Here is a 144,179-nt window from a genome sequence, read left to right as displayed (position 1 = left end):
AATCTGGTGAACCTCCTCTGCACTGCCTCCAAAGCCAGTATATCCTTTCTCAAGTAAGGAGACCAGAACTGCTCACAGTACTCCAGGTGCCCTGAACAGTTGCAGCATAACCTACCTGCTCTTAAATTCAATCCCTCAAGCAATGAAGGCCAACATCCCACTTGCCTTCTTGATAACCTGCTGCACCTGCAAACCAACCTTTTGTGATTCATACACAGGCACTCCTAAGTCCCTCTGCACAGCAGCAAGTTGCAATATTTCACAATTTGAATACTAATCTAATCTTCTATTTTTCTTTCCAAAGTGGATGATCTCGCACCTACCAACACTGTACTCCATCTGCTAGACCCTTATCTATCTTTAGGCCTACAAGTTTGCTTGGCATTACCTCTTTAGTGACAGCTATTGTATTGAGGTCATCACCTCTCATCACATCGGTATCATACCTCTTTGGCATGTTAGACATGTCCTCCACCGAGAAGACCAACAGAAAATAGTCATTCAAAGCCTCAGCCACTTCCTCAATATTCAATGTCAATTTCCCCCTTCTCATCCTCCAAGGGACTTATGTTCTCTTCAGCCACCCTTTTCTGCTTTATATACTTATAAAAACTTTTACTATCTGTTTTTATATTTTGTGCTAGTTTATTTTCATAATCTATTTTTCTTTCCTTATTGCTTGCTTCATGGTTCTTTGTTGCATTTTAAAGTTTCCCAGTCTTCCACTTTCCACTGCTCTTCGTGACTTTGCATGCACAAACTTTTAGTTTGATGCTTTCTCTGATTTCCTTAGTTATCCAAGCGGGTTCTCCCCACCCTTACTGTCCTCGTTTTTAACTGAAATATACTTTTGCTGAGCACCAAGAAAAATCTCTATGAAAGTCTTCCACTGTTCCTCAACTGTCCCACCATATATCCTATGTTCCCAGTCTACACTAGGCAAATCTTCCCTCATCCTGTTGTAGTCTCCATTGTTTAGGCACAATACACTGGTTTTAGTTTGAACTATTGCACCCTCCATTTGTATGAGAAACTTAGTTCTACTGTGATCACTCTTTGCAAGAGGATCCCTAACTGCAAGATCACTAATTTTACCTGTCCCATCACAGTGGACCAGATCTAAGATAGCACATTCCCTTATAGGTTCAGTAACATGCTGTTCAAGAAAGCCATGAAGATCTCCTCAAGACTGCCTTGACCAACTTGATTCACCCAGTGTACGTGCAAGTTAAAGTCTTCTGTGATAACTGCTGTTCCATTCTTTCATGCCTCAGATAATTCTTGGTTTATTGTCTGTGCCACTGTAATGTTATTATTTGGTACTAATCATTTATTCTGATGAGTCCTTGAACATGGCCCAATCCACCGATTCAAAACAATGTTACAGACTCTCTTCTGCCTCCCATGACCACCACTCTGTTGTCTTTAGCTCTGGCATCCATAAGACCACATGAGGTAGGAGCAGAATTAGGGCATCCAGTCTGCTCCACCATTTGATCCACTGTCTCTCTCAACCCCGGTCTCCTGCCTGCTCCCCATAACCTTTCATACACTAACTAATCAAGAACTTATCAACCTGTACCTTAAATACACCTAATGACCTGGCCTCCAATCACCTGAGGCAATGAATTCCACAGATTCACCACTCTCTGGTGAAAGGAATTTCTCCTCATCTCTGTTTGAAATGGATGTCCCAGTGTTCTGAGGTTGTGTCCTTTGGTCCCGAGACTCCCCCACTACAGGAAACATCCTCTGGACATCCATTTTATTTAGGGTTTTCAACATTCGATGGGCTTCAATGAGATCCTCTTCATTCTTCTAAATTCCAGTGAGTACAGGCCCAGAGCTCCTCATATGATAACCCTTTCATTCCCAGAATCATTCTCATGAATTTCCTCTGAACTCTCTACAGTGTCAGCACATACTTTCTTAGATAAGGGCCCCAAAACTGCTCACAATATTTCAAGTGAGGCCTCACAAGTGCCTTATAAGCCCTCAATATTACTTCTTTATTTTTATATTCTAGTCCTCTCAAAATAAATGTTAAAATTGCATTAGACTTCCTCACCACCAATTCAACCTACAAATGAAACTTTGGCCTTTAGTGGTTTGCAGACTGTGGTCAGGATCATGCAGGAGAACTCTCCTTGGAAAGTACAGCAGTTCGAATTTACCAACCTCCTCTGCACTCTCTCTAAAGCTTTCACATGATTCTTATAATGAGGCAACTAGAATTGAATGCAATATTCCAAATGTGGTCTAACCCAAGTTGTTGTTGTTTTTTTTTTTTAATGTTAAAAGAGCTGTACTTCGTTTCTCTTGAACTCAATTCCCTGACTAATGAAGGCCAACGCACCATTTGCCTTCTTAACAACCCTAACAATGTGCAGCAACTTTGAGGGATCTATGGATATGGATCCTGACATCTGTGATCCTCGACACTGCTAAGAATCCTGTCATTTATTCTCACTCTGCCTTTAAATTCCACTGTGAAACATGAAGTATTTTATGCTTTTTGACACCACCCCTCCTCTTTCTCAATCTTTCTGTCTTCATCTGCAGAGACAAATTGTCAACCGTCATCATTTATAAACCTACCAATTCCCAGGACCATACCTCTACCCACCCTGTTTCCCGTAAAAATGCTCTTCCCTTTCCTCAGTTCCTTCTCCTCTCCTGCATCTGTTCCCAAGATGCGGCTTTCCATTTCAGGACATCTGAAATTCCTCTGTCTTCCAAGAATGGGGTTTCCCTCCCTCCACTATTGAAGCTGCCCTCACCCACATCTTTTCTACCTCCTGAAAATTCGTGCTCACGCCACCGCCTTAACAGTGATAGAGGTCCTCTTGTCCTTTCCTACTATCCCATGAACCTCTGCATCCAACACATCATTCTCCTCAGCTTCCGTCATCACCAAAGGATCCTACCAGTAAGCATAGCTTTACCAGCCCCCTCTCTCCGCGTTCCACAGGGATCGCTCCCTCTGTGATTCCCTAGTCCATTTGTCCCTCCTGGCACTTATGCCTGCAAGTGGCCCAAGTACTACACCTGCTCAGTCGTCTCCATCGCTCACCTCCGTTCAGAGCCCTAAACAGTCCTTCCACGTGAGGCAATAGTTCAACTGAGTATCCACTGGAGGCACCTATTGTGTCCAATGCTCTCCAGGCAGTCTCCTCTATATTGGTGAGACCCATTGTAAATTGGGGACTGTTTTGTCGAGCACCTTTGCTCCATCTGCCAAAAGCGAAACTTCCTGGTGGCCAAAGATTTTAATTCTGATTTCCATTCCCGTTCCAACATGTGGGTCCATTGTCATGGTCCGGTCCATGAAGTCCACATTCCGGTTCATGGTCCTGTCCGTGGACTCAGGACTCTGGGTCTTCTAGCTGTCCCTTGTTTGTTTGAGTTAATCATAGGCACCTGATTCCCATCTTGGGGCTTGGAATATAAGTAGCCTTAAGGTTGAGTGTGTGCTGCTGGATTGTTTTGTCAAGATCCCCTGGGAGCAATCTGTTGGTGGAAAGCTAGAGTGGCCATTTGAAATCTTTAGGCTGTGTTGGAGAACCATCGCTTTATGAAGCCTTGCTGTCGGTAGTCGGAGTGGCCTTTGTGGTATTGATTCGGCTGTTTCCTGGACCAGCTGAGTGGCTGCCAGCCACTCTGAGCTAGGTAGGGATCTGGCTGTTTCCGTAGCCAGCTGAGGTTGCTGGCTGAACTGAGACTCAGAGCTTCCCCAGAGTAGAGATGGAACTGTCTGTCGTTCTTTGGTGTTTGTCTCTTCTTGTCCTTGCCTCCGTGGGGTAAGCCAGGCCATTTTGCTGTTGCCCTGTGGGGTATCTGCCTTGTCTTGTCCTTGCCTCCATGGGGTAAGTCAGGCCATTTTGCTGTTGCCCTGTGGGGGATCTGCCTTGTCTTGTCCTTGCCTCCATGGGGTAAGTCAGGCAGTTTTGCTGTTGCCCTGTGGGGGATCTGCCTTGTCTTGTCCACGTCTCCATGGGGTAAGTCAGGCCATTCTGCTGTTGCCCTGCAGGGGGATCTGTCTTGTCCTTGCATCTGTTGGGTAAGTACGGCTGTTCTGCCGTTACCCAACAGGTGGAACTGTCCCACCTTGGTGTGGAGATAAAGTTGAGTCCCATCTTGTCTATGGATGAGTCCCGACTCTATGTCTGTGTACTGTCCAGTCTCATGTTAGTGTCGAGTTAAAGATGAGTCCCGGCTTTTTGAAGGATAAGCCCTGGCTCTCTGTTGATGTACAGTTCCCAGTCTGTCTCCGAGCTCCAGCCTCGGAGTTATCAGCCTCTGCATTCCAAGACCCAAGACCCCAGCCAGCAGCCTTAAGACTCAAGATCCCAGACCCCAGCCGGCAGCCTTAAGACTCAAGATCCCAGACCCCAGCCGGCAGCCAAGCTCAAGATCCCAGACCCCAGCCGGCAGCCAAGCTCAAGATCCCAGACCCCAGCCGGCAGCCAAGCTCAAGATCCCAGACCCCAGCCGGCAGCCAAGCTCAAGATCCCAGACCCCTAGTCCCAGCCTAGTCCAAGGCCTGAGTCCTTGTCCTAGCCCAAGTCTGCATTCTTGTCCCTGCTCCTTGTCTGTATCCTGTCACGCCCCAACTCTAGTCAAGTCCTGCTCCTTGTACTTCAGTGTCTGTCTTGCATTTGTGACGTCCATGGCCTCCACTTATGCCAAGGTGAAGGAGCAACACCTTATATTCTGTTTGGGTGGCCTTCAAACTGATGGCATGAATATCAATTTCTCCTCCTGAATTTTTTCTTCCCCCTCCCCTCTTCCTCTATTCCCCACACAAGACTTTCTTTGAACGCTTAGGCTGGGAAAAAGCCTTGAGACATGGAAATTTAAGATCTTGCAAATATTAAAATTCGAAACCTAGGAAGGATCCTGCTCACTGTTTTACTCTTCCAAAATTTACACTATTGATTTGAATGCAGATTTATTGAATCAATCGACTTTTATCGATAAGCTTGCTTGATGCGCTAAGTTGTTATGTAGACCTGAGTCACGGGACCTCAAAACTGGGAACCCGAGTACTTGTGACCTGAAAAACTCAGACCAGAGACCCTAGAAACTGAGAACAGAGACCAGAGAAACTCAGAATGTAGACTAGAGAAGCTCAGAACGTACATTTGGTACGGAGACTCTGGGTACGCAGGACGTAGACTCAGGATGTGCACTGAAAACAGAAGGTACCTTTGCCTTCAGCTGACCAACATCCAAGTGATGTTGAACCTTCAGTGGGTCCATTACTTGGCAGGGTCCTACTGTCATGGTGACTGGTGAGTGCTGCCAATGACTGAACCTAGGTGCAGAGGAATGTAGAGACAGAAATAAAGAGTTTATACATAGGAATTCCAACAGGACACCGGTGGCTCGGCTGAACGACACCCAGAGACAGATCAATCTCAAAACAAGGATCCTGCTATTAGCACTAAGCAGGCATTTTCTTACATTGTACAAGTGACACGGAATCCCTGAGCCGATCAAAATAGATGTAACAAGCTTAAACAGAAGGCACCAGGAGACTGCATTACAAAGAGCGAATCACTCGAGAAAAACACAGGGAAATTTAAACAATTACTGACTGCCATTAAACATCAATAAACCAATTCAGGTGGTCTAAAAACCTCAGAGCCCAGTGCCCAAGGGTCCCCTGCACAAACACATTACATTAAATGCCTTGCTAAAACCTGTATACTGAACATCCACTGCTCTACCTTCACCAATGTGCTTTGTCACATCCTCAAAGAATTTATTCAGGTTCTTGAGGCATGGCCTGCCCCTCAAAGTCATGCTGACTATCCCTAATCAGACTATGCTTCTCTAAATGCTCATAAATCCTGTCTCTGAAAGTCTTCCCCAATAATTTGCCCACTACTGAAGTTAGACTCACTGGTCTAAGAATACCTGGGAGGTAACATACCACCTGGGTGACTCCTTCACGTCTACAGAATCTCCTATATGGTCCCCTATCTATGGAATTCCCTATCACAACTGCACTCCTGTCCTTCCCTCTTCCCTTCTGAACCATGGAGCCAGACACTGTCGCATTCCTTGGTAGGTCATCTCCTACAACGTATCCAAAATGGAATACTTATTATTGAGGGGAACTGCCTCAAAGATACTCTGCTATGTGGGCCTTTCTGTTTCCTGTCAGTCATCCTGCTACCTGCATTCTGCAGCTTTGGGATGCTTACTTCTCTGTTGCTCCTATCTATCAGCTCATTCACCCGTATGAGTCGAAGGTGATATGTTACCTCCCAGGTGCCAGGGTCAAGGACGTCTTGAATCAGGTGCACACATTCTAAAAGGAGGATGAACAGCCATAAGGTCATCCAACTACAGCACCAGTTCCCTGAAATGGTTTGTAAGGAGCTGCAAATGGATGCATCTCATGCAGATGTAGTTATCAGAGAAGTGGGAGGTCTCCCAAAAATTCCACATCTCACACGAAGAACATACTGCTGACCCTGGACCCATTCTCACTGCACCGACTGTGTACAAATTAGTGGCAGCGCCAGAGATTTTTTCTTGCTGGTGCTACAGTGGGGCTGAATTATTCAGTGATGGTGCTGAGGGATGTACCCTATGGCAGGGGTCCCCAACCTTTTTTGCACTTGCGGATCGGTTTAATATTGACAATATTCTTGCAGACCGGCCGACCGGTGGGGGGGGGTAGGGTTGCCAACGGACAAAAATAGCAGTCAAATATGTTGTGTTTTCCCTGAGAAAGACTACAATGACCATGAAGCCATGCACGGGCACCTGTGTGCACATGTGCGTACGTGCCCATTTTTTTCGGCAAATCGTTTTTGACAATTCTGTTCAGTGAAACTACACTGTAGATACATTATTTCTACTTTATATAGGCTGTGTTTATCATATCGTTCCTGCTTTTACTATATGTTAGTGTTATTTTAGGTTTTATGTAACACAGCGCATGGATATAGTGATAAGTCAATTATAAGTACTTATAAGTCAATAGCATCATAACCTTTTAAGTAACGTTTGGATATTAAACACACAGCACATATTTTCCCCACATGAACATATAAGATCATTGCAACACGTCAATATCCCTGAATCAGTGGGAGCCCTGGGCTTGTTTCCCTGCAACGAGACGATGCCATCGAGGGGTGATGGGAGACAGCGATACTCAAAGATGGGGGGGGGGGGTGGGTCCTTATGTCCAGTCTATTCTGCAATTTTGTTTTTGTTGCATTCATTGCAGAAAAGCCCGGTTCACAGAGATATGTTGGAAATGGAAGCAATGTTTTCAGTGATTTTGTGGCTATCTCAGGGTATTTAGCCTTGACTTTGATCCAGAATGCCAGCAGAGATGTTACGTCAAACATACTTTTCTCCCCTTCGTCATTTGCAAGCTTGAGGAGTTGATCATCTTCCTGCGCTGACATGGATGACATGCGGTAATGACCTCATGTGCGTTCAAGCTCAGTGCGTGACAGGGAGTGAGGAAAGGTGCAGCTGACTCATATCGCCAAATCATATTGTTTTCTCATGGCCTGGTAGTACATGTTTTGAAGCCTGGTGGTTGGGTACCGCTGCCCTATGGTAATATGTATTCGCAAGGCCAGACCGTGGCGTTCAAAGTTTCAAGCACTATGTGCCTACTATAAATGCCTCTGTTGATACACAAGCAACAGCAATTGATAAATATAATATAGAAGTGAACTGTGACAGTGTCAACAGCATCGGGGACAACCTGGGCTACACAAAGCATAAACAAACCAACCAACAGAGCATCCGACCCACAGCGCACAACGGGAATCACCGCACCAATCCCGCAACCAGCATCAAATGCGTGCTTTTCAACTGAAAAACACAACACTAACCCACAATGTCCACTGCTATTTGCATTACATAGACAGACAATGCCAAAAGATACACCGTTATTAAAGTCAAATGAGGCAAACAACAGATGCAAGGCTTTACCAGGAGCTGGACAAATTGTACTCTGACCATGCAATACCTCAATTAATTCAGCTACTGAATTTAAAACAAAAATCAACAGAATCACCACTTGGAAGTCTAAGCAAAACCAGTAGGCTTAATAGCAGTAAATATAATAGTTTAGGATTTGCAGGAAACATAAGGACTATGGGGTATCCACCACAAAATAATAATAATAACCAGCATTAGTCTTGGCCCAAATTTTAAAAAAATCAACTGCACTCACCATTGATGTTTTCAGAGAAGCACAATCCGTCTGTTGTTGTGATTGGTGGCGAAAGCATCAACGATTTTCTGGATGTCAAGTGCTTTGGTCCTCCGGCTGTTTATGACCAACAGGCCCAAGTTGCTGTTCCGAGCATCGCTGCTGCTATTCCTTAAGTAGTTTTTGAGGCGTCTGATGCAAGAGAAACTCCGTTTGCATGAGGCTGATGTCACAGGCAGAGTCAGTGATATGCAGATTAGTTTGTATAAATCTATAAATGCATCGCAGTAGGGTCTCATTGGAGCTAAAAATTTCGCTGTGTCATTCACTGTCTGTCCTTGCTAATAAAACTTCAAGTTGTAGATAGCAACAAAAGTAATTCAAATTTAAAACAGGAAATTAGGAAATTGCAAAGTGAAATTGATGATATTTATACATTGGAAACTCAAAGAAATTTTCTTTACCTGAGACAAAAGAATTATGAAGTAGGAGGTAAATTAGCTAGATTATTAGCATATAAATTACGAAAACAACAAGCAGACAATACAATTCATAAAATAAAGAATCCAAAGACAAAGCTTGTGGAGAGTACAATAGGGAAAATTCAAGAGAGTTTTGAAACATTATCGAGAGCTGTACTCCCAACCCCGGGCCTCCAATGAGCCCTATATAGACAGTTTATTAAATTCTTTAGATCTACCTAAACTTACAGATTTACAAAATGAAAGTCTATTAGAACCAGTAACTGCCAAAGAACTGAATGTGGCCATCTCTACGTTAAAGGCTGGAAAGTCCCCGGGTTCAGATGGGTTTACCTCAGAGTGGTACAAATCCCTGAAGACACAGTTAGCCCCATTACTACTTAACACCTTTAATTGGATCTTGCAGAGAAGAGAAATTCCACCTTCATGGAGAGAAGTGATTATTTCAGTTATTCCTAAAGAGGGTAAAGATAAACTAGAATGTGGCAATTACCGGCCAATTAGTGTTCTTAATTTAGATTACAAACTATTTACATCTATATTAGCGCGCAGATTGGAAAAGCTCTTACCTGGCCTAATCCACTTAGACCAGACTGGATTTATTCAACAAAGACAAACACAGGACAACATAAGGAGAACTCTACACATATTAGAACAGGTTAATAAGAACGAGACAGAGACAATGGTAGTAGGATTAGACGCTGACAAAGCTTTTGATTTGGTTAGTTGGGCATTCCTATACAGAGTGTTGGGAAGATTCAGCTTTCAAGAAAAGTTTATTAAAGTAATTCAGACTCTATATGACAGCCCTACAGCTCGAATTAAGATAAATGGGGACCTCTCTGACTCCTTTATTTTAGAGAGGCACTAGACAGGGATGCCCAATTTCTCCTCTCCTTTTCGTGCTATATATTGCCCAACTAATAAGACAGAGCGAAATCATAAGAGGTATCAAGGTGGCAGGGATTGAACAGAAAGTGGCGTTATTCGCAGATGATGTTTTAGTCTATCTGAGTGAACCAGAAAAATCATTTATAGGATTGTTTACGCTGTTGGATGACTTTGGGAAAATATCAGGTTATAAAATAAATGTAAAGAAAATGCAGGTTATGTCCCTAACTTATACACCATCCAAAAAATTGCAGGATACATATGATCTTAAGTGAGAAGCTAAATCATTAAAATATTTAGGAATAACCCTGCCGAAGGATCTTTCAACGCTGTCACAGGTAAATTATGGGCCATTAATCTCAGAGATAAAAGCAGATATGCATAGATGGAATCTTATCCCCTTTTTAAGTTTAACTTCAAGGATAAATACTATAAAAATGAATATTCTTCCTCGGTTACTGTATCTTTTCTGTACTTTACCTGTGGAGGTGGATGATAATCAATTCAGGGAATGGGACAAATGGATTTCCCGCTTCATTTGGCAAGGAAAGAAACCTAGAATTCGATATAACACCTTACAGTAAGGGAAGGAAGGAGGAGGTATGGTTCTTCCTTGCCTGAGAAATTATTTTTATGCCTCACAGATAACCCTTCTGCTATATTGGTGTAATAGGGAATATAAGGCTAGATGGAAGGAAATAGCATTTGGATTAGTTGAAAGTTTTCCTCTACAGGCCTCAATAGCTGACAAAGGATTGATGGCCCAATTGGAAAAATTTAAAAACAGTTGGATAAATCTTACATTAAAAGTATGGCAGAAGGTGGTTAATTCATGTGGAATTAATAACATGTTAAAACTCTTCAGATGGTGTGCATATGATACCGAATTCCTTCCCAACAGAGATAAAAGATTTCAACTATGGATAAAGAAAGGTCTTACAACCTACCTCTCATTTATACATAAAAGAGTATTACAAAGTGTCCAAATCCTGCAGGACAAACATGGCCTAGAACACAATGACTTTTTTTAGGTACCTTCAAGTACGAAATTATGTTAACCAGAGTTGCAGATATATAGACCTATCAACAGTAGAATTAGAATTTTTCAAGATTCTTAATTCGGCTTGTGGTTCAATACCTAGTAAATCAGTTTCTCGATTACATAATGCACTCTCCCATGCTAAAAATGTAAATACACTGTATATTAAAGAGAAGTGGGAGAAAGAAGTGGGGTTGGTACTTTCAGAGGAGGCTTGGGGGAAAATATGCAGCTTTCAGTGGTCCTCGACTAATTCTTTGACTTGGAGAGAACATTGTTGGAAAAATATTATAAGATACTTCAAGACCCCATATCAGGAAAAATATAAAGATACAAACGTGACATGTTGGAGAAGATGCGGCTCCAAGGAGGCAAATCATTTCCATATTTTCTGGGATTGTCCTAAATTACGTCTATATTGGGAAGGTATTCATAGAACATTAGTTAAGGTACTTAGGTCCCAGATACCTCTGAACTTTGAGACGCTCTATTTGGGGCATGTATTGTTTCTTGAACAGAAGGAAGATATAAAGTTGCTGCAGGCCCTTTTAGCGGCAAGTAAGAAATCAATCACTAGAAAGTGGCTAAATCCAAAACCACCTACATTAGAAGATTGGCACGAAATTATCTTGGAAATACTTAAAATGGAAAAGATGACTTACTCCCTGAGAATTCAAAAAGAAAAATTTTATCAAATCTGGAATAAATGGATTGAATATATAACCCCAATGCAAGCAGACTTTAGATGACTCTCTTAATGATTTATACTGCTCTTGTCATCAACAGTAATATTGCTAATGTAAGCGCCCCTAGTCTAAATGTTTACTTTTTTTGTTTTTTTTTGGAAAATAGAGAATTAATACAAGTAAAGGAAAAGATGTGGGTAAGGGTTAAAAAATGATAAAATTAAGTAAATAAGTACATAGGGATTGGATAATTATGTCTGGGGGCAGGAGCAAGTATGAACAAGTTAGGATATAAACACCTACAATGGTTGTTACATAGGCTTACATACATTTCCGACCAGAAGAAAAGGTCCAGAAGAGATACATGGAAACTATTACTAATCCACTATTATTACTATTTTTCTTAACAATTAATACCATTACTTAGCCTAATTGATTAGAATTTCCACTGTACATAATTATCTATTTAAGTGTCTAATTTCTTTTTATATCATCTCAATGTGTACTTAAGAATTTATAAATAATTATAGTTTTATACATATAAAAACTGGAAAAGGTTATACATGTGAAAAAAGTACATGATACTTGTGAATTCCTTATCCAAATAAAAATAAAATTTAAAAAAAAGAAAGGCACTGAGCTCTTCTAAAATTTTTCACTGCTTAAACCAAACAAAGTTTACCCCCATTCCTCTATTCCGCACTCCAACCTTTTACTTCTTCTCACCTGCCTATTATGCTCAGGGTCCCCTCCTCCTTCCCTTTCTCCAACAGTCCACTCTCCTCTTCTATCAGATTCCTCCACTCCAGATCCTGACCTCTCCCACCCACCTGCCTTCACCTATCACCTTTTCCTCCCCCCACCATTTAATTTAGGCCTCTCTCTCCTTGCCTCTCAGTCCTGAAGAAGTTCTTAGCATCAGAACGATGACTGTTTTGTCATAAGGCGGTAGCTGGGAACGGACCCAAGTGCAAGACACAGACACTGAAGTACTAGGGACAGGACTAGGATACAGGCTGAGGGCAAGGACATGGACACGAAAACCGGGAACCCGGAACAGGACTGGATAAGGACCCAGAACCTGGGTCTTGCCTCTGGCTCGGACCCCAGAACTAGGCAAGGACAAGGCTTGGCAGGCAGGCAGGACAAGGCTGGAGTTTTCAGGCTTGAGGCTAGAGGCGAGGCTTGGCAGGAGGCTGGAGTCTTTAGGTTTGAGGCTAGAGGCGAGGCTTGGCAGGAGGCTGGAGTCTTTAGGTTTGAGGCCTGAGGCGAGGCTTGGCAGGAGGCAGGAGGCTAGAGACCTGAGGCGAGGCTTGGCAGGAGGCAGGAGGCTAGAGACCTGAGGCGAGGCTTGGCAGGAGGCAGGAGGCTAGAGACCTGAGGCGAGGCTTGGCAGGAGGCTGGAGTCTTCAGGCTTGAGGCCAGGCAGGCTTCTCCTGGGCAGTGCGTGGTTCACCACCCGACAGAGGCAAGGGACAGGAAGGGATAGAACCAACCACAGGTAACAGCAAGACGGCCTGGCTTACCTGAGCGGAGACAAGGGACAGGAAGGGAGCTAGGTACAGGGTGGCTCCAGGACAAGACTGCAGGTGAGATGAGGCGAGAGTTACCAGAAAGACAATGCAAGGCGAGACGAAAACTTCTGGCGAGGTGAGAGTTACTGGCAAAGCAAGACGAGACGAGAACTTCAGGCGAAGCGAGAGTTACCGGCAAGACAAGGCAGGGCTTCAGGCAAGGAAACAGAAGGCAGAGGAAGGAACACAAGGAGTAAGGACAAGAACAATCCAGCAACCACACCCTGGTCTCTGGAGGTATTTATGCAGCCAGCCCCAATGAGCATTAGCTGCCTCAATTAGAGCTAAACAAGAACAGAAACAGGGTAAACAGGAAAACCTGGAGCAAGGGTCGATGGACCGGACTGTGAACCGGAATACGGACTTCACGGACCAGACCATGACAGTACCTGCCGCAGCCCCCCCCCCCCCCGCCGATTGGAGCCTCCTGGCGACCAAACAGGGAATCAAGACTATGGACAACCGGGGCGGGTGGGAGGGTATTTAACAGAAAGGAACCCCGGGTGGCAAGAGGAAAATGACAGTATGTGTCGCTGGGTCCATGGTTGGCTGGATTGTTCTGTCATAAGGCGGTGGCTGGAAACAGACCCAAGTGCAAGACACAACATTGAAGTACTAGAGACAGGACTAGGATACGGGCTGAGGGCAAGGACATGGACACGAAATCTGGGAACCCGGAACAAGACTGGACAAGAGAGCTAGGAGCCCAGGCTTGGACTCTGAATCAGAAACTGGACAAGGACCCAGTATCTGGGTCTTGCCTCTGGATCGGAGCCCAGAATTAGGCAAGGACAAGGCTTGGCAGGCAGACAGGACGAGGCTAGAGGCTAGAGGCTAGAGGCTAGAGGCTAGAGACGAGGCCAGGCAGTAGGCTGGAGCCTTCAGGCTTGACGCCAGGCAGCAGGCTCCTCCTGGGTAGGGCATGGTTCACCTGGGCAGTGCGTGGTACTCCTGGGCAGGGTGCAGATCACCTGGGCAGGACGCGGATCACCACCCGACAGAGACAAGGGACAGGAAGGGACAGAACCAACCACAGGTAACGAGAAGACGGCCTAGCTTACCTGGGCGGAAGCATGGGACAGGAAGGGAGCTAGGTACAGGGTGGCTCCAGGTCAAGACTGCAGGCAAGAGTTACCAGCAAGACAAGGCAAGGCTTCAGGCAATGCAAGGCAAGACGGGAACTTCAGGTGAGGCGAGAATTACCGGCAAGACAAGGCAAGGCTTCTGGCAAAGCAAGGCGAGACGAGAACTTCTGGCGAGGCGAGAGTTACCGGCAAGACAAGGCAGGGCTTCAGGCAAGGAAACAGAAGGCAGAGGAAGGGATACAAGGAGTAAGGACAAGGACAATCCAGCAACCATGCCCTGGTCTCTGGAGGTATTTATGCAGCCAGCCCCAATGAGCATTAGCTGCCTCAATTAGAGCTAAACAAGAACAGAAACAGGGTAAACAGGAAAACCTGGAGCAAGGGTCGATGGACTGGACCGTGAACCGGAATACGGACTTCACGGACCAGACCATGACAGTACCTGCCACACCCCCCCCCGCCGATTGGAGCCTCCTGGCGACCAAACAGGGAATCCAGACTAAGGACAACCGGGGCGGGTGGGAGGGTATTTAACAGAAAGGAACCCCGGGTGGCAAGAGGAAAATGATAGTGTCTGTGTCGCTGGGTCTATGGTTGGCTGGATTGTTCTGTCATAAAGCGGTGGCTGGAAACAGATCCAAGTGCAAGACACAACATTGAAGTACTAGAGACAGGACTAGGATACGGGCTGAGGGCAAGGACATGGACACGAAATCTGGGAACCCGGAACAAGACTGGACAAGAGAGCTAGGAGCCCAGGCTTGAACTCTGAATCAGAAACTGGACAAGGACCCAGTATCTGGGTCTTGCCTCTGGATCGGAGCCCAGAATTAGGCAAGGACAAGGCTTGGCAGGCAGACAGGACGAGGCTAGAGGCTAGAGGCTAGAGACGAGGCCAGGCAGCAGGCTGGAGCCTTCAGGCTTGACGCCAGGCAGGCTCCTCCTGGGTAGGGCATGGTTCACCTGGGCAGTGCATGGTACTCCTGGGCAGCATGCGGATCACCTGGGCAGGACGCGGATCACCACCCGACAGAGACAAGGGACAGAACCAACCACAGGTAATGAGAAGATGGCCTGGCTTACCTGGGCAGAAGCATGGGACAGGAAGGGAGCTAGGTACAGGGTGGCTCCAGGTCAAGACTGCAGGCAAGACAAGGCAAGAGTTACCAGCAAGACAAGGCAAGGCTTCAGGCAATGCAAGGCAAGACAGGAACTTCAGGTGAGGCAAGAATTACCGGCAAGACAAGGCAAAGCAAGGCGAGACGAGACGAGAACTTCTGGCGAGGCGAGAGTTACCAGCAAGACAAGGTAGGGCTTCAGGTGAGGAAACAGAAGGCAGAGGAAGGGATACAAGGAGTAAGGACAAGAACAATCCAGCAACCATGCCCTGGTCTCTGGAGGTATTTATGCAGCCAGCCCCAATGAGCATCAGCTGCCTCAATTAGAGCTAAACACAAACAGAAACAGGGTAAACAGGAAAACCTGGAGCAAGGGTCGATGGACTGGACCGTGAACCGGAATACGGACTTCACGGACCGGACCATGACATGTTTATGAATTTCCAGAGATGCTGCCTGACCTCCAGCATTTTGTGCATGTTGCACCACATTCTGGACTTGGAATGTGGTGAAACCAAGTGCAAATTGCATGACTGTTTTACAGAGTATGTTGGTTCAGTTTGCAAATGTAACTTTCAACTTCCAGCAGCACATCACTTTCATTCTCCATCCAATCCCCTTTCTGACCTTTCAGACGCCGGCCTTCAACAAAATCCAAAGGAAACTCAAAGAACATTGCATCATCTGCTGAGGCATGTTACAGCCCTCAGAACTCAACCTTGAGTTCAATCATTGGAAATGATCAGCTTTTCTAATTGGTATCAGAACTGGCCAGTTCTACTGAAAAATCATTCATCCTATCTGTCTCTTTTCATGGATGCTGCCTGACAAATAGTTCTAGCATCCTGTTTCCTTTATAGTAGCTGTTACATTATGTATCTCACAATTCCAGCTTCTTTTTCACTCCTCTGTTATTATTCATCTCCTGCTATTTATATCTTCTTCAGACCGGATCAGTGGCAATTAACAAAACCATCACCTCCCTTTCTCAGTCAGCACCACTGTTACTGGTGTCACTGTGTTTCTCTGTCTCTAACCCATCCCAGATACTCTCTTTATACTCCCTGTACCCCTGCCTTCTCTACAACTTAAACATATTTCATTACTAACTTACCCTGGAGCTGATTAAATGATGCAACTGTCAGGTTAACTCTGTTTCTCTCTCTGCAGAGTCTATCTGGTTTGGTGAGTATTTCCGGAATTTCCTGCTTTTATTTCAGGTTTTCAGCACTGCACCTTTTCAGCTTTATGATTGTCGATTTCTTTCTACTTACTGTATATAGCACCTTATCATATCTCAGCAACAGGAGAACAAACAGTTTTAATCTATTGTAAATCATAAAATCTGACAAACAATAACAGTCAACAATTAACATATTACCAACAGTCATCAGGGCACCAAACCACTTTCCTTCAGTCTATCAAACAAACTACACAGCCTTTACATGATAATTCAGCAAGGAATGGAACGAAGTAAGCAAGAAAATAGTACTGGGAAAATATTGGCTCTAAATCTTCAGGATTGAGTAACTTTTATTTCAGTGTTTTAGAGGATGTAGATAAAGGCATCTTACATGCCTTAGTCAGAACTGTAAGCTCCTTTCTATTGATAAGTATCTATTTAGACTGGAAAATTGCAAAGATAATTCTATTGTTTCGCAAAAACAGAAACAAAGCAAAAGAAGGTTAAGACTGTTTAGTTGAACACTCTATCAGACATAACATCATTAAACACACACAAAAATTGCTGGTGAACGCAACAGGCCAGGCAGCATCTATAGGAAAAGGTACTCTTCCACCCCCACCGATGACCCCTTCTCCCGTACTCTTCCACCTGCACCGTTGACCCCTTCTCCCATCTTCAACCCTCCTCCTCTTCATGGACACCCTGCTCTGGTGTTCTGCCTTCACTGGATCTCTTTATTGCTAACTGCTGACGGGACATCAACCATCTCAACTTCACCGCACCTTGTTCCCATTCCACCTTACTCCTTCTGAATGCTCTCCTCTCCACTCCCTCTGCACTAATCCTAACCTTACTATTAAACCCGCCGATAAGGGGGGTGCTATTGTAGTCTGGTGCACTGACCTCTACCTTGCCGAGGCACAGTGACAACTCGCTGATACCTCCTCTTATTTACCCCTCGATCGTGACCCCACCAAGGAGCACCAGGCCATTGTCTCCCACACCATCACTGACTTTATCCGCTCAGGGGATCTCCCATCCACAGCTACCAACCTTATAGTTCCTACGCCTCACACTTCCTGTTTCTACCTCCTACCCAAGATCCACAAACCTGCCTGTCCTGGCAGACCTATTGTCTCAGCTTGCTCCTGCCCGACCAAACTCGTTTCTGCATACCTCGACACGGTTTTATCCCCCCTTGTTCAATCCCTTCCTACCTATGTTCGTGACACGTCTCACGCTCTTAAACTTTTCGATGATTTTATGTTCCCTGGTCCCCACCGCTTTATTTTCACCATGGATGTCCAGTCCCTGTATACTTCCATCCCCCATCAGGAAGGTCTGAAAGCTCTCAGCTTCTTTTTGGATTCCAGACCTAATCAGTTCCCCACTACCACCACTCTGCTCCGTCTAGCGGAATTAGTCCTTACTCTTAATAATTTCTCCTTTGGCTCCTCCCACTTCCTCCAAACTAAAGGTGTAGCTATGGGCACCCGTATGGGTCCTAGCTATGCCTGCCTTTTTGTTGGGTTTGTGGAACAATCTATGTTCCATGCCTATTCTGGTATCTGTCCCCCACTTTTCCTTCGCTACATCGACGACTGCATTGGCACTGCTTCCTGCACGCATGCTGAGCTCGTTGACTTTATTAACTTTGCCTCCAACTTTCACCCTGCCCTCAAGTTTACCTGGTCCATTTCTGACACCTCCCTCCCCTTTCTAGATCTTTCTGTCTCTATCTCTAGAGACAGCTTATCTACTGATGTCTACTATAAGCCTACTGACTCTCACAGCTATCTGGACTATTCCTCTTCTCACCCTGTCTCTTGCAAAAATGCCATCCCCTACTCACAATTCCTCCGTCTCCGCCGCATCTGCTCTCAGGATGAGGCTTTTCATTCCAGGACGAGGGAGATGTCCTCCTTTTTTAAAGAAAGGGGCTTCCCTTCCTCCACCATCAACTCTGCTCTCAAACGCATCTCTCCCATTTCACGCACATCTGATCTTACTCCATCCTCCCACCACCCCACTAGGAATAGGGTTCCCCTGGTCCTCACCTACCAACCCACCAGCCTCCGGGTCCAACATATTATTCTCCGTAACTTCTGCCACCTCCAACAGGATCCCACCATTAAGCACATCTTTCCATCCCCCGCCCCCCCCCCCCCCCGCTTTCCGCAGGGATCGCTCCCTACGCAACTCCCTTGTCCATTCGTCCCCCCCATCCCTCCCCACCGATCTCCCTCCTGGCACTTATCCTTATCAGCGGAACAAGTGCTACATATGCCCTTACACTTCCTCCCTTAACACCGTTCAGGGTCCCAGACAGTCCTTCCAGGTGAGGCGACACTTCACCTGTGAGTCAGCTGGGGCGATATACTGCATCCGATGCTCCCGATGTGGCCTTCTATATATTGGCGAGACCCGACGCAGACTGGGAGATCTTTTGCTGAACACCTATGCTCTGTCTGCCAGAGAAAGCAGGATCTCCTAGTGACCACACATTTTAATTCCACATCCCATTCCCATTCTGATATGTCTATCCACGGCCTCCTCTACTGTCAAGATGAAGCCACACTCAAGTTCGAGGAGCAACACCTTATATTCCGTCTGGGTAGCCTCCAACCTGGTGGCATGAACATTGACTTCTCTAACTTCCGCTAATGCCCTGCCTCCCCCTCGTACCCCATCTGTTATTTATTTATATACACACATTCTTTCTCTCACTCTCCTTTTTCTCCCTCTGTACCTCTGACTATACCCCTTGCCTATCCTCTGGGTTCCCCCCCCTCCCCCTTTTCCTTTTTCCTCCTGTCCCATGATCCTCTCATATTCCTTTTGCCAATCAACTTTCCAGCTCTTGACTCCATCCCTCCCCCTCCTGTCTTCTCCTATCATTTTGGATCTCCTCCTCCCCCTCCCAATTTCAAATCTCTTACTAGCTCTTCCTTCAGTTAGTCCTGACGAAGGGTCTCGGCCTGAAACGTCGTCTGTACCTCTTCCTATAGATGCTGCCTGGCCTGCTGCATTCACCAGCAATTTTTGTGTGTGTTGCTTGAAATTCCAGCATCTGCAGATTTCCTCGTGTTTGCATAACATCATTAAATATCAGTATAGATCGAGCAATTGAATATCCCATGTTTGTAAAGGTAGAAAATTAAGAGGTCCAAATTCTCTTAATTTTTCAAACTTGCCCTTTGTCCTCATGGAATAGAAACATAGAAAATAGGTGCAGGAGTAGGCTATTCGGCCCTTCGAGCCTGCACCACCATTCAGTATGATCATGGCTGATCATCCAACTCAGAACCCTGTACCAGCCTTCCCTCCATACCCCCGATCCCTTTAGCCAGAAGGGCCATATCTAACTCCCTCTTAAATATAGCCAATGAATTGGCCTCAACTGTTTCCTGTGGCAGAGAATTCCACAGATTCACCACTCTCTGTGTGAAGAAGTTTTTCCTAATCTCAGTCCTAACAGGCTTCCCCTTTATCCTCAAACTGTGACCCCTCGTTCTGGACTTCCCCAGCACCGGGAGCAATCTTCCTGCATCTAGCCTGTCCAATCCCTTTAGGATCTTATACGTTTCAATAAGATCCCCTCTCAATCTTCTAAATTCCTACGAACATAAGCCTAGTTCATCCAGTCTTTCATCATATGAAAGTCCTGCCATCCCAGGTATCAATCTAGTGAACCTTCTTTGTACTCCCTCTATGGCAAGGATGTCTTTCCTCAGATTAGGGGACCAAAACTGCACACAATACTCCAGGTGTGGTCTCGCCAAGGCCTTGTACAACTGCAGTAGTACCTCCCTCTCCTGTACTTGAATCCTCTTGCTATAAATGCCAGCATACCATTCGCCTTTTTCACCGCCTGCTGTACCTGCATGCCCACTTTCAATGACTGGTGTATAATGACACCCAGGTCTCGTTGCACCTCCCCTTTTCCTAATCAGCCATCATTCAGATAATAATCTGTTTTCCTGTTTTTGCCACCAAAGTGGATAACCTCACATTTATCCACATTAAATTGCATCTGCCATGAATTTGCCCACTCACCCAACCTATCCAAGTCACCCTGCATCCTCTTAGCATCCTCCTCACAGCTAACACTGCCGCCCAGCTTCGTGTCATCTGCAAACTTGGAGATGCTGCATTTAATTCCCTTGTCTAAGTCATTAATATATATTGTAAACAACAGGGGTCCCAACACTGAGCCTTGCGGTACCCCACTGGTCACTGCCTGCCATTCTGAAAAGGTCCCGTTTATTCCCACTCTTTGCTTCCTGTCTGCCAACCAATTCTCTATCCACATCAATACCATACCCCCAATACCGTGTGCTTTAAGTTTGCACACTAATCTGCTGTGTGGGACCTTGTCAAAAGCCTTTTGAAAATCCAAATATACCACATCCACTGGTTCTCCCCTATGTCAGGCTTTGATCATCATGCACTTCTTTCAACTTAGTACACTGCCTTTAGTATTAATTAATTAATTCCAGTTCCCATTCCCATTCCGACATGTCCATCCATCGCCTCCTCTTCTGCCGCAATGAGGCCACCACAGGGTGGAGGAGCAACACATTCTCCACCTGGGTGCCCTCCAACCTGATGGTAGGAATATCGATTTCTCCTTCTGGTGAACAAGCCAATCTCTTGGCAGGAGAGTTTTGGTCTCTGGATGATGGGGAGGGATGAAGTGAAAGAGAAGGTTGTTGTATCTCCCACATGTTCATTGGAAGATGCTGTAAGAACGGGAGTGTATGTGAATGGTGGTGGTAGAGTGACCCAGGAAACTGAAGAAGAAATTGTCTCTACAGAAGATGAAAGGTAAAGGCTGATGCAGTGTCTCAGCCTGAAACCTCAAGCCATTCTTTTTTCCATGGTCTCCTACTCTCTCCTGTCAGATTCCCCCTTCTCCAGCCTGTATCTCATTCACTAATCAACCTCCCAGCTCTTTACTTCACCCCACTGCCCTTCCTGATTTCACTTATCACCTACCACCTTGTACTTCTTCCTCCCCTACTCCCACCTTCTTCTTCTAATTTCTCATCTTTTTTTTCCAGTCCTGATGAAGGGTCTCAGCCTGAAACATCGGCAGTTTACTCTTTTCCACAGATGCTGCTTGGCCTGCTGAGTTCCCCCAGCATATTGTGTGTGTGTTGCTTGGATCTCCAGCACCTGCAGATTTTCTCCTCTCTCACTAATAGCCTGTCTGTCCCAATCACATTGATTTCACAGTCAAAATGCTGACCAATGCCTCTACTTGCTCAGGAGGCCAAAGAAATTCAGCAAGTCTCCATTAATCTTTACCAATTTTTATCGATACACCACAGAAAGCATCCTATCTGGATGCATATTGGCTTGGTTAGCAACTGCTCTACCCACGACTGCAAGAAACTGCAGAAAGTTGTCGACACGGTTCACAACATCACAGAAACCAGCCTCCTCTCCATAAATTCTCTCTATGCTTATAGTGGCATGCAAAAGTTTGGGCACCCCGGTCAAAATTTTTGTTACTGTGAATAGGTAAGCGAGTAAAAGGTGAAATGATTTCCAAAAGGCATAAAGTTGAAGATGGCACATTTCTTTAATACTTTAAGCAAGAAAACTTTTTTATTTCCATCTTTTACAGTCTCAAAATTACAAAAAAGGAAAAGGGCCCAAAGCAAAAGTTTGGGTACCCTGCATGGCCAGTACTTAGTAACACTCCCTTTGGCAAGCATCACAGCTTGTAAACACTTTTTTTAGCCAGCTAAGAGTCTTTCAATTCTTGTTTGGGGGATTTTCACCCATTCTTCCTTGCAAAGGCTTCTAATTCTGTGAGATTCTTGGGCTGTCTTGTATGCACTGCTCTTTTAAGGTCTATCCACAAATTCTTGATGATGTTTAGGTCAGGGGACTGTGAGGGCCATGGCAAAACCTTCGGCTTGCCCCTCTTGAGATAGCCCATTGTGGATTTTGAAGTGTGTTTAGGATCATTATTCTATTGTAGAAGCCATCCTCTTTTCATCTTCAGCTTTTTTACAGATGGTGTGATGTTTGCTTCCAGAATTTGCTGGAATTTAATTGAATTCATTCTTCCCTCTACCAGTAAATGTTCCCTGTGCCATAGGCTGCAACACAAGCCCAAAGCATGATCGATCCACCCCTATGCTTAACAGACGGCCAAAACGTTCTATTTTAACTTCATCAGTCCACTGGACTTGTTTCCAAAATGCATCAGGCTTGTTTAGATGTTCCTTTGAACCTTTTGAATAGAACTTTTTGACCGCAATGAGCAAAGGTATGTTTGTAGAAAAAAGGGTGCAGAATTTCATGAAAAGAACACCTCTCCAACTGTTAAGCATGGGGGTGGATCGATCATGCTTTGGGCTTGTGTTGCACCCAGTGGCATGGGGAACATTTACTGGTAGAGGGAAGAATGAATTCAATTAAATTCCAGCAAATTCTGGAAGCAAACATCACACCATCTGTAAAAAAGCCGAAGGTGAAAAGAGGATGGCTTCTACAACAGGATAATGATCCTAAACACACCTCAAGATCCACAATGGACTACATCAAGAGGTGCAAGCTGAAGGTTTTGCCATGGCCCTCACAGTCCCCTGACCTAAACATCATCAAGAATCTGTGGATAGACCTCAAAAGAGCAGTGCATACAAGACGGCCCAAAAAATCTCACAGAACTAGAAGCTTTTTGCAAGGAAGAATGGGCAAACATCCCCCAAACAAGAATTGCAAGACTCTTAGCTAGCTACAGAAAGCGTTTACAAGCTGTGATGCTTGCCAAAGGGGGTGTTACTAAGTACTGGCCATGCAGGGTGCTCAAACTTTTGCTTCGGGCCCTTTTCCTTTTTTATTATTTTGAAACTGTAAATGATGGAAATAAAAAAGTTTTTTGCTTAAAATATTAAAGAAATGTGTCATCTTTAACCTTATACTTTTTGGAAATCAGTTCATCTTTTACTTGCTTAGCTATTCACAGTTACAGAAATTTTGACCGGGGTGCCCAAACTTTTGCATGCCACTGTATTGTTGCTTCAGCAAAGCCTATTACAGATTGGGGCATCTGAGTTTGGGGTTCAGTTCCGGCATCCTTTGTAAGGAGTTTTACGTCCTCCCTGTGAGAACAGATTGTTTTAGTACAGGCTGTCCAGTTTCCTCCCACAGTCCAAGGGAATACTGGTTAGTAGGTTAACTGGTTATCGTAAATTGTCCTGTGATCCGGCTGGGGTTAAATCGGTGGGTTGACGGGCAGTGCTGTTCTTTGGGCCAGCAGGGCCTGTTCTACACCTCATCTATAAATAAATAGATACTTATATAAACAAATAAATAAAATAGCCAGCATAATCAAAGACCCCACCCACAATGGCCATAAGTTTAAGGTGAGAGTATGGCATAGTTAAAGATCATCTATCGGGTGCTTAGAATCTGGAACGCATTGCCTAATGAGTTTCTCACGACATTTAATAAGTATTGGAATAACTACTTGAAACTGCATGCTTTCTAGGGCTGGAAATTGAACAAAAAGTTAGGCGGCGGCTGGCACGGACGCAATGGGCCGAAGGGTTCGTTTACGTGCTCTGGTACTGATGTGCATTTGGCGGAGGGGGAGGCGGGGACCATTCGAAAGGGTGACGCGGTTCGTCAGTTGATTGGACAATTCTTCCGTCAATTATACTGACTGACAAATCAGAATTCAGAGCGCTCGCACCTGCCCAGGTGCTGCAGTCGGTGGAACAGTCTCTGGGTGAAAGGGGCTGGTTGACAGTGAGACCGGGGCAAAGCGAGCTACACCAGGGGCCGGGAAGAGCTGTACTGTGGAGAGTTGGACTGCGGAGTCGCTGTGCTGGGTCGGTAGCTGTTATTGAGCGGAGCGCCGGTAGTTGAGAGTCCGGGGTAGGTGGCATCTCCAGGGCCGCGGGACCGGCCTGTCTCCCAGGGCGCTCCAATCCGTTCGGAGCCCTTGACGCTGCCCACCTGCGTGACAGGGGCCACCCGGCAGCATCTGCTGACATTTGGCCCTGAATCTCCCTCGCTTTCTGCGAAATTATCAATTGTAATTTATAGATGAATTCTTGGGAATACGTCGTCTCTCGCGGGCTCATCAGAAATTCGGTGAAACTTCCTTTATGATCGTAAAGTAGTTGTGGCTCACTTCTGTTTACTATTTTTCATATTATGACTCACTTCAGTTTATGACATTTCCCATTTTTATGATCCATTATTTCTGTAATTTTAATGTTATATTACAACGACTTAATAGGAAGTTCAATACTAAAACTGTACCCAGCCATCAGCTGTTAAAATATAATTTGTGTTCAGCTAATTTTTTCCCCAGTTTGCAACCAACCTCTGGTTTGACTTCTGAGCGACCAGTACCACACCAGAGATTTAGTTCAATGTTTAGTGCAGTAATAATTGGATGTTCTTTTTCTTTGCCAAAACATTCCATTTAGCTTCCTTATTACTCAGTGTACCTGGATGCTCACTTTGTGTTTCATGTACAAGAACATTTGGATCCTTTTGTCCTGTAGAATTAGGTTCTCTCCCTTTATCCTTCACCCAATATCACTAAAGAGGTTTAATTATGTCATTGGCATTTGTGGGATTATGTTGTGTACAGATCAGCAATGAGAACTCCCTCTGAAATTGAAACGTTCTTAATGTTTTCAATGTTTAATTTTTTTTTCCAGGAAATAAAAATTACAATGACATAGAAAGTAATGCTTATAAAATGAGAGGAAAAAAAACATGTATTTACAGCACCTTTTTAACTATGTTGGCTTATCCTGAAATGATTCCCAGCCAGTAGATTATGACATATGAATGGTATTGTATATTTGTATTAAATGTACTTCCCTGTAAGATTTCAGTTGTAAAGTGTTTTCTTTTTAATGTCATTACTGTTTGGCTTGTACTTGAAACTGGTGCATTTTCAATACCTTGGTAATTTATTCCATATGATTTGAAACAAAGAATTCACAATCTGATCATTTCACCAACTATAGTCTGTGTAATTTTTAAAAATTAAGAATCTGGAAATCTGAAACAAAAAGAGAAAATCTATAAATATTCTGCAACGCAATTACATCTGTGAAGAGGGGAAACACTGAATGTTATGAAAAGTATTACCTCAGTTTTTTTTCTCTCTACAGATGCCATTGTTCTGAGTATTTCCAAGACTTTTATTTCTGCAATTTCTGACTTCATGGAAATGGTCATGGTTTCCCAGTTTTTTTTTCCAGCAAGGTTAAATACTTGCATCATTATCTTGTTGTCTTAGACCTTTACAGTTAATGTTAAATATTCTAGTAGTGCTTCTCAAATTGTTAGATAATTTTGTTCAGGATGTATTTGGTTTAAGTGTAATGATCAGATTTCACATTGCACTGCACTGTAGAATGGGTGTGAAGTTGTATTTATTGTGGGTGTACATGTCAGAGTTTCTGTTTCTCAAGCCACCTCTTGAGGAAGACTTGGTATTTACTGAGCTGAGATTAATGACTGTGTGTTGTTTATGTGGAGTTGGCACTTCCTGTCTGTGGCTGTGTGTGGTTCCTCTTGGCACTCCAATTTCCTCCCATTTCCTAAAGATATTACAGTGTCATAGAGTTATACAGCATAAAAACAGGTCTGTCAGCCCAATTCATCCATGGGAACCAAGGTGAATATCTGAGCTAATTAGTTACTGTAAATTACCATTCAACATAGGTTAATGGCAAATTTAAAAAAATCAAAGAGAAGTTGATGGGCATATTTGAGAGAAAATAATTTTCAGGGATGTGAGGGAGTGGGTCTAATGTGATTGTTTGTTTGCTTGCACGCTCGTTCGGACTTGATTGATCAAATGGTGATCTGATCTGTTCCAAGTCCAGGATGTACAGAATCATTACATAGAAACATAGAAACATAGAAAATAGGTGCAGGAGTAGGCCATTCGGCCCTTCGAGCCTGCACCGCCATTTATTATGATCATGGCTGATCATCCAACTCAGAACACCGCCCCAGCCTTCCCTCCATACCCCCCTGATCCCCATAGCCACAAGGGCCATATCTAACTCCCTCTTAAATATAGCCAATTAACTGGCCTCAACTGTTTCCTGTGGCAGAGAATTCCACAGATTCACCACTCTCTGTGTGAAGAAGTTTTTCCTCATCTCGGTCCTAAAAAGCTTCCCCTCTATCCTCAAACTGTGGCCCCTCGTTCTGGACTTCCCCAACATCGGGAACAATCTTCCTGCATCTAGCCTGTCCAATCCCTTTAGGATCTTATACGTTTCAATCAGATCCCCCCTCAATCTTCTAAATTCCAACGAGTACAAGCCCAGTTCATCCAGTCTTTCTTCATATGAAAGTCCTGCCATCCCAGGAATCAATCTGGTGAACCTTCTTTGTACTCCCTCTATGGCAAGGATGTCTTTCCTCAGATTAGGGGACCAGAACTGCACACAATACTCCAGATGTGGTCTCACCAAGGCCTTGTACAACTGCAGTAGTACCTCCCTGCTCCTGTACTCGAATCCTCTCGCTATAAATGCCAGCATACCATTCGCCTTTTTCACCGCCTGCTGTACCTGCATGCCCACTTTCAATGACTGGTGTATAATGACACCCAGGTCTCGTTGCACCTCCCCTTTTCCTAATCGGCCACCATTCAGATAATAATCTGGTTTCCTATTTTTGCCACCAAAGTGGACAACTTCACATTTATCCACATTAAATTGCATCTGCCATGAATTTGCCCACTCACCCAACCTATCCAAGTCACCCTGCATCCTCTTAGCATCCTCCTCACAGCTAAAACTGCCACCCAGCTTCGTGTCATCCACAAACTTGGAGATGCTGCATTTAATTCCCTCATCCAAGTCATTAATATATATTGTAAACAACTGGGGTCCCAGCACTGAGCCTTGTGGTACCCCACTAGTCACAGCCTTTTCTACCCTTTCAACTATGATCACAATTAGCTGTTCTCCTTTCTCTCATTAACCTTTTTCTGCAATCACATTGTTCCATTGTCTACTTGATTGCTCCTGGTGCAACAGAGCATTGTGGAGATTCATAAAATTAGCAGTCAGTTGCTATTCTTGCCAACCTGCTGTTCGCTTCCATGTGCATTTCCTGATGACATCAGTATTCCTCCTTTCGACATAGTTGTTGCTGTTGTCTTCGTTGCTTTCTCTGACACTGTGGTGGTGTATTTCTGTTCCATACCTTTAATTCCTTCAACCCCAAATCTGATCCGAGCTATTCTTAGCAAACTCATTGCCGAACCTAGCTACCCCAAAACCTCCTCTTCCCCTCCTAACCCAAACTCAGTCTCTGTTTTTTCCTCAAGACCATGCTTACCCTTTGTGGCTCTGCTGTGGGGTGGAGAAGGAACAGGTTCTCTCCGTAGGTGATGGTTAGATTCTTTTTTTTTTCTTGCCTATGTAGTAGGTATTTGAGGTCTTTTCAGCTTCCTGTCAATAAAATGTAGCTCATGACAGAACTGGCCAATGACTGTGTCTAATAACTACAAATTATTAATCACAGTTGGATCATACAATTGCCTGTTTCACATCTTCCAGAACCTACTAGTGTACTTCGATATTACCCACTCTAGGTGATCCTGCTCAGGTTCAATGTGGCGAGTTCTTCTCCAAGTCGTTGAGAGGTCGTCTTCTACAATTGTTGGTCTCCAGAGCTTTTGTTGATGGCTATCTTGAGAGGCATCTTTTCACACGTTTCTTCATAAACCTTGCAGATATTGTGTGATTATTATAGCAATTATAAACTTCCAAGTCCAGTCTTTATCTTTACAAACTGGTGTTTTTTTTTTAACTCTTTCGAGCTCCTCTTGTTGTCGTTCAATTACTTCAGGTGTCGGTTCTTTAATTACAAGAGTATCTACTTGTGCTTTTGCAATTTATCAGAGTCCTCCCTTCAACAGGATGTTGGTTCCCAAATTATACTTACCCGCTTGCTCTCCGGGATAGTTGATCACAGGATTTTAAAGGTACTTCACTATGTTTTCAGATTGATGTTGACTCGGTGTGGATGATGTTGCCATTCTTTCTCTATTTTTTCCTTTGGTTTTACCCGCCCACCCTGCCCCAAACCCCAGCCACATGATGCTTGATTTCTTTTACTCTGTACCATTCAAAGCCACCCATCACCAGCCTTTGATCCACGTTCAACATGATTCCAGGATCATAGCAGTTTTCTAAGCGGGGGAATCCAAACATGTGGAATATACTGTTGTAGATTTAGTTAACAGGTTTGTTAAGTAATTTAAATGGCCACATAACTGCTGAGTGATTTCTCTTTGCCAATGCGTGAACTAAATAATTGTGATAATTAGTAAATAAGCATAACAGTACTGATGATGGGGATTGCTTGAAATAAGATGTACCTAGTGGCAAAGTTACAAAAGGAAAAAGATTCTCTTTTCTCGTTTATGTAGAGTTAACAATTATTACTATAAAGTGTGTGGAGGGGCAAAATATCTGTCATTTCTGAAGAAGAGAGAACACTGGACAGTTGGTTGCCTGGTCAGTAACACCATCCGCATTAACATTGCTGCCATCTATCTCTCTGGCCACTTGGGTTCGGAGTACAGCTTTGGCTTTTTTTGACGGTAATTTTGTTGAGAGCCAAAATCTTTTATATATTAATGTCATACCAGCTAGTCTGACCATTGCCTAGGGTGAATTGGTGTGGGGTATATATGCTGTAGATGTATTAATGGTATAGTGAATAATCATTAATGTGAAGGGCAACATATCTGCCCAGCTACAATTATGCAGGGAATTTTTCACTTTTGATCCACATGTTATACAATACCATCTGAGAGGGGAAATTCTTACTTGATACTGAAGAAAGCCATGGTCCATTGCATAACCTTGTCTATATAATGGATACCGTGGTCAGAATTGATAGCGGAAGTTAAACCCAAAGAGTACAAATCTGAGTAACCAAAATTTGTGTGGTGATTTGGATACTCAGATTTCTGCCCTGTGCTGGTGAGGATAAAAATAGGGTGATGGGGCAGATGAATGCAGAGCTAAATAGATGATGCCCACAGGTACACAGAGCATCGTCATTACTTTTGGGGCAGGAAGGACCTGTACAAGAAGAATAAGTTGCATCTAACCTGAAAGCAGACCAATGTTGTGGGGAGGTTTTCTCACACTGTTTGGATATGTTTTATTTGGCAGAAAGGTGGGGAAAATAAAGGAACACCCCCTTTAGGACTGGGTGGTGAGATGGATCCGAAGTAGACTATAAATTGAGCTTCTGTCTATTCTGTCTACTGGACTTGAAAGTTAGGAAGCATGGAGGTGGCGGGGGGGGGGGGTGATGCTGAGGATGATGGTAGAGTTAACTGCATTTATTTTAATGCAAGGAACATCAGCATAAAGAATGATGATATTACTGCAAATCACAGAAATACACGAGTGAAAGGCAGGAATTGTATTTTAATGTTTTGGGTGTAATGGAAATGCAAAAGAGGAGAGAGCATCACAGGACTATGTAGAGGATATCTTGGCGGGATTATCCAATGAGGCTATATGGTTAGATACTGAGAATATGTAATGAGTGTTCATTTTGCCTGAGTTATATGATGAGCTTCCCAATAGTTAGCAGCAATTGGAGGAACAGATATGTTGGGAAATTTAAGAAAAGTGTAAAAACTAGAGTTTTCGTAGTGGAGAATTTTAACTTTCCCAATATTGACTGGGGTTGCCTTGGTGTAAAGGGAACAGATTTTTGCAGGTAAAGCAACATCTGTAAAATGGGAGACTTCTAAAAGTGAGTTGGCAGCAGTTCATAAGATTGTGAGAATTTTGGAACATAATTGAACAGTTGGCTCATCAAGTCTGCTCCATCATTCAATCATGGCTGTTTTATACTTCAACCCTATTCTCTTGCCTTCTCTCAATAACCCTTTTATCAATCAAGATCCTGTCAATTCTGCCTGGAATACAACCAATGTCTTGGCCTCCACAGCCCTCTGTGGCAACAAATTCTGAAGATTTACCATCCTCTGAGTGAAGGAATTCCTATTTGTCTGCGTTCTAAAGGGGATGTTCCTGTATTCTGAGATTGCCCTCACATCATAAACTTTTCTACTAATAGAAATGCCTTCTTCGTGTTCTCTTTATATAAGCCTTTCAATATTTAGTAGGTCTCAATGAAATCGTAAGATCACAAGAATTAGGCCATTTGGCCTATCAAGTCTGCTCCGACATTTCATCATGGCTGAATCTTCCGTTGAATACATGCCCAGAGACGACATACCTATTAAACCTTATCTCATCTATTAAACCTTGTATTCCTGGGATTATTCTTGTATACTCCCTCTAGATGCTCTCCAGGGGCAACATATCCTTCCTCAGATTTGGGGCCCAAATTTGTATTTGAGTTTGATCCTGCACGATATTCCACGTAGGAATTTAAACTGGAGGTGGCAGGTTTTTTTTTTACAAGGTCGAGTTGCAAGCTCGACATCAACCCGGCATGGATGGAGAGCGCACTCGGGAGCGGTCTGTCACTGGATCAAACTCGGGGACCTCCGTTCTCGAGCCCAGCACTGATCTCACTGCACCACCAGCCGACCAATATTTGCTGTCAATATTCCAAACGTGGCCTGAACAATGCCTTAGAAATCACCAGCAGTCCATCCTTACTTTAATGTTCTCATCCTTTCAAAATGAATGCTAACATTTGCCATCTAGCTGACTGAACCTGCAAACTAACTTTAGAAGGAATCCAGAACTAGGACTGTCAAGTCCCTTTATTCTTCTGACCAAAGTGCATAACCATATACATTCCATCTGCTTTTCTTTGCCCTCTCTTCTAACCTGTTCAAGTCCTTCTGCAGACTTCCTGTCTCTGTGACCATATATGTCTCTTCTATCTTGGTATTGTCTGCAAATTGGCTATAATGCCATCAGATCCTTCATGATTTAGGTATAAAATGAAAAGTCGTGTTCCACCACAGACCTCTACAGAACCGTCATCTATCCATGCTAGTACCTTGCCTCTAGCACCATGGGTTCTTATCAAAGGAGGCCATTGAAATAAAGCTGGAGGAAAAGAATTTTAACAAAGATGGAGGTCTCGTTCTAAGTAAGAACTGGAATTTCATTGTAAGTAACGTGGGACAGGGGAAACCCTGATTGGTTGAGGATTAACTAATCAGGAGGGACGGATGACGAGGCTTAATATATCACTGGACTAGACTTGCCTTGGCATAACTGCTGATGAAAATGGCAGAGATTGTCATCAAAACAGCAGTTAAGGTCAATACCTGTACCCGGCTGGTAGCCCGGGAAGAATGTACTCATCTTATATACCGGGAAAGCTCCAGATTTTTTTTTTTGTTTTTATCTTGTTTAGCAGCCTTGTGTGCAGCTCCTTGTCAAAGGCTGAAATAATGGACTTTAAAATTTTACCAACCAATGAGGTCAGGCTAACCAGCTTGAGTTAACTGGCTAACCAGGGACAGCATGTTCCAGAAAGAGTGAAAGGAAAAATGGCAAGTTTAGGGAACCTTGAATGACAGTGTTCATTGAAGGTTTGATCAGGAAAAGCAAGGAAACATGATGGCAAAGACAACTAAATCAAGCAAGTCCCTTCAGGAATATTGACGGTGCTGAAGAGTACTTAAGAATGGAAATATGAAGGGCAAAGCGGGGTCTTGAAATCTCTGGCAGGTAAGATTAAGGAGAATCCCAAATTATTATGTGTTAAGAACGATAGGGTAGCCAGAGAAAAAATAGTCCCTTTGGAAACCAGTGGTTTTTTTTGTATGAAGCTAGGTCCTGTAAGTGAGGTCCTTAATGAATACTTTTCTACTCTCTTTGCCAAGGAGAAGGAAGTGGGTGATGATTTATAGAGGGATACATTGATTGCCTGGACCATGTAGGTATAATGAACATGAAGATTTTTTTGGACACATAAAGCTGGATAAGTCCCAGGGCTAGATGAGATTTATTCCAGAGTGTTGGGGAAATGAGGGAAGATATTGCTGGGTTCTGTTGGAGATTTTTGCTTCAGTTAAGGTGGCTCACACAGAAGCAGAGCTAATGTTTGTATATTGAAGAAAGGCAGCAGGGATAAGTCAGGTATCTACAACCATGCAAGTGTTGCATCAGTGTTAGGGAAATGATGTATGTTTGGAAAAGATATATGGCATGGCTTTGAAGGGGTTAACTAAATTCATAATTGTATTTTGATGAAGTAACCAAGGAGATTGTAACAGCATGGGAAATGTTGTTTATATAGGACTTCATATAGGTCCTCCATGGTATGCTGGTCAGAAAGTTAAGGCTCATGAGATTCAAGGGGAATTGGCTAATCTAAATACTACTAATAAAACTCATGCTCCGTCTCTTTGTGACCTCCAATTAGCGCAAACGATGCATTACAGCGGCACATTTTTGGCTGAATCAAATTAAAATGCGTTAACTTACAGAATGCAGGCAAAGTTCAGGGTTATATATTTGTATAAAATTGCTCATTCGCCAAAATAAACAGGCTCCCTTTTAACCCGAGACCCGATCGGCCATCATGGAAATCAGGATGTGACAGCCCGACACATGCGCACGGCCAACCTCAGCAGCGACACCTCCCGGAGCAAAAGGGCAGGGCAGCTCTATTTCGCGCGGTCACATTCTGCTAATCACCATCAGTATGTGCAGGATTGGGACAGATCTAACTGCCATCCATCAATAAGAGATAATTAAATCTTATCGTAATGAGGTACTTCGAGACACCCATAAAACCCTTTGCTGCAGTCAAAAGAGAGCGGTGACTATATCACGTCCATTTAGGAGAACACCAACCACATCATCAAGAATAATCAGCATCCTTTGGTGTTACTGCTTGGTAGCTTCTATCCAGCATTAGGGTTAAAAAAAATGGTCAGCCTAATTATACCACGTGGAAAGGGAAGGGGGACATTATGGTCAAGAGATGAGGCCAAACGTCGTCGGGAAGTGGCAAGGAGAGGGAGAGAACAAGAATCGGATGAGGCCAGGGCCGCAGGATTCCAGGATCAAAGAGTCAGGACAAAAAAAGATGAGTTTAAGCTTATGACAAATAGTGTAGGACCGAGATTGCTGCTAGGACCTTTATGTTTGTGATTATATATTAATAACTTGGATGTGTATATTTGAGGTATAACAAGTAAGCTTGTCCATGACAAGAAAATTGCACCTGTTGTGAATAGCAAGGAAGGTTGTGTAAGACTGCAGTTAGAATACAGTAAGTTGGAGAGTAAGGTGGAACATTGATAGATGGAATTTAAACTCAGCAAAGACAAGGTGATACATTTATGGAGGTCGTATAGAGTAGAAAATGTTCAGTGATTGGTAGGGCTGTAATGAATTTTGATGAAGGTCTTTTGTTCAAATCCACGGTTCCCTGAAGGTGGCAACACAGGTTGATAGTTTGGTGAAAAAGGTGTGTACTAGAGAAAGTCCAAAGAAAATTCACCAAAATGTTGCCTGTATTGGAGGGCATTATTTATGGGAGAGTGATTGGATAGGCTGGGGTTGTTTTCAGTAGAGTGAAGGAGGCAGAGCTGTGACTTCAAAATTCAAAGTTCAAAGTAAATTTATCATTGAAGTATGTATAGGTTACCAGATATTACCCTGAGATCCATTTTCTGGCTGGCGTTTACAGTAAAACAAAGAAGTACAATAGAATCAATGAAAAACTGCACAAACTGACAAATAACCATCATGCAAAAGAAGTCTTTGTGCATATCTGAAATAATAAATAAGTAAATAAATAATACTGAAAGCACGAGTTGTAGAGCCCTTGCAAGTGAGTCCGTCGGTTATGGAATCAGTTCTGATTTGAGGTGAGTGAAGTTATCCACACTGATTGAGGACGCTGATGGGTTGAAGGGAAATAACTGTTTGAACGTGTACTGGGCACCATGGTAGGGATTAGCATGGTGCTATTACAGTTCTGCACATTCTGGAATTTGGAGTTCAATACCAGCGCCATCTGTAAGAGTTGTACACCCTCCCCGTGGAATGTGTGGGTGTTCCCTGGGCACTCCAGTTTCCTCCCAAAGTTTTGACATGTATAAGGTAGGTTAATTGGTCATTCTATATTGTCCCATGATTAGGTTAGCATTAATTGAGTTTGTTTGGGTTTGCTGGAGGGGGTGGGGGAGAGGGGTGTGACTCGAAGGGCCATCTTCACCCTGTATCACTAAATAAATAAACCTGCTAGTGTGGGGCCTAAGGCTCCTCAACCTCTCCTCCAGTGGCAGCAGCAAGAAGAGAGCATGACCTGGATGGTGGGGTTCCTTGATGATGGATGCTGTTTTCTTGTGGCAACGCTCCTTGTAATGTGCTCAATGGTGGGGAGGTTTTCTGATGGTAGGGGTATCAAAACAAGAGGGTGAAGGTTGAAGGTGAGAGGAAGGAATTATTTGAGAGCAAGTACTTTTAAGAATGGTTATATCTAGAATGTGCTCCCATTTGGAAGTGGTGGAATTGCTTAAAATTACTAGCTTTAAGAGATTTTTAGACAGGAACAGGAGACTACAGGTGCTGGAATCTGGAGCAGAAACCTAGGAGTCCATTTCTGTGATTCACATCTCCATGACTCTTCAAAAAGTCACAATGACTTTCGGGCAATTTTGTGTGTACTGATCATCTGTAATTTATTTTCCATTTTTAGGAAGATCGTTGGATAACAATGTCCCAGAACAGGATCCCTGGAAGTTCAGGATATGCTTTAATTGGTGATAAATCTCTCGATTTCTACAAGGATCCTGTGCATTTCTGCAATAGCCGAATTCATAGCTTTGGAAGCAGAATTTTCCAAGCACGTCTCCTGAACAAGCCAACAATATTTGTGTGTTCTGTGAAAGGGATGAAAGAAATGCTATGTGGTAAGTGTTACGTTGAGAAGTTGTTGTCATGTTTATAGGAAATTAGCTGGCAGTGGAATGGAGTTATTTCCTTTGTTCTGCTTTACATGCTAGTATGTAAATATCATACAGTATAATTCATGAACTTATTTTATGGGGACGAGCTTGTTGGTGAGTCATTGCTGTATGCACTGCCAGTGTGGAGTATTAAGCCCTAGGAGCACCTTAATGAAAATTAATATCCTCTTCATAGTTCTGCATTCATTGATCAATATAAACTCCTTGGAATTGTCTGAAATCTTAACATGGCGGATGTAAAATTTACTAATTTGATGGACAGCCTTGAACAATTATCTGCTCTCTTTGTGCTGTTTTTGTTTCATTCATCAAAATAAGACACATGCTGAAGTTCAGTTTACCAGCTATGTTAATACTTTGAATGATTCTCTGATGGTGATTCCAGTTATTAGTAAAAAAAAAACACCTCATTTATTCATGCATTATAATGAAATGTAAAAGCTAATTGCTACATACTAAATAATTTGTCTATTTTTAACTTCTGGATATTTCCCGGGAAGTTCACTTGCTCCACTAAAATGCCTAAATACTTCTCCAGATCTCTCAAGGCCCTTTGTAGTTCAGTGATTATGAATTCTGAGAAAACTCTTTTATTTTTTAGTATCGCTACATTTAATTTCCTACAATAATCATTCTTGGGATGTAGCAAGCTGTGGCAAAGTTTTGATTGTTCTTCCTGGCAGTTCTCTAGTGTAAGCAGTGCTGTGATGCTGTGCAGGATATTAACCCAGTGTTGAGACAAAGTTAACCGTAATCATATCAGAAGAATGGGGTTTGGAAGTCCTACCTGCTACAGATGTCCTTTAGTTTGCGAGTAATGGTAGAGAGTTATAGTCTGTGAGCCAGGACCCCAAATTTGGGCCACTGGTACCATCTGGGGGGAATAATACTTATAGTGATTTTTGGCAAGGTATACACCCCCAGTGCTAGAAAATATGTGATAGCATTGCAGCAGTGGTAGCTTGTATGGTAACCTCTGTGCTATAAGAACCATGACCCCATGGTGCTTTGCCTATGATAAGATGAGTTATACCAGGTACCTGAACCCTTACTTTGCTCAGATGATGAACCTCCCAGAGAAGGATCCTTCTGTGTATGAGGCCTTCAAGACAGGCAAATTCTCAGTGCAGCTGTCAAGTAACAACCCCTTTGGGCAGATCCCTGTAGACCACAAGGTCACAGTTTGAGGATAAAGGGGAAGCCTTTTAGGACTGAGATAAGGAAAAACTTCTTCACACAGAGAGTGGTGAATCTGTGGAATTCTCTGCCACAGGAAACAGTTGAGGCCAGTTCATTGGCTATATTTAAGAGGGAGTTAGATATGGCCCTTGTGGCCACGGGGATCAGGGGGTATGGAGGGAAGGCTGGGGCGGTGTTCTGAGTTGGATGATCTGCCATGATCATAATAAATGGCGGTGCAGGCTCGAAGGGCCAAATGGCCTACTCCTGCACCTATTTTCTATGTTTCCATGTTTCTATGACCAGGCTATTGAGGCCACAGTGAACAAAGACACGCAGACTCCTGGAGGCACATCATGGTTCAGCATTTTCCATTTTCACTATGAATGTTCAATCCTTATACACCTCCATTCCCCATCAAGACAGCCTCAAAGCCCTCCGCTACTTTCTGGACAATAGATCTCACCAGTTCCCCATCACCACTACCCTCCACCGGTTGGCGGAACTGGTACTCACACTTAATAACTTCTCTTTTGGCTCTTCCCACTTCCTTCAGACCAAGGGAGTAGCTATGGGAACTCGCATAGGCCCCAGCTATGCCTGCCTCTTCGTTGGTTATGTGGAACAGTTTGTGCTCCAAACCTATAATGGTACTGCTCCCCAACTTTTCCTTCGCTACATTGACGACTACGTTGGTGCTGCTTCCTGCACCCATGCTGAGCTCGTCAATTTCATCGACTTTGCTTATAACTTCCACCCATCCCTCAAATTCACTTGGTCTATCTCGGACACTTCTCTCCCCTTTCCCGATCTCTCAGTCTCCATCTCTGGAAACAGACTGTCCACTGACATCTTCTACAAGCCCACTGACTCTCATAACTACCTCAACTATACCTCATCCCACCCTGACACATGCAAAAATGCTATTCCCTATTCCCAGTTCCTCCGTCTCTGCCGCATCTGCTCCCAGGATGAGGCTTTCCATTCCAGGACATCTCAAGTGTCCTCTTTCTTTAAGGATCGTGGTTTCCCTTCTGCCGTCATCAATGATGCCCTCACCCACATCTCCTCCATTTCCTGCACTTCGGCTCTCACCCCATTCTCCTGCCACCACAACAGGGACAGAGTTCCCCTTGTCCTCGCCTACCACCCCACTAGCCTCCGGATCCAGCACATTATCCTCCACAACTTCTGCTACCTTCAACAGGACCCCACCACTACACACATCTTTCCCTCTCTACCCCTCTCAGCTTTCCGCAGGGATCGTTTCCTCCGCGACTCCCTGGTCCACACGTCCCTCCCCATGGATCTCCCACCCGGCACTTATCCCTGCAAGCGTAAGTGCCCCTATACCTCCTCTCTCACCACCATTCAGGGCCCCAAACAGTCCTTCCAGGTGAGGCAACACTTGTGAGTCTGTTGGGGTCATCTATTGCATCTGGTGCTCCCGGCGCAGCCTCCTCTACATCGGTGAAACCCGACGCAGGTTGGGGACCACTTTGTCGAACACCTCCACTCTGTCCGCCACAACAGACAGGATCTCACAGTTGCCATCCACTTCAACTCTTCTTCACATTCCCATTCGGATATGTCCATACATGGCCTCCCCTACTGCCAGGATGAGGCTAAAGTCAGGTTGGGGGAGGAAAACCTCATATACCGTCTGGGTAGTCTCCAGCCCCTGGTCATGAATATTGAATTCTCCAACTTCCGGTAATTCCCTCCCCCTCCCTTCCCCATCCCAGTTTCTCTCTGGCCCCTCCTCCAGCTGCCTATCACCTCCCTCTTTGTTCCGCCTCCTTCTACTACCCATTGTGCTTTCCCTTATTCCTTCTTCACCTTTCTTGCCTATCCCCTCCCTGCTTCCCCTCCCCCACCCCTTGATCTTTCGCCTTACTGGTTTTTCACCTGGTACCTACCTGTCTTCTCCTTCCCACCCTCCCCCACCTTCTTTATAGGGCCTCTGCCCCTTCCCTCTACAGTCCTGATGAAGGGTCTCGGCCCAAAACGTTGACTGTTTGTTTCCACGGATGCTGCCCTACCTGCTGAGTTCCTCCAGCGTGTTGTCTGTGTTGAATGGGTCAACCCATTTGCAGCGAAGCGGGACCTCATTAGCATCTCTACGGCAAAGGCAGCCCCCAAGGACATTGCCTGTGACCTGATGAAGGCATATGAGATTGGTGAGCAATGCTATGCAACCTTCAAGGATGAGAGACTAGAGGAAGACCCACCAGCAAATAAATTCCATGAACCAATGGAAACCAACAAGCTGAAAACATTCAGTGATATATGTAAGAAGAGAGAAGTGAAATCAAATGGGAGGGCAACACACATCAAAGTTGCTAGTGAACGCAGCAGGCCAGGCAGCATCTCTAGGAAGAGGTGCGGTCGACCTTTCAGGCCGAGACCCTTCGTCAGGACTAAGGGTCTTGGCCTGAAACGTCGACTGCATCTCTTCCTAGAGATGCTGCCTGGCCTGCTGCGTTCACCAGCAACTTTGATGTGTGTTGCTTGAATTTCCAGCATCTGCAGAATTCCTGTTGTTTGCGTTCAAATGGGAGGGCGATCATCTTGAAAGCAGACAGGTCTTTGTTTGGACACATCATAGTGATGGCACAAGGGTGCAGTCTACGTATGGAGGATATCCTTTCTTATCCCCTTGGACCATTGCCCTGGGCCCTGTCCACACCAGAAGGATTGCTGAGAAAGACAAATAAAACTACTTTAGCCACAACCTTGCAGAAAAATGTAGCAGTAGAAGAGCAACTCCCAGGAAACTCTGCTACAGTGGTTGATGGAATGAACTTGGTCCAAAGAGTGAAAGGTGATCAAGTTACTTTCGGAGATGTTGCTACAACAATTCTGGGTATGGCTTTGAGGGAAGGCAGTCAGAGTAGCAGAATAGATGTTGTGTTCGACACATACAAGGAGAACTCTATCAAGAATAGTGAAAGATCTCTACGGGGTGAAGAGACTGGTCATGAGTTGCAAGGTATCACAGGCACCTAGATGGTGAGGCAGTGGAGGAGCTTCCTGACCAAAGTCAGTAACAAAAATAGTCTCATTAGCTTCATAGTCCATGAATGGAGGAAGGCGGAGTACAGAGCAAGGCTACAGGAGAAGATTCTGTGTGCAACTGTGAATGACAAATGTTACAGAATCACATCTCAAGACAGTGAGGAGGTTTCAACTCTTCAGTGTCAACAAGAAGCAGATGGCCGCCTACTTCTCCATGCTGCCCATGCCACAAGAGAGGGATACCAATCTGTAGTGATCTGCTCAGAAGACACAGATGTCTTTATCATGTCCTTAGCATTTTGTGACAAGCTTGACGCCCCATTGTTCCAAAAGGGTGGCACTAGAACCCGTACAAGGCTTGTAGACATCAGGAAGGTTGCTGCCACTGTTGACATAGAGGTATGTAGGGCTCTCATCGGGTTGCACACATATACAGGATGTGACACTGTAAGCGCTTTTGCAGGAAAAGGGAAGACAAGTGCCCTAAGACTTCTGACCAGCAACAGGGAAACACATTCTTAGAGTTGGATCAGGAATGGCACCTCTCCCCAGAACTAATGGACAAACTGGAGGCATTTACATGTCTCCTGTATGCCCCAAAAGCATCAACCACCAAGGTCAATGAGCTCAGGTATCACCTTTTCTGTGCCAAAAAGGTGAAATCGAAAATCATCAACTCCCACCATACAAGGACTGCTTAATAAAACATGCACAGCGAGCCAACTACCAGGCTGGTATATGGAGAAGATGTTTGGAGAAGGACTCACAAGTGCCAAGCCCTGTTGGCAGAGGATGGAAGGTGGAGAAAGAAGAGGAAGCTGAACAGTTGGTGGTGCACTGGATGGAAGGCCAGCCAGCACCTGATGCCGTCCTGGATCTACTGGCCTGTAACTGTCCAAGAAGATGTTCACTCCCAAGATGTATGTGTGTTGCAAATGGCCTCAGGTGTACTGACATGTGTAGACTGGCAGACTGTGAGAACCAGGCATCCACCTCAGAGAGTGTGGAAAGTTCAGATGAAGACGTGGAAGACTTGGAAAATTATTATAGTTTATTAATAGGTTATGGAAGTAGTGAAAACAAAATATGGAAAGCATCCTTTGATTAAATATATTCATTTTACAACCAAATGGGGCCTAGGTTATGGCTGTGTGGAACCCCACATTTGAATTATTGTACTGTAATTCTATATGCTATGACAAAAGCTTAAGATTGATTTGATTTGATACAACATGGAAAATATCATGAAATTGATAAAACTCCAGAAATCTCTCCAAATGAGGTTTTTTACCTTTTGGGGTGTGGGGTAACATTTTCTGCTGTACTGATGTTAATATGGAATATATACAAAAAGTGATTACTTATTTGAAGTAATAAAGCTACCACTGGTGTAATGCTATCACATATTTTCTAACTCTAAAGATGAATACCTTGCCAAAAATAACTATGAGCATTATTTCCCTCAGGCGGTACCGACCAACCCTACTGGCTCACGGACTGTTACCAATTTGACGTGATAGCGTCTAACTGTGATCATTCCCGACACATCAGTACATGGCGTGATGATGCAGCTAATAGTTTTTGCCTTACAGACCCAGCAACCCTGGTTCAGTCTTCACCTCCGGTGCTGTCTGTATGGAGCTTATGTTCACACACGTTTTGTCCAGTTTCCTCCTACATCCCAAAAGCATACAGTGTAGTCACGTGCAAATGCGCTACTAAAGAAATACATGGAGGCAGAGAAAGCTGAACTCAGAATGCCTTTACTGATTCAAAATCGCGTACTTAAATCGCCCCTCCCATAGGCCCGCGACGTGTGGGGCGGACATGACGTCAGACCGTCTCCAGAAGGTCCGCCCTGAGCGGGTAGTTCCAAACGCGCTACCGTGTGTCTGCCTGCGGCTCCCGATGGTGGTTCGAGTCCCACGTGTGAGGGCCGCCGCACCCCCCCCCCCCCCCCCAGAACCGTCCATCAGGGGAGTGGAACCCCCAGTCTGTGTGGCTTGCCTGGGTGGCTGGCCTTGCCAGTGCAGTGCGGGTACCCCCACTGGTTGCTCAATGTCCAAGTGCGCCGGTTTGAGACGGTCCACTGTAAAAGTCTCTTCCCGGCCACCCACCTCCACAACACACGTGGTTCCATTGTGCCAGATCACCTGGAATGGTCCCTCATATGGCCGCTGCAGAGGTGACCTGTGCATGCCCCTGCGAATAAAAGGATACTCACAGTCTCGGAGGTCTTTAGGGGTGAAGGGTGGCGTGGGACCATGCCTGGAGGTCGGGACTGGTGCCAGGGTCCCTACCTTGTCCCGCAGCCTCGTAAACACCACTGCTGGAGTTTCTTCCGAACCTCCGGCCTCTGGGACGAACTCGCCTGGGACAATCAGGGGGGCGCCGTAGACCATTTCCACCAAGGAAGTGTCCAGGTCCTCCTTGGGGGCTGTGCGGATGCCCAGTAGGACCCAGGGAAGCTTATCTGTCCAGTTGGGGCCCCTGAGGTACACCATTATGGCGGACTTGAGATACCGGTGGAATCGCTCTACCAAACCGTTGGACTGGGGATGGTACGCTGTGGTGTGATGCAGCTGGGTGCCCAGGAGCTGCGCCAGTGCTGCCCACAAACCAGACGTGAACTGCGACCCTCGGTCGGAGGTGATGTCCGTTGGGAGGCCGAACCTGGTGATCCAGTTTGCAGTGAGCATCCTGGCGCAGGACTCAGTGGACGTGTCTACGAGCGGTACGGCTTCCGGCCATCTGGTGAACCTGTCTACCATGGTAAAGATATACCTGGCGCCCCGGGAGACTGGCGGGGGCTGACGATGTCCACGTGGATGTGTTGGAACCTCCTGTGCATCGGCTGGAACTGCTGGAGGGGAGCCTTCACGTGCCGCTGGATTTTGGCAGTCTGGCAGTGTACGCAGGTCCTGGCCCAGTGTCCGACCTGTTTGTGCAAACCATGCCAGACGAATCTGTCCACTACCAGCTTGATGGACGCCCGGATGGGCGGGTGGGCCAGGTCGTGCAGCATGTCGAACACCCAGCACCTCCATGCTGCTGGTACCACGGGTCGAGGTTTGCCGGTAGACACGTCGCACAGGAGTCGATCCGCTGCCGGGCCGATGGAGACGTTCTCCAACTGGAGCCCCGAAACGATGGTGCAGTAAGCCGGGATCTCGGGTGTCCGACTGTTGCGCTTCCGCCAGTGCTGCGGAGTCTATTCCTGAGGATGAAATGCCTACTGAGTGGAGACGGGCGAGACAGTGTGTTGGCGACGACGTTGTTCTTCCCTGCGATGTGGCGGACGTCCGTGGTGAATTCTGAAATAAAGGACAGGTGCCTCTGCTGCCAAGCCGACCATGGGTCCGATACCTTGGCCAGTGTGAAGGTGAGGGGCTTGTGGTACGTATACACGGTGAACTCCCTTCCCTCGAGGAAGTACTGGAAATGCCGGACAGCCAGGTAGAACACTAGCAACTCACTGTCGAAAGCGCTGAACTTCACCTCTGCTGGCCATAGGTGCCGGCTGAAGAAAGCGAATGGTCGCCACTGGTCCTCGACGAGCTGCTCCAGGACTCCGCCGACTGCCGTGTCGGAAGCGTCGACTGTGAGTGCCGTGGGTACATCGACTTTCAGGTGCACTAGGAGGGCCACCTTTGCCAGCACCTCCTTGGCCTGCTCGAACGCCTCCGTGGACTCTGCGTCCCATGCCACTTCTTTGGCCTTGCTGGCCATCAGGCTGAACAAGGGTCTCATGATACGTGCTGCCGCTGGCACGAACCGATGATAAAAGTTGGCCATCCCTGCGAACTCCTGCAGGCCCTTGACCGTGCTGGGCTTGGGGAACTGGCGGATGGCCTGGACCTTGTCCGGTAGGGGAACTGCGCCATGTCGGTTGACTCTGTGTCCCAAGAAGTCAATTTCCATCAGCCTGAACTGGCACTTCGCCAGATTGATTGCCAGTCCGTGGTCGCTCAGGCGTTGGCAGAGCTGGCGCAAATGTGCCACGTGCTCTTGGTGTGAACTGCTGGCCACCAGGATATCGTCCAAGTAAATGAAAACAAAATCCAGGCTGCATCCCACCGAGTCCATGAGCCTGTGGAAAGTTTGGGCTGCATTCTTGAGACCTAAAGGCATCCTTAGGAATTCGAACAAGCCGAACGGGGTGATGAGGTCTGTCCTGGGCATGTCGTCGGGGTGCACTGGGATCTGATGGTATCCCCTGACCAGGACGATTTTTGAGAAGATGGTCACTCCGTGCAGGTTTGCCATGAAGCCCTGGATGTGGGGTACCGGGTATCTGTTGGTGGTTGTGGCATCGTTGAGCCTTCTGTAGTCTCTGCAGGGCCTCCATTCTCCTGCGGAGTTGGGCACCATGTGCAGCGGGGATGCCCACGGACTGTCTGAGCTGCGTACGATTCCCATTTCTTCCATCTTACGGAACTCCTCCTTGGCGAGGTGCAGCTTGTCGGGTGGGAGCGTGCGAGCGCGGGCGTGCAGCGGCTGTCTTTGCGTGGGGATGTGGGGCTGTCAGTTTAAACACTATGTTTGGCATAAGTCAAAACACTGTACATCATCAAAAACACACCACCTCTACCTTGAAGCATGGTGGTGGCTGCATCATGCTGTGGGGATGCTTCACTGCAGCAGGCCCTGGAAGGCTTGTGAAGCTAAAGGGTAAAATGAATGTAGCAAAATACAGGGAAATCCTGGAGGAAAACTTGATGTAGTCTGCAAGAGAACTGTGACTTAGGAGATATGTTTTCCAGCAAGACAGTGAACCCAAGCATAAAGCCAAAGCTACACAGGAATGGCTTAAAAACAATAAAGTTAATGTCCTGTGGTGGCCAAGTTGGAGTCCAGACTGCAATTCAGTTGAGAATTTGTGGCTGGACTTGAAAAGAGCTGTTCACTCACGATCCCCATGCAATCTGACAGAGCTTGGGCAGTTTGTAATTGGAAAAATGGCAGTGTTCAGATGTGCAAAGCTGATAGAGACCTATCCACACAGACTCAAGGCTGTAATTGCTGACAAAGGTGCATCTACTAAATACTGACCTGAAAGGGAGTGAGTAATTATGCAATCTTGTGTTTAATAATTGTCATAAATTTGGACCAATTTGTAGAAACTTGTTTTCACTTTGACATAAGAGTGTCTTTTCTGTTGGTCAGTGTCAAAAAAGCCAAATTAAATCCAATATGATTCAATGTTGTAAAACAATAAAACATGAACACTTCCAAGGGGGATGAACACTTTTTATAGGCACCATACTTCAATTTTTGTATTGTGAATGAATTATTACAATCATCATCTCTATTCAATAACCAAGATACAGGTGAATCATTTTTACAAGAACATGCTGGTCAATAAAAATGCCGTGGAAATCAAACTGGGCAGCACAAGGAAGTGCGACCAATGTTTTATAACTTCTTCCAAAAGCCTTTTTTGGCACTTCTTAAAGAGACAACCGATGCTTGCTAACAGTAAAAAAAAATGCTTACAATAGTAAGTACATGCATTGTGTCTTTATTGCATTGGTTATTAGCCAAAACGTTAAGATGCAATTTCTCCCTGGTCCTTGGGGATACTCCCTGAAATACTTAACAGGATATGAAAATGCAACTAAGTCATTCTACAGAATTGTACAGATGGCTATGGTGATTTTGCCATTGTCCCTCTGTTAGCTCTTTGAAAGACCAACCCAGGTAGAAGTTCGGTCTTGATGAAGGGTCTTAGCCCAAAATCTTGACTGTTTACTTCCCTCCACAGATGCTGCCTGACTTGCTGAATTCTTTCAGCATTTTGTGTGTTTTGCTCAAGATTTCTAGTATCTGCAGAATCACTTGTGTCCTGTTACTGTACTTTCTACTCCTTTCTTAATCCTCGTCAAGAATCTTCTTAGCAAGCAATTTTAAAATGTATTTTAAAAGACACCAGGTTAGCAACTAAGATTAGTAAATATTAATATCGTCTGTATATTGAGAAAGTTGAGACTAATAAGCCAAAGTGAACCAAATGAGCATAGATCTAGGTTAAATATAGGAGGTTCCTGTTTTATGTGGTTCAGTTTCAAATGTATATTCGAGCCAAAATGTGAGTCACTGCAACAGGTATAAATAATTTGCAAGTATGTATGACAAGGCAATTTTTCAATGGGCTGATTGTATTCCACCTCTTTAATAATTTATCTTCCGTTTGTAGATTCTGAAAGATAAATGAGGCCAATGTGGGTACCACAGATGGGGTAAGAAGTGCCTCAGAAAGCAGGCAAGAGGATAGTTTGAGGTCATTTGCTCGTTTTCCTTCTGCTTTCATAGCACTTCTCTGTGCTTTCAATGCATGAATTCATGGTTCTTAGTGCCATCCAAAATGTTCCTTCTCCACTTTGAATAGTGATGGGTCAGAGGAAATGTTAACTTAGCTTAAGCATATACTTGAATCTTTTCCTTCTCCCCTCCTAATCTATTCCCATGACAGAATTCAGAACCGTTTCAGTGTCAGGCATGTGATTAAAATGACCTTCTCAAAGTAGCCACGTGTGAGTGGAACTGGGACCTCCATTTTGAGGATGCTGATCTGGGCAAAAACAATGACATTGGTTCAGTCACCATTCCAGTAAATTGGGAAGGTTTTGCAGAAATGCCATGCTGCTAATTTTCCAGTGCTTTGAAGTGTCTGTTGTAGGCTGTCCATGCCCAAGACACATGCAACAGGAGAAGGATCTCTGTTACCTGGTAGGCCATAGGTATGAAGTCAATACTCTTCATTTGATTAGTGGCAGTGTATATGCGTTAAAGGCAAAGAGGAATTTCATCACGGATGTCCCTGTTCATTGAGAGGTTGCTCCTCAGGTATGAAGAGTCATCCAAGTTTTCTGCAATCTTGTTGTGAGCACTTTATTTCAGAGGGCAGTGTTGTACAGTGGGTCAGGTTGATAGATGCCTTTTCTCTTGTGGATATTGATTCAGGATCTATCCTTCAGTATGCTTTAGTCAATGGACGGGCAGTGGCTTGGAGCTTGACCCTATAGTGACTACACCTCAGAATAATTTCCCTTTAGTTTTGAAGATTAGCTCCATTCCTGACGGAAGTTTGCCAGATTTAAGGTGCAGCTTTAAGGTGAGAAGAATTTGGGGGCAGTGGTAGAAGGGAGGGGTGTGTTTAAGTGAGTGAGATTGGGAGCATGACACAGTCCTAATTGACATTGGTTAGGATCATGTTTTGCATGTCTGGGGTCAAATTTCTTGGTCAGCTGAATTTGAGGATGGTATTCTACAGTCTAACTAGGTTGAAGGTTTTTGTTAAGTTTGCAGATGGTAACGTATACAATGTATTGATGATATCCACTGTGCCTCTAGATAGAAAGAATGCAAACTGACTTGACCATAAGATTTAAGAGCAGAATTAGGCTATTTGGCACATCAAGTCTGTTCTGCCATTTCATCATGGCTGCTTCAATTCTCTGCTCAGCCCCAATCTCCTGCCTTCTCTCCATATCCTTTTGTGCCTTGACCAATTAAAAACCTCTGCTTTAAATATACATAAAGACTTGGCCTCCACAGCTGCTTGTGGCAAAGAATTCCACAGATTCACTACTCTCTGTCTAAAGAAATTCCTCCTTGTCTCCATTCAAAAAGGACCCCCTCTATTCTGAAGCTGTTCCCTCCGGTCTTGGACTCTCCCACCATAGGAAACATCCTCTCCACATCCACACGATCAAGACCTTTCACCATTCAATAGGGTTCAATGAGGTCACTACTCATTCTTCTGAATTCCAGTGAATACAGGCCCAGAGCCATCAGATGCCCTTCATGTAACAAGCCGTTCAATCCTGGAATCATTCTCATGAACCTCCTTTGAAGCTTCTCCAGTTTCAGCACATCCTTTCTAAGGTCAGGGGCCTAGAACTGCTCACAATACTCCAAGTGATGCTTCACCAGTGCTTTGTAAAGTTTCAATATTACATCCTTGCTTTTGTATTCTAGTCCCCTAGAAATGAATGCTAACATTGTATTTGCCTTCCGCACCAGACTCAACCTACAAATTAACCTTTAGAGGATCCTGCACATGGATTCCCAAATCCCTTTGCACCTCAGTTTCTTGTATTCTCTTTCCATTTTCTAAATGGAGAGAAAACACCCTTTCATTTCTTATAGCAAAGTGCATGACCCTACATTTCCCAACACCGCACTCCATCTGCCATTTCTTTGCCCATTCTCCTAATCTGTCCAAATCATTCTGTAGCCTCTCTACTTCCTCAAAACTACCTGCCATCCACCTATCTTCATATCGTCTGCAAACCTTGCAACAAAGCCATCAATTCCAATGTCCAAATCTTTCAAGTGCATCTGCCCATCCACTGGAAGGAGGTGGTTGAGGAAGACTGTGACCTTTCCCGTGGCAGACAGCAGGGAGATGTCGCTGTAAAGGACTTGTCCCCTTTCTTGCAGACCACTGTTTGCAGGCATTGGCTGTCTTCAATTTCTTTTTAAAATCAAGTTGTAAACAAAACACTTCTCTTTGTGGAGTTTTCATTTGAATTGTATACTTCAGTTTCCACCCCGCCATTTGCTGATATATTTAAAACTTCTGAATTCTTAGGATTGTATTCACTGTAAATGTCATTGTGTTGAGTGTGTCCCACTATAAAAGAGCAGATGTGTAAGAATCCCCGAAAGAAGTCTCTGTTTTATTTCTAACCTAGGCCTTCTTATCAAGTTTGGGTATGTATACTACATCTCAGGATTTTCAAAAAGTTCCAAATAAATTTATTATCAAAGTACATGTATGTCACCATATACAACCCTGTGATTCATTTTCTTGTGGGCATACTCATTAAATCTATAGAATAACAGAATCAGTGATTCAGTCAACTTGGGTATTCAACCAATGTGCAGAAGACAATAAACTGTGCAAATAAAAATTAAATAATAATAAATTAATAAGCAATAAATATCGAGAACATGAGATGAAGAGTCATTGAAAGTGAGTCCGCTGGTTGTGGAAACATTTCAATGATGGAGCAAGTGAAATTGAGTGGAGTTATCCCCTTTAGTTCAAGAGCCTGATGGTTGAGGGGTAGTAACTGTTCCTGAACTGATACCGACTGATGTGAGTTCTGAGGCTCCTGTACCACCTTCCTAATGGCAGCAGCAAGAAGAGAATACATCCTGGGTGGTGGGAGACCCTGATGATTGCTGCATTCCTGTGTTTCATGTAGGTGCGCGCAATGGTGGAGAGGGCTTTACCCAGATGGACTGGACCGTATCCCCTACTTTTTGCAGAATTTTCTGTTCAAGGGCATTGGTGTTTCCATTCCCGGCTGAGATGCAGCCAGTTGATATACTCTCCAATACACATCTGTAGGAGTTTGTCAATGTTTTAGATGTCATGCTGAATGTCGGTAAACTCCTAAGGAAGTAGAGGTGCTGCTGTGCATTCTTCATAATTGCACTTAGCGCTGGACCTGGGACAGGTCATCCAAAACATTAACACTGAGGGGAACTTGAAGTTGCTAACCATCTCCACTTCTGATCCTCTGAGGACTGACTCATGGACCTCTGGTTTCCTTCTCCTGAAGTCAATAATCAGCTCCTTGGTCCAGCTGGCTTTGTTTGTTGTTATAGCAACACTCAGCCAGATTTTCAATTTCCCTCCTATATGCTGATTTGTCTCCACCTTTGGCCTAGAACAGTGGTGTTGTCAGCAAACTAGAATATGGCCTTGGAGCTGTGCTTAAGCACACAATCATAAGTGTACAACGAGCAGAGCCCGAGGGCTGGGCACACAGCCTTGTGGGGTACCTGTGCTGATGGAGATCACAGAAGAGTTGTTGTTGCCAAACTGAACTGACCGAGGTCTACCAGTGAGGTAATCAAGGATCCAATTGCACAATGATGTATTGAGGTCAAGGTCTTGAAGCTTATTGATTATTATTGAAGATGATGGTATTGAATGTTGAGCTGTGGTCAATAAAGTGCATTCTGATGTATGCATCTTTGCTGTCCAGCTGTTCCAGGTTGAGTGAGGAGCCAGTGAGATGGCATCTGCTGTGGACCTGTTGCTCTGGTAGGCAAATTGGAGTGGATCTAAGTTGCTTCTTGCGCAGGAGTTGAAACGTTTCATCACCAACCTCTCAAAACACTTTGTCACTGCTACTGGGCGATAGTCATTGAGGCAAATCACCACTTTCTTCTTGGGCACCGGTATAATTGAAGCCTGCTTGAAGCAGGTGGGTACCTCAGACTGCTGAAACATGAGGCTAAAGATCTCAGTGAACACTCCAGCCAGTTGATCAGCATTGGTCTTTAATGCTTTGCCATCTGGGCTGGATGCTTTTCATGGGTTCATCCTCCTGAAGGCTGCTCACGTGTTGGCCTCAGACTGAAATCATAGGATCACTGGGGGATGTGGAAGTTCATGATGGTTAAATTTTTCTGTACTATCATCCCTGTTGTGCTTTAATTCCAGGTTTTCCCACAGTCAGTCTAATGCATATGCAAGCATCTGATGGTCACCATTTTGCAAACCACATCTCTTAGTCTGTTTATTTGCAAAGATGTGCCTTTAATTTCAACTTACTGCTTGAAATTTACAATTTACATTAAGAACTGGAGACTGGTTCTTGCTTGAATTAATATCCGTTATAGTCACAAAAGTCCAGAATACTCCCTAACGGAGGGTTGCTATTCAGATTGGAGGCTTGAGATAGTAGTGTACCATTGGGATCTGTGCGGCGTATTTCTCATTTATACTAATAATCTGGGTGGCAGTGTTGTTAATGTGGTTAGTAAGTTTGTGAATAACACCAAATAAGCATTGTGGTGGACAGTGAAGATTTTTGAAGATTACAACAAGATCTTGATGAATAAAGGAAGTGGGCAAAGGGCTGGTGGAAGGAATTTCCCTTGGGCAAGGGTGAAGATTTGCATTTTGGTAAGTTTAAACTAGTGTAAGTCTTGCGCAGTGTTGTAGAACAGAGAGCCCTAGGGGTAAAGGTACACAGGTCCCTGAAAGTGGCGACACTAGTAGACAGGGTGGTGAAAAGTATTTGGCATGCTTCCCTTCATCAGCTAGGGCACTGTGTACAGAAGCTGGGATGTTAAGTTGCAGCTCTACAGGTTGTTGGTTCAACCACACAAAGTATTGTGCTCAGTCTGGTTGCCCAGATATAGCAAGGCTGCCATTAAACTGCAAAAGCATCAGAAAAGATTCATGTAAATGTTACTGCAACTGGAGGGCTCAAGCTATGAGGAAAGGATGGATAGCCTTTAGACTGACTTGTTCCTACAGCTTGGGAGGCTGAGATGAGGCCATACAGAATGAAATGAAATGAGGGGTGCAGATAAGGTGGATGGTCATAGTCCAGAGTAAGGAGTTGAAAACTAGAGGATAAATTAAAAGAGATGTGAGAGAAAACTTTTTTATAGAAGGCAGTGGGTATATGAATTAAGCTGTAGAGATGTGTACAGTTACAATGTTATAAGAGATTTGGACAGTAAATGGCTAAGAAAGGTTGAGAGGGGGATAGGCCAGATACCGGCTAATCAGGCTAGTTTGAATTGACAACTGATTCAACATGGATGAATTGACTGAAAGACCTGTTTTCATACAATTGAAGTCTGACTCTGCTTTTTAAATATGAAACTATGTACATGTGACAGTTAAATTGCCAGGTGAATACATTCAAAGAAAAACACGGGTTTCTTTTTTCAAAGGATTATCTCAATAGAGTACTTGTGGAAAGTTGGCAGTGGCATCAATGATAGTCAAGTCGTATGTCCATTTTGCTCAGTCTGGTTATTGTGATGCCCAGTCATGGGAAACTTGTTCCATTTTAAGTAATGTAGCAGTGCAAGTGGATATTCCATTGAACAATATGTGCACTGAATGAAATGTGGCATAATGTATAACTCTTGCTTTTTCAGCTAAGATATCTGTATTTGAAAAGGACCCTTCAACAATAATGCATGAGTTGTATGGTGATAACCTAGTCACAACAAATGGTAAGCTCACTACAAGGGTGTATTTTTTAAAATGTACCAAGGTGTATAGAGGATACTGAAGGAGAATGTTCACTTTTGGGTGTTCATAGTTTGAAACAATTTATGTGTCACTATTTTACAGAAAAGGTCAATTGCTTTGAAGCATCCTACACTCCTTCTATGTGTAAGCTGTTTGGAGATGTCATCTGCTTCACTCATGGTATGTTCCAATATTTGTGTGCAAGAAAGGAGTTGTAATGTTGGTGTGGAAATTTTGTTATAAGTGCAGTTAGCAAAATGTAGTCAGATATACTGGATACCAGTTTTACTCTTGAGTTTCCATCAATCCAACAAAATCTCTGAAGTAACAGCATAATCAAGACATGTAACTGCTTTGTCTGAGCCATAAATTGAAAATGATCTTTCTCCAGCATACCAAAATAAATAGATTAGTGTGATATCAGCATTTGACTGATGTAATGTGCGTGGTATAACTTTTTAATTGGCTTCTATTGGTTGCTTTAAAATCTCCAGTATAAGTACGTGTCCAGCAGTCAATAGACAATAGGTGCAGGAGTAGGCCATTTGGCCCTTCGAGCCAGCACCGCCATTCACTGTGATCATGGCTGATCATCCATAATCAGTATCCAGTTCCTGCCTTATTCCCCATAATCTTTGATTCCGCTATCTTTAAGAGCTCTATCCATTTCTTTCTTGAAAGCATCCAGAGCCTTGACCTCCACTGCCTTCTGGGGAAGAGCATTCCACATATCCACCACTCTCTGGGTGAAAAAGTTTTTCCTCAACTCCGTTCTAAATGGCCGACCCCTTATTCTTAAACTGTGGCCTCTGGTTCTGGACTCACCCATCAGCGGGAACATGCCTCCTGCCTCCAGCGTGTCCAATCCCTCAATAATCTTATATGTTTCAATCAGATCCCCTCTCATCCTTCTAAATTCCAGAGTATACAAGCCAGGTCGCTCCAATCTTTCGACATATGACAGTCCCGCCATCCCAGGAATTAACCTTGTGAACCTACGCTGCACTCCCTCAATAGCAAGAATGTCCTTCCTCAAATTTGGAGACCAGAACTGCACACAGTACTCCAGATGTGGTCTCACCAGGGTCCTGTACAGCTGCAGAAGGACTCTTTGCTCCTATACTCAATTCCCCTTGTTATGAAGGCCAACATGCCATTAGCTTTCTTCACTGCCTGCTGTACCTGCATGCTTGCTTTCAGTGACTGATGTACAAGAACACCTAGATCTCGTTGTACTTCCCCTTTTCCTAACTTGACTCCATTTAGATAATAATCTGCCTTCCTGTTCTTACCACCAAAGTGGATAACCTCATATTTATCCACATTAAACTGCATCTGCCATGTACCCGCCCACTCACCCAGCCTGTCCAGGTCACCCTGCATTCTCATAACATCCTCCTCACATTTCACACTGCCACCCAGCTTTGAGTCATCTGCAAATTTGCTAATGTTACTTTTAATTCCCTCATCTAAATCATTGATATATATTGTAAACAGCTGCGGTCCCAGCACTGAACCCTGTGGTACCCTACTGGTCACCACCTGCCATTCCAAAAGGGACCCGTTAATCCCTACTCTTTGTTTCCTTTCAGCCAGCCAATTTTCAATCCATGTCAGTACTCTGCCCCCAATACCATGTGCCCTAATTTTGCCCACTAATCTCCTATGTGGGTCTTTATCAAAGGCTTTCTGAAAGTCCAGGTACACTACATCCACTGGCTCTCCGTTGTCCATTTGCATAGTTACATCCTCAAAAAATTCCAGAAGATTAGTCAAGTACAATTTCCCCTTTGTAAATCCATGCTGACTTGGACCTATCCTGTTACTGCTATCCAAATGTGTCGTAATTTCATCTTTTATGATTGACTCCAGCATCTTTCCCACCACTGGCGACAGGCTATCCAGTCTATAATTCCCTGTTTTCTCTCTCCCTCCTTTCTTGAAAAGTGGGACAACATTAGCCACCCTCCAAACCACAGGAACTGATCCTGAATCTACAGAACATTGGAAAATGATTACCAATGTGTCTACGATTTCTAAAGCCACCTCCTTAAGCACCCTGGGATGCAGACCATCAGGTCCCGGGGACTTATCAGTCTTCAGACCCAGCAGTCTATCCAACACCGTTTCCTGCCTAATATAAATTTCCTTCAGTTCATCCATTACCCTTGGTCCTTTGGCCACTATTATATCTGGGAGATTGTTTGTGTCTTCCCTAGTGAAGACAGATTCAAAGTACCTGTTCAACTCGTCTGCCATTTCCTTGTTCCCCATAATAAATTCACCCGTTTCTGTCTTCAAGGGCCCAATTTTGATCTTAACTATTATTTTCCTTTTCACATACCTAAAGAAGTTTTTACTATCCTCCTTTATATTCTTGGCTAGTTTACCCTGGTACCTCATTTTTTCTCCGCGTATTTCCTTTTTAGTTATCTTCTGTTCCCAATCCTCCAGCTTCCCGCTCATCTTTGCTATGTTATACTTCTATTGTGTATGCTACCATTCTGCAGTTGGCTCAACTTAGACTATTTTGTATGTAATTTAAAATATATGCTGTAAGAAAACACACTCTAGTCAGTATTCAGTTCACTGCTAGTGCAGGTGATTTAATATTTATTTCATTTGCTCTTGGATGGGTCCACACACTAAAGAGCATTGCGCAGAACATCACACATAACATGCTGGGTCTTGTCCTGAAACACAGACTACTTACTCTTTTCCATAGATGCTGCCTGACCTGCTGAGTTCCTCCATCGTTTTGTGTGTGTTGCTTTGGATTTCCAGCATCTGCAGACTTTCTCATGTTTGTGATTCAGCAGAACATATTTAATATCCCAAATGTAATAATTCAGTGGTAACCAGTGGCTGTCAACTAGGAGGCACAGACAATTCTGCATGCAGAGCCCACTTGAACTTTAAAGCTGGTGTAATATTACATAGGAAATATGGTCTGGGAACAGGCTATTCATCTCAACACTTCCATCTGGTGATCACATTCCATGAAAACCTCCTTCTGTCTTTCCATCAGCGTAACCTCCTTGCTGTTCTGCCTCCCCTAAAGAGTCAGCCACTTTAGTGTAATGAAAGAAAATATGTTGGTATGGCAGAAGAAGGAGAGAACCTGGGTGGAAAAAAGGCACTACAGGCATTGCAAGTCTTGGTAGAGATTGAGGTCAGTAGAGAATGAGGGGAGCAAAATTGTAAGAAGGTAAATCTCTATTAATCCCTTTCCCTTAAATGGGAGATATCCTGGCGTTTGCCGTTACCAACCTACGGCTATAACTCCTTGCACTTGAGAGACTGAAAGAACACAAATTACATCAACTGGATGAAAAAAATAGCCTTGGAGACTCGGTTGTTTCTTCATGCTTTGTTGCATGGTCCATCAATTTGTGATGGCTTCTGTGTGCATTGAGTAGGGACAACATTGAAGCCACAGTCAGCCTGAGAGATTGGCAGTTTTCATTATTTTGGCAACAAAGTAATAATGAGCTAGATTTGACCTTGAATGTCTCAGAAACAAGGTATACTTGTTTGAAAACCTAATTGGCAGATGCAAGAATTGGCACAGAAGGGACTGTAGCTGCTGGGATCTGGAGTAACAAATAATCAAGAAATTGTTGATGCTTGGGGTCAAAATCCTGCGTAAGGATTGATTCAGGGTTTCTATCAACGTCAGCAGTTCTTTGCTTCCCACAGATACTTGATCCATAGAATTCTTCCAGGAGATTGTTTGATGCAAGAATAGGACACTGGGCCTCTTGACCCAAAATGAATAGAGAAAGAGGCAAGTATTTCAAAGATTTGTTCCCTTTTAGGTCAGGGGTTCCCAACCATTTTTAATGTCATGGACCCCTACTATTAACCGAGGGATCTGTGGACCCCAGGTTGGGAACCCCAGCTCTGGAAGGAGTTCTAACTTTATCTCGAATGGCTGGCCCTTAATTTTCAAACACAGCTAGTAGTTCCGGACATGTCAGCCAGGGGAAATATCATTTCCATACCTGTCATGTCAAGCCCTTTGAATTTAGCAAATGAAAGGTGATCTTGTCAGCATGCAAAAATTTTAGAGTCTCAGAGCCTTCTGCTCATCAACTTTATGAAAAACGTGCCATTGTAGGAATCAACCTGGTGAACCACACCTTTACACTTTGCATAGGGAGGGCAGTGTCGTAAACATTACTCCAGATCTGTTCTTGCATGAGCCCTAATATATCCATGATATCAGGAACCTGCCTAGAGTACTGGATATTGTAACCTCATATGGGGCTTCATCTGTAGTTCCACAGACCTGTAATGCAGAAACAGTTGTGCTACTATGCAGCAGATTTATAACACTAGGCATCTACCAGACTATATAGAAAATTGCCCAAGCCCTGTACATAAAATGCTGAGATATCCATTCTGGCTAACCATTGCCCATTCGTTTATCAAAATGATGAAAGGCTTTAGCAGCCGGGCTATCCAGCTGCACCTTCCAGCCAACAACCTATTGAATGATGCCCAGTTTGTATTTTGCCAGACCACATAGCTCCATCCTTCATCACAGCTATTCCAAGTCTAACTCCAAAGAACATGGAACAGTAGAGCACTGGGCAGGCATTTCAACCCACAAGGTTGTGTGTCTCTTGATGATGATTTATGCTATATGTTGTCCTTCTATCTCTCATCTGTACTCCTCCATTCCCTTCATATTCACACGACTATCAAAGAGCCACTCGGACTCCTCCAAACTACCCAGTTCACTTCTTCTCATTCTAGGCAGGTGACACTGTCTGCATTTTAAAAATTGCCCATCATGCTGCCTTTAAACTATGGCAGGGTTCCCAGCCTGGGTTCCACAGACCCCTCAGTGAAACAAAGTTTGGTAGAGGTCCATGGTATAAAAAGTTGGGAACCCCTGCTTTACAGAATGTCCTGTGGTGTTTGAAATTTCTTCCCTGGGAAACAAATTCTGACTGTCTATCCTTTCCAAATGTTTTTGGAGTAAAGTAAAGAACAAAAGCTGTGTGATTTTTAAGACCTTTAGAAGGTATTTGATAAGTAACGACAGAGGTATTATTAAACAAAATCAGAGTGCTCAACATTGGTATTAATGTGTTAGTTAAGCCCATCACTCCTGCTGGGGCATAGGCCACCGATAGCAACTTGCCAGAGTCTTCTGTCTGGTCCAGTTCTTCAAGTTGCCCCAGTTCCCAGGTGTTGTCCATCTTCTTGGAATTCTTCAAGGAAAAAATCCCTCCTCTGCCAGGAATGAGGTCTTTGGAGTTTCTGTTGCCATTTTTGTAGTGCTGGGTCTTTATGGTGAAAACTCGCTGGTCTCCTTGGCTATGTACGTCTAGGGAAGACACACTCCGTCCCGCCAAACCCGTGAGATTGAGACGACTCTCCCACCCAAACCCCGGTTTGTGTGGATGCTGTGTCATTTGCTACTCTGTTACAACTCAGTGCCAAGAAATAACAGACAGCACACAGCATACGATTAAAGGAATTGTATTTATGAATCTTACTTCACTGAAGGATTAGTAAAGAAAAGAAAGAAAGGAAAAAACAGAAAGGGCGGATTCTAATTAAACAGTCAAATGTGCACACGTTGGAGCTCATCTTGAACTTCTCTGTCACTCGCGCTGGGCCCTCACTCTGCTTGGAAGCACACAGCTCCTTCCAAACGTCATTCACGATCCATCTCGAACAAACGGGTCTCCCACCGGATTGTATCCTACGACCGGTTCTTCTCTGATCATCTCCTGCTGAACGAAAGCCCCAAGACCAACTTTGGTGTCTCTCACCAAAAAAATCTTCCCCCCAGCCCCCCCCACCCCCCGCAGTTCCAATATCCTAATTGGATGGCACATATTCCTCATTATCTCTTTCTTCAGCAATAACCCGAACAGACTGAAAGCAGAACAGACTTCTCTTACAGAACTGCTAAATGAAATGCCTACAACATAATAGTAGAGGTGTGAGCTAGGGCATTACACTCCTCCCCCACCCCATCACAAATGTCCTCATGACTTTGAAATATTTTGTCATCCCATCATTAATAACACTCCTTTTGAAGGAATTTTGTGATGTCAAAACCGCCAATCCATTTGTAAATGGTAGTGACATATCTTACTAGAGGGATAGTCGTAACACTCATTTCCCCCAGTGCTACATAGGCCAGCCTATCTGGGGGTCTCCTGACTCTTTGAGACCTCCTTATCCCACTTCTTCAGTTTCAGACATTCCTTGGGATACATCTGGTCTACATGGTGAGGCCTCCCCCTGTCTATCTCTTGTGCCTTCCAGGAACTGGGGTCCCTCTGCCTCCGCTTCACTCCCAGTTACCTTAGAGCCCAGATCCCCTTCATGGACCACTGTAAGCCTGACTGTTAGTCCCCCCCACTCACCTGCCTCAGTGTGAGAAGGGTTGGGAATCTCTTCCTCAATTAGTGGGGAGTTAGTGAAAGGCACATCCCCATTTCCTCATCCTCTGTCCGTATCCCATTCAGGAGTGGGGGCCAGTCTAACCTCTCCCGCTGCTGGTCCTTCAGTCTCTCCAAGTCACCGCAGAGTCCTCTTACTCGGTGCAGGCTCTGGATCAACATGTACCTCTTGTCCCAAAGGTTCCAATAGAGGATCTTGACAGGCCCATTCCCATCCTCTGGTTTCACCCGGAAAACTGGTACACTTGGCACCTGACTCTCCACTACATAGGACGAGGCTGCCCAGCGGCCAGCCAACTTATCTATCCCAAAGTTATTTATGAGGACTCAGTCTCCAGGCATGAGTTGGGAGAACCTAATCTTTTGATCATAGCTCCTCTTATTTCCTTGATTCTGCTTGGTAGCCAAGACCTCAGTTAATTCGTAAGCCTTTTTCAGCTCCCTTTTCATATCAGACACATACTTCAGATAAGTCTTCAGTGGTAGATCTTCCTTGCCGTTCACAAAACAGAGGTCAATGAGCAACTTTGCCTCTTGCCCACACATCAGATAATATGGCGTGTACCCAGTAGCTTCATTCTGTGTACAGTTATAGCAGTGGATCATATGTCCAATGTGTTGACTCCACTTGTTTCTTTTTACTGATCTCCAAGGTTCTGAGCATGTCTAGCAAGGTCCAATTGAACCTCTTGGGCTGGGGATCACCCTGCAGGTGATAAGGCGCAGTCCTCGACTTCGTGACTCCAAGCATGCTCAGTAGCTCATGTATGAGCCTTCTCTCGAAATCCTGTCCCTGATCACTATGTATCCACCTGGAGAAGCCATAATAAATGAAGTACTTCTCCCAAAGCACTTTGGCCATAATGGATGCCTCTGATCCTTGGTAGGGAAAGCTTGCATATATCTGTTGTAATGATCTGTAATGACCAAGACATTTGCCGTGTTGCTGGCATTCACCTTTATTGACAGGAAATCCATACACAGCAGGTCAAGTGGCCCCACACTCTGCACGTGCCCTCGTAGGTAGCGTCTTCCTTTGTATGCATCCAATGCATGACTTGCAGTACTCTTCGACCTCCGGCTTCATGCGGGGCCAATAGATCTGATCTTTGAAAAATCCATAGGTCTTGTCAGCCCTCAGATGGCCTGAAACATCATGAAGTGATTTCAACACAATCCACTGATATTTCTCAGGCAGAATGAGCTGGGAACGCTGAGGCTGGTCTGGAGACGACGTGACCCGGTATAGGATCCGGTTCCTCAACTCCAATCTGGGCCATTCTGGACACTGCACAGTGTTTCATCTTGTCTGCTTGGACCATGTCCCCGCAACTGCTGACCAAGCAGAACCAATGCTCGGGTCATCTCGCTGAGCGGCTGACACTTCCCTAGGACTCAATTCCGGCAACTGCTTTGTCCCCAGAGCAGTCAGGTTGCAATAAGCCTGTTGAATGGCGTCATCTTCCAAATGATCTACCGCTCGATTCTGTCCTTGCCTTTCCTCTGCCTTCCCCGTGGATGGAAAACTGGAACATGGCTTTCATTCCAGGGGCAGCAACAATCTCCCACTCTCCGTCCCAATCCAGTCCTTCATGTGCATGTCAGCACAATGCTCCAACTCCAACGGCTGGTACTTCAGTCTGAAATCACAGGCAGACAATGCCGCCAACTACTGATGGCCTGTGGCATCCAATTTTGCTGAGGTTAGGATATAAGTTAATCAGCTATTGTCCGTCCCCACCTTGAACTTGGCACCATATAGATAGTCACTTAGCTTATCCATCACAGCCCATTTGAATGCCAATTTATGTGTGGGGTAGTTTCGCTCAGAGGGTGACAGACTCTGGCTGACACATGCAACAGGTCTCAATCCTGTGCCCTGATCCTGATACAGAACACCCTTAAGCCCTCTCTGCTGGCACCTGTGTGCAACACATGCGGCAATCGGGGGGTCTGTAAAAGCCAGCACCGGTGCTTTCGTCAGCAGCTCCTTCAGCAACTGAAAGGCCTCTTCACATTTCACTCTAAAGGTCTCCGGAAGGCTAAGATAATCTTTACCATCCTCTCCTTTTATCCTCTCTCTCTTTCCCAAGGGAGAGTAACCACACAGAAGCTGATTTAAAGGGTGACTCAGTTTACAGTAGTCCTTCACAAACCTCCGATAGAACCCACAGAATCCAAGGAATGAGTGTAAGGTCCTCACAGTCTGGGGCCTTGACCATGTGGTCACCGCCTCTGACTTAGACAGATCGTAACTACTCCATATTGTGAGACTATGTGCCCAACGTAATTGACGGATGTCTTGCAGAACTGGCACTCGTCCAGGGAAAATTTTAACCCTTCAGTTTTTAGGCAGCCCAGCACCTTCAGTAGCCTTGCTTCATGTTCCTTCAAGGTAGACCCGAACACCATGAGATCATCCAGGCACACCAATACATCAAGCAAGTTCATACCCCCCCCATTCTTTCGTGACACGCTGGAAAGTTACTGGAGCTCCTGATGTGCCCTAAGGCATCCTTTCAAACTGGAAGAATCCCAGTGAACATGTGAATGCTATCTTCTCTTTGTCAGCCTCACTCATGGGGATCTGATTAAAGGAATTATATTTATGAATCTTACTTAACTAAAGGATTAGTAAAGAAAAGAAAGAAAAAAAAAACAAAAAGGGCCCATTATAATTAAACAGTCAAATGTGCACAAGTCGGACCACATTATGAACATTCTGTCACTCACAGGTTGGGCCCTCGGTCTGCATGGAAGCACACACCACCTTCTGAGCGTTGCTCGTAATCCATCTCGAACCACTGGGTCGTATCCTGCAACCAGTTCATCCAGTGTTTTCTCTCTCCCTCTCACGCTGAACAAAAGATCCACAACCAACCTTAGTGTCCTTCCCCAAAAAAACCTCCCCACAGTTCCACCATCCTAATTGTATGGCACACGTTCCTCATCATCCCTTATCTTCAACAATAACCCAAACAGGCTGAAAGCAGAACAGACTGCTAAATGAAATACCTACAGCTTAATAGTAGAAATGTGAACCAGGGCATTACTATGGGATGGTATTGCAAGTCCCAAGCCTAACCATACTCCTTTTGCATCCGACTTGCTACCAAGATTTAATTAATGTGTTGGCATGAATTAATTTTTTGTGTCAAAAAAGGATTAAGCAAATAAATAAATTAATTATTTTTGGCTTGGGAAGCAATGTATTATTCTCTAAGTGGAATTAAACTCACACAAAATGCTGGAGGAACTCAGCAGGCCAAATAGCATCTATGGAAACGATTTACATTTCGAATCAAGACCCTTCATCAGGACTGGAAAAAAAATGAGGATTCAAAGTAAGGAGGTTTGTGGAGGAGGGGAGGAAGAAACACAAGGTGATAGGTGAAACCGGGTGGGGTTAGAAGGAGTGAAGTAAAGAGCTGGGAAGTTGGCTGGTGAAAGAGATACAGGACTAGAGAAGGGGGAATGTGATAGAAGAAGACAGAAGGCCATGGAAGAAAGAAAAGGGGGAGGAGCACCAGAGGGAATTGACGGGCAGGTAGAGAGATGAGGTGAGAGAGAGGGAAAAAGGAATGGCTCACCTGGAAGGATTGATTGGGGCCCTAAATGGTAGTGAGAGAGGAGGTGTAGGGGCGGGTGTAGCTCTTGTTCCGCTTGTAAGGATAAGTGCCAGGAGGGAGGTTAGTGGGGAGGGACAAATGAACAAGCAATTGCATAGATCTCTGCGGAAAGCAGAAAGTTGGGGGGGGGGGAGGGAGGGAAAGATGTGCTTGGTGGTGGGATCCTGCTGGAGATGGTGGAAGTTACGGAGAACAATATGCTGGAGGTGGAGGCTGGTGGGGTGGTGGGAGGATGAGGTGAGGGCAGACGCGTGAAATGGAAGAGATGTGGTTGAGGACAGCTTTGATGGTGGAGGAAAGGAAGCCCCTTTCTTTGATGGAGGAGGATATCTCCTTAGTTTTCCCAGTTTCGCCTTGTGGATTTTCCTCCCCTCTCTGCACTTTCTTACTCTGACTCCTCATCTTTTTTTCCAGTCCTGATGAAGGGTCTCAGCCCGAAATGTTGACTTTACTCTTTTCCATAGATGCTGCCTGGCCTGCTGAGTTCTTCCAGCATTTTGCATGTGTTGCTCAGATTTCCAGAATCTGCAGATTTTCTCTTGTTTGCGATTGGACCATTTTCTTAATGATTGATTCAGCATTTTTCCTTCTGTGGAAGTTTGGCTAATTGTTCTTTAGTCCTCAGTTTTTATTCTAAGGGAGTCTCTGGGACCCCTACTATCTGTGAAATTTTGGAATATGACAACTAGTACAGCCTCTGCCTACATGGCCATTACCTACAAAATCCTGGGATGCAAGTCATTGGGTTTTGAGAATTTAATAACCTGTTAAATCCCATTAAATTCTTCAATACTTTTATACTTTTTAAATAATAATGCTAATGTCAGGGAGATATTCTGTGTCCTCTGTGAAGCTGCAATTACTTTAATTATAGATCAGTTAGCTTGACCTCAGTGGTTGGGAAGATGTTAGAGCCAATTGTTAAGGATGAGGTGATGGAGTACGTGGTGACACAGGACAAGATAGTACAAAGTCAGCATGGTTTCCTTCAGAGAAAATCCTGCCTGTCAAACCTATTGGAATTCTTTGAGGAGATTACAAGTAGGATAGATAAAGCGGATGCGGTGGATGTTGTATATTTGGACTTTCAGAAGGCCTTTGACAAGATGCCACACATGAAGCTGCTTACAAAGTTAAGAGCCCATAGTATTACAAGAAAGTTACTAACATGGTTAGATCATTGGCTGATCGGTAGGAGGCAGCGAATGGGAATAATAGGATCCTTTTCTGGTTGGCTGCCTCTAGTGGTATTCTGCAGAGGTCGGTGTTGGGACCACTTCTTTCTATGCTGTATAAAAATGATTTAGATGATGGAATAGATGGCTTTGTTGCCAAGTTTACAGATGATATGAGGATTGGTGAAAGGGCAGGTAGTGTTGAGGAAACAGGTAAGATGGAGAAGGACTTAGATTAGGAGAATAGGCAAGAAAGTGGCAAATGAAATACAATGTTGGAAAATGCATGGTCATGCACATTGGTCATAGAAATAAAAGTGCGGACTATTTTCTAAACATGGATAAAATCCTGGAATCAGAGATGCAGAGGGACTTGGGAGTCCTTGTGCAGAACACCCTGAAGGTTAACTTGCAGGTTGAGTCAGTGATGAGGAAGGCAAGTGCCATGTTAATATTCATTTCAAGAGTTCTAGAATACAAGAGCAGGGTTGTGATGTTGAGGCTTTATAAGGCATTGGTGAGGCCTCACCTGGAGTATTGTGAACAATTTTGGGCCCCTCGTCTTAGAAAAGATGTGCTGGGATTGGAGAGGGTCCCGAGGAGGTTCACAAGGTTGATTCCAGGAATGAAAAGGTTATCATACGAGGAACTTTTGATGGCTGTGGATCTGTACTCGCTGTAATTCAGAAGGATGAGGGGGGATCTCATTGAAACCTTGTGAATGTTGAATGGCCAAGACAGAGTAGATGTGGAAAGGATGTTTCCTATGGTGGGAGAGTCTAGGACTAAAGGGCACAGCCTTAGGATAAATTGGTGCCCTTTCAAAACAGAGATGTGGAGAAATTCTTTTGTGGAATTTGTTGCCATGTGCAGCTGTGGAGGCCAAGTCACTGGATGTATTTAAGGCAGAGATTGATAGGTTCTTTATTGGGCATGGCATCAAAGGTTTCGAGGAGAAGACTGGTAACTGGGGTTGAAGAGGAGATTTTTTTAAAAAAAGATCAGCCATGATTGAATGGCAGAGCAGACGACCTAATTCTGCTCCTGTGTCTTATGGTCTTAATTTCTCTGCTGTTGCCTTATTTCCTGATAGAAATTGATTTAAGAGGTCCACATTACCTAATCTTTTTTATTACATACTGTATTTGTAGAAGCCCTTGCTTTTGATTTTCTTGCAAGATTTGAATTTTACTTTCACTCTCCTTATTAATGCCTTTGTCCTGAAAGGCTTTTTTTTTGCCAATGTTAATGTCTTATCCTTCAATCTATTACAATCTTTAGTTTCTCTTGATGACCACAGCTGGCTATTCCTGTTGCTTCACTTTTTCTTGAAGGAATGTATATTACTTGAAACTATTCTTGAAATGACAGTCCTTTTCCGCATTCATACCTTTTACTCATAATTTCCCAATCTGCCACAGGCAACTCGTGCCTCATACCTTAGTGGTTTGCTTAATTCAGATTTAAGCCCCCAGTTTCAGATTTATTTTAATATTCTGTGCCAATAGCAGCCTGTATTAATCATGCATTCATCATTATTGGAAGGAGATGACAGAAAATATGGGGAAATAAAATTAAGTCTCCAAAGCATGGTTATAAAAAAACAACTTGGGAGAAGATGACAAGGCAGAAGGGTCTGCTTGCAGCTCTACTACACAAAATTTGATTCTGTAGTCCTGGTGAAGTAAATGAGCACTTAATGTATGGGGACTTAATGACTTCATTATGGATGAGCAGACAAAGTCTTAGAGAGTTCGCAACAAAAAATGACAAAGTTAAAAGTTGATGTGAAGAAAATGAGCATTGAGAACCTTGGATAAAATGCCAGGAGTGTTGGCTGTACATCAAGGACTGTGACTCTGGTAATATAGATGATTATTCTTGGGTTGAATGAAGGGTTCAGAGAAATTAAGGTAATGAAGGTGCAGATCACTGTTTCTGAAGCAGGAATATGTAAGATGAAGAGAGCTGATTTGATAATGGAGTGCCGATGAAGAAAATGTAGGATTCATTATTATGCAGTGAACTCATTCCAGAAGGAATAAAATAAATGTAATCAGAGCTATTGTCTCCCGCACTGTCACTGACCTCATTGACTCTGGGGATCTCCTATCTACTGCCATCAACCTCATAGTTCCCTTGCCCTGCACCTCCTGTTTCTACCTCCTACCTAAGATCCACAAACCTGACTGTCCAGGTAGACCCATTGTTTCTGCCTGCATCTGCCCCACTGAACTCATGTCTCATACCTCGACTCTATTTTATCCCCCTTAGTTCAGTCCCTTCCTGCCTACATCTGTGACACCACACATGCTCTGGATCTCTTCAATGAATTTAATTTCCATGGCCTCGATGGATCGTCTAATTTTAACTATGGATGTCCAGTCCCTATACACTTCTATACACCTCAGGGGGGCCTTAAAGCTCTCAGCTTCTTTCTGGACAACAGGCCCAAACAGTTTCCCTCCACCACCACTCTCTTCCATCTGGAAAAACTGGTCCTCACTCTTAACAATTTCTCCTTCGGCTCCTCCCACTTCCTTCAAACCCAAGGTGTAGCCATGGGCACTCACATGGGTCCCATCTATACCTGCCTTTTCGTTGGTTATGTGGAAAAGTCAGTGTTCCTAGCCTACACTGGCATTGCTCCCCTACTCTTCCTATGCTACATTGATGACTGTATTGATGCTGCTTCCTGCATCCTTGCTGAACTTGTCAATTTCATCACCTTAACCTCCAGCTTCCACCCTGCCTTCAAATTTGCCTGGTTCATTTCTGACAACTCTCTACCCTTTCTCAATCTCTCTATCTATCTCTGGAGACAGTCTGTCTGGTGTTGTCTTTTATAAACTCACTGACTGTCACACCTACCTGGACTATACCTCTTCCCACCCTATCATTTCTAAAAATGCCATCCCCTTTTCTCAGTTCCTCCGTCTCCGCCACATCTGTTCTTAGGATGAGGCTTTTCATTCCAGAACTAATGAGATGTTCTCCTCCTCCAAAGAAAGTTGCTTCCTTCCTCTGCCGTCAACGTTGCCTTCACCCACTTCTCTTCCATTTCATGCTTATCTGGACATGCCCCATCACACCAGGGATAGGGTTCCTCTTGTCCTCACCTACCACCCCATAAGCCTCCACATCCAGCACATAATTCTCTGGAGCTTCCGTCATCTCCAATGTGACCCCAACACCAAGCACATCTTTCCCTCACTTTTTCTCTCCCCTCCCCCATTACCTCCCCACTTCCTGCTTTCCGCAGGGATTACTCCCTACGTGACTCCCTTGTCCACTCATCCTTCCCCACTGATCTCCCTTGTGGTACTTATCCTTGCATTGGGACAAGTGCCACACCTACATCTACACCTCTTCCTGACTACTTTCAGTCCAAACAGTCCTTCCACTTCACCTGTGAGTCTGAGGTCATCATCCGGTGCTCCCAGTGTCACCTTCTGTATATCAGAGAGACCTGACATAGATTGGGAGACTGCTTCATCGAGCACCTTCGCTCTCTTCACCTCAAAAAGTGGGATTTCCCAGTGGTCACCCATTTCAATTCTACTTCCTATTCCCGTTCTGATGTCTCCACCCAGGGCCTCTTTTACTGCCATGAAGATGCCACACTTAGGTTGGAAGAACAGCACCTTATATTCTGTCTAAGTAGCCTCTGACTTGATATATGAACATTGATTTTGTTTCTGTCTCACATTTTCTTTTCTTACTTTCCCATCTCCTCCCTCTGGTGCTCCTCCCTCTTCTCTTTCTTCCATGGACGTCTGTCCCTATCAGATTCCCCTTTCTCCAGTGTCTACTTCCTCCCCTCCCCCCACTTTCTTACTCTGACTTTTCTTTCCAGTCATGAAGAGGGGTCTTGGCCCGAAACTTCAACTGTTTACTCTTTTCCATAGATGCTGCCTGAGTTCCTCCAGCCTTTTGTGTGTGTTGCTTTGGATTTCCAGCATCTGCAGATTTTCTTGTGTTTGAAATATAATCAGAATCTATTCCACTGTGGACAGCAATGGAAACTGAGGACAGTGGTCAATGATAATCTGAGTAATTCAGGATAGACCGGACTCTGGACTCTGCTGCTAGAAGTTTTTAGCAGAGAATAAAGTAAAAAAAATGGTTGAAGTTAATTAATTTAAAATAGCTAACTAGTTTAAAGTTTATCCCAAAGCTCAGTAACTCTCATTGTGCACACATAAAGTGAATGGAAGCATAATAATAATGGGAATACTTATTGGTTACTCCAATATTTAAATAATTTCATTTTAAGTTGTGTTTGAAGCATAAAATTCATAGGAAATATAATAGAGTAGTTAAATCTGTATGTTTTTTTAAGATGATTGTCTTTGTAACAGCTTACACACAGTGTTTTCTGTTAGCCCTGCAAGCCTGCCTTCAATCCAATTGAAGCAAGTGCAAGGCCCTTTAGCTTTCCTGCTTCAGTTTGCTCCTGCACCTTGTTTTGATCTTAGTATTGCTTTAAATTGTGTCATTTTGCTATGCGTCTGTAGACTTGTTTTGTGGATTGTGCATTGAGCTTTTTACCTTTTTATGTTCTATGAACTTCTTTCAGTGACTCTGGTGGTGCAGTTTCAATGACAACCTGACTGAACCTCCTCTGTGGGAGTCTTTAATGTGCATTGTGATGTCATGCAATTATCTAGCAGTAAAGGAGATAACTTCTACACAACCTCCCTGTGCAGTCAGCTGCAGACTGTTGCATCACTGCCAGATCAGGAATCCAACCAGTTTATTCACATTGTTTTCAACTCAGAAATGTTGAATTATCCCCACAGTTCAATTAATAGACTAGGAGCATTTTGAATCTGTACATCTTGGCTACACCCGAATAGTGTCACTGAGCACAATTGTAACCTGAAACCTTTTGTCATCATTCCTTTTAAAGTTTTACATTCTAAGCAAATGATTCTATAGATTCTGTTGTATATAAAACAACTATTTAGTAGTTTAATTGCTGGTATATTTATGCATGAAAAAGTTGCCTTCTATAAATCCATGGTGTAATGAAGCTACAGTGAATTTATATTTTGTGTTTCATTAATATGCAGATAACTTTCAACCAGAATTGGGGTTACTTTGTGGTACAAAAAAAGATTGGGGCCACAGATAGAGCAGTCTAATCCATATTTTTGACACGAGCCACTCTTGCCTCAACAAAAAAAAATGTGAGCTTAATGGTTTTCTGATCCACTTTCTTAATATATGTATGTAATTCGGCAAAGAGTTTAGAGAATTCAAGTAGAGTTAAAATTATGATTGAGTGATGTTATCACACCTAGACTGGCAAAATTAAAAGAACATCCCTGCTGTCTTCAGGGGCTACTTTCACTGTGCCTTAGAACAACAACTTGCAATTCAAACCAAAGCATGTCTATAGGGCGTTACCTGTCTGATTTTTACCCCTCTTCCTGCCAAGAAGATAGGTTAAAAGTTGAGCCTGTAATGTCAAAGATATTAATTTTTTTCAATTTGTCACTTTACATTGCAGAAGTCTCCAGCAGCTTGTTTCTTGAATACATTGTGGAATTATTTCAGCATTATCTGAAAGTTTAGTCCATGAATGTATGTAGTAATTAACAACCCTAAAATTAGTTCATTTTTTTTCCAAAAAATGTGAACAGTAGCTCCAGTCCTGTTGAAATTTTAATATTGGTATAATATTCTAAATTCATTTTTATTTCAGCATTGCTCATGAAGTATGTCAGAGAGACAAGAAATTTTATGGATGCTGGAAATGAACAACATACACAAAATGCTAGAGGAACTCTGCAGATAAGACAATATCTTTGGAGGGAAATGAAAAGTCTATATTTCAAACTGAGATCTTCCCCCTTCCCACATTATTCTGGTTCTGCCCCCTTCCTTTCCAGGCTTGATGAAGGGTGCCATCCTGAAATGTCTGTCGAATGATCATTTCTCTCCATAGATGCTGCCTGACCTGTTGAGTCCCTGCAGTATTTTGTCTATGTTGCTCATAAACTATGCGTTGTCCAGCTGCAGTGCTTGCACATCTGTTGAATTTTCATTGACCACCAACCTGTCTGTTTGGATACCTTGTCCAGCTCGTTGTCCTAGTTATAGAGAGACGCAGCACTGAAGCATTAAGCATTCATTTTTATTCTCATCCTACATTAACCTATTTTATTCCCCCTCCCCAATCTCCCTACGAATTCTATTACACATTCACTAACTAGGGTCAGCTTACTATCCCACGCACCTTTCTAATGCAGGAGAAACTCTTGAGTTTCTGGAGAAAACCCATGTGGTCACGGGGTGAGCATGTAACATACACATTGACAGCACCAGGGGTCAGGATTAAACCTGAATAGGCTGCAGCTCCACTAACTGCACCATCTAGTGCAATAGAGGAGAAAAAACTACTTGCAGTTATGAAATACTTTTATGATGTGTAAATAGCATATCATAGGCATGTAACCAGGGTAAGGTAATTCTGAGACAAAGATGCCATATTAGTGCGTGGGGGAAAAAAGCAGGGGAGGAGGAAGTTTAAATTCAGGTCAGAAAGAGTACAAAGTGTACTTGGCTGCAATTGTAGAACAGTAATCTCTGCTGTACCAGTCTGCTACCTTCAAGCAAAATTCCATTCTTCTCCATTTTAATGCAAAGTCACTGAACTGAAACATCATACATTTGTCTCTTCATGGATGGCCCATTTTTTTTCTAGTGCTTTGTGTTACTTATGATTATGAGGACACGCAGTCCCCTTTTATTGTCATTTAGTAATGCATGCATTAAGAAATGATAAAAATGTTTTTCCAGAATGATGTCACGAAAATACATGACAAACCGACTTAAAAACTAACAAAAACCACATAATTATAACATACAGATACAACAGTGCAAAGCAATACCGCAATTTGATAAGAACAGACCATGGCACAGTAAAAGTCTCAAAGTCTCTCGAAAGTCCCATCATCTCACACAGATGGTGAACCTCCAGCGCCGCCAACTTGCCGATGCAGAATCCCGGAAGCATCCGACCACAGTCCGACTCTGAATCCGTCCGAAAAACTCCAAGCCTCCGACCACCTATTTGACACCGAGCACCGAACACCATCTCTGCCGAGCGCTTCGACCCCGGCCCCGGTAACAGGCGATACACAAAGCAGAGGATTTGGGGCCTTCGTCTCCGGAGATTCTTGATCGCACAGTAGCAGCGGCAGCGAAGCAGGCATTTCAGAAGTTTCTCCAGATGTTCCTTTGCGCTTCACGGCTGTCCCCATCAAATCCGGATTGTGCACGGCACCCCTAGTTACACATATCGATATTCATTTGGAATGGCCGCGCGCGCTGCGTCGCGCCGCCATCTTCTCCTCCCTCCTTGCTACTAATGTTGGTTGCCAAAATGGCACATTGCATTTTTCTGGTAAGCAAATTCAATTTTCTGTTAAGCAAACTTAATTTTCCATAGACTTGCTCAGGTGATCTAATAAATATTTTAAAAATGTTTTATAACAGAAAAAATATGTGTGTCCACGAAGAAATAAAATGTTTTTGCAGTGATTCGGGATCTACCTTGGAACTTGCTGAGTCACGGTGAATCACAATAATGTTCTTTAGTGACTTGGATACACAAACTGCAGATGTTGGATTCTGGAAAACAAAACAAACTGCTGGGGGAACTCAACAGGTTGAACAGCATCTATGGCGTGAGCTGGAGTGGGAGAACAGAGTGTGAAAGGAATTGTGAATGTTCCAAGTTAAAACCATGTATCATTACAGAGAATGCAGTGGGAAGATCATTTACGAGGGGTGATTGATAAGTTCATGGCCTGAGGTAGAAGGAGTCAATTTTAGAAAACCTAGCATATTTATTTTTCAACATAGTCCCCTCCTACATTTACACACTTAGTCCAGCGGTCGTGGAGCATACGGATCCCTTCCTTGTAGAAGTCAGCATCTTGGACCTCCAGAAAATGGCCCACAGCAGGGTGATTGATAGGTTTGTGGCCTAAGGTAGAAGGAGATGAGTTATTAACTTCAAACTTTCTGCATAATCATTCAAGGAGTTGAACTGCACGTGCATGTAACGAGAGCTGTATAACTCATCTCCTTCTCCCTGTGTATTGGTGAGACCCAACGTAGATTGGGAGTCTGCTCTGTCCGCCAGAAAAAGAGTGATGTCCGAGTGGCATCCCTTTATAATTCTACTTCCCATTCCCATTCGGATATGGCAGTCAATGTTTTCCTCTACTGCCACGATAGGCCATATTCGGGCTGGAGAAACGACACCTTCTATTGGTCTGGGTAGCCTTCAGCCTGATGGCATGAGCATCAATTTCTCAAACTTGCAGTAACTACACCCCCTCCTCACTGTCACCATTTCCCATTCCCATTTCCTCCTCTCCCCTTATCTCCTTCTCTCCCCTTATCTCCTTACCTGCCCATCACCTTCTGGTGCTCCTCCCCCTTCTCTTTCATGACCTTCTGTCCTCTCCTATCAGATTCCCACTTCTCCAGCCTTTTATCTCTTCCACTGATCAACTTCCCAGCTTTTTACTTCACCCCTTCCCCTCTCCCGGTTTCACCTATCACCTACCACCTTGTACTTCTTCCCCCCCCTCCCCTCCCCCACCACCTTACTCTGATTTCTCATCGTTTTTTCTCCAGTCCTGATGAAGGGTCTCGGCCCGAAATGTCGACTGTTAATTAATTTCCATAAATGCTGCCTGGCCTGCTGGGTTCTTCCAGCATTTTGGGTGTGTTACTGCAGTAAAATTTGAGCAATGTTTATTTGTCTTGAGGCATATTAAATAGCACTCCAGTATGTTGCTGTTTGAATAGTGGTAAATGATTGGGCGGGAAGTGAGGGATACCGGGGGCGGGCTGCATGCGGCAGGGGAAGGCAGGAGATGGGGGCTGAGGTAAAATGCATCAGCCATGATGAAAAGGTGGAGCAGACTCGATTGGCCAAATAGACTAATTCTGCTCCTATATCTTATGGTCTTGTAAGATAATCAAGCTAAAGGAAGTGGAACCAAAATGTTAATAATGTTGTGCAAAAACAAACTGCTGGAAGATTTCAGTGGGTGGGGCAGTGTCTATAGAGGAAATTGGACGGTTGATGTTCATATCATAATTTCTAATTCTCAGGCCATTTTTTGCTTCCACCTATCTGTTCCCAGCCTTTTACTCTACTTACATTCTATCCTCCACTTGCCTGTCACCTCCCCTCAACCAGGTCCACATATTGCATTTCTGCTCCTGCTACACCCCTTCCCCTCACCTTTTTATACCCGCTACCTCACCTCTACTCTTCCAAATAAAGTGTTTCAATCCCCAACATCAAGTCTTTTTCCCTCTTCAGAGGGTGCCTGACATGTTGAGTTTCTCCAGTAGTGTTCTTTGCCAATTTCAGCATCTTGCAGTCTCTTGTGTCTCCATCTTAATAATGTTATTTATAATCATTGCATTATTTGCCATTATGACATTTACATAGCCACAGGCGATAAAGCAACAATTTGTAAATGTAGATTTATTTTCTGTAGGAGGTAAAACTATCTCGTCATGTGGCTATGCAGATAGACAACAGAGCTGTATTAACAACCTTTGTAGAATGTGTAAATCTGTGGATTCATTGATAAAGAATGAACTTCATCCAAATGCAATAGAAAGTCAATACTTTGCTGATGCTTGTTGGAATCTTGCGGTAAGTAAATTCGCAGTTGTTATTTGCTCTGACAATAAATACATGGTGGATTATTTGCACTGGAACAACATATTACAGGGCATCAACTCTTCTTCCCTGTCCGTCACCTTTTTTCCCTTCGGAACCCCATTTAATTTAGCTTTCTGTGTTGGTCTGCTTCAGGCATTAAACTTTAGTTGGTAATGTATTCCACAAACAGTTTCTGAGAATTCTTTGTTTTCCTCACGTTCCTATTGATAATTATCCTTTTAAGTTAATTAGCATTTTCAGCTAACCAATTTAATGTTTATTTTGTATCTGACAGTTTAGACAGTTTTGAAATGGATTTTACATTGTGCAAGTTTTCACTAAAGGTTTTTCTTACTGTATTTAGGAGAAGAGGCACAGTTATTGCGGTTGTCACTAATGCAGTTGTTTAACAACAAAGCACTTGAAATCCATAGAGATTATGTTAACAGGTAGGTAACTGTGTTGCTTAATTTGGTTGATTATTCCAGGCTAATTCTGAATACTTGATCCACATTCTTAAATTTAGTAACAATTTCAATAACCTTTTGCAAGCCTGCAGTCTGATACTTGCAACAATGCTCTTAAATCACAAATGGCCTTTCATCAAGTAGAGATGTTTACTGATGACTGCACAATATTAGATTTCATTCATAACTCGGCAGCAAATGAAGTAACCTGTTTCTTTTTGTATAAAGCAAAACTTAGACAGTATTTTTGTAATCACTGCTGTGATTGGATCCTGTGCATTTGGCTTTTGTCATCACATCACTGGAATGAGCAAAAATGAGGTTGATAAGCATATTTAACTTGGCTTTGACCCTAACTCCTTTCAACTTGGAATGATCTGTCATTTTGTAAAGTATCAATTTCCCCTATTCTCTTCTGGAGGCTGGCCATTGTGCTAAGATATGTGGAGTGTGAAGGAGTTTGTCATCACTTCATTACTGAGGCACCCCTCTTTCCCTTCTCAGCTTAATGAAATTAATTCCCAGTAATATATCCTGGAATGCAAACAGATAGGGAAGGTTATTTTATTTGGTATAAATTTTGAGCTGCAAGATAGGTTTTCAAAAATTTTGTCAGCACAGATGTTAGAATGGAAACATCATTTTTAATGACTTAAATCAGGATCCTTGATTCTATAGGAAATTTGGCATACTGTTGCTGCACCCAGTTTTGCTAATTATGAATGTTCTGCAAGAGTCACTGATGCTAGTGACATCTCAGAAAAAAGACTTTCATTATGTGCAATGTCTTCATTGGTTTTAAATATCAAAGAAAAGGAGGCTGATTTTTTTTTTTAAAAGAATTCAGACATGCCCAAATAATTGGGCTTCTGGTATCACTACCACATTCTTCTTGGGCTTTTACAAGAGTCGTTATTTCATTTGTGAGAAGCTAAATTCTCAAGTTTTAAGAGAACAACAGTAGAAAATAATCGCTGCATATGAAAAGGCCACCTAACTAATTTTAACAAAAGTTACAAGCTGAGCAATAATGAAGGCAAGCATAAATAGGTGGAATTATGTTCTGGAATAAGGAGATGGCAAAGAAGTTAATCACCTTGTTTGGAGAGTATGATGCTTTGAGGATTATCACAGATGCCCAAGCTGTTCACAGTCTACATCAGGGGTTCCTACCTTTTTTTAATGCCATGGACCAATACCATTAAGTAAGAGATCCATGGACCCCAGGATGGGAACCTCTGGTCTACAAATGAAGGAACTGTGCATAATCTATCCAAGCTGCAGATCCAGAAATTTGTGAGTAGTGAGTCTTTTTAATTGTTTGTCAAAGAGGGCATCTTTACTGAGTATATTTAAGATAATTTCTCAAAATTCTTTGACTCCCTGAGAGATCAATATGTGGAAAGTTATACTTAAAGATGACGATTGTTTCTAATCTTACTGAATGACAGAGCTGGCTTGAGGGGATAGGTAGATTGCTTCTGCTGCTGTTTCTGTCTTTCACATTCTTATGCTGATTTGTGGCCTCAGTGTCCCAGTGCATTATGTGGCTAATGAAGTACATTTTCAAAGAAGTTATTATTTGTAGTCTTTGCTATAATTCATTCCAGTTGATGTCTACACAAGACCTATTCAAAAAAAAAAATTGAAACAATGGACTCTGGTTGAAGGAGAAATACTGTACACAAAATTGATTTATAAATTTTCACTTATGGGATCATTTTATAATAATGAAAGAAGTTTTTTTTAACTCAACATAAAGTCACCACCCCTCATAAAGCAGCTCTCTCATTACTGGCCTAGATTAAATCTGCAACTGGAAGGATTCACTTGGTTTAAAGAGCTTTGATGTTTCATCTTTTGTAAGATGAATGAATAAACTTATCCTTCTTGGAAGTTGAAATACACCTTGATATTTCTGGTTTTTTAAAAAAAGGATCTGAAACTTTCCTTTTGAAAACTTACTGTTTCTTATACAAGTACATAGCTGTTCTTTCTGACTGCAGTTTTTGCTTACCAGATTTATTGCCTTTTCCCCAAAGTAGTTTTCTATGTATTCATGTGGAAAGTGTTATTCTTGAAGTAAGCATTCCAAACAAAATTAGCCTGAAGAGCATTCACCAGACAGTGTACTTGTTACATAATGCAGTTCGGATCTCCTGTTAGGCATATTAGAATCTTCGGGGAGGTTCATCACTCCAGGGAGTTGTATAAGTGACTTTTTATTTCTGGTGTTCTAAAAGTATATTTTTATCTATAGTCAGCAAATTTAAAAAACATAGAGGAAAAAATAAACATCAACCAAAACCATCTGTAATTCACGTTGGTAAACCAATGTGAAAGGGTTGAAGTATTGAGTTCAATAATCTTAGATGTGAAATTCTTAAATTTAATTTCATGTTGGATTTTGTATTGTGGAATTTAATGAATTGTATGTAGTATCGTTTGTTAAATCTTTCAACTTGGAGTTTTGTTTTGAAATGCGTATTTTCCTAAATGATATTCCAAAATGTATCTTTTAAAATACATTTGCTTTGTTTAGAGTATGTACAAGGAATTTGAAGGACCTTGAACAATGGTAAGAGTGCATATCTATTTCTGAGTAACCTAACATTTATTTGATTAATAGTCTTTCTCTATATCCATGAGGAAAATGTATTCTTTGGAGGATGCATTCCAAACAAAATGATAAGCTGATTTTCTTTTTATACTTTTCAAATCCACACCCCAGCTATTGCTGGGAGGCCTGTATATAAGAGTCCTTTTACCCTTGCAGCTTCTAAACTCAACTCACAAGGTTTCAACATCTTCTGATCCTATGTCACACCTTTCTAATGATTTTATGCCATTCTTTACCAGAAGAATGTCACCCTCCGCCCCACCCCATCTACCTTCCTAATCCTCTAATACAACGTGTAACCTTGGACATTCAGCTCCCAAATACAGGCATCCTTCAGCCACAGCTCAGTGATGGCCACATCATACCTGACAAACTGTAAGAGCGCAACAAGATCATCCTCCTTATTTACTCCATGCACTGAGTTAGAACACTTTGAGTACTGTATTTGCTACCTATTTTCATTCTGCATCCCTAATGCACTGATACTCACCCTGCTGGCTGCAATATTGTCCTATCATTTGCCTGCCCTTCCTGACAGTCTGACTGCATGCTATCTTTGCTTTTTTACCATCCATCCTATCCTGAGTCCCTTCACTGTGGTTCCCACCGCCCCCCCCGCCAAATTAGTTTAAACCCTCCCCAACAGCTCTAACAAACCTGACCATGAGAATATTGTTTCCCCTTGGTTCAGGTGCAACCCATCCCTTTTGTACAGGTCATACCTCTCCCAGAAGAGATCCCAATGATCCAAGAACCTGAAGCCCTGTCCCCTGCACCAGCTTCTCAGCCGCAGATTCATCTGCCAGATCATCCTGTTCCTACCCTCACTGGTGCGTGGCACTGGCAGCAATTCAGAACTTACTACCTGGGAGGTCCTGCTTCTCAGCTTTCTACCTATCCCTCTAAATTCTCTCTTCAGGACCTCTTTGCTTTTCCTTCCTCTGTCACTGATACCAATATGTACCAAGACATCTGGCTGCTCCCCCTCCCCTCCAAAATGCTGTGGATGTGTTCCAAGACATCCCTGACCCAGGCACCTGGGAGGCAACATACCATCTGGGTGTCCTGTTCATGTCCACAGAATCTCCTGTCTGTTCCTCTGACTATTGAGTCCTCTAACACCACCACTCCCTTTTTCTCCCTCTTTCCCTTCTGCATCATGGACCTATGCTCAGTGCCAGTAACCCAGTCTCCATGTCATTCCCCTGGGAGGTCATCCCCCACAACAGTATCCAAAATGGTAAACTTATTATTGAGGGGAATGGCCTCATGGGTGTTCTGCGCTAACTGCTTCTTCACATTTCCGTTCTTCCTGACAGTCACCCAGCTATTCACCTCCTGCAACTTAGGGGTGACTACTTCCCCGTAACTCTGATCTCCTCGCTCTCCCGTAGAAGCCGAAGGTCATCCAGCTGCTGCTTCAGATCCCGAACCCGGTCTTCAAGGAGCTGCAGCCCGATGCACTCCACCCAGATGTAGTTCCCTGGGAGACTCTGGGTCTCCCAGGACTCCAACATCCGGTATGAAGAACACACCACAGCCATTTACTACACTAGGTACAGTAAGAGGGAGAGAAAAAGGAACCTTAACAGAAGCTTACTCAGGAGCAATGCCTCTTCGGAGCTGAAGCTTCCTTTGAGACAAAGCCTTGCACTCCCACCCTCACACAGGCCCACTCCCAACAATGGCCACTCCGTTTGTCCTTTCTGTACTTTTATTTACTCCTCTCTGTGCTGCTCCTGCCTTTGATTGGGCCGACGGAGTGACGCTGAATGCCTGAGAAGCTCTTCTTTTTAAAAAAAAAGTGCTGCCGAGCTGTGACCTGTGATTTACCCTTATGATTTATAATTTTTTTCCCCAAAAAGCCTATTGGTGGGAGTGAACAAGGAGATAGAATTGGAGGAAGTGGGAGCTCTTAGAAGCTTTTTGGAGAAAGTCAAAGATGGATGCGTTGCTGTTGTAGTTTCAAATAGCATGGAAGAACATGTAATAATCCCTATCCCAAAAGAGACAGTTGGAAAACGTAAGCCTGCATCCTGGGGTGTGGGGATTTACAGGAAGTGGCTGTAGGAGCCATTGATTGATGTTTTACAAAGCTCACAGAGTTCTTGAAAGGTACCAACAGAGTGGAAGCAATATTTTTAGAAGCAAAAATGACCCCTTTGTCCAAAGGAGGGAGACAAAAGCTAAACCTATTAGTTTAACCGCAAACAACAGGAATTCTGCAGATGCTGGAAATTCAAGCAACACACATCAAAGTTGCTGGTGAACGCAGCAGGCCAGGCAGCATCTGTAGGAAGAGGTGCAGTCGACATTTCAGGCCGAGACCCTTCGTCAGGGCTAACTGAAGGAAGAGTGAGTAAGGGATATGAAAGTTGGAGGGGGAGATCCAAAATGATAGGAGAAGACAGGAGGGGGGAGGGATAGAGCCAAGAGCTGGACAGGTGATAAGCAAAAGGGGATACGAGAGGATCATGGGACAGGAGGTCCGGGAAGAAAGACAAGGGGGGGGGAACCCAGAGGATGGGCAAGAGGTATATTCAGAGGGACAGAGGGAGAAAAAGGAGAGTGAGAGAAAGAATGTGTGCATAAAAATAAGTAACAGATGGGGTACGAGGGGGAGGTGGGGCCTTAGCGGAAGTTAGAGAAGTCGATGTTCATGCCATCAGGTTGGAGGCTACCCAGACGGAATATAAGATGTTGTTCCTCCAACCTGAGTGTGGCTTCATCTTTACAGTAGAGGAGGCCGTGGATAGACATGTCAGAATGGGATGTGCTTTCTCTGGTGGACAGAGCGTAGATGTTCAGCAAAGTGGTCTCCCAGTCTGCGTCAGGCTTCAGCAAAGCGGTCTCCCAGTTTAACATCTACTATAGAATAGTTTAATGTAATCGAATTAAGCCAATGTTGTTTTGTGAAGGATAAATCCTGTTTGACAAATTTGCTAGAGTCCTTTTGAGGATGTGATAAGCAGTGCCGATAGACAGGAGCCTATAAGTGTAGTGTTTTTTGGATTAACAGAAGGCATTTGGCAAGTCTGGTGCATAAGCCCCCGTAATACTGGCAGGTTACAAATGGTGGTGTGCCGATGTTCTCATTTGTTTTCAATTATTTAATGACCAGGCAGAGGGAATAGAATACAAGACATCCAAATTTGCCCATTACAAATGTGGTAAAATAGCATGTTGCATTAAGGATATATTGACCTTGTCACAGGATATGGATAGGTTGAGTTAGTAGACAAAAACTTGGCAAGTGGAACTTAATGAGGGAAAATGAGATTGTGCCTGTTAGTAAAAGGAATGAAAACGCAGGCTTGTCTAAATGGAGAAAATGAGTGTTGTACATGTAGTGGTAGTTAATAGTGTTATTCCTACGGCTCTCAGTTAGCCACTCCCACATGGGAGGAGTTCACATACTGTACAAGTATGGGGGATCAATAAAATTCAGGAAAATCCTGCCTGCTGACATCCTGGTGTGCTCTGCCCTATCCTGCAAACACGGCAGTACAGAGGCGTTTTGGTGGTCCTGTGCATAAATCATAAAGTTACCAAGCAAGTGCATCGAATAGTTGTGATGGCAAATGACTCATTGACTTTTATTGCAAGGGGATTAGAGTCTAGAAGTAAGAGGTATCGCTACAGTTGTACAGGGTATTGATGAGGCCATATCTGGATTACTGTGCACCTTTATCTAAGGAAGGATATAACCGTATTTGATGTTCTGTAAGAGTTTCACTGTACTAATTCTTGGGAGAAAGGGTTGCCCCAGAATAAAGAAATTGGATCTGTATTTTTTCAAATCTAGAAACATGAAGGATGGTCTTGTGGAAATATAGATAATCATGAAGCATGACAGAATATATGTGGAGATCTTTCCAGCAGTGGGAATGTTACCAAATAAGGGGCAAGTCATTTGAAACTCAGGTGTGGACAATTTTCTCACAGAGGGCGATGAATCTTTAGTATTTTCTATGCCAGAAGGTGGATCACTGGAGGTGCATAAAGAAGAGAAACGTTTGATAGATTGGGAAGTCCTAAGATATGGGAAGCTGGTACAGAAGGCGAGTTGAGGCCTTGGGCTGATAACCCACGATCAGATTGAATGTTAGACAGGCATGAAGGACCAAGTATCTTAGTCCTGCTATTTGTTGATGTTTTTGTGTTTATCTACAAAGTGCACTGCTTTGATTGCTTTGACATTGCTTCCTAAACCTGTAACCTATGACATCCACAAGGAAGGAAAAAAAATGGCACTAAGTTCTCCTTCAAGCCATGTGGCTATTTTGACATGGAATTCATCGCCATTCCTTTATTGCTTCATCACAGTCCTGGAGCTCTCTGCTTACTTTCAGCATTTGCAAATACTCTTGCTTCAGTGACTTAATATCATTTTGTCAAAGCTGTTGGGTATGGAATGTTGGGTGGAATGTAGGCATGACTCAAAACATTCTTCAAAATATTACATGTCCCAACAACTAACTGGAATTTTTTTTTAAATTCTGATCTTTTTAACTCATGTTATTGGCTTTAGCTTATGACTTTTCATCACTGAACTCACCAAAGTAAGTAAACTTACTGCACTCGTGGCTTCAAGATTGTCACAATTAAATCACATCTTTGGTGCTGTATCTTAGTTTTCTCTTACTTCCTTTTAACTATTTCTTGACAACTCTTTAATCAACCTGGTGAGTATTCTGTTTTATGCAGCCTTGATGCAGTTTTTAAAATGTGGAGCTCAGTATTACTTTAGTATTGCCTGTATTTTGTAACCTTTCACTCTCTTCAAACTTCCTTCTTTTCCTCTGGGCCTATCTACAAGCTGGAGTATGCCATTAAATGATCCTTGTGGCCCATTATACACTCTGTATACCAGAGGCATTAATTAACGAAAGCTGTATAAAATGATGAACGCATCTGCCATAAACAGTAGCTGGGCTTAAGTTAAAGCAGCAGGATGTGGAATGGAATTCAGTGAGGTCAGTGAATTCACATCTAGGGCAATGGAAAATTATGATCCAGGTTAAGGGAGGAAAACAACAAAGGTAGTTGATTAGGTGTCATGACTGATTACATTAAAACTTGTTCAAGGATTTTCAATACTTTGATCTTAGAAGGGATAGTGGACTGTCTCTAGTTTCGTTATTTCATATGCATTAAAAATACTGTTATTCTTGCTCAATTCAAATGCACAAATGCAGTGAATGTAGGTTGTTACCCTGGTTTGCATGTTATTTCTTCACGGTAATCTTTTTACTGCCTGCTATAATTGAGTTTTATTCCATCAGCAGAGAGCCGGTTGCGATTTACGGAATGTTCAAACGACTGGCTACGGAACTTGTACTAGGAATTTTTCTAAACATTGATGCAGAGGAATCTGCAGCATTCTTCAAACAGATTACGGAGCTTTCAACACAGCACTGGCATGGTAAGTCTTCAATTCAAATTTCAAAGTTTACAGTATGTTTATTATTGAAGTATGTATGCTGTATACAACCTTGAGATTTGCCTCCTTATAGGCAGCCACAAAACAAAGAAATCCATTTTTTAAAAAAAAAGTCATCTGTCAAACACACCATGCAGAAAAAAAATCATGAAAACAATAAAAGTAAGCGCATAAGCAAATATGCACAGGAAGAGGCTACACCTAAATGAAATCAAAGTTGCAGAATGCTCCAACATAGAAGCATTATGAAAAGAATAGAAGTATTATGCCCCACCTCCCCCTCGTACCCTATCCATTATTTATTTATATACACTCATTCTTTTTCTCTCTGTCACTATACCCCTTGCCCATCCTCTGGGTTTCCCCCCCCCCACCTCCCCCTTTTCTTTCTCCCCGGACCTCCTGTCCCATGATCCTCTCATATCCCTTTTGCCAATCACCTGTCCAGCTCTTGGCTCCATCCCTCCCCCTCCTGTCTTCTCCTATCATTTTGGATCTCCCCCTCCCCCTCCCACTTTCAAATCTCTTACTAACTCTTCCTTCAGTTAGTCCTGACGAAGGGTCTCGGCCCGAAACGTGGACTGTACCTCTTCCTAGAGATGCTGCCTGGCCTGCTGCGTTCACCAGCAACTTTGATGTGTGTTGCTTGAAATTCCAGGATCTGCAGATTTCCTCATGTTTGCGTTTTTAAATTGGACTTTTACTTTACTGATTAAAAGTGCAATAGATGCAATCGGAATTTAAAATTTGTGCATTATGCCAAAATTGGTTGCGCAGTTAATGATGAGAAAGGAAGTCACAAACGTTTCAAGAGTCAAACGTGAACATAGCTGAGCCTTCGGAAATCACCCAGATAATCAGAGGTACATGAAAGCTGTTGGAATCAATTTTTAAAAATCAAAATTGTTATAAAAATGTATTTAAATATGTTTAGTTAAATGAATTAATTGCAGATATGACTGGAAAAACTGAATTTGACAATGAATGAGGATGTGGGCAGTGCTCTGGCTGGTTTAAATCAGAGGGGTTTAATGAACTAAAAGAGCTGATATGAGATACCTGCTCAGCCCTGGGGTCAGTGTTGTGTCCAGTGGTAGCCCAGAAGCTCAGGTACACTGTATTTGAGTTTCAGGTGCCACTGACATTTGTTCTGAAATGTGCTGGCAGGGAAGTTGAGAATGATCTGATGCCTGACATTGCTGGCAGCTCCTCCAACCCAGGCAAAGGAATATTTTGGTCCTGGGTTATGTGTTCATATGTTCTGTGATGTTTGATTAATAGGACTGATCTCTGCTCCTGTGAATGTGAAAGTGTCGGCATGGTCGTCAGGATTTTCTCAGGCTCTTGAAGCGAAAGAAAAGCTCCTTAGCATTATCAATGACCGTCTCAGGAGCGAGAATGAAGGGTGAGCCTTGTCAGATAACTCCATGCTTGTTTCATGTGTGCATCTTCTCTGATAATACTGCACTACCAGATGGAATGTAGATCCAAAACCTGACTTGATATTTTATCCAGGAAGGAAAGGATTTTATAAAGATTTGTTGAGCAGTTTTTAGTGCGCCTTTAGTGGCATCTAATGATGTTCACAGTGAATGATGAAATGCTGACTTCTCAGAGTTGCTGCTGTGTACTCCATAGGACCACGAGACATAGGAGCAGGATGAGGCCATTCAGCCTACCGAGCCTGCTCTGCCATTCCATCACGGCTGATCCCGGATCCCACTCAACCCCAAACACCTGCCTTTTTACCATATCCTTTGAGCCCCTGACTGATCAGGAAATGATCAACTTCTGCCCTAAACATATGCACAGACTTCACCTCCACTGCAGTCTGTGGCAGAGCATTCCACAGATTTGCTACTCTCTGGTTAAAAAAAATTCCTCCTTACCTCTGTTCTAAAGGGTCACTCCTCAATTTTGAGGCTGTGCCCTCCAGTTCTGGATACCCCCACCATAGGACACATCCTCTCCACATCCACCCTAGCCAGTCCTTTCAACATTCGGTAGGTTTCAATGAAATCTCCATGCATTCTTCTAAATTCCAATGAGTATAGGCCCAAAGCTGCCAAATGCTCTTCATATGTTAACCCCTTCATTTCTGGAATCATCCTCATGAACTTCCTCTGGCTCTATCCAGTGACAACACATCCTTTCTGAGATATGTGGCCCAAATCTGTTGACGATACTCCAAGTGTGGCCTGAATAGCATCTTATAAAGGCTCAGCATTATCGCCTTGTTTTTATATTCTATTCCCCTTGAAATAAATGCCAACATTGCATTTGCCTTCTTTACCACAGATTCAACCTGTGAATTAACCTTCTGGGAGTCTTGCACGAGGACTCCTAAGTCCCTCTGCACCTCTGATGATTGAAATTTCTCCCCATTTAGATAATAGCTGGAACTATTGTTCCTTTTACCAAAATGCATTAGATTAGATTAGATTACATTACATTATCATACATTTCCCAACACTGTATTCCATCTACCACGTTTTTGCTCATTCTTCCAATTTGTCTAAGTTCTGCTGCAATCGCATTGCTTCTTCAGCACGACCTACCCCTCCACCTGTCTTTGTATGTTCTGCAAACTTTGCCACAAAGCCATCAATTCCATTGCTAAATTATTGAAAAACAACGTGAAAAGTAGTGGTCCCAATACTGATCCCCGAGGATCACCATTAGTCACCGGCAGCCAATCAGAAAAAGCCCCCTTTATTCCCACTCGCTGCCTCCTGCCTGTTAGCCATTCCTCTATCCATGCCAGTGTCTTTCCTGTAAGGTCATAGGATTTTATCTTGTTAAGCAGTCTCACGTGTCGCACCTTATTAAATGCCTTCTGAAAGTCCAAGTAAATGACATCTACTGCCTTTCCTTTGTCCACTCTGCTTGTTACTTCCTTGCTCTCAGATTTGCCAGGCAAGATTTTCCTGTGTAGAAACCATGCTGACTTCGACTTATTTTATCATTAGTCTCAAAGTACCTCGAAATAAATCTCATCATTAAAAATAGACTCCAATACGTTCCCAACCACTGAGGTTAGACTAACTGACGTATAAATTTCTTTTCTTTTGCCTTCCTCCCTTCTTAAAGAGTGGAGTGACATTTGCAATTTTCTGGTTCTTCAGGACCATGCCAGAATCAAGTGATTCTTGAAAGATCATGACCGATGCATCCATTATCTCCTCAGCAACCTCTCTCAGGATCTGGGATATAGTCCATCTGGTCCAAATGACATATCCACCTTAAGACCTTTGCGTTCGCTTAGCAATTTTTCCTTTGTAACAGCAGTAGCACTCACTTCTGCTCCCTGGCACTCACGGACCTCTGGCATACTGCTAGTGTCTTGCACAGTGAAGACAGATGCAAAGTACCCATTAAGTTCATCTGCCCTTTCTTTGTTCCCCACTTTACCTCACTAGCATCGTTTTCCAGTTGTCCAATATCAACTCTCACCTCCCTTTTACTCTTTATATAACTGAAAAAAAAATTGGTAGTCTTCCCTTTGTATTTCAACTTTTCCCTTCTTATATTTTAGATACCTTTTGTTGGACTTTAAAAATTTTGCAATTTTCCAACTTTCCACTCAAGTTTGTTACATGATATGCCCCTTCCTTGGCTTTTATGCAGTCCTTAACTTCCTTTGCCATCCACGGTTGCCTACATCTGCCATTTGAAAACTACTTCTTCTGACGGACATATCTGTCCTGTGCCTTGTGAACTATTTCCAGAGGCATCTCTGCTCTGTCGTCACCCCCGCCAGCATCCCCCTCCAATCCAGCCACCTGGGCTGGCTCCTCTTTCATGCCTGCTTAACTCCCTTTATTCCATTGCGAAACTGGTACATCTGACTTGTGCTTCTCCCTTTCAAATTGCAGTATGAATGCAATCATATTATGATCACTGCCTTCTAAAGGTTCCTTTACATTAAGCTCCCTAATAAGATCTGGGTTATTACACAATACCCAATCTAAGATGACCTTTCCCCAAGCAGGCTCAAGGACAAACTGCTCTAAAAAGGCAGCTTATAGGCATTCAAGAAATTTCCTCTCTTGTGATCTGACACCAACCTGATTTTACCAATCCCCTTGCATATTGAAGTCCCCCATTACAATTGTGTCATTACCCTTATTACATGCCCTTTCCAGCTTCCTTTGCAGTCTTAACCCCACATCCTGGCTACTATTTGGAGGCTTATATATGATTCCCATAATTTTTTTTTCACCCTTGCCACACCACCGTCAATGCTTCCTGCCTGTCCTTTTGGTACAAAGTATAGCCTTTGATTTTAAGCTCCCAGCTATGGCTTTATTACAGCCATGACTCAGTGATGCCCACAATGTTATATTGACCAATCTCTAATTGCACCATGGGTTCATCCACCTTATTCCAAGTTCTACGCGCATTTAAATACAGTGCCTTCAGCCCTGCATTCTTCATGCTTTTGAATTTTGCCTTTATAGTACAATTGCCTCTTTGCTCTGTCTGCATTTGTACCCAATCATCAGCTTGTCCTTCGTTACATTCATGTTAACTCCATCATTTATTACTAAATCTGTTGGCTCATCCTCAGCTCTATTATACTGGTTCCCTTCCCTCTGCCATCGAAAATGTTTGTCAGACCTGCGCGAGGACACTCCTGTTGCATCTGCAAAGTACTCCAATTGATGACTCCCGTCGAAAAACTTGCTGCTTTTTCAAGCTCTTTGCCTCACCTGCACAGGAACGCTCCTGTTGTGTCTGCCTATTACTCTTCGAAGTTGAAGCTTTATTTTACTTAGCCGGTAAAACTAAAGCACACACTCATTATTAGAAGTACAAATTAAAAGCCTATGTTGGGAAACAAATCTGTGAAAGCCACATCACTGCCAGTAATATTTCCATGTACTTGGTTAATAATGGGACAATACAATCACAGTGGAGGCGGTAGGTGCTGGAACCTGGAACAGTAAACAAGGTCAGAGGAGCCCTGTGGGCTGAGCAGCACCTGTAGGAAGAAAGAATTTCTCAATGTTTTGGGTCAAAATCAGGACTAGTACAGGGTTTGATCCAAAATATTGACAGTTTTTTTCATCCCCCAGATGCTGCTGAACCTGCCAAGTTTCTTTAAGGTGTTGTAAAACACTCAAAATGCTGAAGGAACTCAACAGGCCAAGCAGCATCTATGGAAAAGAGTGCAGTCAACATTTCGGGCCAAGACCCTTTGGCAGGACTCTTGAGGAAGGATCTCAGCCTGACACATCAACTGTTCGTTCATTTCTATAGATGCTGCCTGACTGCTGAGTTCCTCCAGTATTTTGTGTGTTGCTTTGGATTTCCAGCATCTGCAGGCTTTCTCGTGTTTAGTGTTATTCTGTCTGTCTTTTTTTATTATACCTTTTTACCTATTTCCATGAAAGTTTGGCTAATTGGGGCAGCCATTTAATTGGGACCAGTACATTTTGGCCCAATGGGTCCCAACTAACTGGAATCCACTGCATTTTTCCCCAAGTAATTCCAAAACTGAATATAAAATTCTAGATGGAGTCTGATAGGAAATCAGTCCAACTAAAACATCACTATTTTGTTCAGAATGTGGCTATGCAAACAGTTGTCTAGAGCAGATAACATACATTGAACTCATTGCTGCGTTGTGAGTCAGCGTGGATTCCTTCTGGGTAGAAATTATTCCATTCAATATATTTGCAATTCCTGAGTTTTAAGGTTAATTTGTGTTTCATTTGTCTCTTTAATATTCATAATGAATTAATAATAAATTGTAACCAGACCCATACTAGGTGTTTGTGGTACTTCAGCAATGGTGAATATATCTGGTTTATAAGTGTGTAAACAAACTTGTTTTGTAATTTAATCAGCTTCGTCTCCAAAATAAAGGACGTACCATTCCCAGAAAACTGCAGTGCTGCACAGCATCTCCTCCTCTTTATTTCAGCACTAATTCCCAAGGCCCTTGCATCACTGTTGACTTCCTTTACAATTGAACTCGCTGGATCAAACAAGGTACCCTCACTTTTTGTTCTATTTATAAGGCATTAACCACTGTAGAACAAAAATAACCTTTAGTTGTTCTTATTGATCAAAGTGCTCAGTCTTAAGAAGGCATTGGTTTAAGTGTACTTCCAGTTTTTTCTTTCCTTTTGTTGTTTGAACATTTCTTTTGCAAAGTCTAACCTTGCTGATTTTTTTTTCAATTGTCTTTATCCTTTCCATTAGGGTAGGGTGTCTTTTGTCTTCTCCATAGCTTTGTTCAATGGCCTATTTGAAGTTATCATCACAAACTTCCCTGTGTCAGGTAATCTTAGCACAATGACCTCTGTACATTAATGAAAATATAATTATTATTCATAATCTACTGAGTAAACTAGTTACAAATATGTAAGTTTAAAAATATAGTTTCTATTGATTGAACTGTGTTGATTTGATATGAACTGCAAAGTTAATCATTATTCTTGGTATCCTTGGTTCACATTTCTTCAGAGTTTCATTCGATAGGTACCATAAGTTTAGTCAAGGGCCAGGATTTGGAAGAAGTTCTGGATGGTTTTGATCAAAGATCTGAGCTTTTATGGAAGTGTCTTGGGAATGGAAAAGCCAAAGAAAGAAATTCCAGATCTTTGGGTTTGTCATGTATTTCTTTAAGGGCATTTCTGGTGCGAAATGTTGGATTTGAAATATAAAGAGGAAGCCAAACTCAAATAGGGAAGTGGTTGGACACAAAGTTCCTTTGCCACTGATTATACAAACAGTACTATTCTTAAACTGAACTTCTCACTGTCAGCACGGGATTATTTAATGTATCCATATATCTCTAGGCCTAATTTCAGGCGTGGTCTCATTTTAATTATGAATGCTTATTCTTGGACCTCCGTGCTGCTGTAATTCTGGCCATTGCATATCCCAGAGATCAATGGCCAAGCAAAAAACAAGACTACATGCCAAAATTAGGCCTAGAAACAGATATGTGGATACAGTCATTAATTGTGTGCTCACTGTGATGTTTTCATTTAAGAGGACCACTGTTTGGACAATCAGTGCCACAGTTTTAGAATTCTGTGTCCAACCAATTTCCTATTTGAGTTGGCTTCCTTTTTTCAATTGAAATCCAGCATTAGGTACTAAAAATGTCCATAAATAAATCCGAGCAAGTCCTGTAGCTCATGTGGCTGTACCAGGATCAACAGAAAGAATCCTGCATCATGTATACGACGAGAAATGCTCGTACTTGGTGCAGCCCTGTTCTTACTATGATACTCCTGCTATTGATCGGTCAAACACTCCAAGAAATGAGACTCTGAAGTCCCCATCAGAGTATAGCTTTCAGTTTGCTTGGGGATTGTGTTCAAGGCTGAGGTAGTAATCAGTCAGTAGGAATCTAAAGTCTGCACGGGAAATGTTTTCAAAAAAGGTTGATGGTCAAGTATGATCTTGTCAACATGAGCTTAGAATTAAAATAAACATTGAGAGTATATTTCATAAGAAAATTTTAGAAAGTTTCAATACTATTGGCTTAACATTTGTCTAAACCTTTTAGTGGTGGTTGTACGTGCGTCCAACGATGACAGGAAGACTGTGGGGGAGTTTTTAAAGTGGAAAAGCTGTTGTACTGAGGCACTCAGAAGTCCAGGTCCAGTGGTACAAACACACATCACAAACTGCGGCTTCCTTGGGTGCAGTGGATGACCATCTTCTGTGCCTTGTCATGCTGTTTGCACTCCATGGAGCGTTGTAGAACTGCCTTTCTGGCTATCGGATCTCACTGTAGATCTCATCTGCCCAGTCCACTAGAACTGACTTTTCATGCTGGGACAAGAATGTCCCTATCTCACCTGGTTTAGCCGCCAGTCGAAGCAATGTGTTGGGGTGTGGCCGCTGTTGTGTGCAAACAGCTACTTGGAGCCACAAGTGAAACTTGAGTGTCCTGTAGGGACCAAAGGTGAGTGAACTGCCCTGGAATAGACACGGCAAGCCCCTTCACCAGAGGTGCTATCCCCCCCAGGACACCCCATCCACCCTGACCTTTAAGTAATAACAGGCCTATGTGCAAATGTTCTGGTGTTTCAGAACATTCTGGTTTTTGTGGTTTTCTCCCGACAAGGCTATTGGAGCTTTCAGAGCAATTGTGAAGCTCTTGCCACAAGAGGGCCTCAGCAATATACCGAAGCAGGAGTGAGTGTTCACCTAAATGGCTGCTACTGCTCACAGCTCGAGCCAATGGCACCCCATTATTATAATAAAGCAATTTTTGTGATGCTGTATTGATCGGCTGCATATTTTATCTGTGAAGATATTTTCATTCTGCATTTTAACAGAATTTTCTTAGTTTTGTATATTATACCCATCCACTCTTCTCACCGCTCCGCAACCTTTTTCATCTTCCTTTGTCCCCACCATCTCTCCATGTTGGCTGATTTTCAGAATCAGAAACTGAATCCCATTTCATATCACCAGCATATGTTGTGAAATTTGTTCTGTGGCAGCGGTACAGTGCAATGCATAATAATAAAACAAACTATAAATTACAATAATTGGATGTAAAATAAGTAAATAAGTAGTGCTAAAAGAGAGGGAAAAGTAGTGAGGAAGTATTCATGGGTTCAATATCTGCTCAGAAACCTGATGGCAGAGAGAAAGAAGCTGCTCCCAAAGCATTGAATGTGTGTCTTCAGGCTCCTGTACCTCCTCCCTGATGGTAGCAATGAGAAGAGGTGATGGGGGTCCTTAATGATGGATACTGCCTTTTTGAGGCATTGTGTTTTGAGGTATCCTGGGAGGCTGGTGCCCATGATGGAGCTAGCTGAGTGTACAACTTCCGGCAGCTTTTTCCGATCCTGTACAGTGGCCCCTCCAGACCAGACGGTGATGCAACCAGTCAGAATGCTCTCCACAGTACATCTACAGAAATTTGAATGTCTTTGGTGACACTGACAAAGAGGCAAGATGGCGCAAGCGATGTGTTGCAGACATCTTTCTGCAAAGTGGACTCCCTTTCGGGGACTCTGCATTACCGTTCTGTGTGTTGCTTGTTTTTTTGATTGTTTACATGATTTGTTCTTATTTTCACACAGTGGTTGTTTGACAGTCTTTGTGTGGGTTATTTTTTAAAGGGGTTCAGGTGTGTTTTTGGATTTGTGGCTGCCTGCAAGAAGACGAATCGCAAGGTTGTACAGAGTATATATATGTTGACAATAAAATGTACTTTGAACATATCAAGTCTCTTCAAGAAACTCTTAATGAAATATAGCTGCTCTCATGTTGTCTGTGGAATTACATCAATATGTTGGGCCCAGGATAGGTCCTCAAAGATGTTGAACACACAGGAACTTGAAACTGCTCACCTTTTCCACTTCTGATCCCTCGATAAGGACTGGTGTGCCTTCCCTTCACTTTGTTTCCTGAAGTCCAGAATCAAGTCCGTGGTCTTACTGACATTGAGTGCAAGGTTGTTGCAGTGACACCACTCAACCAGCTGATCCATCTGGCATCTGAGCACCACCTCGTAACAATCTGAAATTCTGCCAACAATAGTTATGTTGGGGGGGGGTGATGATGTGGGATTGAGACGTGTAAATCCAGCTCTCCCGTAAAAAATCAGCAAAGTACCGTTTAAACAAGGTAAAATTTAATAAATACTTTCTGAAAACTACTTATAAACTTCGTAAGATTACTCTACGATATGCCTTGTAAACCGCAACAGAAGTCTGTTGTTGTGAAGTCGCCGCGAGATGGGAAGAAAAAAGGGCCTACTGCAGCGATGGAGCCTCGGATTCAGGTTGGATCTCCTTCGGAGGAGACGTATTTTATCTCTGGTGTACAAGAACAGGGAGCAATGGCGGTGGTAGCGGTCTCTCAGAAGAAGATGCCGGAATTGCGCATGCGCAAAGAAGTATGCATGCGCAAATCGACACAACTTAAAAGTGACTCAGAGTCAGAATTGGATACCGCAGAGAATATAGATGAAAAAGAGCAGGAAGAACTGGAAGAGACTGGAAGTAAAGGAGATGACGGAGACATAAGAGAGGCTTTATTGCAATTAACGGCTGAACTAAGAAAATTAAGAACAGACCTTAGAGACGTGAAGATGTGCTATGATAAAGCTATGAAAAGACAGGATAAAATGGATAAGAAACTTCAGAAGATGGAAAGAACAATGGAGCATATTAACGATAGAGTGGAAAAAACAGAAAATGACCTGCTTGTCTGGAACACGGAAAGAAATCGACTCTTGGAGAAAGTGGACGTGTTGGAAAATTTTAGTAGACGTAATAATATTAAAATTGTTGGTCTTAAAGAAGGTATAGAGGGAGATAATCCAATAGAATTTTTTCAAAGGTGGATCCCGAAAACCTTGCAAATGAAAGAGGAAGACCGATCAATTGAAATTGAGCAGGTACATAGAGCTCTAAGACCAAAACCACAAGATGACCAATATCCACGATCAATTTTAATAAAATTCTTAAGATTTCAAGACAAAGAAAGGATTCTACAGGTGGCTGCCCAAGCTGCCAAGAAGAGAAAAGAGCCACTGATGACAGAAGGGAAGAAAAATTTTTTTTTTACCCTGACATAAGTTATGAACTTTTGAAGAAAAGGAAGAAATTTAATCCAGTGAAAAAAGCCCTATGGGATCACGGTTATCAATTTATATTGCGTTATCCTGCAACCTTGAAGATTTTTTTGCTGGTGGAGAAAAAAGATTTTTTGACGATTACTGGAAAGCGGAGGAGTTTGTACGAGATTCTTTGAATATTCACCAGGTACAAGAACAAACCCAGGGGACCGAGATGGATTGAAGATGAAGACTGGATCAAGGATTAGGCCTGTTGGACCTTTAGGCGGATGAATATATAAATATATTATTAATTATATGAGGGAGGGGAAGAAAGGTTAAAATTTGGAATATTAGTTGGGAATAATGACATTAATTTTTTTATACATATACAATTTTTTGTTACGGGGGAGCTGGGAGGAACACTGACCAATCGCTACGTTATTCATGTGTGCAAGTGTGGCAATAGCCACGACCCGCACAATGGAGGGGGGTAGTGTTGTGTATCTTTTCATTCACAACATTAGTGGGGGGGGGTATTTTGTTTTTCCTTTTTTTTTATCTTATCTATCTTTTTTTTCTTTTTGCCTGGATGATTGGGAGGGGAAACACATAGCAACATGGTGAAGTTCAAAGAGATTCCCCGGGGAGCTATGAGAGTTGAGAAGCTAAATAATGTTTTAGATTTTAAGAGACAAATATGAAACATTTTTGAATATTTGGAGCCCTTATTTACAGCTCCGATGATAAAAATCTTGGTTCCTTGGGGGAAAGTAACAAATATATATTAAGTTTATTTTTAATCCCATGGAGCATGTGCAAACCTTCCAATATTCAGGCAGTTCTTTTTTTTCTTTTTTTTCCTTTCTCTTTAGGTAGGTTAAGGGGAGGGGGGGAGGGTAGATATTTTCTCATGTATTTACTTTGAAAACTCAATAAAAATTATATTAAAAAAAACAATAGTTATGTTGTCAGCAAGTTTAAAGGTGGCATTTGAGCTGTGCCCAACACACAATCATAAGTTTAATGAGAGTAGAGCAGTGCGCTAAGCACACATCCCTGAGGTGTTTCATTGTTGATTGTCATCAAGGAGGAGATGTTATTTCCAGTGAGGAAGCCAAGGATCCAGTTGCAGAGGGAAGTATAGGAGGCCCAGGTTTTGAAGCTTATTGATTAGAACTGAGAGTACGATTGTGTTGAATGTGGTGCTGTAGCCTGATGTTGATATGAATATTGTCTAGGTCATCCAAGGCTAAGTAGAGAGCCAGTGAGATTGTATCTGCTGTAGACCTATTGTGGTGATAGGCAAATTACGGTGGGTCCAGGTCCTTGCTGAGGCAGGAGTTGATTCTGATCATTACCAACCTCTCAAAGCACTTCATCATAGTAGATGTGAATGCCACTGGGTGATGGCCATTAAAGCAGCTCTCCTTGCTCATGTTGGGCACCGATATGATTGTTGTCCTTTTGAAGCAGGTGGGAACCATCGACTGCAGCAGTGAGAGATTAAAGATGTCCTTGAACACTCTTCGAGTTGGTTCAGGTTTTCAGAGCCCTACTAGGTACACCATCAGGGTCTGGTGCCTTGAAAGATGTACTGACGTCACAGGGTCAAAAGATGCTGCTGGGATTCGCACAGGTGTAGTCCATGAAGCAAAGTACACAGCAGTCTCTCTGGTCCACCAGTTTTGCTCTGAGGTCTTCAGTTTTATTTTCCAGAGACTGTACATGTGCCAGCAGGGTAGGTGGGAGTGGAAGTCTAGGGCCTCTGTGTTTTAATTGCAGACAGGCACAGCATCCCTACTTCTGTTTTCTGAGAGGGGAGTTGCACTCGTGACCTGAAGCTGCCGTCCGAGGTTCATGATTTTGAGTAACGATAATTTTTCTTTAAAAACATCTTTAAATGATGCTACTTACTGAAGTACCTGTGACTATGTCTCTGGATTACAGTAGTAGTAGTGCCAAACAAGAATTTTTAAACAAAGCCTAGAAAGCAAGGGTCCAGAGATTAGGACAACTAAGAGATGGTTGCGGGAGGCAGAGGAATGATTACAGGATTGCTTGGAGTCAGTAGACTAGGCTGTGTTCAAGCACTCATTTGAGGATCTGAATGACTGCATCAGGATTGTAACAGACTTTATTCAAACAGCTGTAGAAGAATGTGTCCCCATAAAATTATTCAGTGTCTTCCCCAGTCAGAAGCTCTGGATGAAGCATGAAATCCAAAATCTGCTGAGAGGCAGATCAGAGGCACTCAAGTCTGGTGACCAAGAATGCTACAAGAGGTGCAGGAATGATCTCTGGAAAGCTGTCTCTGGGATGAAGTGGAGATCCCAGACTAAACTGAAGTCAACGATGGATAGTTCTCAGCTGTGGCAGAGTTTGAATGCCATGATCTCCTGAAAAGTTAAATCATGCGACATGGTGGACAGCAGACCTTCACTTCCAGATGAACTCAATACCTCTATGTTTGCTTTGACAATCAGAACATGGACCCCCCCACCCCCACACACACATCTCCTGATAATCTTTTGGTCTCGGTATCAGAAGCTAACATGCTTCAGGAGGGTGAATCCAAGGGAAGTATTCAGACCAGTTTGGGTACTTGGCCATGTAGTAAAGACTTGTGCTGACCAACTGGCTGGTGTGTTCACCAATATTTTTAACCTCTCACTTTGGCAGTGTTGGTACCCATCTGTTTCAAGCAAGCTTCAATTATACCAGTGCCCGAGAAGAGCATGGTGATCTGCCTCATTGATTATCACTCAGTTGCAGTTACATCCACAGTGATGTAAGTGTTTTGGAAGGCTGGTGATGAAACATACCAACTCCTGCCTGAGCGTGACTTGGATCTGCTCCAACTTGTCTACCGAAGCACCAGGTCCTCACCACCAAGGCCGTGCTCTTTTCTTGTTGCTCCATCAGGTAGAAGGTAGAAAAGCCTCATGAATCCCAGCAGCACGTTCATGAACAGTTACTACCTCTCAACCATCAGGCTCTTGAACAAAAGGGGATAATTACTGTCACCTTTCAATCTACTGTGATCTTCCCACAACCAATAATTTCATTTTAAAGACTCTTTATTTTGTTTATGTTCTCATTATTTATTGCTATTTGTTTATATTTGCATTTGCACAGTTTGATGTCTTCTGCACTCTGATTGTTCCTTCATTGAATCTTATTATAGTTACTATTCTATAGATTTGCTGAGTATGCCCACAGGAAAAAGAATCTCATGGTTGTATGTGGTGACATATACATACTCGAATAATAGATTTTACTTTGAGCTTTCATTCCCTTCAGAGCTGCACGCAAGCAGTCGCCACTTCATGGTGCCTCCTTCCCGGAACTCTGCCACTCCTCCCACCTTTGTGCTCCAGGTCTTAACTTCATAACCCCGACCTTTTTGTTGGTCCACTTTCTATATAGATATATGTGGGTTGCACACCTTTTATGCATCTCTGAAGCCAAAGGAAGGATTTCTGAACAGTGGTGGTCTGCAGAGCTGTCAAAGAGTAGTTGCCAGTATTAAACAAATAAAAAGCTGTTTTCCATTGTGTAGTCACTTGCGTTGTGTCAGGTAATCCTTTTCCGAACCATGTGGCATCATAGAAATCATTGATCAATTTCTTTCAATAAAATCAATGACTGGTGTTTTTAAATAACATATGGAAATGTAACTAGTTTTACATCAGTCTGTTTTTCACTGTCTACTGGGATTAATTTGTAGTTTCAAGGCCGTTAGCAGATTGGAGAAGCTTTCTAAGGTCTTTAATCCTTAATCCTATCTCCTGTTATTGGTCAGAAGCAGAAAATTACCATTAGCCCCCTAACTACTTAAAGTATCACCATCCATAAAGACTGAGACGGCAATCCTCGGCACTGCAGAACTTTTCCTTAATGCGGAAAATCACCCCTTTATGGCTGTTTGGATAACAGAAATTCACTCTGACAACATTTACAAATCACTACCCACAAATTTGAGATATAAAATAAAATAAAATACACTCTCATAGAATTTATGTAATTATGAAAAACTAAACAAATGCAAAGTTCCTTGCTTAGACTCACCTTTCTTGATGTATGAACAGGTAATGTGGCTTTGCATTACAGAAAATTTCAAACAGATAGGTTTCTAAGAACACAAACTTCCTCCTATATAATGCAGGTTGTCTGTAAAGAGAGGATTAGTGTTGTGCTAGCTGCATACCCATGGCTTTCTGAACTGTATTAAGGGATGTCAGAGTCTTTGAGGATACTGATTATGAATAATTTTGATATATAACTGAATCATCTACTGTGTGAAATAATATTTATTCCAGCATTCAGATGGCTTAAGTTCCCCTTTAATCACTACAGCATATAAAAAGAACTAAAAGCTAGCTCTACAATCTTAAGCTTATTTCATAAATTTCGATTCTATCCTGACCTATTTATGCATAGCCATCATATTTGATACCATATTGAGACTACTAAATTACTTGGATTTCTTGAGAAACTTTAAAGGCTACTTGTAATATATGGAGACCACATCCTAGAAGGGAGGGAGGAGAAGATGGCGGCGTGACACAGCACGCGTGGCCTCTCCGGTGAAATGATATCGTATTTGTTAAATAGGGGCCGTGCACAATCCTGGTTTGATGGAGATGGACGTGAGAAGCACAGAGGAACATCTGGAGAAACTTCTGAAATGCCCGGTTCGCTGCCACAGCTACTGTGTGATTGAGAATCTCCAGAGAGGAAGGCCTCAAATCCTAGGCTTTGCCTGTTGCTGGCAGCCGGGGCCAGGGTCAAAGTGCTCGGCAGAGATGGTGCTCGGTGTCGGAGGGCTGGTTGGAGGCTCGAAGTTTTTGGACGGACTGAGGGTCGGGCTGTGGCCGGGTGCTTCCAGGATGCTGCATCGGCAAGTTTGCAGTGCTGGAAGCTCATGGCAGGGAGAGTTTTCTTCCTTCTACCATCTGCATGAGGTGTTGGGACTTTCGAGAGACTTGGAGATTGTTTTTTTACCGTGCCCATGGTCAGTTCTTCTATCAAGTTACGGTATAGCTTGCACTGTTGTAACTATATGTTATAATTATGTGGTTTTTGTCAGTTTTTCGGTCTTGGTCTGTCTTGTGTTTCTGTGATATCACACTGGAGGAACATTGTATTATTTCTTAATGCATGCATTACTAACTGACAATAAAAGAGGACTGCATGTCCTCATAATCTAATCTAATCTAATGTAGAAGGTTAACTGGAATCTTTATCTGAGCTTTCTGAAATACAAATTCTATGATTTTAAAAATCAATTGTTCAGTTGCTGTATACAATTTAATATAAGGTAAGATTGAAGATTACTTAGCCAGTATGACCTATTTTGCAAATGTATGTCTGAGAAAGTTTGACCAAATTACAGAAAATTTGAAATATAATAGGAGGGAGTTTTAGAATCTCCTTGGCTACCTTTGGCTATCTTTGATCTTCTGATCAAAGTGGTGACAACGAACAATGATTCCTCCGATGACATCTTCCAGATAGCCAATCTTTCCAGTTATTTCAGTTTTTCTATACCTTCTGCTTGTGACGTACAGTTTGGAACCCAGTTGAAAGATCCAGTGTAATGCTGTGTCTGGAGAGATGGAAATTGGAGACAGGGAAGGTGGGTGCAGGGTGAAAAGGACTGAGAACATACTGACTCATGGAAAAGACCAGAGACTAGGTACAGGGTCATGAACAGCTTCATCGTGAAGAGGCAAGAAAGGTTGAAGTATTGAGGTGATTGCAGAGGTGGCCAGCAGCCGGCTCAGTGTGTTTGGCCCCAATCAGTGGTCACACTTTACAGTTCGTGCAGCTGCTCTCCTCGAATGAAGACGCAAAGATGTTTCCGATATTCTTGAGATTTATGTGATTATTGGACTGTATACTGGTTTCCTTCAGTTTTTTGGTTTATTTCTTGCGGATGATTGGTGGGTGGGATAATCTGTTAATTTTTTCTGTGTAAGAGGGGGTATGGGAGTTTGGTGCTACTGCTGTTCTTTTCTGTGAACGAGGGGACTGGGGATTGTTATTGACACCTTTTATTCCTGTAAGTGAAAGGGTCAGGGACTGTTGTCACTTCTTTTGCTGTGGGTGAGCGAGGATTTTTGGGGTCTGAGTTTTGTTTCTTTTCTTTCTCATGCTGGAAGGGGGGTTGGTAATGTCTTTTCTTTAATCAAAAGCCTTGGCCTTTCTGTATTTCATGGCTATCTGGAGTAGATAATTACCAGAGTTGTATTGCACATGCATACTTTGATATTAAAACTTCTTTAATAGTTCTGATTTCTGTTTGTGGGATGATGCTGGTGTTTGTATTAATTCCCATGTTCACTTGTCCAATGAAAATCACTGCTTCGATCCATCTGATGTAATAACTTCTTGGGGCAGCTCCAGGGCAATTCAGCTGTTTTCCTGAGCCGTCCCATAATCTCCAACAATAGTTACCAGAGCCATCCCATAATCTCTGACAATAGTTACCAGAGTGACCAAATTTTTTTTTTTTGATGTTGATCTATCAGATCCTAGGGTTATAAATTTTTTTGAAATTTACCTGAATTAACTGGATTTTAAAATATAAGATGTTAAGATTAGACAGCGTGATATTGCAGGTTTTAGCTATAGCATGAGGTTAAACGTGATCATTAACATAGTCTGAAATAGTGATCACCAAAAATAACTTTCCTTGATTTTGTTGGTATTGACTCAACACAGAGATGGATGCTTTATTTACTTGATATGTAAGTACCAGAATCAATATAAGCAGCTTAGCCATCTTTTATATTTAAAGATGTTTGGGATAATCCAACACTAGCACAATCTAATGTACTTACACAGACCAGTACAGTTACATGTAAGTCACACGATGTAACAGCAGAATAGATTATCATCAATAGGTAGCAGGCTAAATTTGGGAGCTGCACACAAAAGATCGCTGCTATCCAGTGCTATTTTTCCCCTAAATTTCTACAGAGAAAGTGAGTTCTTCATTAAGAACTCTCATCACTCAGGATATCCCCTCTTCTCATTACTACCACCAGGGAGGAGAGGCAGGAGCCTGAACACCCATACTCAAATGTTCTAAAAACAGCTTCTACCGATCTGCCAGCAAATTTCTGAATGGTGCATCAATGCTACCTTGCTGTTCCTCTTTTGCACAACTTGTTTATCTACGTTATTGTACCTTAGAATAATTTACTTATGTCTTGCTCTGTTCTGCCACAGAACAACACATTTCATGACATATGTCAGTGATAATTCTGAATCCGATTATATTGTTTTATTCTGTGACAAAATCACTTGCACCCACCAAGCTGAGTGATTCTTTTATTGCTACTTATCACTCCATTGCCTTCCTTAATAGCAAATCATTAAGCATTACATTAAAATGTAACATGCATACATGATTCTGGCTTTGCCCTGGATATTACAGAAGCTCAAATACTGAATGCAGGTACAGGTCCACAATCCCTTATCCAAAATTCTGAAATCTGAAAAGCTCCGAAAACTGAAGTTTTTTTTGTGGAGTGTGGAGCGTGTCGTAACAAGGTTTGTTTGGTGCGCCAACAGCTGACGTCACTCAGGTGTGACGTGGCAGCGCTAGCAGAGGCCGCCAGACATCAGTTGTGGCTCAGCGCTGCCACATCACACCTGAGTGACGTCAGTTGGCGCACCAAACAAACCTTGTTACGACGTGTGGTATTTTATGTTCACTGTTGACTTTGTGTTTAATTTCACTGTGAAAATGTCAAAAAGAGCTGCAGATACCCCTATGGGTAACAATGAGAAAAAGAGATGGAAACATCGATCATTGTCAATAATGCAGAAAATATTCAGAGGGTTGGCTGCAGAAATTTAAGAAGCGTCATGGTGTAAAATATCTGAAAATATGTGGTGAAAAATCTTCTGCTGATCACGAAGCAGCTGAAAATTACATTGACGAATTTGTCAAGATAATATCCGATGAAAACCTCAGCCCTGAACAAATTTACAATGCTAATGAAACAGCTTTGTAGTGGCGCTACGTTCATAGAAAAACATTAACAATGGCTGATGACGATATGGTGAAAATGTGTGATCAGTTAATCGATGGCCTTGAACAACGTGCATTTATCAGTAAGCAAGAGATTATGGCAGTTGACTCAGTTAAAGTGAGATTGCTTAGACATAAACCTATGTTAGTGAGACAGATGACACTTGAAGAGGTCTTCAAAAACGCCGTCTGTTGTAGTGCTGCTTCATAACTTGAGAATCCTGTTCCTGGCCCATCAGGTACCTGTAGAGTATTTAGCTTTGTTTGCCAGACATAATGCAACTTAACTAGAGGTACCTGTATGTATTTATTTTAGTTTGAACCTGTATATGTCCTAGAGTATTTACGTTCTACTTTTATTCCGGTAAGTCATTTACCATGTGTTCATTTGAAGCTATATATTTTCATGTTTTATTGAATGTTTTTGTTAGAAATAAAATGTACTAGTTTATTTATGGTCAATAATTATCCCACTATTTCATTTATCAGTATATTACTCTATAGATAAATTATAATAGTATTTGTAAAAGAGTGCGGATCGGAAAAACACGGAAGTTCTCTCTCCAGCACTCGTTTTTGAGCATGTACTGACTTTTTTTCTTGTCATTATTCCCTAAGCAATACAGGATAACAACTATTTACATAGCATTTACATTATATTAGGTATTATAAGTAATCTAGAGATGATTTAAAGTATACGGGAGGATGTGCGTAGGTCCGGAGCTCCTCTGGGTCCTAAAGTCCACCGCACTGAGGCAGGTTAATTATCAATATAATTATCAATTTTCTGAAATCCGAAAAATTCTGAATTCCGACATGCAACTTGCCCCAAGGATTGTGGATAAGGGATTGTGGACCTGTACTGCTTATAGAATTGACAGAAATTGATAGGCTCTTTGCCAGGATGGGCGGCTACTAGATAAGTATTCTGCTTGTCAAATTGGCATCCGCAGTAACACGAGACATATTCCAGCTTGTGAATCAAGTAAGGTTATCATGTAAGCAGCTCTTTTATCTAATTTTAGTTTATGGGATCTATCTGTGCTACTTAACCTCTAGATTTTTAGGCAATTCATGATGAACTAATGAAATGGGCACTATGTAGTTTTTACTTTGCTTTGTACTTTGATTGCTAATGCTCGGGGTCTCCATTTCAAATCAGGCTCATGTTCGTAAATGTGCACAAGAAAATGAAACTTTCTTGGACCATGTACTACTGGAAATAGAAAGACTTTGGCCATCCTTTATTGGTGGACGAAGAGTTGCAAAGCAGGTACTATTTTGCTTGGTATAGCTACACTTAAATAGAGCTGGCATTACAGATATTTCCATGGCATCTTATACCATAAGGGCATTCATCCAATTATGTACACATGGTTCTTTGAAGTAGCTGGGTATTTAATTACAGAATTCATCTTTATATGCAATTTCCCTTTTACAGTTCCCATTCTCTTATTCAACCCTGTCTTTGTAGCTTCTGTAATCTTCCAGTCTTTGAGAATAATACATTCCTACAGTTCGCTGTAGTTTTCACTTTCTTTGCCCCATCATTGGTTGCCATGTTTGTTTTATTGTTTGGAACATAAATTCTGAAATTTACTCCCCAAATCTCTGCTTCTCTCTTTTCTTGTGTTCAAACTTGATAGTAATCTGAAGTAAAATCAACCACCTTTGACTCATTTTAGCAGCTTTTGCCTGACTGTGAACCATCTTGGGAAATTTTACTGTGGTGGTGTTCATTTCAGTATTTATTGGATTATGAGATACTGTTTGCTAACTGGCTGTATCTGCTGCCTGCAGAACAAGAAGGATGGCAGTTCCAAACACTTTTAGTTGTGATTAATCGAAGTTCTATTGCATACGGTTTTATTCAAGCTGACTTTGAATTTGATTTTCTTCAAGATTTTTAATTTTTTTGCTTCATTTATTTCCCCCTTTCTCCAGGACACCACACTTTGTGGCTACACTGTTCCAAAAGGGATGCAAGTAATGTTCGTAGCTTTTGCTGTCCACAGAGACCCTGAAATCTTTGCTGATCCTGATGAGTTCCAACCAGAGAGATGGTCTGGAAGGTTTGTACTTTTAATACTCACGTTAATTTTAAGTTTGTAAGACTGTTTTGATGCTTGAACTGTGTATGATAATTAGCATAAATTATTTGGACTCTGGATGGTAACACTTGTGAGTGATGTCAGGTTTAGGAGTACTGGAGATGATCAAGGCAACTCAGGAGCTTTAGAGTGAGAGCAATGGTGCATTAAATTAAATGGGGATGGATGCAAAATGATGCAAATAAGAAGAAAAATAGCTGGCATTCTCATTCCAACAACACTTTTGGTTGATATTTTCCACCTTTTACACAGAACGTATGCAAATGAATGCTGAACGGCAATCAGCAAATGCAATTGAATTTTGCAGTACTCTAGCCAAGGATTCGAGTCATGATCCGAATGAATGATCAAACAGCAGGGCTCTGATCAGTATATGCTTCGAATATCGAGTCAATTTCTGGTTGCTAAGAAGTAAGGGATGCTTGAACTCTTGGAAAAAGCAGAAAAGAGCATAGAGGGAGATTTTCATCCTCTGACCATCTTATATAAGGTACAAACACAAGAAAATCTGCAGATGCTGGAAATCGAAAGTAACACACACAACGTGCTGGAGGAACTCAGCAGGCCAAGCAGCATCTATGGAAAAGAGTAAACAGTCAACGTTTCAGGCCAAGACCCTTCATCAGGAAACTGTAAGAGTTAAATTGTAGGAAAACCTGCAGAGATTAGAAGCTCATTATATGAATTAAACATGAAATATAGTAAAATATGCATATAGAAATATGATACAACCAAATGTCCGAATCAGTGTGATGCACATTTATCTCCAAGTAGATCAGAAGATAATTTTCTTCACTTGGGATTTTAAACTGAGGGGAGTGATTTCCAGGTAAAGGCAAGGTTAACAATATTATCACTAGATTTATCACTTTAAAATGTGCTAGAAAAACATGGTACTGTTAAGACCACAGAGAGGTAAAAGCTTCAAAGACAGAAACAAAATACTTCATTATAGAATGAACAACTTCCAAATTGAGGTTTGAGGCAAAATTAAACACATTCAGTTATGCTGAGCAGCTTTTGTCCTAAAAAATATGTGAATTAGTTAGTTAGTGGAGTGTAGAGCAGAAAAGGTTACTAAAATCACAGCAGCACGCATTATGTCTGAACCAATTTGTTGTTATGTTTTCAGAATATACCATAATATTAAACAATTAACTAAATTAATTTACTTCATGGTGTTTTTGAATGGGCTTATGTTTGCCTTATCTGGAAAGAGACACGACTAGAATCTGTCTCTTGAAGAATGTCATATGATACCACTAGGCCCAAGGCGAACATTACATGGAGCCCCATGAAGTCTTTAGGGATATTTGGCAAAGGCTGCTACTTCCTGTCATGAGTGTGGCTGGCATTTATACTCAAGCACACAACTCATGAATAGCTTGTTTGTCTCATGAACTTGGAAATATTTTATTGAAACTGATACCACTTTTAGTCCATTTGAGTGATTGCTTCTTCCCACATGAGTGGCAGCTTTTCAGATCTGTTTTTGACTGTTTTAATGTGGACAGTTGAAAGATTGCAAAAATATTGTTACATTTATTTTTATGTGAATAACTTAAATGAAGTGTCAGGATCATTTGCATAAGCACCAGGTCAGTGAAACTGCAAGAAGTAGTTAAAGCATGAATTGAGAAAGTATCTTTCATGATCTCAATTCTTCAAGGCACTGTTATACTTTTAAGATTATTTTGTAGTATAGTTGCTATTGCTAGAGAAATTCTGCAACCAGATGGTACACCGCAAGATCTCACTAAGTGATAAAAATGGTCAATTGTTTAGCTGTAATGATTGCTAAGAGTGAAAAGTTAGCCCAGCTTTCAAGTGAATAGTGCCAGGAATCTATTATAATCAATTAAGAAATCCTGCTTTGATTTAGTATCTCATCCAAAAGGTTACATCACCGACAACCAAACACTCCTTCTGTATGTCAGCCTTGATTCTGTTCCTGAGAAACAAAAGTATCTGCTCTCAGTCGGGGTTTACCATAAAAGAAAAATGGAAATGTTAACCAGTTTAAAGTAAACAGGTTACCTTCTCATTAAAATAGAGAACAAGGATGTGTCATAAACCTGCAGTGTAAGTAACAATTTATAGGCTTCAATAAATACATTTCATGTCAGAGAAATGTACACAATATACATCCTGAAATTCTTTTTCTTTGCAAACATCCACGAAAACAGAGGAGTGCCCCAAAGAATGAATGATAGTTAAATGTTAGAACTCTAAATGCCCACCCCAGTTCCCCCTTCCACGCACAAGCAGAAGCAAGGCAACAACCCCCCCTTCCCACCCCCACCAGCAAAAATAGCCTCAGTGCCCTCCTCTGAGCACTCAAGCATGCAGCAAAGCATCAATAAAGACACAGACTTGAAGTACCTCAAAGACTACTTATCTATAGATGTGTTATTTAGATGGAGAAATGGAATCTGAGCTTCACGGTTCCTGATCTGTTCTATAAATAATGATATTTCTGGATTGTTATTTTCTACTGCCTTTCTGATCCCTGCTTAAACTTCTATTATGGTATGTGACACTTCACCATTGGATCTAACTGATAACTTAAGACTATCTCCTGTTGACCTCTCTCTTCTATCAATTTGACTCTCAACGTTAACAGCATGTGCGAAGGACTCGGGTTGCTTTTTTGTACAGATGGAGATCAATCTTCTGGTCAGCTGTTCCTTCCCTCCCCTTCCCCACTAGATTAACTAATAAGGTTTTCTATCCTGTGCTCCAAATTCATATAATTTTCTAGTTTCTTTCCCATCTCTCCCTGTGCCCTGTTGGAACTCGTTTTTATTATAAGATTCACCTCCAGCTTCCTCATCTCCATTCTCTGACAGCTATTTAATTCCCCTTCCTGGCCCACATATTAGGTGAGATTAGTCATTCTCTTTTGTCACATTCTCTTCCTCTTCTCATTGATCCTCTGACTTTACAGAATAGCACCCCTTTCCCAACTTTCATTGCTGCCATGTTGAACATGTTGCAAAATCTAAATCTAAGCTAATCTTTTCTGCAACTCTTTGTTTGAATCCTTCCAAATAGGTTTTCACCTGAAAGCAGCACTGAAGCATTTATAGGGTTCATTTAGTAACTTTATGATTAAGACAAAGATAAACTTGCCCTCTTTTTTTAAATTTGTATCTCGCTTTTAAACATTGACCACAGAGTTGTCCTAAAATAGCTGTCCGTGATTATCCAACAAGATGAGATCATATTCACTTGATTCCATTCTTTCTCATCCAAGTGAAACTTGCAAAGCCTTTACATCCAGCGCCCATGTTGATGTCCAAGGATTTATGCATAGCCCTCTTATTACTTATTTATGTGATTCCCTTTCGCAATACCAGTCAAAAGTGTAGTGGCAATTTTCACTTAAACCTCTCTTGATCCTCTATATCTCATTTGTAATACTGCTTCTCCAAATTCCAGTGTTTTCTCCAACTGAATATTGGGAAGAACAAAGCTGCCACTTTCAGTTTCCATAATGAATTCTAGACTTGGACTTGACTATTCAAGTTACTCCTGACTGACTCGGTAGGGATATCCTTTATAAACTTACTTTTCCCTTTTCTGGTCCTACTGAGGGTGCTCGACCTGAAATGTCAACCATACTCTTTTCCATAGATGCTGCCTGGCCTGCTGAGTTCCTCCAGCATTTTGTGTGTGTTGCTTTGGATTTCCAGCATCTGCGGATCTTCCCTTCTTTGTGATTCCTCTTTCTATGCTTAGTTTGCTAAATAACCCTTTGGGACATCCTGTGGTTGTATAGGTTGCTTTTATATGAGCAGTGAACTGAGTGGTAACTAGGTTATGATTTCCTACAAAAATAACGAACTCTAGAATTATGGTATATGCTGTGCTGGGCTTTCATTCTGCAGTTTAACTGATAAATGCTGGCTACGTCCTACAGCTCACTTCTCAGTACACTTTATCTCTGTTTATTGTAAGTATATAATTGTAGACCTCAAGTTCCTTCTAAGGATTCCTCCCTTGTATCCTCTTCCCTTTAGTCTGGGCAGAGATATTTAACAATGTACCTATATTCCTAAGGCTTGGTTTAAGTTACACTGAGAGACATGAAGATTCAGGGCCACATATTTGTTTCTTGCTTTTCTGAAGCTGTTGCAAGCCAATTTCTAGATTGGCAAGCAGTATATATTGGCAATCTTGCTAGTTACAAGCATGAGTATCAAATACCAGTGACATAAACGGACTTTCTTTTGACCTCATGAGGCACATAAGGAGATCAATTTCAATAAATTCTTCATTTTGAACAAGCTTATCAAGAAGGACTTCATAAGATGAAATGTAATCCTCCAAAAATCATTTGTGAAATGGAAACATCTTCTCTTTCAGGTTTTTACTTTCAGAATTATAATTTTGGAAAAAAGAATCATTTAAAAATTCATCTTTTAGTATGATAGAGAATGTCTATCAGAAAGTTTGAATTTTCATGCTAAATTGGAATATTGTAATCTATATATTTCAGCTTTAGAAGAAATAGAAAAATGCAAATTGGAGGTAGGATTGGCATCAGGTTCAATTTCAGTGAATCATTTGAAAAATGCCAGTCTATGACATTAGTTGTGAGAAGGCTTGATTTGGCACTATATCTAGATTCTCCTCTTTCTGATGAAAAGTCATCACCTTAAAACGATCAGTCTGCTTCTTGCTGGACAGATGTTGCTTGACCTGCTGAATTTTTAAAGAGTTTTCATTTATTTCTTTCCAGCATTTTTATTTTTATTTACCATTGAATTATATGTAAGATCAGACTCTCCAATGAATGTGATTATAAAGATTGCAACAGAGGTGGCAGCAATTTGGCTATTGTGTGTCAATGCTGGCTCTTTAACTTTATCTATTCCCATTTCCATTTGCTTGTTTCTTTAATAGGTTTGTCCAATCCAATCTCTGTCTAGCCACACAGGTCCATAGGATATAGGAGCAGAATTAGGCCATTTGGCCCATCGAGTCTGCTCTGCCATCTCATCATAGCTGATCCAATTTTCGTCTCAGCCCCAGTCTCCTGCCTTCTCCTCATATTCCTTTGTACCCTGACCAATCAAGAATCTACCAACCTCTGCCTTAAATATACATATAGACTTGGCCTTCACAGCTAGCTGCCTGTGACAAAGAATCCCACAGATTCACCACCCCCTGGCTAAAGAAATTCCCTCTTCATTACGAAAGTACGCCCCTCTATTCTGAGGCTGTGTCCTCTGGTCTTAGACTCCACCATCATAGGAAACATCCTCTCCACGTGCACACTATCAAACCCTTTCAACATTCAATAAGTTTCAATGAGGTCACCCCTCATTCTTCTGAATTCTAGTGAGCAGAGACCCAAAGCCATCAAACATCAATCGCAGAATCATATTTGTGAACTTCCTTTGAACCCTCTCCAGTTTCAGCACATCCTTTCTAAGATAAAGGACCTAAAACTACTCACAATACTCCAAGTGAGGCCTCACCAGTGCTTTATAAAGTCTCAACATTATATCTTTGCTTTTATATTCTAGTCCTATTGAAATAAATGTTAACACTGCATTTGTCTTCCTCACCACAGATTCAACCTACAAATTAACCTTCAGAGAATCCTGCACAAGGACTCCCAATGCCTTTGCACCTCAGTTTTTTATTTTCTCTCCATTTAGAAAAAAGTCAACCCTTTCATTTCTTCCTCCAAAGTGCATGACCATACACTTCCAGACACTATATTCCATCTGCCATTCCTTTGTCCATTCTTCTAATCTGTCTGTCTTTCTGTAGTCTCTCTACTTCCTCAAAACTACCTGCCCCTCCATCGTCTGCAAACTTTGCAACAAAACCATGAATTTCTTCATCCAAATCATTGACATATAACATAAGAAGAATCGGTCCCAACACAGACCCCTGTGGAACACCACTAGTCACTGGCAGCCAGTCAGAAAAGGCTCCCCTTATTCTCACTCTCTGTCTTCTGCCAGTCAGCCACGGCTTTATCCATGCTAGGTATCTTTCCTGTAAAACTATGGGATCTTAACTTGTTCAGCAGCCTTATGTGTGGCACCTCGTTAAAGGCCTTCTGAAAGTCCAAGTACACAACATCAACTAGTTCTCCTTTGTCTATTCTGCTTGCTATTCTTCAAAGAGATCCAACAGATTAGTCAGGCAAGATTTTCCCTTGAGGAAGCCATGTTGACTATACCTTATTTTATCATGTGCCTCTAAGCACCCCAAAACCACAACCTTAATAATTGACTCCAACATCTTCCCAAACACTGAGGTCAGATAACTGGCCTATAATTTCCTTTCTTCTGCCTCTCTCCCTTCTTGAAGTGTGGAGTGACATTTGCAACTTTCCAGTCTTCCGGAACGATTCCAGAATCTAGTGATTCTTGAAAGATCATTACTAATCTCTCCACAATCTCTTCAGCCACCTTTTTCAGAAACCTGGGGTGTACACCATCTGGTCCAGGTGACTTACCTACCTTCAGACCTTTCAGTTTCCCAAGAACCTTCTCTCTAGTTATGGTAACTTCACACACTTCATGACCCCTGACACCTGAACTTCCACCATACTGCTAGTGTCTTCTGCAGTGAAGACTGGTGCAAAATACTTATTCAGTTTGTCCACTATTTTGTTCTCCCCCATTACTACCTCTCCAGCATCGTTTTTCAGCAGTCTGATATCCACTCTCACCTCTCTTTTACACTTTATGTACCTGGAGAAACTTTCGGTATCCTCTTTAATAATAAAGATCACTTCCTGATCTTTATGTTAACAGTGTGAAATTGAAAAACTAGCCACACAGGCTGTGTCTCAGTGAGCCCTGTGATGAAATGTTCCAAGTTTGAATGAGTATTTATTTGTGTCACGGGTGAAGGGAGGCAGGTGGTGCTAGAGTGGATGTGCTTCAGGAAGGCCAAACAGCACTTAAAGAAAAATATATTTCTGATAACCATTTGAAAAATTCTGCAGGGAATTATATTTTTGTATCTCAATTGATGGATATTATTTTGTCACTATGAGTATGCTGTGAAGGCAAACATTCAGATAAGTTCAGGGACAGTGGATGCCAGCTCATTTACTCATCATTCCCTTCTAGAGAGAAAGGAGCACTTTTATGGTTCCCATACTGAACTAACTGGTAGGGAGGAAATGGAGGAAACAGCACTGACTGGAAAAAAATAATAATACTGTATTTTATTCCCTTGACCTCCCAATTGGTTGCATAGCTGACTTGTTTCTTGAGTGGCTAGGTGGCAATACAGTTAGCATATTCACCACTTGCCTGGAAGGCTTACTTACATAATGATTGTACAGAGGGGTCAGTGTGATGAGCAGGGATTTTAGCATATTATCTCAGTGGTACAGTGACTCTGTCCCATTTATTGCACCATATCACTGTTGGAAAAAGGCTTTCTTGTGTTTGACAACATGGATTTGATAATGGTTCCTGTTGTATCTGATAAAATCAGTGGTATAGAATGAAATCCCTTATTCTATTATCAGATTATTCTTCCTCTTACATACGACCTCAGGGCAACATTTAAAATCTGTAAATTTATTCTGAGAGAGGGTTTATTGCCATGGTAGTGCAGTGATTAGTACAACCCCTTGCAGTGCAGGCCACCCAAGTTTCAATTCCCACTGCTCCCTGTAGGGAGTTCGTACATTCTCCCTGTAACTGCATGGGTTCCCTCTGAGTGCTCTGGTTTCCTTCCACAGTCCAAAGTCATACCGCTCAGTGGGTTAACTGGTCATTGTAAATTGTCCTGTGATTAGGCTGGGGTTAAATCAGGGGATTTCTGGGTGGCTCAGCTCAAAGGGCCAGAAGGGCCTATTCCACACAGTATCTCAATAAATAAATAAATTAATTAAAGTGCTTGAATTTCCTTTGAGGGCAGGATATGGTGATAAGACATACGGGTTGCTGCAGAAGAAGAATTTAATTTTCTACTTGTGCATTAGGTGGGTCCCATCATCCAAGTTCCATTCAGATTCTACTTGGAGCCATCCATGTCCATTTAAGGCTGGTAAAATCCAAGAAGATCCTTTTTCTTAGATCTTCAGTTTGTTCCAAGATTAGATCATGATTTTGGTCGAAGACTTATTCTGTTTGTTGTCACTGTTGAGATTGATGAAGCATAGGTACAGGCCCAGAAGATGCACCTTGAAATTATATAGTGAGTTGGGGGTTGTGACAGAGAAATCCCAATGTCCAGTTCAATACAATCTCTCTGCATAGCACAATTTCTTCAGAAGGGGTAATACTCAACAACACAGTCAGCCATTGCATTGGATTGGCTTTGAAATTCCAGTATACCTATACTGTATTAATAATCCTGTACAGGTAATCCTGATACCTGTACATATCAATGAATTTTGAATGGAGACTTCCCACCCAGAGGGCAATACTGGAGAATCATGCAAATCTAAGGTGCACTTGCGTTAGCACCTCTTTTGCTGCCAACAGCTTTGTCTATAATATTAATCTGTATTTTGTTCAAAGTAGATCGGGGCTGTAAAAGGTATGATTTGTGAAGAATAATTCCAAGGTGTGTTAGTGTCAGTTGATTTCCCTCCAGAGAAAGTAATGTTAGAACATTTAAAAAAAAACGCAAACAACAGGAATTCTGCAGATGCTGGAAATTCAAGCAACACACATAAAAGTTGCTGGTGAACGCAGCAGGCCAGGCAGCATCTCTAGGAAGAGGTGCAGTCGACGTTTCAGGCCGAGACCCTTCGTCAGGACTAACTGAAGGAAGAGTGAGCAAGGGATTTGAAAGGGGGAGGGAGAGATCCAAAATGATAGGAGAAGACAAGAGGGAGAGGGATGGAGCCAAGAGCTGGACAGGTGATTGGGAAAAGGGATACGAGAGGATCATGGGACAGGAGGTCCGGGAAGAAAGACAAGCGGGTGGGGGGGTACCCAGAGGATGGGCAAGGGGTATATTCAAAGGAACAGAGGGAGAAAAAGAGTGAGAGAAAGAATGTGTGTATAAAAATAAGTAACAGATGGGGTATGAGGGGGAGGTGGGGCATTAGCGGAAGTTAGAGAAGTCGATGTTCATGCCATCAGGTTGGAGGCTCCCCAGATGGAATATAAGGTGTTGTTCCTCCAACCTGAGTGTGGCTTCATCTTGACAGTAGAGGAGGCCGTGGATAGACATGTCAGAATGGGATGTGGGATTAAAATGTGTGGCCACTGGGAGATCCTGCTTTCTCTGGTGGACAGAGCAAAGGTGTTCAGCAAAGCGGTCTCCCAGTCTGCGTCGGGTCTCGCCAATGTATAGAAGGCCACATCGGGAGCACCGGACCCAGTATATCACCCCAGCCGACTCACAGGTGAAGTGTTGCCTCACCTGGAAGGACTGTTTGGGGCCCTGAATGGTGGTAAGGGAGGAAGTGTAAGGGCATGTGTAGCACTTGTTCCGCTTACACGGATAAGTGCCAGGAGGGAGATCAATGGGGAGGGATGGGGGGGACGAATGGACAAGGGAGTCGCGTAGGGAGCGATCCCTGCGGAAAGCAGAGGGGGGGGAGGAAAAGATGTGCTTAGTGGTGGGATCCCGTTGAAGGTGGCGGAAGTTACGGAGAATAATATGTTGGACCCGGAGGCTGGTGGGGTGGTAGGTGAGGACCAGGGGAACCCTATTCCTAGTGGGGTGGCGGGAGGATGGAGTGAGAGCAGAAGTACGTGAAATGGGAGAGATGCGTTTAAGAGCAGAGTTGATAGTGGAGGAAGGGAAGCCCCTTTCTTTAAAAAAGGAAGACATCTCCCTCGTCCTAGAATGAAAAGCCTCATCCTGAGAGCAGATGCGGCGGAGACGGAGGAATTGCGAGAAGGGGATGGCGTTTTTGCAAGAGACAGGGTGAGAAGAGGAATAGTCCAGATAGCTGTGAGAGTCAGTAGGCTTATAGTAGACATCAGTGGATAAGCTGTCTCCAGAGACAGAGACAGAGACAGAGACAGAAAGATCTAGAAAGGGGAGGGAGGTGTCGGAAATGGACCAGGTAAACTTGAGGGCAGGGTGAAAGTTGGAGGCAAAGTTAATAAAGTCAACGAGTTCTGCATGCGTGCAGGAAGCAGCGCCAATGCAGTCGTCGATGTAGCGAAGGAAAAGTGGGGGACAGATACCAGAATAGGCACGGAACATAGATTGTTCCACAAACCCAACAAAAAGACAGGCATAGCTAGGACCCATACGGGTGCCCATAGCTACACCTTTAGTTTGGAGGAAGTGGGAGGAGCCAAAGGAGAAATTATTAAGAGTAAGGACTAATTCCGCTAGATGGAGCAGAGTGGTGGTAGAGGGGAACTGATTAGGTCTGGAATCCAAAAAGAAGCGTAGAGCTTTGAGACCTTCCTGAAGGGGGATGGAAGTATATAGGGACTGAACATCCATGGTGAAAATAAAGTGGTGGGAGCCAGGGAACTTAAAATCATCGAAAAGTTTAAGAGCGTGAGAAGTGTAGAACATTGTTGTTACCTGATTGAGAGGTGGAATGTAGAAATCATGGATTTTGCTGAGGTCATTACTAATGCCTCCACTATCTCATCAACTATCTCTTTCAATGGGTGTAGTCCATCTGGCCCAGGTGACATTATCAAAGATCAGACCCTTCAGCTTCACAAGCATCTTCTCCTTAGTAATAGCAACTGCATTTAGTTCTGCCCCTGACACTCTTGAACTTCTGGCATGCTGCTAGTGTCTGCCACAGTGAAGACTGATGTAGAATACTTAAATTCAACTGTCATTTCTTTATCCCCCATTACTACCTCTATTTTCCAGTGATCCAATATCCACTCCTTTCTCTCTTTTACTCTTTATATATCTGAATAAAGCTTCTGGTGCCCTCTTTTGTATTATTAGCTAGCTTACCCTCATATTTCAACTTTTCCCTCCCTATGGATTTTTTGTGTTCTGTTGGTTTTTAAAATCTTCACAATCCTCTAACTTCTCACTAATTTTTTCTATTATTATGCATATATCCTCTCATTTGCTTTTAATCTGTCTTTGACTTCCCTTGTCAGCCACGGTTGACTCATCCTTCATCTTTGGGATGTATATATCCTGCACCTTCCAAACTGCCCCCAGAAACTCCAGCTATTGCTGCTCTGTCATCACCCTTCCAATCAGCTCCTCTCTTGTGCTTCTAACTCCCTTCCTCCCCTTTAATACTGATAACCTGGCTTAATCTTTGCCCTCTTAGACTGCAAGGTGAATTCTATCACATTATGATCACCTCTCCTCAGGGTTCCTTTGCCTTAAGCTCTCTAATCAAATCTGGTTCATTGCACAACATCCCTTGTGGGCTCAACGACAAGCTGCTCTAAAAAGCCATCTTGTAAGAATTCTTCAAATTCCCTCTCTTGGGATCAAATACCAACCCGATTTTCCCAATTTACCTGCATATTGAAATCTCCCATGACTGATGTAACATTGCCCTTTTTACATGCCTTTTCTATCTGCTGTTGTAGTTTATGTCCCACATCCTGGTTACCATTTGGGTTATGTATATAGCTCTCATCAGGGTGTTTTTACCTTTAGTTTCTTAAGTCTACCCACAAGGATTCTGCACCTTCTGATCCTATGTCATCTCTTATTAAGGATTTGATTTCCCTTTTTTAACCATCAGAGCCATCCCCTCTCCCCACTTACCTGCCTGTTCTTCGGATACGATGTGTATCCTTGGACGTTAAGCTCCAAACTATGATCATCTTTCAGCCATGACACAGTGATATCCACAACATTATTCTTGCCATTTTTTACCTGCACTACAAGATAATTTACCTTATTTTTGTCCTCTTAGTCCTTTATTATTTGATATTGCATTAGAACCTCTTGCAATTGCCATTCGAGAATCTCCAAATATTACTGGGATAACTCGGGGCTTAAAGTCCCATAAAATATCACTCAATGCTGATGACTTACTTTTATATATTTCTAATCCTCAAAAATCCATCCCTGCTGTTTTAGAGCTATTAGCACAATTTAGTCTTTTTTCAGGTTATAAATTAAATCTTAGTAAGAGTGAACTTTTTCCGATTAATAAACAACTTCCCTTATATCATAACTTTCCATTTAAATTGATTAATAATTATTTTTCATATCTTGGGATTAAAATTACTTGTAAAGATTTATTCAAGATTAACTTTTTACCCTTAATTGACCATATTACTCAACTTTCATCTAAATGGTTTCCTTTATATTTAACTTTGATTGGTTGTATTAATGCAGTTAAGATGTTTTTTTTGCCAAAATTTTTATATATATTTCAGGCATTACCAATTTTTGTTCCAAAATCTTTTTTTGATAAAGTTGACTCCAAAATTTCTTCATTTATTTGGCAAAATAAGAACCCGAGACTAGGTAAAATACATTTACAGAAAGCTAAGAGAGATGGAGGTTTAGCATTACCTAACTTTAGATTTTATTATTGGGCAATTAATATTCAACATATGAAATTTTGGTTACTTGACCAGGATATACTATCCATTCCTAAATGGGTAGCATTGGAATTACAATCTGTTCAGGGTTATACACTTGGCTCTATTTTAGGTTCCTCTCTTCCTTTTGATTTGAAACGCCTTAAGCAGGTATCTAACCCGATAGTTAAATATACCTTACGTATTTGGTTTCAATTCAGAAAATTTTTTGATCTTAACCAATTTGGGCTAGCGATTCCTATTTTAGGTAACATATTTTTTCCTCCCTCTTTTACGGATGGTGCTTTTCAAATTTGGAAGTCTAAGGGTATTTCACGGTTTTTGGATTTATTTTTAGATGGTTCCCTTATGTCGTTTGAACAATTATCTAATAAATATAATTTGTCAAGAATACATTTTTTTAGATATCTACAAGTTAGAAATTTCCTAAGTACTATACTTTCTTCTTTTCCAATGCTTCCTCCTACATACATTTTAGATACTATAATTAACCTTAATCCATGTCAGAAAGGTGCATCGGCTATGATTTATAATATTATTATGAAACTTAGGAAAACTCCATTTGATAAGATTAGGGTAGATTGGGAACAGGAATTGGGGTCTATCATTTCCGTGGATGACTGGGGGCAGATTTTACAATTAGTCAATACTTCCTCTATCTGTGCTAAACATTCCCTAATTCAATTTAAAGTTGTTCATAGAGCACATATGTCCAAAGATAAATTAGCTCGCTTTTATTCTCATATTAATCCTTTTTGTGATAGATGTCCGGGGCAGATAGCCTCTTTAACTCATATGTTTTGGTCTTGTCCTACTCTGGAAACTTTCTGGAGAGACATTTTTAATATTATCTCAAAGGTATTGAATATAGATATCTCTCCTCACCCTATTACTGCTATCTTTGGACTACCTAAAATTTCCAGTAATCTTTCTCCTTCAGCCCGTAGAATGATTGCATTTCTTACTTTAATGGTGAAAAGATGTATCTTACAACATTGGAAAGAGCTTAATGCTCCAACGACCTTTTTTTGGTTTTCTCAGACGATATTATGCTTGAATTTGGAGAAAATTAGAAGCAATCTTTATGATTCCTCACTTAAATTTGAACAGACCTGGAGATCTTTTATTCAATATTTTCATTTAATGTAATTTTTTTTCTCCTCTTTTTTTGCTCTATATTTATATACCCTTCTTGTTTTTTTTTACTGTTTTTAACAGAGGTCGGGATTGAGGACGTGATTTTAAGTTTTTTAACTCTGTTTGGTTTCAAGTTAGCCCTTTGCTTTGCTTTCAGTTAGTTGCATGGTGGGTTTTTTTTTGGGGTTTTTTTTTTCCTTTTCTCTATTGATATATATATATTGGCCCCCCCCCCTCAAGTTTAGATGTAGCCTCTCCTTTCTTTTCAGGGCATACTTTTCCCCAACAGAAATCCCAATGATCCAGAAATCTGAAACCCTTCCCCCACACCACTCCTTCATCTGTACTATCATCCTATTCCTGCCCTGACTAGCTCAAGGCACTGGGAGTAATCCAGAGATTACTATCTTGGAGGATTACTATCTTCAGCCTCACTATGCAGAATCTCTGTCCCCTTTCTATCTGTGTCACTGGTGCCAATTTGCACCACAACCTCTGGCTGCTCACCCTACCTCTAGAGAGCCTGCAGTGTCTTTGAGACGTCTTCAACCCCAGCACCTGGGAGGCAAAACACCACCCTGGCTTCTCTTTTGCGGCCACAGAATCAGCTGTCCCTCCCCCTCACTATCCATCTCCTGTCACTGTTGCTCTGCCTGACTTCATCTTCCCGCTGAACCTCAGAAGCCGCCTCAGTGCCAGTAGTCTGGTTGCTGCTGCTGTGCCCAGATAGGTCAGCCACCCCCCCCCCCCGCTCCCACTCAGAAGTATGCAGAGGGATGTACTTGTTACTGAGAGGAATAGCCACAGGAGAACCCTGCACTGACTGCGGACTCCCCATTAAAACATACTAAATCTGCAGAAACTGTAGCCCTTGGGAACAACGGCGAACAAATAGCTTATTAAGTTAAAAGAAGCGTCTTACATTGTGCCAAAAAAGCGGAGTTTTACATCTCTTTCTGTAAGGGACTAAAATTAGCCCATTATTTCTATATTTTTGAAAATGTGTCAGTTCTACATTTAATTACCAGCTTTTATTCTCATGAACATATAGCAGTTCAGGACTCCTGTGAAAGTGAGCATGAAAATGGAAGTCCTGAATTTCTGCATAGTTGATAGCTGGTGTCATTCCAACTGCAGTCAGTTGGGCTCAATTAAGAGAAGTGGCAGAAAGGAGATAGCCACATTACAGGTAACTTGCATGTTTTGGATGCAGTTGATTTACTTTCTTTATTACTTCCTGGTGTCTTCATTTATTTTAACTCTATATTTGTAGAATTAACTATACCATCCCCTCTGCCCTCAGTAACATCATGTCTGCAAGCTGTGTTTGGTAAATAATTCCTTATCTCTAGCACCCAAATAAAGTACCATTGAGCCTAATTCTGTGTTGATGTAAACGTGCTCCAATTATATAAACTTTGGTGAGTACACGTTTACTATGAATTGTTCTATTCACCTTAATTAAGGAACATTTTGTAGAAGGAATAGAATGAAAATCATTGCACTGTTAACTTGAATCAAAAGGTGGTCCTAGCAACGGTACGCATTCTTCGGGGTGTGAGGTTCAGAACAAGAAATGAACCCATTGAATTGTTCAAAAAAATTGAGTCCTCAACAAGATAGATGTTGAGTTAGGGTCAGTGGTGAGGAAGGCAAATGCAATGTCAGCATTCCTTTCAAGAGGTCTAGAATACAAGAGCAGGGATGTGATGCTGAGGCTTTATTTCGGCACAGATGAGGCCTCACCTCGAGTATTGTGAATAGTTTTGGGCTCCTCATCTAAGAAAAGATGTGCAGGCATTGAAGAGGGTTCAGAAGAGGTTCACAAGGATGATAAGAGGTTCACAAGGATGATTCCAGGAATTAAAGGGTTATCATTCGAGCAACGTTTGATGGCTTTGTGTCTGTACTCGCTGGAATTTAGAAGGATGATGGGGGATCTCGAAACCTTTTGAATGTTGAAAGGCCTGGACAGAATAGATTTGGAAAGGATGTTCCCCATGGTGGTGGAGTCCAGGACAAGAAGGCACGGCCTCAGGACATAGGGGCATCCATTTAAAACAGAGATGCAGAGAAATTTCTTTAGCCAGAGGGTGGTGAATTTGTGGAATTTATTACCACAGGCAACTGCAAGGCCAGGTTGTTGGGTGTATTTAAGGCAGAGATTGATAGATTGTTGATTGGACACGGCATCAAAGGTTATGGGGAAAGGCCGGGAGTGGGTCTGAGAAGGAGAAAAAACGATGAGCCATGATTGAATGGCAGAGCAGACACGATGGGCCAAGTGGCCTAATTCTGATCCTACGTCTTATGGTCTGAGAATTGAAAACTAGATCTCATAATTTCAGGCTCAGAATATCCTTAAACTACAATTATGCTCAGAGTATTGTGAATTATTGAAATTATGTGCATGGTCAGTTTTGTGTAATTAGTTTCTAATGCCAAGGGCAAACAAGTGCAGAATTGTGATGTCACACAAGGAGATCTCCATTCAATCCACCTCTGTGAAGCAGTCTACTCTGTTCTTTTCCTTGATATATCTGTTTTTTTTCTGAAAACATAATGGATTATTTTTCATTAGACAGACGGTGAGTTTCAGATCATCATCTGCTCATTATTTTTATATTTCCTCTGTCTTTTCCCCTTCACTTTAAATGTGTGCACATTGAACATACAGGTAATGAGCACACTTCCCCTCTGTTTACTATATCACTATACTGTCAATCTCCTGTCAACCTTCTTCATTGCAGTCTAACCTTGTAACTAGAATCCTAATCTCTGCAACTGTACCAGTATTTTTTTTCTCTTTGCATCCACTTGAAACTTGCATTTTTTCCTAAAGCATGGTTATTATCATTGGGAACAATGCTCCACTTGTATGAAGATTCAAAATAACTTCCCAGGTCTTGTACTCAATGCTTCCTCTTTTGAAATCTATTTTACTTGATGGTAGTAATGTATTTCATCACCTGCAAGAATATATGCATATATACCCGATCATTCATCTCCTGCACCCTTTCAACACAGAGTTTTGGCTTGTATTGTCTGTTCTTATTCCTCTGGCCAAAGTACATTGCTTCACACTTGTTTGTTAAATTTCACCTGACCAGCGCTTATTTAGTCTACCGGTGGATACACTCTTCCAGTTAATTGGTATCCCATCATAGCTTACCACATCTCCAAGGTTAGTCAACTGCAACTGTTGAAACTCGTATTTTGTTGACCTTGTGTACCATGAGGAATCAAATGCTTTTCAGATATGGAGTGCTGCCTCAATGCAACATGTTCCACATTTTAATCACTCTCTGGGTGTAAGGAAAAAACTTTTAACCGCCCCCCCCCCCACCTCATACCATGACCTATGCACTCTGAGTATAGACAAAGTGAGGGGCAGGGGAGTATCTCATTTTTGCCTCTTGTAATTTAGTACACCTTGCTGAGGTTCACCCTCAGCTGCACTCCCTGTTATTTCATCGGAGTTCAATCAGATTCATTGAACAGGATTTGCTTTTCATAAATCTGTGCAAGCACTCTTTTGTTAACTCAGACTTCTCCAAGTATCCAAAGTTAGTTTTGTCTCTAAACTCCACATAGCAGTTGCCTTGACAAACTTGTACTTGACAGGGATGTCCTTGCATGCATTTATTTACATTTTATTTGGAGATGCAATGGAAGTGGGTCCAGCAACCCACTTTATTTAACCCTAGCCTAATCACAGGGCAATTTACAATGACCAATTAACCTACTACCTAGTATGTATTTGGAATGTCGTAGGAAACCAGAGCACCCAGAGACATAGGGATCATATACAAACTCTTTACAGGAATTGAACTCCACACTCCAAAGCCCTGAGCTGTAATAGCATCGTGCGAACCACTGCGCTACCTTGCTGCTCTAAGGAAAACCACAGTGATGTCACATTTGCCATTCTTTGGTCTTTTGATTTCTCCCTGTGACAAGTTTTTGCCAAGAACTGTTGCAATCCCCATCCTGATTTCTCTGAGCAAAGTAGGATACAACCCTTTTCAACCAGGGGATTTGATTATTTTAACCATAGACAGACTCATTATTCTCTTTTCATCCATTATCTCTCCTGCTACCTCTTTAACTGAGATACTGGCATCTTCTTCTTCTTCTTCAGTGATAATAGCTAATATAAAATAGTCAATTATTCCAGGAGTGCCCATCTTCTCTATACATAGATATTCCCTTGTTCTCTCTCTAATTGGATTCACTTCTCATTTTACTACTTGCTTGCTGTTTACATGAACTCACCATCCTCTGAAAAAATTGCCCTCAAGTCCTTTCCCTCTCAATTTAACTTTTCTAGTTCTGGAGTCCCTTACCCTGAGGAAAAGACTTTGGCTATTCATCTTATTTGTGCCTTTTATGATTCTATAAACCTCTGAGTTCACTCCTCAGTTTCCTACATTCCCGGGATAAAAGTCCCAGCCTATCCAGCCTCTGCTTTTAACTCAAGCCCTCTTTGTGTCGGTTTTGTGCTCTTTCCATTTTAATTACAAGCTCTTTACAGCAGGGCAATCAAAACTGTACGCAGTACTTGCAATGTGGCCTTACCAACGTCTTGTGCAGCTGTAATGTGATATCCCAACTCCAATGCTCAATGTTCTGACTAATATGTCAAATGCCACCTTCACTACCCTGTCTATGTGTGTCCCAGTTTCAAGAAATTATATGTCTACACCCTGAGGTCTTTCTGGTGATGCTGTTTATGTTTCATCTGCTCCCATTTCCTACATTTTCTAAATTTTTCCCCATTCCTGCCATCTGGTTTGCACATAAGTAGTTGTGTTATGAATCTCCAACCTTTGAAGCTATTGGAGATCTCCCTCTTTATACTTTTCGGCCATTGAACAATTGAAACTTGTGACAAGTTACCTGCTTACAGGTTAGGTGGTTGACACGAAACGTTAACACTTTTTCTCTCTTCACAGATGCTCCTTGACTTGAATTTCTAATTTTTTTTATTCAAAAGAAGTGATTTGTACCATTCTTTTATTTGAGTTAGTAATGACTTCAGAACCATTTTTGGTCTTGCAAGGCATGTTATCAGTTTTTTTTTTAAAAGGAAATAATGCTTATTAATTTACAACTTTATGTGCCAGATTTGAGGAAAGCTACCCTCAAGGATGAAAGATTGTATTTGATCATTGTATTGGTGACTAATCAGGCTCAGGAGGCATTCTACTAGTTAAGTGCATAACATCAATTAATTCTGTTCATCCCTGATTTACGGTAAAGCTTCTCTAATATTTTCATTCGTTCGAACAGATGCTATGCACAGGAAGTTGTTGAAGGTTGCAGCTTGACTAGTATGACTCAGATGTGAGTCATAGCTTCCTGGGAGGATAGAGCAATGTGCTATGCTGATAAAGCTTCCATCATTCCATCATCAGCACTGCTTGAGTCAGTGGTGGCGGCAGATACAGTAGTGAAATTTAAGAGACTACTAGACAGGTATATGGAGGAATTTAAGGTGGGGGGGTTATATGGGAGGCAGGGTTTAAGGGTCCACACAACATTATAGGCTGAAGGGCCTGTACTGTGCTGTACTATTATATGTTCTATGTTCTATTAATTAATTCATGAGGAGAGTACCTTTCTGAATCAAAGGCATAGATTTAGCTAGGAAATGAATCCATACTCGATTGCTTGAATTTTGGTGATGTAACAGCAGATTTCTATTGTGGAGACTGTGATGGGGATGGAAGTCTTTTAGGTTCCTTCCTGGTTTTGATTAGAGGAAAAAGATTTGGAGGAGAGGCCTGGATATACTGAGAGTTGGAGTACTTGCTCCAGTGTAACACAGGATCCAGCATCTTGCAGCAAATGATGATTAACTCTGTTGGAGAAGCATGGAGGTTGCAGGATAAGAAATGTTATTTCAAGGTCAGAGTTAAGTTTATTGTCATATGCATAAGTGTATGTGTAATGAAAAAATTACTTGCAAAAGCATCCCATGTACGGCACTTGTAAAAGCAAATTCTGAAGAGTGAAGATGCTTTCAAAAATAATGAAATCAGAAGTTGCTAAATATCAAAAAATACTTAAAGAGCAGTAAGCAGTAGATCATATCAATATTTGGTGTAACCACCCTTTGCCTTGGAAACGGCATCTTGGAGAACTTGCCTCAGTTCTTTTGCAGATTTTGGCTGTCTCATTTGCTTCTATTTCTCCAGGTAATCCCAGAGAACCTTGATGCTGTTGAGATTGGGGCTCTGTAAAGGCCCCATCTAAAGCCATATTAAAAATCCAGGGTGCCTAAAAGACTTTTGCACGGTACTGTATCATATAAGCAGCACTCACAAGAAAAACAAACCAATTATACACTATTTTAACAAGAAAGGATACAATTAGAACTAAACAAAAACAATGCAGGGTTATTAAAGTGGTCATAATTTTGCTGAAATGCAGAACCAAATGGTTGAAGGAAATTAGTTGTTCTTGAACCCGATGGTGTGTGACTTCAGGCTTCTGTACCTCCTGCCCAGTGCTAGCTGAAATGGTTGTGCCCGTATTGTGGTGAGTCCGCTACTCTCTATAGGTTCCTTTGTTCTTGTGCATTTGAATTCCGTTACTTTGGACAGCAGTGAAGCAGAGTATTCAGTATTTCTGACTTGTTGAAGAGCAGAGGTGCTGTTTTTCTAGTGTCATAGTCAATATTTAACTCTCAATTGATGAGTTAAACATTTTTCTGCTTTTCTGTTTTCAATCAACAGTCTTCACCCACTTCCCAACCACACACTGATCATTCTTCCCCATTTAACTGTCGTGCACTCGGCAAGTGTGGCTCCACTTCAAAAGCATTTTAATAGTGATAGGATACTTTGGGCAATCTAGCAGTTGTTTGATTTACAGACTTTTTTAATATTGATGGGGGCCTGTACCAGATCTTGAGACGTTGCACTGCCATATGGAGAGCTTATTCAAGTGCTGAAATGGGTGAATCTAACGATTGAGGACAAAGCTAATCTTGATCCATCAATGATCCATAATTGATCTTGATGAATGAAAGAGGACTTTTCATTGATCCTGAGTTTGTAGTCACTTGTATAAGATAGAAAAGGTTGAGAGCCAATGTGTGTATAATAAGATCCTACAAATGGCAGATGCTGACCAATTAATCCACTTTCAAGGTGTCAGTTGAAGGATGAGCATTGGCCAGGAGAAATGCCACCCCTTCCACTTGTAGCAGGAGATTATTGATGTCTGGTGAATGGGCAGATAGAGTTTTGGTTTAAAGTCTGAGCTATATAATGGTATTTCATGAAGGGGTACCGGATTGGAGGGTCAACTTAAACGTCATACACAGCATTCGAAGAATATGGGTGTTGAGGTAAAACTGGCATTTCTTGCCCATTCCTTGTTACCCTAAGTGGATGATGGTAAAGCCACTCTTCAGTTGTTGGAAGCTCCCAGTGGTGGTTGACACAGTTGAGTGGCTTGATAGCACACTTATGAGAACAGTTAGTGCATTAGTGTGAAACAGGAGTCGCTATAGTTCAGTCACATAGGAATGTTTTGTGCTTGCAGCATACTAATGACTCTTGAAATTTTATGATACGTGTAAGAGATCAATCGATCATCTATTGCTGAATAAGCCATTCAGAGAAATGAATTAATAATTGGAAGAAGAGAAAGATTTTAAATATTTAAAAAAAATCTTTTGGTGATACAATTCAGTTATATTTCTGTCCCTATGGCTTTTCTCACCAGCCCCCCCCCCCACCTTCGCTCTGCCCCCCTCACTCTACCCCCCTGTTTAACCCCTCCCCACTCCATCCCCCCCCCACCGTTCTAACCGCTCCCCCCAACAACCCCCCTCACCACCCCCGATTCCTATTAGCACAGCCCTCAATTCTGTATGACCGTGAGGTCCTTACTTGGCACAACTCTGCTGCAATTTCAATTTCCTTAGCTCATGCATATCTTCTGCATCAGTGGTAAGTGACCTTTGATGGCAACGTATAAACTAATTGCTGTTATGCTGGTTCATGAAGGAACACAGACTCATCCAAAGAAAGAGGTGTCCATTTTGTGTAGGTGTGGGTCTGGTTTCTAGGGATAAGTGGGGAAATTGCACGTTTTTTTTTAACCTTTGAGCATAACTTTGAGCATAACTCCACTTTTTAAAAAAGGAGGGAGAGAGAAACCGGGGAATTATAGACCGGTTAGCCTAACGTCGGTGGTGGGGAAACTGCTGGAGTCAGTTATCAAGGATATGATAACAGCACATTTGGAAAGTGGTGAAATGATCGGACAAAGTCAGCATGGATTTGTGAAAGGAAAATCATGTCTGACGAATCTCATAGAATTCTTTGAGGATGTAACTAGTAGAGTGGATAGGGGAGAACCAGTGGATGTGGTATATTTGGATTTTCAGAAGGCTTTTGACAAGGTCCCACACAGGAGATTAGTGTGCAAACTTAAAGCACACGGTATTGGGGGTAAGGTATTGGTGTGGGTGGAGAGTTGGTTAGCAGACAGGAAGCAAAGAGTGGGAATAAACGGGACCTTTTCAGAATGGCAGGCGGTGACTAGTGCTGGGACCCCAGTTGTTTACAATATATATTAATGACTTGGATGAGGGAATTAAATGCAGCATCTCCAAGTTTGCGGATGACACGAAGCTGGGTGGCAGCGTTAGCTGTGAGGAGGATGCTAAGAGGATGCAGGGTGACTTGGATAGGTTGGGTGAGTGGGCAAATTCATGGCAGATGCAATTTAATGTGGATAAATGTGAAGTTATCCACTTTGGTGGCAAAAATAGGAAAACAGATTATTATCTGAATGGTGGCCGATTAGGAAAAGGGGAGGTGCAACGTGACCTGGGTGTCATTATACACCAGTCATTGAAAGTGGGCATGCAGGTACAGCAGGTGGTGAAAAAGGCGAATGGTACACTGGCATTTATAGTGAGAGGATTTGAGTACAGGAGCAGGGAGGTACTACTGCAGTTGTACAAGGCCTTGGTGAGACCGCACCTGGAGTATTGTGTGCAGTTTTGGTCCCCTAATCTGAGGAAAGACATCCTTGCCAGAGAGGGAGTACAGAGAAGGTTCACCAGATTGATTCCTGGGATGGCAGGACTTTCATATGAAGAAAGAATGGATGAACTGGGCTTGTACTCATTGGAATTTAGAAGATTGAGGGGGGATCTGATTGAAACGTATAAGATCCTAAAGGGATTGGACAGGCTAGATGCTGGAAGATTGTTCCCGATGTTGGGGAAGTCCAGAACGAGGGGTCACAGTTTGAGGATAGAGGGGAAGCCTTTTAGGACCGAGATTAGGAAAAACTTCTTCACACAGAGAGTGGTGAATCTGTGGAATTCTCTGCCACAGGAAACAGTTGAGGCCAGTTCATTGGCTATATTTAAGAGGGAGTTAGATATGGCCCTTGTGGCTACGGGGGTCAGGGGGTATGGAGGGAAGGCTGGGGCGGTGTTCTGAGTTGGATGATCAGCCATGATCATAATAAATGGCGGTGCAGGCTTGAAGGGCCGAATGGCCTACTCCTGCACCTATTTTCTATGTTTCTATAACCTGAATCTGTTTCACCGTCCATCTAGTAATTTGTTCCAAACAACAGCTGTTGGAATAGAAGGCCTACTGGGAGCCTAGAATTAGACTTACAAATGATGTAGTCTGCCCATCTTAGTCAAAAGCCAAGCAAGAAGTAATTGGAGTCTTAGTGTGGGAGATGATGGCCTGGGAGAGGACATTGACATTGGTTTGCTTCTCCTTCCAGTGTTGTGTTGTCATTTGTTGTGATCCACTATACACTTGAAAAGTATAAGTTGTGCCAAATAAGAGATGTTTTATTTAACATTGTGTACAAATGCCACGAATTCATGAACAAAAATGACATTTTCCCCTTTCCTTATGTGGGTGTTTCTGTACCACAACAAAACCTCTCTTGTTCTCGACAGCTGCTTCAGCTTTCTCCTGTATTTTTTTTTCCCTTCTCTAGTAGATTAGTATTTGGTGGTTCAAATCCAAGAGTGTGAAATTTATTTCCAGGTACTGTCAATGCAGGAACCCCTGTTCTGTGTAATGTGCTGTAATTTGTGCTGTCTGTAGAATTTCAAAGCCTGAATGTTCATTTTATTGCATGCTCAGTCTTGGAAATACTGGTAATTAGACCATTGTCTGGAAGTGAGGGTTGTAAAAGTTGTTTTTTTGGTTAATTGCAAAGAAGCTATTTTCCAGAATTGTGAACAACATTTCCTCTGGGTTTGACACATGCTCCCTTATAGCCATGTGGTGATGGAGGTCTGTTGAATATTTATGTTTACTGCAAACAAATGGTAATTGGAAATACAAATAGCTGAGAATGACTGATCTTTGACTTGTAAGTGATACAAAGCAATGTCAACCCTACTATTTATCATCATATTTTCTAAACAGATTAAACTGGGTAGTTTCAGAGCTTTGTCAAACTGTACTGTTGGTTAATCATTCACTTTCTGCAGATATCAGGATGCAACTGAGAAACCTGTTCTAATGAAACAATCCTGTTTCCCCAGTCCTACCTGCTGATCATTTCCAGCATTTTCTCTCTTTATTTCAGATTCCCAGCAATTGCAGGCTTTTTGCTATTGGTTACAATTAGCACACATTAATTGGCATTGTAAAATTCCAGCCCATTGACTTTTTTTATACGTTTGTATATAGGAGCAGAATTAGGCCACTTGGCCCATCGAGTCTGCTCCGCCAATTCATCATGGCTGATCCAATTTTCCCCTCAGCCTCAATCCCCAAAGCCTTCCCTCCCAGTCTCCTTGTTAACCCTTCATGCCCTGACCAATCAAGAATCTATCGGTCAGTCATCATGTCTTGGCTTCGCGAACGAAGATTTAGGAAGGGGGCTGCCTACGTCTGCTGCAGGCTCACTGGTGGCTGACGAGGCCAATACTGGACAGGCAAGTCTGGCCACAGCAGCTGCAAGGGAAATTCTGTTCTGGGTTTGGTGCTGCTGTGTCACGGTTCTTCCTTCTTCTCCTTTTGTCCTCAATGCCAGCCTTGCGTGCGTTCTCGAAGGAGGAGACAGACTAGTGAATGGTGTGTCACCAGGCCTCACGATCGGAGGCTAGATTAGACCACTGGCGATGGTCAATGTGACAGGCACCAAGGGATTTCTTCAGAGAGTCTTTGTACCTCTTCTTCAATGCCCCTCTGTCATGGTGGCCAGTGGAGAGTTCGCCATACAGCACAACCTTGGCCAGGCGATGATCCTCCATCCTGGAGACGTGCCCTGCCCAGCGCAGTTGTGTCTTCAACAGCACGGCCTCGATGCCGGTGACCTCCGCCTGTTCGAGGACTTCGATGTTGGTGACAAAGTCACTCCAGTGGGTGTTGAGGATGGTGCGGAGGCAGCGCTGGTGAAAACGCACAAGGAGTCGTAGGTGGTGACAGTAGGTGACCCATGACTCGGAGCCGTACAGGAGGGTGGTCAGTACAACGGCTCTGTACACGCTGATCTTTGTGCCTTTCTTCAAATGCTTGTTGTTCCAGACTCTTTCGTACAGCCTGCTGAATGCGTTGTTTGCCTTTGCCAGTCTGTTGTCAATCTCTTTGTCGATCTTGGTATCTGAGGAGATGGTGCACCCCAGGTAGCTGAACTGGTGGACTGTGTTCAGCTCTACCTCACCGATGGTGATGCGGGAAGGGTGGTAATCTTCCTGAGGTGTGGGCTGATGGAGAACTTCTGTCTGCTTCAAGCTGACTTCCAGTCTGAAGAGCTCGGCAGCCTCTGCGAAGCAGGATGTTATTCGCTGCAGGGCTGTCTCTGTGTGGGCAACAAGGGCAGCATTGTTGGCGAAGAGTAGCTCTCGGATGAGTTGCTCCAATGTCTTGGTGTGGGACTGTAATTGCCTCAGGTTGAACAGGCTGCCATCGGTGCGGTATTGAATGTAAACACCGTCCTCATCATCAAAGGTCTTCTGTGGCCCTTTTGAGCATGAAGAAGGTGGTGAAGAGAGTCGGTGCGAGGACGCAGCCTTGCTTTACTCCGTTGCCTATTGGGAAGGGTTCTGAGAGGTCGTTGTGTCTGACTTGGCCACTCTGATCTTCATGTAGCTGGATGACCACGCTGAGGAACTCTGGGGAGCATCCCAGTCGTTCCATGATTTGCCACAGACCTTCCCTGCTCACAGTGTCGAACGCTTTGGTAAGGTCGACAAACATCACGTACAATCCCTTGTTCTGTTCCCTACATTTCTCTTGGAGCTGCCTGAGAACAGATACCATGTCGGTGGTGCTCCTGTTGGCTCTGAAGCCACACTGGCTCTCTGGGAGGTGTTCTTCTGCAATGATGGGCACCAGTCTGTTCAGGAGTACTCTTGTGAGGATTTTTCCTGCGATAGAGAGCAGAATTATCCCCAGTAGTTGGAGCAGTCGGACTTTTCCCCCTTGTTCTTATGCAGGGCGATGATGACTGCATCATGGAGGTCCTGTGGTAGTTTACCTTGTTCCCAGCAGGAGACAAAGAACTCATGGAGTTTGGTTTGTAATGCTGGGCCCCAGTGCTTCCAAATCTCAGGTGGGATTCCATCAACTCCTGCTGCCTTGCCACTTTTCAGCTGCTCTATGGCCTTGACTGTCTCTTCTAGGGTTGGAATCTTGTCCAGTTCTGTTTTCTCTGGCTGTTGTGGGATGTGATGAATTGCTGAGTCTTGGACCATGTGGTTGGCGCTGAAGAGAGTCTGGAAATGTTCCAACCACTGGTTCAGGATGGACGCCTTGTCTGTGAAGAGCGCCTGACCATCTGCACTGCGCAAGGGACTCTGGATCTGGTGTGAAGGGCCATACACTGCTCTCAGGGCTTCATAAAACCCTGTGTAGTCACCGGTGTCTGCGCAAAGCTGAGTTCTCTTTGTGAGGTTGGTCCACCACATGTTCTGAATCTCTTGAAACTTGTGCTGGAGGTTGCTGCGTACAAGGCAGAAGGCTGCTTTCTTATCAGGATAAGACAGCTGAGCAAGGTGTGCCAGGTGGGCGGATCCCCGGTTGTTTTCATCGAACCAGTCCTTGTTCTTCTTTGTGGAAAACCCTAGGACTTCAAAGGTTTGCAAGATGGTGGTTTTTAGGTGTTCCCAAAGCACCTCTGGAGAGGAGTCTGTGGGGAAACTGGGATCCTGAAGCCTCCACTGAAGATTCGTCTGAAAGTCAGCTTTCACTTCAGCTGACTGGAGGTTGCCAACCTGAAACTTTTTCCTTGGAGTGCCTCCTCTCTTTGGCTTAGGTTTGAAATGGAGACTGAGTTTGCAGCGGACAAGACGATGGTCCATATGACACTCTGCGCTGGGCATTGCTGGGGTGAGTAAGACGTCCCGAAGGTCTCTGTGACGCACCAAGATGTAGTCTATGAGGTGCCAATGCTTGGACCGAGGATGCATCCAGGTTGTCTTCAGACTGTCTTTCTGCCGAAAAATAGTGTTAGTGATGGTGAGTTGCTGCTCCGTGCAAAACTTTAACAGACGGTGCCCGTTGTCATTGCAGTTTCCAACACCATGCTTGCCAAGTACTCCTTTCCAGGCTTCTGAATCTTGGCCTACTCTGGCATTGAAGTCACCAAGGATGAAGATCTTGTCATCTGCAGGGGCTTTCCGTACGAGGTTGCGCAGATCAGTGTAAAACTTGTTCTTTTCTGCAGGATCCACTTGAAGAGTACACGCTGAAAAGTGTGACATGCTGCTTGGTTTGAAGTGGGAGGCGCATGGAGATGATGTGGTCGGGGTGACCTGTTGGCAATTTTTTCAAATTTGGAGGCAATGGAGTTCCTGACCATAAAGCCAACGCCAGGAAGGCGTCTCTCAGTCTCTGTCTTGCCTGACCAGTAGAGGGTATAGCCAGCGCCATGTTCTTGAAGGTTGCCTTCCTCTGGGAAGCGGACTTCACTGAGAGCAGCGATGTCAACATTCAGTCTTGAAAGTTCATGCGCAACTAGAGCAGAGCGTCGTTCTGGGCAACCGCTGTCTGCTGTATCGAGCATGGTTCTGATGTTCCAGCTTGCGAGCTTTAGTCCCTGTGCTCCTTGTGGGGCGGGCGTGTACCTTTTGTTTTTTGTTGTTGTACGACCGCATTTGAGGATGTCCGTTGACCGCGGCTGGCCAACTGGAGGAAATGGAAGCGAGCTTTGGTTAGGCCACCTTTTCGAGCCCCTCTCCGTGTGGAGCAAGCAGTGCTGTCCCGCGAGAAGGCTGCTTGGTCATGAGCATCCTATGTTGGCGTTGGAAATGTGACGACACTTGCACAATCCTCACCAATTTGATTTGATTCAAGCCACGCATTTCACTGTATGTTTCAATGTACATGTGACAAAAAAAAGATGATCTTTACCTTCTCTTTAGGTTTGAATGTCCAAGTGAGCTGCTCCTACTCCTATTTGTACACTTGCATGTGCTATGTTATTACAAGTACAAACCCCATTTCTCGAAAAGTTGGGATATTTTCCAAAATGCAATAAAAACAAAAATCTGTGATATTTTAATTCACGTGAACCTTTATTTAACTGACAAAAGTACAAAGAAAAGATTTTCTATAGTTTTACTGACCAACTTAATTGTATTTTGTAAACATACACAAATTTAGAATTTGATGGCTGCAACACACTCAACAAAAGTTGGGACGGAGGCATGTTTACCATTGTGTTACATCACCTTTCCTTTTAATAACACTTTTTAATTGTTTTGGAACTGAGGATACTAATTGTAGTAGATTTGCAATTGGAAATTTTGTCCATTCTTGCTTGATATAAGACTTCAGCTGCTCAACAGTCGGTGGTCTCCGTTGTCTGATTCTCCTCTTCATGATGAGCCATACATTTTCAATAGGGGATAGATCTGGACTGGCAGCAGGGCAGTCAAGCACACGCACTCTGTCTACAAAGCCACGCTGTTGTAGCCTGTGCAGAATGTGGTCTGGCATTGTCCTGCTGAAATAAGCATGGATGTCCCAGGAAGAGACGTCGCCTTGACGGCAACATATGTCTCTCTAAAATCCTAATATACGCTTCAGAGTCAATGGTACCTTCACATACATGCAACTCACCCATGCCATGGGCACTGATGCACCCCCATACCATCACAGATGCTGGCTTTTGCACCTTTCGCTGATAACAATCTGGATGGTCGTTTTCATCTTTGGCACAGAGAACTGGACGCCCGTTTTTTCTGAAAACTAGCTGCAATGTGGACTCATCTGACCACAGCACATGGATCCACAGTCTTTCGGACCATCTGGGATGAGTTCGGGCCCAGAGAACTCGCCGGCGTTTCTGCATAGAGTTGATGTATGGCTTCCTCCTTGCGTAATACAGTTTCAAGTTGCATTTCTGGATGCAGCGACGGACTGCGTTGAGTGACAATGGTTTTCCAAAGTACTCCCGAGCCCAGGTGGCTATAATTGTCACAGTAGCATGACGGTTTCTTAGGCAGTGCCGCCTGAGGGCTCGAAGATCACGCGCATTCAACAGTGGTTTCCGACCTTGCCCTTTACGCACTGAGATGTCTCTGAATTCTCTGAGTCTTTTCACAATATTATGTACTGTAGATGTTGAAAGACCTAAATTCTCTGCAATCTTGCATTGAGAAATGTTCCTTTTGAACTGACTAACAATTCTCTCACGAATTTTGGCACAAAGGGGTGAGCCACGACCCATCCTTGCTTGCAAAGACTGAGCCTTTGATGGACGCTACTTTTATACCCAGTCATGATACCTCACCTGCTACCAATCAGCCTGCTTAATGTGGAGTCTTCCAAACCGGTGTTACTTGAATATCCTGTGCACTTTTCAATCTTATTTTAACTCTGTCCCAACTTTTGTTGAGTGTGTTGCAGCCATCAAATTCTAAATTTGTGTATATTTACAAAATACAGTTAAGTTGGTCAGTAAAACTATTGAAAATCTTTTCTTTGTACTTTTGTAAGTTAAATAAAGGTTCATGTGAATTAACATATCACAGATTTTTGTTTTTATTGCAGTTTGGAAAATATTCCAACTTTTCTGGAAATGGGGTTTGTATTAATAATTAAAATATTGTTACAAAGACCAATATCATGAGTTAGATTTCACAATTCGGTACTGATCACGAGCTTTGCCAACCACCCATCATCATTGGTGGATGTAGGTAATTGAGTTTAGTTATCCAAATTTTGGATAAGTCAATAATATTCCCAGTCAGATTATCGCCAGGATTTTTAATGTATTATCATCATCATATGTGATCTGTTCAGAGAGTCAGGTCATTCGCAATGCGAAAATAGTTGTTCCATCTTCAACTGTGGGTAGTGTGCAGTGTTCTATCATTTATATGCTGCATTCATCAGCATGAATCTCGTACTTCCATTCATCATTATCATGATGTGGCAGGTCATATGACGTAGGCAACCATGGTCTCATACTTAGATTATAATTGATTATCCACCCTAATTCCCATTTTCAATTTCCTGTAATCCTTCCCACAATTACTTGGAACAGAATTATTTTTTATGCTTGAATACTCCCAAACTATCCTAATGGCAATGTTAAATCTGAATGTGAAATTAAGTTATATTAAAACTCGATGCTAATAATTGTAATCATATTTTGCAGAAATGCTGGCCAAGAAACACTGCTGTGCTGCTTTGGAAATGGTTCTAGAAACTGCATTGGTATTGGCTTGAACGACATGATACTGAAGGTATTCAGGATACATAAACTGCAATTAACTGTGAGAGACCTGTACTCATGAATTTTCCCTCATACCATACTTTTCATTTGTTGTAAGGAGGATGCAAGATGGTCAGTAAGCTACAAAGCTGTGCTATTCTATGTTTTTCTCAAAGGTTTTTTAAGTATTTCTTAGCTTGATTAGTCACATGCCTACTATTAAATTAATAGTTATGGGTTCATGACCACTATGGGACCTCTCATGTGGTATAGGTTGTGCTCCAATCATTAAAGACTACTTCATTGTTTGCACTGCACTCTTTCAAATGAAGTCCATAAACAGGAATTTTACTTCTGTTTTCTTTGGTTATTAAGGATTCCAGGAAGAGGGGGAAGGAATTCTCTTGATAACATTTCACTGTCATCCGATAAGCTGCCTACTCACCCTTCACTGACAAAATATGAATATAGATTTGATTACCTAAATCCACTTGGGATCTTGGTATATACAAATAGGTGCTATTTAAATTCCAGACATACAGTATATTATATATGGAAGTAACACGCAATGTTTCAGCCTGATGTGGTGAATACCAGCATTTTACTGCAAAAAATACATGTGCTATTTTCAAACTGTGCAAAACAAAATATTAATTTAAATAAATGATTTCTCCAACCTGAGAGAAAATGGTCAGCCCTAATTGCCTTTTAATTTCTAACTGGACATTCTTCGAAGAATATTTGTGAAATGCTGTGCAAATCTCAGAATAAATCTTTTAATGTTTTCATAATGCAGTGTGTACCACATTGCGTATACATATTTAAAATAACAAGTTACTAATGCTGGCCAAGGAGCTATAGTAACTATTTGTTTGAATTGACATAATCTTCAAAATTGCCTGATTTACCCCCAGAAGCACTATTTATTTTGAGTGGAAACATATATTTTCATCCTTTCTCTTCTCCCCCACCTTTGAGATCTGCCCATCATCTCCTTCTGGTTCTCCACCTCCTTCCCTTTATTTCAATCCACTGTAGGTTGCTCCTCCTTCAGCCTTCTGCTCACATAATCCCCCTGACCCCCACTCACCCACCTTCTCCTTCACCTGGTCTCACCTATCACCACCCGTCTGCTCACATCATCATCCTGACCCCCACTCACCCACCTTCTCCTTCACCTGGTCTCACCTATCACCACCCGTCTGCTCACATCATCATCCTGACCCCCACTCACCCACCTTCTCCTTCACCTGGTCTCACCTATCACCACCCGTCTGCTCACATCATCATCCTGACCCCCACTCACCCACCTTCTCCTTCACCTGGTCTCACCTATCACCTGCCATTTGTGCTCCTTACCCAGACCCCCAGCTGCTATTCTGGCTTCTGCTAGCTTCCTTTCCAGTGCTGATAAAGGGTTTCAGCTCCAATATTGACTCTTTATTTTCCTCCATTGGTGCTGCCTGACCTGCCAAGCTCCTCCAGCATTTTGTGTGTGTTGCATATGTTTTTACTCACCATTTCCCTCTCTTCATTGTGAAGTACTGAAAGAGCTTTAATGTAGTAGACTTTGGCTTCATTCCTTCTGCAGTCTGAAAAGCAGGCTTTGTGTGTGTTTGTGTGTGTGTATGCGCCCTTAACTGCTGGTGGAGCCGTCGGGGCACCATCATGACAAGCTTTTTGGTATGCTCATCGTACAGCGTCTTGGGCATCTGAAACCTGGCGGAGCCCATCCCTCTCCAGGTTTTTTTTTTAATGAGGTCGAGTTGTTAACTCAACACTCAACCCAGGCACGGATGGAGAGCGTGCAAGGGAGCCGGCCGGATTCGAACTCGGGACCTCTCACCCCGAAGTCCAGCGCTGATGCCACTACGCCACCAGTCAGCCACTACGATGCCAGCAGACTTTGTGTCCAAAGATAAATCCTTCAGTATTTATTCTGCAGTATGTTCCCCTATTTCTTACAAACTTAAATATTCATTAAACTTTCTCAAATAGAAGCAAGCCAAGAGGAAAGAATGTCTGAGGAGGCTGCTTCAATTTTTTAAGAAACAGTGCTGACATTTTAATTGTTTATTTTCTGTTCACCTTTATTGCTGTAGTGACAGGGTTCATTGCTGTAGTGTGTGGTGTTTGCATGTTCTCTTTCAAGCCCTGTCCTAAAGCAGTGTGGGTTGGTAGGTTACTTGACTGCTGTAAAAAGTGTGTCTGTCTTCAGTAGAATCTGAGGGAAGGTTGATGGAAATGAGTGGAAAATAATTTGGGGTTAGTCTAGAATTCAAGTACATTGGTGTTTGATGGTTGGCATGGATCCAGTGGGCCAATGGCTTGTTCCTGTCCTGTGTGGAGAGCAATGCACAGTGGATAGTGCTGCTGCCTCAGATCCCAGTGGCCTGGATTTGCTTCTGAACTTCACCTCTGTCCGTGAGAAGTTTGCACTTCCTACTTGTGGTCATGTAGGTTTTGCTTCAGATGCTCCTGTTTCCTCGTAGATCCCACATCCATGCTGGTTGATTTCTGTAAATTATTGCAGAAATCCTGGAATCATTCAATTATGGATTCTGCATAGCAACCACACAAGACCAATTGACTGGAATAAAAATGTGTTATAATGTCACTATGATTGCAAATGTTTACTATTGGAAACTTGTATCATACTACTGTAAGAGGTAAGGACAATATTTTAACCAGTGAGCCATCCTTAACAACACTCAAGATGATTCCTTTTGATACTTTATTCGATTGCCTATAAATTACCTCAACCTCTCATCAATATCCTCTGTCCACCAGCCTATTCTTCCTTAGGCAGTTCCTCAGGGTTAAGGCCATTTCTGTAGTGTTTAAAGATCCCAGTACAGGATCTGCAAACACTGCCACAATGTGTAAAAACAGAAAATGCTGGAAATACTGGGCATATTAGACAGTGTCTGTGGTAAAACAGGATCAATGTTTCAGGTCAGAGATCTTACTGATGAGGTAGTATGTATAGGGGTGTATGCTACTTGAATTAGCTTGTCCACGGGCTCCTTAAAAATAGATTTTAGGTTCCTAGTGTCATCCTGTCATTTTAAGCTGCCATCAGCCACTCAGTCCCACAGTTTGATGTGGGATTTCTGCCTGGTAATCTCTTGCAATAATAGAAACATAGAAACATAGAAAATAGGTGCAGGAGTAGGCCATTCGGCCCTTCGAGCCTGCACCGGCATTTATTATGATCATGGCTGATCATCCAACTCAGAACACCGCCCCAGCCTTCCCTCCATACCCCCTGACCCCCGTAGCCACAAGGGCCATATCTAACTCCCTCTTAAATATAGCCAATGAACTGGCCTCAACTGTTTCCTGTGGCAGAGAATTCCACAGATTCACCACTCTCTGTGTGAAGAAGTTTTTCCTAATCTCGGTCCTAAAAGGCTTCCCCTCTATCCTCAAACTGTGACCCCTCGTTCTGGACTTCCCCAACATCGGGAACAATCTTCCTGCATCTAGCCTGTCCAATCCCTTTAGGATCTTATACGTTTCAATCAGATCCCCTCTCAATCTTCTAAATTCCAACGAGTACAAGCCCAGTTCATCCAGTCTTTCTTCATATGAAAGTCCTGCCATCCCAGGAATCAATCTGGTGAACCTTCTCTGTACTCCCTCTATGGCAAGGATGTCTTTCCTCAGATTAGGGGACCAAAACTGCACACAATACTCCAGGTGTGGTCTCACCAAGGCCTTGTACAACTGCAGTAGTACCTCCCTGCTCCTGTACTCAAATCCTCTTGCTATAAATGCCAGCATACCATTCGCCTTTTTCACCACCTGCTGTACCTGCATGCCCACTTTCAATGACTGGTGTATAATGACACCCAGGTCTCGTTGCACCTCCCCTTTTCCTAATCGGCCACCATTCAGATAATAATCTGTTTTCCTATTTTTGCCACCAAAGTGGATAACTTCACATTTAATGAACTCCAACCCATTAGAATCTTCTTGTTGAGTGTTGTCAGCTCCTGGCTACCCTATGGATAGTGTAGTTGTCCGTAGGGTTTTCATGGCAAGATACAAAGTAGATTGCCAGGCCTTCCTTCTACGCAGATACTGCACTGCCCCAGGTTGAAACCCGGCTGGGTTTGAACTCAGAACCATCTGCCTCGAGGTCCAGTGCTGATGCCACTACACCACCAGCCGACCCAGTTGAATCTTACACACTGGGGATGTTGATGTAGAAGAAGGCCCTGACACTTGTTACCTTTTCCTGCCATTACAGCCGGGGGGGGGGGGGGTGGATTTTGCAGAGGCGGCAGCTGCAGTGCCCCCAATGCTTAGGGGTGTCTGTTGTAAATGATCTATGTGTCTGAAGTGTACAGTAGCACAAGGGTTACTGCTACGAGATAAACTTAGTGGCACTTTAGGGATTTTAATCTTCAAACTGTTTGTCAGAAGGCCGAAGGCTGTTGAACTTTTGGTGGAATAGGTGGTGAATGTCTTGTTTGACTGCCTTTGTAGTATCCAGTCTCCACCAGCTGGGATCTCACTGAATGACAGAACAGGCTTGACTGGCTGAATTCACAGAAAGTAGGAGTTGGGCATTCAGTAAATGCTCCGTCCAGCTCTTTAAGCATTAATACTAACTCCATTTTAAATGCATTTAATGATATGACAATACTTATCCACATAATCCTGTATTTTAATGGTCCATACTATGTGCAAATTACAGTCTGTCATGATTGCACTTGTGGCCTATGATGGTCCATTGTATGATTCTCATTCCTGAGGAATTTAATGCAAAAAAAAAAATGAAATTGCTGGAGCAACTCAGCAAGTCAGACAGCACTTGTGGAGGAAAATGGATTGCTGACATTTCTTTCATCTGGGCTGAAAGATAGAGGTGAAATAACCTATATAAACAGCTGAAGGCAAAAGATGGATGTATCCAGGTCAGGAGGCGATGGGTGTATCCAGGTCTTGGGAGAACAATGGGTGGATCCAGGTCAGGAGGGGCGATGGGTGGATCCAGGTCTGGGGGGACGATGGGTGGATGCAGGTCTGAGGGGGAGGGGACGATGGGTGTATCCAGGTCTGGGGGGGAGGGGATGATGGGTGTATCCCGGTTTGGGGGGAGGGGACGATGGGTGTATCCAGGTCTGAGGGGGAGGGGACGATGGGTGTATCCAGGTCTGAGGGGGAGGGGACGATGGGTGGATGCAGGCCTGGGGGGAAGATGGGTGGATCCAGGTCTGGAGGGTATGATGGGTGTATCCAGGTCTTGGGGGGGGGGTGGATCCAGGTCTGGGGGGATGATGGGTGGATCCAGGTCTGGTGGGGGGACGGGACGATGGGTGGATCCAGGTCTGGGGGGAGGGGACAATGGGTGTATCCAGGTCTGGTGGGGGGACGGGACGATGGGTGGATCCAGGTCTGGGGGGACGATGGGTGGATGCAGGTCTGGGGGGACGATGAGTGGATCCAGGTCTGAGGGGGAGGGGACGATGGGTGTATCCAGGTCTAAGGGGGAGGGGACGATGGGTGTATCCCGGTTTGGGGGGGGAGGGGACGATGGGTGTATCCCGGTTTGGGGGGGGAGGGGACGATGGGTGTATCCCGGTTTGGGGGGGAGGGGACGATGGGTGTATCCAGGTCTGAGGGGGAGGGGACGATGGGTGGATCCAGGTCTTGGGGGGAGGGGACGATGGGTGGATCCAGTTCTGGGGGGAAGATGGGTGGATGCAGGTCTGGGGGGACAATGGGTGGATCCAGGTCTGGAGGGTATGATGGGTGTATCCAGGTCTTGGGGGGGGGGGTGGATCCAGGTCTGGGGGGACGATGGGTGTATCCAGGTCTGGGGGGGAGGGGACGATGGGTGTATCCAGGTCTGCGGGGGGAGGGGACGATGGGTGGATCCAGGTCTTGGGGGGGAGGGGACGATGGGTGGATCCAGGTCTGGTGGGGGGGGGACGATGGGTGGATCCAGGTCTGGGGGGACAATGGGTGGATCCAGGTCTTGGGGGGGGGGGTGGATCCAGGTCTGGGGGGACGATGGGTGTATCCAGGTCTGGGGGGGGAGGGGACGATGGGTGTATCCAGGTCTGCGGGGGGAGGGGACGATGGGTGGATCCAGGTCTGGGGGGGGAGGGGACGATGGGTGGATCCAGGTCTGGTGGGGGGGGGGACGATGGGTGGATCCAGGTCTGGGGGGACGATGGGTGGATCCAGGTCTGGAGGGTATAATGGGTGTATCCAGGTCTGGGGGGGGGTGAATCCAGGTCTGGGGGGACGATGGGTGGATCCAGGTCTGGAGGATATGTTGGATGGATCCAGGTCTGGGGGGGTGGGGTGGTACGATGGGTGTAACCAGGTCTGGGGGGGGGGTGGTACGATGGGTGTATCCAGGTCTGGGGGGGTACGGGTGTATCCAGGTCTGGGGAGTGGAGGGGAACGATGGGTGTATGCAGGTCTGGGGAGTGGAGGGGAACGATGGGTGTATGCAGGTCTGGAGGGACAATGGGTGTATCCAGGTCTGGGGAGGAGGGGACGATGGGTGTATCCAGGTCTGGGGGGGAGGGGATGATGGGTGTATCCAGGTCTGGGGGGTACAATGGGTGGATGCAGGTCTGGGGGGACGATGGGTGGATCCAGGTCTGGGGGGGGAGGGGACGATGGGTGGATCCAGGTCTGGGGGGTACAATGGGTGGATGCAGGTCTGGGGGGGGGGGGGAGAGAGGATGGGTGGATCCAAGTCTGGGGGAGTAGGTGATGGTCGATGGAGGAGGGAAGAGTGAAAATAGCAGCAGAGGCTGGGAGGTGATAAGTGGAGACACCAAAGGGTTATAGATGATGGAATCTGAAAGGAAAGGAAGATAGATCATGGAACAAATGAAAGGAGGTTGTTCGGGCAGATAGGAACAGGGAGAGAGGATCCAGTGGGAGAAGCTTATTGGCTGATGGAAGGATGGTGGACACGAGACAAACAGATGGACGTGTGGGATGGGTGTAGCAGGAACTGAGTAGATCAGGAGGAGAGAGGGAAAAGGGATAGAAGGACAGCAGGTAACCTGAAATTGGACAATTCAATGGTATGGGAAAGTATTTACTTGGAAGAGGGAGGATTATGATGCTATTAGGCAGAAACTTGGGAGTATAAATTGATAACAGATGTACTTGGGGAAATGCAAGTACTCCCTGAGTTACAGGAATGTGGATGTTGTTTAGGAACACTGCATGCGGTTCTAGATGGGTTTGTCTCATTAAGGCAGAAAAAGAAATCTGAGTGAAGGAACCTTGGTTGACAAGAGATGTGGAACACCCATTCAAAAAGAAGAAAGAAGCATAGTTAAGGTTTAGAAAACAAGGATAAGACAGGGCTCAAGCAATTTACATGATAGCCAGGAGGCAGCTTAAGAATGCACTTAACTGAACTAGAGGGGTGCATGAGAAGGCCTTGGTGAGTAGGATAAGGAAAATATCAGGAGGTGGGGTCTCTGAGGATGAGTAGAGTGAGGGTCAGACCGATCAAGGAGAAAAATATACAAGGATATTGCCAGAACTCGAAGACTTGAATTATAAGGAAAGCTTGAGTAGGTTAGGACCTTATTCCTTGGTGTTTTGGAGAATGAGGGGAGATCTCATTGAGATGTACACAGTTATGAGGGGTATAGATAGGTTAAGTACATGCATGCTTTTACCCCGAGTTAAAATTAGACATCAGAAGTTTAAGCTCGTCATCTGACACATTGCGAGTGTGGAAAGAGCTGCCAGCGGAAGTAGTAAATGTGTTCCATTGCAATGATTAAGAGACATTTTGATAGGTACATGGATGAGAACGGTATAGAGGACGATGGTGTGGGTAGGTGGTCTTAGGCAGAAAACCATGTCAGCATGGATTAGATAGGGCAAGGGGCCTGTTTCTGGTTGCTGTAGTGCTCTATGAGAACAATGTTTTTAATATTAATTAAATATTCGTTGTCAGAACATAGTCTTTATTGTGCATTTATTTTCTATTCCTTCTTTCCCTGGATATGACTGTATGGGCACAGAAGGGCTGTTGTCTGCCCATAGACCAGACCTATATGAACAACAAATTTCTTTTTTTTTGGCGTGTGCCTGTGTGCATGCGCATCTGCACGTCCGTGATGATGTCTTTTTCATGGCTTTTACAAGATGCAGAGCGAGAGAGAGACTGTGTGACGCGCCACTCCTCACACAGACATTTTTGCAGTATTTTCCCTTTTTATTTTATGAGGTCGAGTTGCGATCTCGACACTCAACCTGGCATGGATGGAAAGCGTACTCAGGAGTGGACCCGACTAGTTTCGAACCTGGGAACCTCCGCTCCCGGGTACGGCACCAATGTTGTTGCACCACCAGCTAGCCCGAACAAGAAATTTCTTTTCCTAATGGATAACTATGAACCATAGGGGTGATTTTTATGACCAAACTAAACAGTAAACCAGACCCGGATCTGGGCTGTACCCTCCAAATATCCAGACCTGCCTCTCGGTTTTTTTGCACTACCTTACATTCCATTTTTCTATTTTCTATTTATGATTTATAATCTAAATTTTTAATATTTACTAATTTTTTACTATTTTTAATATTTAATATTTGTAATCCAGGGAGTGGTAAGCACAGAATCAAATATTGCTATGATGATTGTATGTTCTAGTACCAATTGTTTGGCGACAATAAAGTATAATAGGTTGTAGGTCAAAATCTAATAACTGCAACCATTTTAAGATAACTTAGTATTTGCTTTTTATCCAAGAAATGGCAACTAATGTATAACAGCTGCAGGTGCTATGGCATTGATATATAAACATCCATCAACCATAACACATGGAGTCAAAATTGTTTAAGTGGACTATGAATGAAGAGGGATTTTTCAATACTTGAGTACAGTGCATGGTTGTGTTGAGAAGAAGGGAGGGTGGGTGCAATAGACTGGTGAGGGCAGGGTAGGAATAGGAATTAGCAATGATGGAACAGGGATGTCATAGGATACAGTCAAGGGTACAAGATACTAGAAAAGTTGAAATGGAATGAATGGCAATCAAATCTAGATCTAAGACGACTGGGAAATGGAGTGAGTAGAGCGAAGGTGGGCTTGGAAGGAGGAGATTGGGAAAGAGGTTGGAGGGGGAGATGTAGAGGAACTAGAGATTTTATCTTGCAGACATATGTCAGTTTTGAATATAAATGACAATAGACAAGGTCCTGTCACTGACCAGCTATAAAGCACCAGCTTCAGGAGCCGTTATTACCCTTCAACCATCAGCCTCTTGAACAAGGGGACCTACTTCATACAACCTCACTCACTCATTCACTGAACTGTTCCCACATTCTATGCGCTCACTCATCTCATGTTCTTGATGCTTACTGTTGGAGGCAGTCTTTCATTGATTCTCTTGTGTTTCTTGGATTTTACCGTGAATGCCTGCAAGAAAATTAATTTTTGGGTTGTATATGGTGACATATATGTACTTTGATAATAAATTTACTTTGAACTTTGAACTATTGAGTGCATTTACCATTATATGAATTGAAGAACAGGTTGAATGTCTAGGATTGTTTAAATCCAACCCTGTACATTTCATTTTAAGTTGTAACACACACAACATGCTGGAGAAATTCAGCAGATCAGGCAGCATCTATGGAGAGGAATAAAGAGTCAACATTTGTGGCAGAGAACCTTCATTAGACTGGAAAGGAAAGGCAAAGAAGCCAGAATAAGAAGGAAGGGAAGGAGTACAAGTTGGCAGATGACAGGTGAGGGGACAGTAGGCGGGTATGGGAAGGAATGAAGTGAGAAGCTGGGAGGTGGTAGGTGGAAAGGGTAATGGGCTGAAGAAGAAGGCATCTGATAAGAGACGAAAGTGGATCATGGGAGAAGGGGAAGGAGGAGGAGCAACTCATGGAGGTGGTAGGCAGCTGGGGAGAAGAGAAGTGGTAAGAGGGTAGCCAGAATGGGGACTTGAAAAAGAAGAGGGAAAGGTGGGAGAGATTGTTAATTGTTGGAGAAATTGATGTTCATACCGTCAGGTTGGAGGCTACCCAGATGTAATATGAGATGTTGCTCCTCCAACCTGAGAGTGACCTCATTGTGACAGTAGAGGAGCTCATGGACTGACATGTTGGATCAGAAATTAATGGACCATAGGGAAACCCTGGTTGTTTGCAGATGGAACAAAGATGCTCGACAAAACGGTCCCACAATCTACACTGGGTCTCACCAGTGGATGCAGAAGATGACCCAGCCAAACTTGCGGGTGAATTGTTGCCTCACCTGGAAGGACTGTTTGGGGCCCTAAATAGTGCTGAAGGAAGAGGTGAATGACAGGTGTAGCATTTCTTCCACTTACAGGGATAAGTGCCTGGAGGGAGATCAATAGGGAGGGACAAATGGACAAGAGAATCATGGAGAGAGTGATTCCTGGAGAGGGTGGAATGAGATAAAGATGTGTTTGGTGGTAGGATCCTGTTGAAGATGGCAGAAGTTACAGAGAATAATGTGTTGGATGTGGAAACTAATGGGGTGGTAGGTAAAGACAAGAGGAGCTCTATCCCTGTTGAGGTGGCAGAAAGGTGGGATGAGGGTGGATGCCCAGGAAAGGGAGTAGATGTGGGTGAGGGCACCATCTGTGGTGAAGGAAGGAAAACACTTTTTTTAAAGTATCATAATGATGTTCTGGAAAAGAAAGCCTCATCCTGGGAACAGATGCAACAGAGATGGGTAAACTTAAAAAATGAAATGACACCCTCTTACACCCTTTTACAAGTGACAGGGTGGGAAGAAGTATGGTCAAGAAGTTCAAGTTGTCATATTTTTTGTTCTGAATTTCTGAAGTTCTCTTTGTTTTTGAAGACAGCTGTTGGGTACTTGCTGAATAATTACTGCTGGGAAATGGATCCTCCGACTCAATCACTGCATTACAAATGGCTCCCTGTCACCCGGCCCTGTGAGGACCTGAAAATGAAGTTCACACTGTGTTCCTACAAAAGTCAGTGCTCTTCCTCAACTCCTGAATGTTCAGCACATCATGAAAGATCTGTGTGATCATTGCACTCCAGCAGTCTACCGTTGACGAGAGATGAAACTGAGTTGTACTTCAGGGAGAGTTTTTTAATCACTGTTCTCATATTGTCTAAATCTGTGTAACACTTTTCTTCAATATTGTTGAAAGAAGGACTAAGGAATATAACCACTGTCTTAAAGATATTTTCGCAGTAAACTTAATAAAACAGTTTTGTAGCACTTAACTTCAATGTAAATTGTGAATGATTCAAAGCACTTGATTTTTTTAAGCTTTGTTTATCATTGCAAAGCTGAACATACATCTGTGCGCATTTTTCCAACTATCAGATGAAACTTAAAAATAATTCCTCCATGGAATACAGAGTATTTTGGATTAGATTCTACACTACGTTTTAAAGATGCAGATGCACTGGAACTGTTGAATTCAATAAACCTTCCACTTATAAACCTACTCCATGACAATCTAACCCTTCCTTCCTTCACAGACCATAACATTCCTTTTTTAATCAATATGCCTATTCTTTTAACTATTCCTATTTTATCAGTCTCTAATATCACCATTCAGCACTGTATTCGAGTCACCTACCACTCTGTGTATAAAGCCTACCTCTGCTATCTCCCCTAAACTTTCCTCCACACAACTTCAACAGATGACCTCTGGTATTATCCATTGCCGCCCTGGGAAAATGATGCTGGCTGTCCACTCTAACGATATCTCACATAATCTTATACACCACTATTAAGTCACCCTTCACCCTCCTTTGCTCTAAAGAGAAAAGCCCTGGCTTGCTTACGCTTTCCTTATAAGACAAGCTCTCTAATCCAGGCAGCATTTTGGTAAATCTCCTCTGCACCCACTCTAAAACTTCCACATCCTTCCTATAATGAGGTGGTCAGAACTGAACTCAATTCTCCAAGTGTGATCTAACCAGGGTTTTATAAAGCTGCAAGATTACCTTAAACTCAGTCACCTGACTAATGTTCTATGTTTTTTGAATTTCTGTTTGCACTGCATTCTAGGGTTCATGCACAGTGCAATGTGTTTCAACTATTGGAATCTGATCTCTGATTCCTTTGTACTTTGAAAACAGCCTTCTATATTGAGTGCTCATTCTTGAACATTTAACCCTTAGTGTTAGCAGTATGGCCACTACCAACCACTTCATAAGACTGGAAAAGGTCACTTACAGAGGAAAGGTAAAAGAATAGTCATCTGATCTAATCCTGGACCCACCTCTCTTTCATTCTATGTTGATTTTTCCAAAATGTGTGCAGTAAAATTGCATGAAAATGGATGTCCACTT

The 144,179-nt window shown here is 43.0% G+C and overlaps 1 protein-coding gene across 6 annotated transcripts; it reads left to right on the top strand.

Moving 5' to 3' along the window:
- Nucleotides 1-23,992: 23,992 nt before the first annotated feature.
- Nucleotides 23,993-143,086, top strand: LOC140211431 (uncharacterized). 6 transcript variants are annotated; one of them, XM_072281131.1, is made up of 13 exons: nt 23,993-24,102; nt 34,940-35,153; nt 51,330-51,407; nt 51,529-51,606; nt 72,729-72,813; nt 75,374-75,409; nt 80,737-80,876; nt 82,176-82,299; nt 86,747-86,891; nt 100,647-100,757; nt 101,429-101,556; nt 131,802-131,889; nt 142,705-143,086. In XM_072281131.1, the coding sequence occupies exons 2-13, from the start codon at nt 34,958-34,960 to the stop codon at nt 142,894-142,896; spliced, it is 1,401 nt and encodes a 466-aa protein (XP_072137232.1). In that variant the 5' UTR covers nt 23,993-24,102; nt 34,940-34,957; the 3' UTR covers nt 142,897-143,086. The 6 variants fall into 6 exon arrangements, with proteins under 6 accessions (XP_072137232.1, XP_072137231.1, XP_072137236.1 ...); XM_072281130.1 differs by having other exon boundaries at nt 23,993-24,148; XM_072281135.1 differs by lacking the exon at nt 142,705-143,086 and adding an exon at nt 132,234-132,527 and having other exon boundaries at nt 23,993-24,148.
- The last annotated feature ends 1,093 nt before the right edge of the window (nt 143,087-144,179 follow it).

Source organism: Mobula birostris, chromosome 17 (assembly GCF_030028105.1).
Source record: "Mobula birostris isolate sMobBir1 chromosome 17, sMobBir1.hap1, whole genome shotgun sequence".
Classification (NCBI taxonomy): domain Eukaryota; kingdom Metazoa; phylum Chordata; class Chondrichthyes; order Myliobatiformes; family Myliobatidae; genus Mobula; species Mobula birostris.
Note: the sequence above shows the minus strand (reverse complement) of the source record. Positions and strands in the feature narration are given on the sequence as shown.

Bases quoted from the DNA above. Each gene is read 5' to 3' on its own strand.
- LOC140211431 (XM_072281131.1), top strand. From the start codon at position 34,958: ATGTCCCAGAACAGGATCCCTGGAAGTTCAGGATATGCTTTAATTGGT. The intron at 86,892-100,646 runs GTACCCTCACTT...ATTTCAAATCAG, and splicing joins AACTCGCTGGATCAAACAAG to GCTCATGTTCGTAAATGTGC. The intron at 100,758-101,428 runs GTACTATTTTGC...CCCTTTCTCCAG, and splicing joins GACGAAGAGTTGCAAAGCAG to GACACCACACTTTGTGGCTA.